Below are 144,179 nucleotides of genomic sequence, written 5' to 3' on the forward strand. Positions count from 1 at the left end.
AGGCACAGTTGCTTGGATGAGGGACATGTTGAAAATGTCTGTGAAGACCCCTGCAAGCTGCTCTGCACATGCCCTAAGCACACGCCCAGGAATGTCATCAGGGCCAGCAGCCTTGCGTGCGTTGATCCGGCTCAGTGCAGTGTGGACATCTGTGGAGGTGAGTTTGAAGGGTTGGTGGTCTGCTGAGGGTGTGATCTTGGTGGCTGTCTCCTTGCTGTCGCTGTTGAAGCGAGCATAAAAGTCATTTAGCTCGTTAAGGAAGGAGGCGTCCGTGACTGTTGGTGTGGAGTTGCTTGACTTGTAGTCACTGATGATCTGGATGCCCTGCCACATGCGTCGGGGGTCAGAGTTGGAAAAGTGTTCCTCTACCTTCAACTTGTAGCAGTACTTCGCCTTTTTGATGCCCCTTTTGAGGTTAGCCCTGGATTTACAGTAGGCCTGAGCGTCGTCTGACCTGAAAGCGGTGTTGCGGGCTTTCAGCAGAAGTCGCACCTCCTTGTTCATCCATGGCTTCTGATTAGGGTATGTTGTTATCTGTTTTTCTGTTGTAACACTGTCAATGGTGGAGTTGATGTGATCCAGTACAGAGGAGGTGTAGATATCAATGTCTGTGTGAGAGCCACAGGCAGCCTGTGAAGCAAACATACTCCAGTCAGTGTGTTGAAACCTGTCCTGAAGTAAAGAGTATGCTCCCGTTGGCCACACTTTGATGGTCCTCACTGATGGTTTCACACGGTTGATGAGGGGTGAATACTTAGGGGTGAGAAACAAAGAAAGGTGATCAGACTGTCCGAGGTGGGGGAGGGGGCTCGCGATGTAAACTCCATTAATGTTTGTAAACATGATCCAAAGTTTTGTCTCCTCTGGTGTGGCAGGAAACATATTAGCCCGGTCCTGTCCACACTGCACTGGCTCCCTATCAAACATCGTATTGATTTTAAAATATTGCTTATTACTTATAAAGCCCTGAATGGTGTAGCACCTCAGTATTTGAATGAGCTCCTTTTACATTATACTCCTCTACGTCCGCTACGTTCTCAAAACTCAGGCAATTTGATAATACCTAGAATATCCAAATCAACTGTGGGCAGCAGATCCTTTTCCTATTAGTTCCTAAACTCTGGATTAACCTACCTAACATTGTTCGGGAGGCAGACACACTCTTGCAGTTTAAATCTAGATTAAAGACCCATCTCTTTAACCTGGCTTACAAATAACATACTAATATGCTTTTAATATCCAAATCCGTTAAAGGATTTTTAGGCTGCATTAATTAAGTAAACCGGAACCGGGACCCTATGTACTAGCTACATCATTAGAAGAATGGCATCTACGTTAATATTTGTTAGCGTATACCACCAGGACAAGACCACCTGAAATGGATGATTCTTCTGCACAATCTGACTTTGCTGCAGCCTGGAATTGAGCTACTGCTTTCGTCTGGTCAGAGGAGAACTGGCCCCCCAACTGGACTCTCCCAAGGATGTTTTATCCATTCTGTCACCGCTGGAGTTTCGGTTCCTTGCCGCTGTCGCCTCTGGCTTGCTTAGTTGGGGTCACTTCATCTACAGCGATATCGTTGACTTGATTGCAAATAAATGCACAGAAACTATTTAACAAGCCAGAGTGGAATCTTGGAGATCATGCTTGGAGCAAGGCAATTAAGATGGCTTCTTGGAAAGCCTATTTGGTGTTTGGTCTGTGGTATGACCGGCGAGAGACGCATTTTTATTCTGGAGCCAAGTCTAACTTCTGGAGCCAAGTATAACTTCCTCTGCACTCACATAGGGTTTCAGCATTCGTGCCGGAGCACGCTTACGTCATTATGGTGCGACGGTTTCGGGATAAACAGGAAGAGTGCCGCTCTCTGAACACAATGGAGTCCATCGCTCTGTTTTCTTTGTGGATAATTTTGTGTCGTTTGGTCCACAGCCCTCTCACAGCCTGTTGTTAAACAGATGTGTCGCCTTAGTGGCGCGAAAATTTTCATGTAATTGTGCTGCTCGTATGAGGAGGTTTGCAAGGTACCAGCTGAAGGGCAGCAAGGACTTTGCAGCTTTGATTACAGACTACAGTTCCCATACATCGACAAGGTAAGAATTAATATACTGAAATGTCATTGAATACAATTGAAAAGTTTATTGTGAAATTTTAAATACAATAATGTTTTTTTTTTTTGTTTTTTTTTTTTATTATTATGACAGTAGCATTCTAAAGCTAATAATCATGTAACTTGATATAATTTGCTGGTTAATATTAGCTACATTCTTGTATTAAGACACCTGTATTCAACGGGACACATAACTGTTATGTATGCACTGGAGTAGTAGTTTGTTGTTTATTTCATTTCACATCAAAGTGCTGTAAGGTAATTGTGTATGCATAAAATATATACAGTTAACAATAGTTCTCCATTCTGCTGCAGGACCATATGGATTCGGCAGAGATCTGCTGTGTGGTGGCAGCATGTTCTTAGCGGCTGGACAGACTGTGAGTTGAAGGCTAATTTCAGAATGAGAAGGACATCATTCTTGCAGTTGTGCAAAAGCCTGCAGCCGCACCTTCAAAGACAGACCACTTCATTCAGAAAACCAGTGCCCATGGACCAACGTGTTGCAATATGCATATGGAGACTGGCCACAAATGTCGAGTTCAGAACCATCTCCCATTTATTTGGGATTGGTCAGTCAACTGCTGTTAGCATTACCAACCATGTAGCCTCTGCAATTGTGAAACATTTGCTTTCCCTTTTCATCAGAACACCATCTGAACAGGAATTTGAAAGCATAATTCAGGGATTCAGAGACAGGTGGGGCTTCCCACAATGTGGAGGAGCTATTGATGGCACTCACATTGGGATTTTGGCTCCACCTGTTAGCTCTGCAGACTACTACCACCGGAAAGGTTTCTACTCTGTTATTCTGCAAGGTGTGGTTGACAACCGACTTATGTTCTGGGACATTAATGTGGGATGGCCGGGCAAGGTTCATGATGCAATAATTTTTGCCAATTCATCCTTGTTTGAGAGGGGTCAGAGTAATACACTGTTCCCTCGGATAACAGAGAGGTTTGAAGGAGTAGATGTGCCAGTGGTGATTTTGGGGGATGCTGCATATCCATTACTGCCATGGTTGATGAAACCATATCCAGAAAATCAACAAGCAACCCCTGCACAGGCCTCCTGAAAGGAAGGTGGAGATGCTTAATGAAGAGGTGTGATTGCCGCATAGACAACATAAACACTATTATCAGCGCATGTTGCGTTCTACACAATTTTTGTCAAGTAAATGGTGAGGAATGTGAGGAGATTGCCACAGAAGAGGAAAATGTGAACAGTGAATGGAATCCTCATAATACATCCACTAGTTCAAATGCCACCAGAGATGCATTGTGTTCATATTTCTCAAATTTGTAGAGAGATAGTGTATATTTCAGGAGGTTGGTTTTCATTACATAATTCTGTGTCATGTATATTTATTGTACTTATTGGTTTACAATGACTTATTTTTGTGCTGTTGTCAATAAAGTCATATTGTTCATTTCAAGAACAGTGCAGGAGTTATTTGCGAATAACACACAAAACATAAGATGATGTCGAAAAAAGATAAACTCAGGAGCACTTCTCACAGGAAAAAAAAAACAGTACTTCACAGAACACGACCATGTGCAGTGGTGAAACAAAATAGGCTACCTAGTGTGTGTGTTGTATAATTTATGGAAGTGTGTGGTATATATTGTAGAGGTTCAAGGTAGAATTATAAAGTGTAGAGGTTTGAGGTAGTGCATAGTGTTAGGTTAAAGTGCATAGTAAATATATGCTACAGGAAATTAAACAACTTTTGATCATATTTACCTATTACAAACATGTTATTAATTAAAAAAACAAGATAAAACTTAAATAACCCTTATAATGAAAGGCAACGTCCAAATACAATAACAACATAAAAACATGGACGTTAACAACTGTGCCTTTACAGGTTGCGATAAACGTGTAGAGTTATCAAGCTCAGAGTAGGATGATGATGTCTCAGCATGGTAGGGATACTGCAGATGAGGAGGAAGAGTAGGAGGAGGAGTAGCAGCAGGAGGAGGTGTAGGAGGAGGAGCATGAGGAGAGGGATGGTGATGAGAGTGTAAGGGAATCATGGCATCAAACAGTCTGTTCATGGTTTGCAGGAACATAATGTTTGTTTCTTGGCGTTCCTCCCTCTGCTGTTGCAGTCGACGCTCCTCCATCTGTACTTGAGCCTTCATCCAGTTATCAAGCATTTCTTTTTCTTGCTGGTAAAGCAAATGCTCCCCTTGCATGAATTCTTCATGCTGTTTTTTCTGCATATCTAGAAAGGCAGTCATCATGTCACTCACTTCTACCTTTCTCTTTCTTTTTTTGCCTTGTTCTGAAGGTGTTGTCTCAGTGTTATCTGATGTGTCCTGTGTCTCATCACCAGTGTTTGAAGCGATTGTTGAGTCTGAATTGACCGATGTAACTACAGGAATAAAAGCAAAATAAACACAAAAGGTAATCATTTTAATAATAACATTAAACAAACATCCCTTATGTAAACGATTTTTTTTTTTTGTAGTAAAACCCAATTTTAACAGCATATCCATGGTCAGTTTGTAGAAACCAAGATTTTACTACAGTAACCATGGTTTCTTGGTTGGATTCGTAGTAAAACCTTGCGTAATTTACTTTAGGGACATGCACATACTGATTTAACAGAATAGCTTTCAAATGGAACTGGTATGTATGTTAACGTTACTCACAGCTCTGTGATCTCTCCAGTCCTGTGTTCTCCGTATCAGATGACGTAGAATCCAGCGATCTTCGTGGATGGGACTCCAGCACATTAGGTTGGCTAGAAGTTTTGCTGCCAATTATACTGTCGACAGCGTCATACCATTGAAATGTTTCATTTTCTTCTGCAGTGCTGCCCAATTTACGGAGTGCATCCCGTACCCTTAAATACTGTGCCCGCAGTTCTTTTACCTTGTCTCTACACTGCTCGGTAGTTCTTTGATATCCATGACGAAGAAGATAGTCACAGATTTTTCTAAATATACAGTATTGTTCAAAATAATAGCAGTACAATGTGACTAACCAGAATAATCAAGGTTTTTAGTATATTTTTTATTGCTACGTGGCAAACAAGTTACCAGTAGGTTCAGTAGATTGTCAGAAAACAAACAAGACCCAGCATTCATGATATGCACGCTCTTAAGGCTGTGCAATTGGGCAATTAGTTGAAAGGGGTGTGTTCAAAAAAATAGCAGTGTCTACCTTTGACTGTACAAACTCAAAACTATTTTGTACAAACATTTTTTTTTCTGGGATTTAGCAATCCTGTGAATCACTAAACTAATATTTAGTTGTATGACCACAGTTTTTTAAAACTGCTTGACATCTGTGTGGCATGGAGTCAACCAACTTGTGGCACCTCTCAGCTGTTATTCCACTCCATGATTCTTTAACAACATTCCACAATTCATTCACATTTCTTGGTTTTGCTTCAGAAACAGCATTTTTGATATCACCCCACAAGTTCTCAATTGGATTAAGGTCTGGAGATTGGGCTGGCCACTCCATAACATTAATTTTGTTGGTTTGGAACCAAGACTTTGCCCGTTTACTAGTGTGTTTTGGGTCATTGTCTTGTTGAAACAACCATTTCAAGGGCATGTCCTCTTCAGCATAGGGCAACATGACCTCTTCAAGTATTTTAACATATGCAAACTGATCCATGATCCCTGGTATGCGATAAATAGGCCCAACACCATAGTAGGAGAAACATGCCCATATCATGATGCTTGCACCTCCATGCTTCACTGTCTTCACTGTGTACTGTGGCTTGAATTCAGAGTTTGGGGGTCGTCTCACAAACTGCCTGTGGCCCTTGGACCCAAAAAGAACAATTTTACTCTCATCAGTCCACAAAATGTTCCTCCATTTCTCTTTAGGCCAGTTGATGTGTTCTTTGGCAAATTGTAACCTCTTCTGCACATGCCTTTTTTTTAACAGAGGGACTTTGCGGGGGATTCTTGAAAATAGATTAGCTTCACACAGACGTCTTCTAACTGTCACAGTACTTACAGGTAACTCCAGACTGTCTTTGATCATCCTGGAGGTGATCATTGGCTGAGCCTTTGCCATTCTGGTTTTTCTTCTATCCATTTTGATGGTTGTCTTCCGTTTTCTTCCACGTCTCTCTGGTTTTGCTCTCCATTTTAAGGCATTGGAGATCATTTTAGATGAACAGCCTATCATTTTTTGCACCTCTTTATAGGTTTTCCCCTCTCTAATCAACTTTTTAATCAAAGTACGCTGTTCTTCTGAACAATGTCTTGAACGACCCATTTTCCTCAGCTTTCAAATGCATGTTCAACAAGTGTTGGCTTCATCCTTAAATAGGGGCCACCTGATTCACACCTGTTTCTTCACAAAATTGATGACCTCCGTGATTGAATGCCACACTGCTATTTTTTTGAACACACCCCTTTCAACTAATTCAACTAATTGCCCAAATCCCCAGCCTTAAGAGCGTGCATATCATGAATGCTGGGTCTCATTTGTTTTCTGAGAATCTACTGAACCTACTGGTAACTTGTTTGCCACGTAGCAATAAAAAAATATACGAAAAACCTTGATTATTCTGGTTAGTCACATTGTACTGCTATTATTTTGAACAATACTGTATCTGAGTTTTTATGTGTTTTGTTCAGCTGTTCTTGGATGCTCTCATCTGCCCAAATTTCCAACAAGCATTGCACCTCTGCCGTAGACCAAAGCGACCCTTTCCCCGCCATGTTGGTTTTGGAGCATCGCAAAACCATGACGTCACGCGTCCTGTTCCATGATCCAGTATGGTTAGCGCTCACACTGCATGCGAACCGCGCCCGAGTCCAACTGAACCGTGCCCTGGCCCACCTCTTCCAAGCGGGCCAGGGCCGGCTAATCAAGCCGCGCCCGGGCACGGTTCGGAGCACTCACACTATTCAAACGAACCGCGCTTTGGTGGTCAAACACACTTGGGCACGGTTCAAACTGGCTAGTGTGAGTACACCTTGAGAGGATGAGCAGATTCGGACTATTAAACCCCCCCAAGGATGGCTTTTATGACTATGGTATATGTTTCATAATGCTGTGGGGACTGCTCTTGACTGTGGATTGTAGGAACTGAATTCTGGAGGCTGTTCAGAATCGACCCGGCAGCCACCATATTGACTGCAGAAGTCTATTTAGGGTGTTGCATCCATATACAGTTGGGTGCAACCGGATGAGAGATGTAGATTTGATAGTTAGAATATCCTCGTTATGGAGGTGCAGATGAAGGTGCGACTATCTGAAGTCTTCGAAGAGGTGAAGAACGTAAGGAAATTGTGTTTGTTAGTAAGAATCCTTTATAGCTTCGGGAGAGAGACCAATGTCAGCTACAACAGCACCGCCAGCAGCGCCTCAGGTGAAATGATCACACAACTACAACAGCACCACCACCAGCGCCTACTCATTCCAACAGCCTATTTAACGCCCTGTCTTTCATCTCCTGTTTGTCAGCGTCACACTAACTAAATAAGGACGGACATACATGAACAACATCTCCAGAACTGTTCTGAGAGTCACTTCATAAGCATTTGACCGTTTGATTTGAGTAAAACTAGTGTCACATCACATACACAGAACTGTAAAGATATTCACGTCAACCAGTAAAAAAAAAAAAAAATCCATGTTTAGTTTAAAGACAAGAGTTTGCCATTAATGTTCAGCAGAATGTACATAGCCTACTACTACTACTACTACTAAAATAATCAAACATAATTTTTTTAAGGTTTAAATCCCAAATTTCTTCCATGTTTTATTTTAGTAGTAAATCCCCTTTGTTTAGTTTGCTTAATTTTCAACAATTAAAAGATAAATTAAATTAATGTTTTATGCCTTCATTTGATAACAAGAAAAATGCAAGTACACAACAGAAAAACATTTCATAAGGCTATTTTAAGGAAAAAATTGAATAAATGTAAGTTGTTTTTATGCATTTAAATAATTAGACATGCTAAAACACAGACTTGGGTAACAATAAAACACATGGTGAATAAAAAATAAAACATTTCATAGGTCCATAAATATGTAATTTTTGTAAAACTTTTTTTGTGAAAATTGATGTGAAAATGTAAAAAATTGTATGATTTTAATTAATTAGACTTGCTTTTTGATTAATACAACTTAATTTAACCATGAAAAATAGTGGAGAAAAAATTTAAACAGAAAAAAAATGGAATCCAGAAAAATGAAAGGTCCCGTTTTTCATGTTTTTTTTTAAAGCTTTGATTGTGTTTACAGTGTGCAGTATAACATGTTCATGTTTTGCGTGTAAAAAAACCCCCTGTATTTTCACACAATTTACTTATCTGTATACCGCTGTTTTCACTGTCATAAAAACTGGCAAATGACTTCCTTGTTCTATGAAGCCCCCCCTTCAGGAATATGTAACGAGTTCTGATTGTGTCAGTGGTTCCTGCGTTGTGATTCGACACCAGCTGAGCACCTAGCCCTCCTGGAAACGCAATTGGGCTAGTTTTGGACTAGTTTTGAGAAGCAAGTGGGCAGGATTTGTTTTGAAAACCTGGCAACCCTGATCTGAACGCACGTTCTGGACATGTACTTCTAATCACAGGAGTGCCTTTACTGAAGAGATGTGCATGAAAATCGCATTAGTTTTTTTGCCCAGCCCTACCATCTAGTTAACAAACCTAAATAGCATTCCCCTTTGTTTAATAAGTTACAGAAACTGTTAAATGTACCAACTTAAATAATAAAATACACCTACCGGTTGTGGTCCGTAAACAATGCCTTCTCCAGACAAAGAAGGAACTGCTCCATCTTTCAAGAATAATCTTTGTGCGAATCCGTCATTAAACTGATTGAGATTGAGGAAGCTGTCCTCAGCAAAATGCAATAGTATGTTCCTGCACAACCGGAGGCTGCAGAATCAGGACCGCAGATCTGGGCCGATATTCTAGGACTCTAGTTTTTCCTGACAGCGCCACCTACCGTACTGGCCGATATAGCGATGGCTGCAGTTTCAAGACCGCGGTTCTAGTACCCTGTTGGTTTAGTTTGCAGTCACGTTACTTTGTATATAGCATCAATATATTAATCTCAGTAGCATGTTTTTAAATGTGATTTTTGATTCAAAATGCAGCAGAGTTAAATTACTAAGTGTGCTTTGAGTCACAATTTTAAATTTAAACATGAATTTACACAAAATATAAATGAAATATCAATTTTGTAAAATTGATGTATATCAATGTTAAAACAATTGTAAAAAATTAAGAACCTTAAAAGTCTTGAATTGTCTCTTGAAAAGTCTCTTGAATTATACAGTATATTGATTCACTTCCTTAAGGTGAATTAGCTCATTATCAGGTAAGTTAAAGTTGGAATCAGCATATGGAGTCACTAAATTACTGCCAATATTTTAAAAGTCCACACAAGAATGATTCAAGAATGTTTATTTATATACATATATACATACATACACACACACACACACACACACACGCACATATATATATATATATATATATATATATATATATATATTATAGTACAGACCAACAGTTTGGACACACTTTCTCATTTAAAGAGTTTTCTTTATTTTCATGACTATGTAAATTGTAGATTCACACTGAAGACATCAAGGGATATTTGAGCAAGAAGGAGAGTGATGGGGTGCTGCAGATGACCTGTCCTCCACAGTCACCGGACCTGAACCTAATCGAGATGGTTTAGGGGTGAGCTGGACCGCAGACAGAAGGCAAAAGGGCCAACAAGTGCTAAGCATCTCTCGGGGAACTCCTTCAAGACTGTTGAAGACCATTTCAGGTGACGACCTCTTGAAGCTCATCAAGAGAATGCCAAGAGTGTGCAAAGCAGTCATCAAAGCAAAAGAAGAACCCACAATATGACATATTTTCAGTTGTTTCACACTTTTTTGTTATGTGTATAATTCCATATATAATACCACATGTGTTAATTCATAGTTTTGATGCCTTCAGTGTGAATCTACAATTTTCATAGTCATGAAAATAAAGAAAACTCTTTGAATGAGAAGGTGTGTCCAAACTTTTGGTCTGTACAGTATATACATGTCATTTTTGTGACAACATCACAACAGCACCAAAGTGAACCCCTTTTCCATCAGTTGCTGCATGGATAGAACGGCTGTAGGCTTCAACTCTAGAGAAAGAGAGAGCGAGAGACAGATAAATAAGAAACAACTGGAATATATTCAACTGGAATATATATATATATATATATATATATATATAAATATATATATATATATATATATATATATATATATATATATATATATATGAAAAGTGAAAGTCCTTGCAGCATGTGGTGCATCTATTCAATTCGGGCAGGGATCTCCCTTTTTGATTGTTATATGTATCTTGGAAAAGTGGGAGTGTACTTGTTAGAATATTTTGAGATCATGAAAATATCCCTAGTGTCTTTTTTAATCATCTGTCCTACAATGAGCCTAATCGAATCCATAAAATCGCTTCCTATTGGCCATGCAGAACATGACAGAAACTAACACATGATAGCAATGTATAACTGTATGTGGAGTAGACCTGCAGATTAGGCCAAATTGTAACAAACTATTAAAATTGACAAATGCCTCATTTATCATTGCAAAATAATGCCAAAACAACAGGCTAACACATACTGCAACTAGGCAGTCAGTGCAGTTTAATTATAAAATATATTTTATACATAAATATGGTAAAACAACAACTATTAAGCCAGTATTCACAATAATACATTAAGCTGCAGGTAAATCTTACAAACCTTACATCAACCATGCTCTTGTCATCTGATAAGTTTAATTAATGTGCAGGCCAGATTCACTTATAATACTTCGTCATTAAAATACAATTAGGATTTATGAAATCATAGCCACGAATTAACGTAGTAGTAACGTCGTAGTAATTAATAAAACTAGCTCACAAATTCTTAATTTGGTGGGAATTAATTATTAATTCATAGGTAGCAGTTCTCACTATGTAAACTTTGCACCGTTTAAACGTTATAAAATAAAACTTAATTAAATATCGATACTCACCTTCTGGTTGCTGACCACGCCGTCCATCTTTAATTAGTGTTGATTCAGTACAGTAGGTGGCGCTGTCACAAAAATACTAGGGTCCTAAAGCTGCGGTCACAGAATTGCGGTTCTGTAACTGCAGCCTCCGGTTGTGCAGGAATACCCTTCTCGCAAAATGTGCTGCATATAGTTTTACATGTGGATTATAATTTATAAGTAATAATAAGTTAAACATAAATTGTAACCATTGATCTCTAAGTACAGCGTCCCTGGGAAGCCCAAAAAAGATGATTGAACTCCGAGATGAAAATAACAGCGTTTCAACGACATGACTCTACAAACGCAACTCTTGCCCTTCTCCTTGGGAGTGCAACAAGACCATGCCCCCTTTTTTTGTGTATTCCTGTGGGTGGAGGTTAGTCAAAAAACTGTTCTAGTGATGTGAATAAAGAAGGATATAGAGGGATGTAGTCCAAACTGGCCATTCAATGTAGGTGACTTCAGTTAAATAAAATATCTTGCTTGGCATTGAACTTTGAGGTTTATAATATTACAGCTGTCATTTATACTCTAACAACAAGAACGTTACACACTACCTTAGTTTGAAACATGGGATAATGAAGAACTGGACCTTTAAAAACAGAATTTGGAAAAAAATAAAACGGAATTTGGGAAAAAATAAAATGGATTTCATAGGGCCCTATTATTGTTTATTTGCTATTCTGCACCAGGATAGCCCATCACTGGGAGCACGGTAACATGTTCAAGTACCTGCAGCATCATACACTCATGTATAAATGTGTTTTCATGAGGTTTTCTAAAATAAAACTCTCTTGAGGAAAGTGTACCCCTGTGAAAATATATTGATAATTTACAGTATTTATATTCAAGTTCATAGACTTGATATCTGTATTGTAGTTGAAAACAGTCCTGTGAGAAATTCTTAGTAAAATTCTTAAAAATTAAAATGTTTATAGAATTAAAATTGATGAAGAAGGTCAGACTGTTTCCTTCACAAAGACAGTTGGTTAGCTTGAACATTTAAAATATCGGAAATCGGAATTGTTCAAATTCAAACGATACACAACCCTAGTCAAGGCATCAAGAGCCACCACACACAGACGTGTCAATGAATTTGCTGAACCACAGACAACGTCAGATACTTCTTACCTGGGCTAAGGAGAAGAAGAACTGGACTGTTGCCCAGTGGTCCAAAGTCCTCTTTTCAGATGAGAGCAAGTTTTGTATTTCATTTGGAAACCAAGGTCCTAGAGTCTGGAGGAAGGGTGAAGAAGCTCATAGCCCAAGTTTCTTGAAGTCCACTGTTAAGGTTCCACAGTCTGTGATGATTTGGGGTGCAATTTCATCTGCAGGTTTTGGTCCATAGTGTTTTTTGAAAACCTCAAATTCACTGCACCCATTTACCAATACATTTTGGAGCACTTCATGCATCCCTCTGCTGACCAGCTTCTTGAAGATGCTGATTTCGTTTTCCAGCAGGATTTGGCACCTGCCCACACTGCCAAAAGCACCAAAAGTTGGTTAAATGACCATGGTTTTGGTGTCCTTGACTGGCCAGCAAAATCACCAGACCTGAACAACAGAGAGAATCTATGGGCTATTGTCAAGAGGAAAATGAGAAAAAAGAGACCAAAAAATGCAGATGATATGAAGGTCACTCTCAAGGAAACCTGGGCTTCCAGACCACCTCAGCAGTGCCACAAACTGATCCCCTGCATGCAATTCTGAATTGAGGCAGTAACTAAAGCAAAAGGAGACCCTATTAAGTATTCACCAAAATCGTACTTATATGACCGCCATCAATTCGTAGCAGTGAATGAAGAGGTATCATATCGGTCACAAGTGCAGTATGGAATACCTCAAGGCTCAGTACAAGGGCTGCTACTCTTCACGCTTTATATGTTAACCTTGGGAGATATCATCAGGAAACATGGTGTTAGCGTTCACTGTTATGCTGATGATACTCAGCTCTATATTTCTTCGCGGCCTGGTGAAACAGTCCAATTTGAAAAAATAATGGAATGCATAGTCGATATAGAAAAATGGATGATGAGAGATTTTTTCCTGCTAAATTCTACTAGAAATCCTGCTAGAAAGGTGCAGACTTTATTAAAGAGTTTGGTGATTTTACATCCAAGTTAGTTCTGGCTGCAGATAAAGTTTTAATAGTTGGTGATTTTAATATCCATGTTGATAATGAAAAAGATGCATTGGGATCAGCATTTATAGACATTCTGAACTCTATTGGTGTTAGACAACACGTTTCAGGACCTACTCATTGTCGAAATCATACTCTAGATTTAATACCGTCACATGGAATTGATGTTGATAGTGTTGAAATTATTCAGCCAAGTGATGATATCTCAGATCATTATTTAGTTCTGTGCAAACTTCATATAGCCAAAATTGTAAATTCTACTTCTTGTTACAAGTATCGAAAAACCATCACTTCTACCACAAAAGACTGCTTTTTAAGTTATCTTCCTGATGAATCCAAATTCCTTAGCATATCCAAAACCTCAGAACAACTTGATGATGTAACAGAAACTATGGACTCTCTCTTTTCTAGCACTTTAAATACAGTTGATCCTTTACGCTTAAGGAAGGTTAAGGAAAACAGTTTGACACCATGGTATAATGAGCATACTCGCACCCTAAAGAGAGCAGCCTGAAAAATGGAGCGCAGCTGGAGGAAAACAAAACTAGAGGTATTTCGTATTGCGTAGCAAGAAAGTAGCATATCCTATATAAAAGCATTAAAAACTGCTAGATCTGATTACTTTTCTTCTCTTTTAGAAGAAAACAAACATAACCCCAGGTATTTATTCAATACAGTGGCTAAATTAACGAAAAAAAAAGCATCAAAAAGTGTTGACATTTCCCAACACCACAACAGTAATGACTTTATGAACTACTTTACTTCTAAAATCGATACAATTAGAGATAAAATTGCAACCATTCAGCCGTCAGCTACAGTATCACATCAGACAGTGCACTATAGACCCCCTGAGGAACAGTTCCACTCATTCTCTACTATAGGAGAGGAAGAATCGTATAAACTTGTTAAATCATCTAAACCAACAACATGTATGTTAGACCCTATACCATCTAAGCTCCTAAAAGAGGTGCTTCCAGAAGTCATAGATCCTCTTCTGACTATTATTAATTCCTCATTGTCATTAGGATATGTCCCCAAAACCTTCAAACTGGCTGTTATTAAGCCTCTCATAAAAAAACCACAACTTGACCCCAAAGAACTTGTTAATTATAGACCAAACTCGAATCTCCCTTTTCTGTCCAAGATACTACAAAAGGTGGTATCCTCACAATTATATTCCTTCTTAGAGAAAAATGGTATATGTGAGGAGTTCCAGTCAGGATTTAGACCGTATCATAGTACTGAGACTGCTCTCCTTAGAGTTACAAATGATCTGCTCTTATCATCTGATCGTGGGTTTATCTCTCTATTAGTTTTATTGGATCTTAGTGCTGCGTTTGACACATTTGACCACAGCATTCTTTTGCATAGACTTGAACACTTTGTTGGCATCAGTGGAAGTGCATTAGCATGGTTTAAATCGTACTTATATGACCGCCATCAGTTCGTAGCAGTGAATGAAGATGTATCATATCGATCACAAGTGCAGTATGGAGTACCTCAAGGCTCAGTACTAGGGCCGCTACTCTTCACGCTTTATATGTTACCCATGGGAGATATCATCAGGAAACATGGTGTTAGCTTTCACTGTTATGCTGATGATACTCAGCTCTATATTTCCTCGCAGCCCGGTACAACACACCAATTTGAAAAACTAATGGAATGCATAGTCGATATAAAAAGAGTAATTTCTTACTGCTAAATTCAGAAAAAACAGAGGTGTTAATTATAGGGCCTAAAAACTCTGCTTGTAATAACCTAGAACACTGTCTAAGACTTGATGGTTGCTCTGTCAATTCTTCGTCATCAGTTAGGAACCTAGGTGTGCTACTTGATCGCAATCTTTCCTTAGAAAGCCACGTTTCTAGCATTTGTAAAACTGCATTTTTCCATCTCAAAAATATATCTAAATTACGGCCTATGCTCTCAATGTCAAATGCAGAAATGTTAATCCATGCATTTATGACTTCAAGGTTAGACTATTGTAATGCTTTATTGGGTGGTTGTTCTGCACGCTTAGTAAACAAACTACAGCTAGTCCAAAATGCAGCAGCAAGAGTTCTTACTAGAACCAGGAAGTATGACCATATTAGCCCGGTCCTGTCCACACTGCACTGGCTCCCTATCAAACATCGTATAGATTTTAAAATATTGCTTATTACTTATAAAGCCCTGAATGGTTTAGCACCTCAGTATTTGAATGAGCTCCTTTTACATTATACTCCTCTACGTCTGCTACGTTCTCAAAACTCAGGCAATTTGATAATACCAAGAATATCAAAATCAACTGCGGGCGGTAGATCCTTTTTCTATTTGGGGCCTAAACTCTAGAATAACCTACCTAACATTGTTCGGGAGGCAGACACACTCTTGCAGTTGAAATCTAAATTAAAGACCCATCTCTTTAACCTGGCTTACACATATCATACTTATATGCTTTTAATATCCAAATCCGTTAAAGGATTTTTAGGCTGCATTAATTAGGTAAACCGTAACCGGAAACACTTCACATAACACCGTACATGCTACATCATTAGAAGAATGGCATCTACGCTAATATTTTTCTGTTTCTCTCTTGTTCCGAGGTCACCGTGGCCACCAGATCCAGTCTGTATCCAGATCAGAGGGTCACTGCAGTCGCCCGGATCCAGTACGTATCCAGACCAGATGGTGGATCAGCACCTAGAAAGGACCTCTACATCCCTGAAAGACAGCGGAGACCAGGACAACTAGAGCCCCAGATACAGATCCCCTGTAAAGACCTTGTCTCAGAGGAGCACCAGGATAAGACCACAGGAAACAGATGATTCTTCTGCACAATCTGACTTTGCTGCAGCCTGGAATTGAACTACTGGTTTCGTCTGGTCAGAGGAGAACTGGCCCCAACTGAGCCTGGTTTCTCCCAAGGTTTTTTTTCTCCATTCTGTCACCGATGGAGTTTCGGTTCCTTGCCGCTGTCGCCTCTGGCTTGCTTAGTTGGGGTCACTTCATCTACAGCGATATCATTGACTTGATTGCAAATAAATGCACAGACACTATTTAAACTGAATAGAGATGACATAACTGAATTCAATGATGAACTGCCTTTAACTATCATTTTGCATTATTGAGACACTGTTTTCCAAATGAATATTGTTCAGTGCTTTGACGCAATGTATTTTGTTTAAAGCACTATATAAATAAAGGTAAAAAAAAAAAAAAAAGGACCTCTACAGCCCCGAAAGACAGCGGAGACCAGGACAACTAGAGCCCAGATACAGATCCCCTTTAAAGACCTTGTCTCAGAGGAGCACCAGGACAAGACCACAGGAAACAGATAATTCTTCTGCACAATCTGACTTTGCTGCAGCCTAGAATTGAACTGCTTGTTTCGTCTGGTCAGAGGAGAACCAGATGACATAACTGAATTCAATGATGAACTGCCTTTAACTGTCATTTTGCATTATTGACACACTGTTTTACTAATAAATGTTGTGCAGCTGCTATGACGCAATGTATTTTGTTTAAAGCGCTATATAAATAAAGGTGACTTGACTTGACTTCGATCAAATGGAGCAAAAGGAGTTATTTATAATGTGTCTTACAAAATTTTAGAGGAAGAATTAAAAAACAGCCTGAAAGAAGGGAAGGTGGTTAAAGCTATCCGCATGGGAAAGAACCAAAGAGGAGAAGGTAGAGAAAGCTCTGCCATAGTATAGACATTTATGTAAAAAGATTTGCCAGAGAAAGTGACGCTAAGCTATCTGTGATTCAGAGTTAATAAGTATGAAAGACCTCTTCTGAGATGTTATAAGTGTCAGAGGTTTGGGCACGTAGCAGAAATATGTAGAGTTAAACACAGATGTGGAAATTGCAGTGAAGTTCATGACATAAAAGAGTGTAAAAGTCAGACTTAATGCTGTAATTGCGGGGGGAATCATGTGGCTGCATTTAAAGGGTGTCCCTATCATGAAAAGGCCAAGGTAATGCAGAATGTAAGAGATGAGAACAAGGTTTCATATGCAGAAGCAGTGAGAAGGATTGAGGGAGCAAGTTGTAGTGGTCAAGCTATAGGACCGATGAAGCCACAACAAGTGTTATCAAAAGTCCCAGATAAAATAAGGTAGAACAGATAATGACAGGTAAGGTAGCTGAGGAATACGTGTAAACTGAGGATGAGATGGATTATTAAGTATATATTGATCTGTATATACTTTTTACATTTTATGTTTTATGTTCTGCAATGGAATGCTAGAAGTCTAGTAGCCAATGAGCAGGAATTCAAAATATTTATTGATGCATTTGTAGAAAAACCTGATGTAATTTGTGTCGAGGAGTCATAGCTTAAACCTTGTTTAGATTTTGTTATACCAGGATATGAAAGTTTTAGAGCAGATCGAGTAAATAGGGTTGGAAGTGAATGTGTCACTTGTATAAAAAATGGTTTACAATATAGTAAAGTAGAGATCAGCATAGAGCTTGAATGTGTGGCAGAGCAGGGAAGGATTTCTATAGTTAATTGTTATAATCCAGGGTTGCAGTTAGAGGAAGAAATACTGGAAGGAATAATGGCTAAAGTTGAGGTGCCAGTGATTTGGACTGGGGATTTTAATGCACATAGTGGAATCTGGGGGAGTAGTACTTGAGACAGAAACGGTTCAGTCCTGGAGGATTTTATTGATAATCATGGGCTGGTAGTCTTAAAGGATGGCAGGGCCAACATGGTTTCAAACAAGTAGTGGTGCAACTTCATGCATTGATATAACCTTTACTTTCCCTGAGCTTGCTTTAGAGGGAGAATGGGATATAATGATAAGGTATTAGTGTTTTCACGATACCAAAATTATTGTTTCGATACCGATACCTTGTCAAGAATTGTGATTTCGATACTTTTTCGATAGTTTTCCTGAAAAGGGAAAATACACATAAATATCATTGCTGTGCTTTATTTTAAAACCGGGACAACATTCTAATCATATAACACACTAATAAATGAACATATGAACAGCAGATATATTAAACATTTGAACAAAATATGAATTTTGAAATCGTGATGTTTTTAATTTCCGAGAATCGCGATACTTTTGAAGTATCGGTGCACCGTGCAACACTATTAGGTATACTATTGGAAGTGATGACCCAAACTTAAGTAGGATTGGGAGAAGGCTAATTAAAGAACAGGGATACAGATCAAAGAAATATAATTATTCAAAAGCAAGTTGGGATGAATTTAAACGAAGGACTCTGGAATGGTACAAAATGAGATAGAGATAATTGAGATAATTGGAATAGTTCAGTTTGTGACATATTAATAAATGCTGCAGATGAGTTTATTCCAAAAAAAAAAAGTCAGATTGTGCCCTGGTGGAATGAGGCGTGTACTATTGCTGTTCGAGATAGAAATGAAGCATATTGAAGATAAAGGAAAAACCAAATAGAAGAACAAGCAATTATGTATAAGAAACTAAGGGCAAAAGCTAGAAAAGTAATAAAAGAGGCAAAGAGGGAGGGTTGGCACAAATTTTAGTAGTTCTTTAGGAATGTAAACAAATGTTAGGAAACTATGGTCACTAATACATAAAATGTCATGAGTGTACAAATCAATAAAAGTACCAGTTTTACAGAGTGAGGGGCAAGAAGCAGTTAATAGTAAGGATAAAGGAGAGATGTTGTTTAAAATATTTAAGTAAATAGTTAAAATAGGAATTGTAGGTGGGGGGAGTGCATGCACAGTGCTCTCTCTGCTCTCAATACCATGACTAAGGTGCACTTGAGCAAGGCACCGAACCCCCAACTGCTCCCCAGGTGCCGCAGCATAAATGGCTGCCCACTGTTCCAGGTGTGTGTTCACAGTTTGTGTGTGTCTGTTCACTGCTGTGTGTGTGCACTTTGGATGGGTTAAAAGCAGAGCACGAATTCCGAGTATGGGTCACCATACTTGGTTGTTTGTCACAACACTTAAAGAGGGCGAAATTAGAGGTATATCAGTCCCTCCAGAAAAACCAGATTATTGCGCGACGTGAAAATCATCTGTGAAGCCCGCGGTGAAACCAGGGTGAAGCATGCAAATCATTCTCATCTGCCAACAAAAATAAGCGCAAAAGACCACGCGAAGCAGTTACATGTGTTACATGACAGTGGGGGCAAATTATTTTGAGAGAGGGATGAGGATGAGGATGGCAAATGATAGGCCAGTGTTAAAGGCTACGCAGTTAGCTTTCATTTTCACAGTTTCATTCAGAAGTTGATGCACCTCTACAGTTGTAAGATTGTACTTTTTTGTTACAGAATAGTACCAAAACCTTACAGTTGTAAGTATATTAGTAGTATGTAAAATAATTTACGTTGCAGTAAGAGATTGCACTTTGCAATTCCTGTAAAACAGCATTTTTATATTTGTGTGTATATTTTATTCGTATTCATTTTTACAGAAGTAGTTGAATATTCCTTTTGTAAAGCTAGAGAACTTGTTTGACTCAATGTTTTGTAAGTTTGAGCCATGTGTTAATTAAGGTCTGAAATAAAACAAAATGAGAACGTAAATATTCTGTGATTTAGTATGCTTGCTTATCATAGGAAGTCATAAGAAATTGACTCATTACAGTAAGGTAGTAGCCTAGTGAGAACAGGGTGTTGGTGGGGTGGGGGGGAGTTCACCTTTTTTTCTCTTTTTCATCAAACCGCAGTTTTTACAACTTCCTGCAATTTATTCGCATAATATTGCAAAAATATCCCGCATATTCCGTCGCATTTTTTAAGAAAACCTGCCGCAAAATCAAGGATTTTTGCCCGCAACAATCACATCAAAAATCCGCTTTTTTCTGGAGGGACTGGTATATCTATAAGCAGACACAGCAGGCAATTAATACAATTGAGACTTGGGCAGAAGAATGGGGCTTTAAAGTATCAGTTTCTAAATCTAAATATGTAGTATTTGGTTTCAAAAGGGAAAAATCAGAACAGGGATTAAAGATTTACAATACACCCATTAAAAGGGTTAAATCATTTAAATTCTTGGGAGTTTGGTTTGAGGAGAGAATGACATATAGATCAAATAGTTAATAGATGTGAGAAAGTTATTAATATTTTAAAATGCCTAGTTGGAAGAGATTGGGGTGGGGATAGAGATACATTAATGATGATTTAAAGGGGAATAATCAGGTCAAACATTGACTATGGTGCTATGGCATATGGGTCAGTGGCACCATCTGTTTTAAAGAAACTGGATGTTATTCAAGCCAAGGCTTTAAGAATATTTAGTGGGGCAATGAGAAAAACACCAATAAATGAACGTTTAGTTGAAATGGAGGAGATTACTTTAAAGTTAAGGAGGATTAAATTGTCTATAAACTATTGGTCTAAGCTCCGAAATTTTAATTGCAAATATCCGGCCAGAAGTTTATTAGAGGAACACGGGGAGTTTCAGAGAATGGATAGGAAGGTGAACATGATTAACTCTGTGGACAAGAGAGTTCAATAAATGGGTATGAAAGACTACATAATAGGATCAGGAGTGTGTTGGTCTCCAGTTCCACCATGGCTCCTGCCAGAGCCTACAATTGATTCTCAATACTAGATCAGGTTAGGAAACAAAGTGGTGATACTGTAGCCATGGTATGTGAACATTTAAAAGGAAACTGGTCAGACTATGTGCAGATATATACTGATGGCTCTGTGAATCCACTCAGTGGAAAAGCAGCAATAGGGATAAGTATCCCTCAGTTATGTATTAAACAAGGTTTTAGATTACCAGATAACATGTCAGCCTTTTCTACAAAATCAATAGCAATTTTGTGGGTCCTTGAGTGGGTGGAGGGACAAAGACCTGGGAGACATGTATTATGTTCAGATTCCTCTGCCACTCTTATGACAATTAAGAGCAGGAATAGCGAGGCCAGTACAGACTTAATCACTGAAGTTCTGATTCTTGAATAGAAGGGAGGGTTGTACCGGTGATAAAAGCAGGAAAAACAGTGGGGTTTATGTGGGTTCCAGCACATGTAGGGTTTCAGGTGAATGAAGAAGCTGATGAGATGGCAAAAAAAGCTACATACAAGAGTGAGGTTGATTTGAAAGTAATGTATCCAAGAGTTGAGTGCAAGAGGATTATACAGCAAAAAATAAAGCAAATATGGCATAAAGAATGGGAAGAAGGAAATAAAGGCAGACATTATTTTTAAATTCAGCTCACATGCACTCATCATAGACAAGATTAGAGAGGAGAGATAAGCCCAATCCCAATTCTACCCCTTAGCCCTTCCCCTTTCCCCTACGAATGGGTATGAATTATCTCGGGAACATGGCTGCTACAGCGAACAAAAAGACATATAAATGTAATCTTTTTTGGCATAAATAAAGATTTTAATGAAAAGTAATCATTTGTTTTATGTTCTATTCAATTGTGAGTTCATATTAACGGTCATGTTACTCAAATAAATATTTGCAAAAAATCGCTAATATTTGCTAACGTCAGATCATTTCAGATTGCATGATAGAGCCACAGCATATGTCTGATCAGGCAATAACTGCCGTAGACATTGATGAGTTCTAATCCCCCCAATAATTAGAAACTGCTAAACCATTTTCTCAAATATTGGCAATTCGAGAGAGAGAGAGAGAGAGAGAGAAATGGAAGTTGCGTGTATTCGCGTCTGTGCATTTATCTTTTTAGAGTGAGTTTACTTAAAACAGCAATTGTATCCTCTTGTCACTGGAAAATATAATGTAGCGATGCATTATTTAAACTGTATTTAATAAAAGTCGTGGGGCAGCGTTTGACAAGTTTGTTTTCTCCTGGATGTGTGGGCTGTGCGATTTCCGATATGTTTGTGTGTGTGTGTCAGTAAGCAGCTCATTAATACAGAACGAGAATTAAAGGTTCTAATGGCCACCAGTATATGTGTGTATTGTAAGTGTCACAGATGAGACAGGAGGCAGACAGGATGGTCAGTTTGAGAGTTTTATTAGCAAAATGCTCCGAACCAGACGGGAATATCAGAGTGAGAGCGAGTATGGACCAATATCGATTCAACTGAACGATCTCTGATCACAGGAAGTGGAAGTGGGATCACCGAAGGAGGACTGAAGGCAGAAGAAGACTGGCCAATCTTTGAGGGTTCTCAGAAGATTCGCGGATTCTCAGGCGAGTGTTGAGATAGAGTCTGTAAGCCATGTAATGACGAGATCAGACGGAGACTGAAGGTTGAGAGTGGGTTTATAAGGGTGAGCAGTGATGAAGGATAGCAGGTGACGGTGATGAGGATGAAGAGCATGCAGGTGATGACAATTAATATTCAGGAGATGACGAGCGAGTGGGTGGAGGGAGTGATGATGATGGTGTTGGTGGTGGAATCCTGACAGTACCCCCCCTCCCGAGGCGGCTCTTGACACTTGAGAAGAGGGGCATTGGCGACGGCGAGGCCTACCATGACCTCTGGGGGCAGGACGATCAGGATGGTCTGCATGAAACTGGGTGAGGAGGGTTGGGTCCAGAATGTCTTCGCGGGGTACCCATTAGCGTTCCTCGGGGCCATAATCCTCCCAGTCGACTAGATATTCCAGCCGGGGGCCTCGTCGCCACGAATCCATGATGTTGCGGACACGGTAGATAGGCTCCTCTTCTACTGGAACGGGAGGAGGAGGTAAGTCCCAAGGTCCTGGATCTGAGGGAGGAGAAGTGACAGGATCAATGAAGGGTTTTAACAAGGAGACGTGAAATGAAGGTGAAAACTTGTAATGAGGTGGAAGGTTGAGCCTGTAAGTGACTTCATTCAGCTGCCTCTGCACAGTAAATGGTCCGATGTATCGGGGACTCAGCTTACGGCAGGGCTGGCGAAGGCGGATGTCACGGGTTGAAAGCCACACCTTCTGACCCGGTTGGTACTGGGGAGGGTCTGTCCGTCGATGATCGGCTTGGGTCTTGTGCCTTCGCACTGCCTGTTGGAGGTGAATGTGAGCTGAGTCCCTTACCCTCTCGCTCTGATGGAACCAATAGTCAACGGCTGGAACCTCCGAGGGCTCCCCAGACCAAGGGAATAGAGGAGGTTGAAAACCCAGGATACATTGAAAAGGAGTGAGCCCGGTGGTGGATTGCCTGAGAGAATTCTGGGCGTATTCAGCCCAGGGGAGGTAGCGGCTCCAGCTGTCCTGGTACTGGTGGCAATATGACCTGAGGTACCGTCCTATCTCCTGGATCTTCTGCTCAGTCTGGCCGTTCGTCTGAGGGTGGTATCCTGAGGAGAGACTAACAGTCACCCCAAGTAATCGGAAAAAGGCTTGCCATACTCGAGATATGAACTGCGGACCTCTATCCGATACTATATCTTCGGGAATTCCAAAATTTCTGAAAACATGGTGGAACAAAGCCTCCGCGGTCTCAAAGGCGGTAGGGAGTCCAGGTAAGGGGATCAGCTTGCAAGCCTTCGAGAACCGATCCACTGCTACTAGAATACAGGTGAAGTTGTTAGATTTAGGAAGGTCAGTCATGAAGTCTACACCAAGATGAGACCACGGACGACGGGGTATAGGAAGAAGTACGAGTTTACCCTCCGGGAGTTTTCTGGGAGTATTAGTGATGCCGCAGACTGAGCACCCTTGGACAAACCGGAAGACATCTTGGGAGATAGATGGCCACCAGTACCGTTGACTGAGGAGGGAGAGGGTACGCCTGCTACCTGGATGTCCAGAGTCCGGAGCTGTATGAGCAGAGTCCCTCCCGGCGGAGCGGGATGGAGACGGTTTTCCTGGGATATCTGATCGTCTATGTCCCAGAGGATTGGACAGGCGAACACGGCTGGAGGGAGAATGGGTTCAGGGCGGTACTCCTCAGACGAGGAATGATGGAGGCGAGAGAGAGCGTCAGCTTTCCCATTCTTACAGCCAGGTCGGTAGGTAACAACGAAATCAAAACGGGTAAAGAAGAGAGCCCAGTGGGCCTGACGAGGATTGAGCCTCTTGGCTTCTTTGAGGTATTCCAGATTACGATAATCGGTGATTACTAGAAATTGGTGATTGGCTCCCTCCAGCCAATGCCTCCACTCTTCCAAGGCAAGCTTGATTGCAAGCAGTTCCCGATTTACGATGTCACAGTTTCGCTCTGCCGGGGACAGCTTCTTGGAGAAGAAGGCACATGGATGGAGTCTGGAAGGTTCACCCTGCCGCTGGGAGAGGACTGCTCCTACTCCAGTAGAAGACGCATCAACCTCGATGACAAATGGCAGATCTGGATCAGGATGGGCGAGGACGGGAGCGGTTGAAAAGGCGTCTTTTAGTTGTTGGAAGGCTTGGATGGCTTCGGAGGAGAAGGATAGAGACTTGGTCTGGCCCTTCAAAGAGGAGGTCAGAGGAGCACTGATAATGCTGTAGTTATGGATGAATCTTCTATAAAAGTTGGCAAATCCGAGGAATCTTTGAAGCTCTTTCACTGTAGTGGGCTGCGGCCAGTTCCGGATGGTATCCACCTTCCTCTGGTCCATTTGCACTCCATGCTGATTTATGATATAGCCCAAAAACTGTACCGACGTGGTGTGAAATTCACATTTCTCCAATTTCAGGAACAACTGATGGGCTCTCAATTTCTGCTGGACCAGAGTGACATGGCGTCTGTGTTCAGGAAGTGATGATGAGTAGATGAGGATATCATCCAAGTAGACTACAACAAATCTATTGAAGTACTCTCGGAACACTTCATTCATATAATTTTGAAAGACTGCAGGGGCGTTGGATAGGCCGAAAGGCATTACCCTGTACTCATAGTGGCCGGAAGGGGTGACAAAGCAGTCTTCCACTCGTCACCCCGACGGATACGGATTAAGTTGTATGCACTGCGCAGATCCAACTTGGAGAATATACGGGCCCCACGTAGTTGTTCCAGGGCTGCTGGGACCAGAGGAAGGGGGTAACGAAATTTGACCGTTTGGGAGTTGAGATGGCGGTAATCAATACACGGTCTCAAGCCTCCATCCTTCTTAGCCACGAAAAATAAGCTGGAAGCGGCAGGTGAAACCGATGAACGGATGAACTGCTGCTCAAGGGCTTCTTTCACATACTCCTCCATGGCCTTCTGTTCCGGGATGGAGAGAGGGTAGATACGGCCTTTAGGTAGAGTGGCTCCAGGTAGCAGGTCGATGGCGCAGTCCCATGGCCGATGAGGTGGTAACTTGGTCGCCAACTGCTTGCTGAACACATCCTGGAACCCCCTGTACTCAGCAGGAATCTCTACTTGATGCTGGACTTCTGGACTTTCAACTGAAGTCGTACAGACTGGAAGTCTGGGTTTGAGCATGGAAGACGAAGAAGAGGGAGAAGATAGGGCTTTCGGGTTCCTCTTGACTGGAGCTAGACATGTATGTGTACAGTTTTCTCCCCAACGAAGAACCTCCCCGGATTTCCAGTCAATGGTGGGCTGATGTTGGATCAACCAGGGGCGTCCCAGGATGAGCTCAGCAGTAGACTCCTCCAGCACCAAGAATGAGATCTCTTCTGCGTGTAAACAGCCAATGCGGAGCGTTAATGTGGGAGAGACATGACTGATTCAACCTCGACCCAGTGGCTTTCCTTGGATGGTTTGAACTGAGCTCTTGAAGGCTGCGGTGCTTGTGGACGTTCAGTTTTTGGAGGAGCTGGGTTGAAATGAAGTTCCCCGCTGAACCGGAGTCGAGGAGGGCTTGCGCTGAGACACAGATATGCGGGGTTAATAGATGAACCATGGTACGGTTTAAAGACTCCACTTTAGGAGGGATCTGAATGGAGCTTACCGCAGAACGTTGAGGTCGAACAGGACAGGAGCAGACGAGATGATTGTCGCTTCCGCAGTACAGACAGAGGTGAAGCTGGATACGACGCTGGCGCTCAGAAGGAGTGAGATGGGTGGAGTCCACTTGCATGGGTTCAGGTGCTGGAGGAGAAGCAATGGGAATCGAGGACGGAGGACTGACAGCGGTAGATGGATTGTCACAGGCAGATAAGCGTTGTGAAACTCGAATGGTCTTTTGAATGAGGTTCTCAATTCCCATGGAGTCATCATAAACAACCAATAGCTGACGGATGTTCGGATTCAGGCCGTGGCGGAAAGCGGTAATCAGGGCCGACTCGTTCCAGCCACAGGATGCCGCCAGGGTGCGAAACTGGAGGGCATACGTGCTGACAGAGGAGTTTCCTTGACGGAGATTGTAAAGCTGATAATGAACTGAGAGATCTGAAACTGCCTGGCCAAAGACTTCCTTAAAATGAGATATGAAACCTGACAGGGACTTTAACACTGGGGAATCTGAATTCCAAAGAGATTGTGCCCACTGGAGAGCTCTGCCAGAGAGTAGAGAAATAATAAAGGCCACCCGGGCGGAATCATCGGTAAACTGATGCGCTTGCATTTGGAAATATAGTGAAACCTGAAGCAAAAAACCACTGCAATCCTCCGCCTCACCACTGAATGGCGCTGGTCGGGCCATGGGACTCGCAGAGGCAGCCGGTGAAGTAGCGGGTGTTTGCGGAAGTTGGTGTTGGCGTGCAGAGTGAAGGACTGCTTCGGGGATGGCGGAAGGGTTGTCCGGTAAAGAAGAGAAGATTGACTGGCGCACTGCTCGCACTAGTTCGGCAAACGGGTCTTGAGATGGATTCCCCCCAGGCTCCGTAGGATTCTGCATCTTTGGTCTGATCTTCTTCATATAACATTATCCAGAGAAACCAATGTTAATGATAAATCCCCTGTTATGTTTGTACTGGCTACTGTATACAGGCCACCAGGGCACCATACAGACTTTATTAAAGACTTTGGTGATTTTACATCCGAGTTAGTTCTGGCTGCAGATAAAGTCTTAATAGTTGGTGATTTTAATATCCATGTCGATAATGAAAAAGATATATTGGGATCAGCATTTATAGACATTCTGAACTCTATTGGTGTTAGACAACACGTTTCAGGACCTACTCATTGTCGAAATCATACTCTAGATTTAATACTGTCACATGGAATTGATGTTGATAGTGTTGAAATTATTCAGCCAAGTGATGATATCTCAGATCATTATTTAGTTCTGTGTAAACTTCATATAGCCAAAATTGTAAATTCTACTTCTTGTTACAAGTATCGAAGAACCATCACTTCTACCACAAAAGACTGCTTTTTAAGTTATCTTCCTGATGTATCCGAATTCCTTAGCATATCCAAAACCTCAGAACAACTTGATGATGTAACAGAAACTATGGACTCTCTCTTTTCTAGCACTTTAAATACAGTTGCTCCTTTACGCTTAAGGAAGGTTAAGGAAACCAGTTTGACACCATGGTATAATGAGCATACTCGCACCCTAAAGAGAGCAGCCCGAAAAATGGAGCGCAGCTGGAGGAAAATAAAACTAGAGGTATTTCGTATTGCTTGGCGGGAAAGTAGCATATCCTACCGAAAAGCATTAAAAACTGCTAGATCTGATTACTTTTCTTCTCTTTTAGAAGAAAACAAACATAACCCCAGGTATTTATTCAATACAGTGGCTAAATTAACGAAAAATAAAGCCTCAACAAGTGTTGACATTTCCCAACACCACAGCAGTAATGACTTTATGAACTACTTTACTTCTAAAATCGATACTATTAGAGATAAAATTGCAACCATTCAGCCGTCAGCTACAGTTTCGCATGAGACAGTGCACTATAGACCCCCTGAGGAACAGTTCCACTCATTCTCTACTATAGGAGAGGAAGAATTGTATAAACTTGTTAAATCATCTAAACTTACAACATGTATGTTAGACCCTATACCATCTAAGCTCTTAAAAGAGGTGCTTCCAGAAGTCATAGGTCCTCTTCTGACTATTATTAATTCCTCATTGTTATTAGGACATGTCCCCAAAACCTTCAAACTGGCTGTTATTAAGCCTCTCATAAAAAAGCCACAACTTGACCCCAGAGAACTAGTTAATTATAGACCAATCTCGAATCTCCCTTTTCTGTCCAAGATACTAGAAAAGGTGGTATCCTCACAATTATATTCCTTCTTAGAGAAAAATGGTATATGTGAGGATTTCCAGTCAGGATTTAGACCGTATCATAGTACTGAAACTGCTCTTATTAGAGTTACAAATGATCTGCTCTTATCATCTGATCGTGGGTGTATCTCTCTATTAGTTTTATTGGATCTTAGTGCTGCGTTTGACACAATTGACCACAACATTCTTTTGCATAGACTTGAACACTTTGTTGGCATCAGTGGAAGTGCATTAGCATGGTTTAAATCGTACTTATATGACCGCCATCAGTTCGTAGCAGTGAATGAAGATGTATCATATCGATCACAAGTGCAGTATGGAGTACCTCAAGGCTCAGTTCTAGGGCCGCTACTCTTCACGCTTTATATGTTACCCTTGGGAGATATCATCAGGAAACATGGTGTTAGCTTTCACTGTTATGCTGATGATACGCAGCTCTATATTTCCTCGCAGCCCGGTGAAACACACCAATTTGAAAAACTAATGGAATGCATAGTCGATATAAAAAATTGGATGACGAGTAATTTCTTACTGCTAAATTCAGAAAAAACAGAGGTGTTAATCATAGGGCCTAAAAACTCTACTTGTAATAACCTAGAACACTGTCTAAGACTTGATGGTTGCTCTGTCAATTCTTCGTCATCAGTTAGGAACCTAGGTGTGCTACTTGATCGCAATCTTTCCTTAGAAAGCCACGTTTCTAGCATTTGTAAAACTGCATTTTTCCATCTCAAAAATATATCTAAATTACGGCCTATGCTCTCAATGTCAAATGCAGAAATGTTAATCCATGCATTTATGACTTCAAGGTTAGACTACTGTAATGCTTTATTGGGTGGTTGTTCTGCACGCTTGGTAAACAAACTACAGCTAGTCCAAAATGCAGCAGCAAGAGTTCTTACTAGAACCAGGAAGTATGACCATATTAGCCCGGTCCTGTCCACACTGCACTGGCTCCCTATCAAACATCGTATAGATTTTAAAATATTGCTTATTACTTATAAAGCCCTGAATGGTTTAGCACCTCAGTATTTGAATGAGCTCCTTTTACATTATACTCCTCTACGTCCGCTACGTTCTCAAAACTCAGGCAATTTGATAATACCTAGAATATCAAAATCAACTGCGGGCGGCAGATCCTTTTCCTATTTGGCGCCTAAACTCTGGAATAACCTACCTAACATTGTTCGGGAGGCAGACACACTCTTGCAGTTTAAATCTAGATTAAAGACCCATCTCTTTAACCTGGCATACACATAACATACTAATATGCTTTTAATATCCAAATCCGTTAAAGGATTTTTAGGCTGCATTAATTAGGTAAACTGGAACCGGAACACTTCACATAACACCGTACTTTCTACATCATTAGAAGAATGGCATCTACGCTAATATTTGTCTGTTTCTCTCTTGTTCCGAGGTCACCGTGGCCACCAGATCCAGTCTGTGTCCAGATCAGAGGGTCACTGCAGTCACCCGGATCCAGTACGTATCCAGACCAGATGGTGGATCAGCACCTAGAAAGGACCTCTACTGCCCTGAAAGACAGCGGAGACCAGGACAACTAGAGCCCCAGATACAGATCCCCTGTAAAGACCTTGTCTCAGAGGAGCACCAGGACAAGACCACAGGAAACAGATGATTCTTCTGCACAATCTGACTTTGCTGCAGCCTGGAATTGAACTACCGGTTTCGTCTGGTCAGAGGAGAACTGGCCCCCCAACTGAGCCTGGTTTCTCCCAAGGTTTTTTTCTCCATTCTGTCACCGATGGAGTTTTGGTTCCTTGCCGCTGTCGACTCTGGCTTGCTTAGTTGGGGTCACTTCATCTACAGCGATATCGTTGACTTGATTGCAAATTAAAACAGACACTATTTCAACTGAACAGAGATGACATCAATGAATTCAATGATGAACTGCCTTTAACTATCATTTTGCATTATTGAGACACTGTTTTCCAAATGAATGTTGTTCAGTGCTTTGGCGCAATGTATTTTGTTTAAAGCACTATATAAGTAAAGGTGATTGATTGATCTTCTGTCACAGATGAGACAGGAGGCAGACAGGATGGTCAGTTTGAGAGTTTTATTAGCAGAATGCTCCGAACCAGACGGGAATATCAGAGTGAGAGCGAGTATGGACCAATATCGATTCAACTGAACGATCTCTGATCACAGGAAGTGGAAGTGGGATCACCGAAGGAGGACTGAAGGCAGAAGAAGACTGGCCGATCTTTGAGGGTTCTCAGAAGATTCGCGAATTCTCAGGCGAGTGTTGAGATAGAGTCTGTAAGCCATGTAATGACGAGATCAGACGGAGACTGAAGGTTGAGAGTGGGTATATAAGGGTGAGCAGTGATGAAGGATAGCAGGTGACGGTGATGATGATGAAGAGATGCAGGTGATGACAATTAATATTCAGGAGATGACGAGCGAGTGGGTGGAGGGAGTGATGATGATGGTGTTGGTGGTGGAATCCTGACAGTAAGAGCTAGACGACGAACGATGGCGTGTGACGTCATGTAGTGGTGTCCCAATCCTTAGGGGAATATTTTCTCCCCTACCCCTTGACACTCTGTTTCAAGGGACATGGGGAAGGGGAAGGGGAAGGGGAAGGGGTATAAAATAGAATTGGGATTGGGTCATAGTGTGGTAGTCACTAGATTAAGACTGGGGCATTGTGCACTGAATTATGGGCTGGCAAGGCTTGGCAAGTGTCCTGACGGCAGATGCTTGTGTGGAGAATTAGAAACTGTGAATAATGTATTAATGGAGTGTGAAAATCTTTGTGCTGCATGTTTTCTGAGCTGCTGTAAACTGGAATCTCATCTTTATCTTTAAAATCAATTATTGAAATAAGGAATATGAAATAACAAAGGTTGTTATAAGTTTTTTACTCAACACTGGTCTTTATTTGAGAATTAAATCTGAGATGGAGTTCTCCAGATGAACTGAGGAGGGCGGCAATACACCTTTGAAGTGTCTAAGCTGCCACAAATCACACAAGAAGAAGAAAAAACTAGTGTGAACAATAGACAGTAAAAGAAATGGACACAGCGACCGCATTGGACTCAACGGAGACTAGTGAAGCGCGCACTTGCTGGGGGTCGAGTGTACTGTGCAGACTCAAACTGAGCTTGGTTGCATAGATGTCACATGAGCAACCTGTCTGACAATTGTAGGTCTTCTAATAGCTGTGCCAAGAGAAATCTGAATCACCCACCGAATCTTGCAGAGAAGGCGAGCGTGAACAGGAGCAAATTTTGGTAAGTATTCTGATTAATTATCTCCCTTGACTTTATTCCTCCACGTACCCCGATTGCCTCATTAGACAGTAAAAGATTGTCTGCGAGCTTCTCCTCCTGTCCATACGGTAATTTCTCTACTGTGCGACAGAGAGTCGCAGGTAATGACACAATAGTTAGCCTATTTTTTACAAAAACAGGGCCACAATGTAAGATACAAAGTAATGGAGCCTATTATACAATTCCGTGTTTCTTTAGAAATAATTAATGGATAAATGGAGTCTTTAAACGCCTCAGTTCACCACGTTGGCTCCAAAACGAAGGATAAATCCAGCCAGGTGATTATTTAGTTCTGCATGCAGAAACACAGAGAAGAGTTCTGGCACTCCACCAAGGTCTCGGATGTCTGCAAACTCAGGGGAATAAAGTTCACCAAAGATTTATCAAATGAAGATCGAGAAGCCTGCGCTGCACTTTGGCCGATGATCAGTGAGACTAGAGCTGCAGGGAAGAAAGCCTACTACCGTGGTCCTTATGGCTACATTGAGGGCACCCAGATTGTCTAGGATGGTTGATTGAAGTGGGATGTTTGGTTGTGTCCCTGCTGTTGAGCGAGATTTTGTTGCAGTGCTCTGTTTGAGAGATCTTGTTTTGTGTTCATTAGAGCACGGTTACATATTTTTAATTTGTCTGTTTATCATATTTCACGTATTTATTTTATTTTTTATTTGTTTCCTGTTAGTTAACTGTTCTCAGTGAAATCAGCTTTTTCCTGTATTTCTTTAAATGCAAGAGGTCTTCGTGACTCTATTAAAAGAAAAGCTTTCTTTTTTGCAAAAGCAAAAACTCACACTGTATAATTTTGCAAGAAACACATTCCATTCTTGATGACGTGAAGTTCTGGACGAGTCAGTGGGGGGACAAAATTATCTTCAGCCACGCATCTACACATTCTGCAGGAGTGGCAATACTGTTCAATAACCTACCAGGCAAAATTATAAAGGTAGAGAAAGATTCAAATGGTCATTGGGCTTCAGTTGTTATAAACGTTAATGACGTTTAGTTTATTTTATTCAGTGTGTATGGCTACAACAGGACTGTGCCTAAATAACAAACTAGTCACTGAAATTTCTGATTCTCTATTTGAGTTGAAACTTGTGTATCCAACTGATAATATTATTATAGGAGGAGATTTGAACATGGTTATGGATGAAGCGTTAGATCGTTTTCCGTCCAAATTTAATACCTCTCTGTCACGGTTCATGAATGCCCTGTCATTCGTCTCTTGTTTGTCAGATCGTTGTTTGAGGTCCTCCGTGGTCCTTTTCTGTGTCCCTTCTGCTCAGCATTACTCCTTGTGTCTTGTTCCTGTTCGGTCGTTGTGGTATCATCATCACTCACCTGCGCACTATATCAACTGCTCACCTGTCTGTGCTGCCATCGAGGTTCCTGTGCCACCCACCACCAACCCAGCCTGACCTTACATCTCAAATACAGACTGTTTACTTGCAACCTGCTTCCTGTCCTTCATACGCCATGACAGAACGATCTGACCACCCATGGAAGCAGTGAGTAACCCATCTTCGGCATTAGAAGAGTTCCTCAGCGCCAGTGCTCAAAGGATGTACTCCCAAGAACGGAATCTTAACGACACTGGTCGCGCTGTCCAGGCTTTGGTGGCGCAGGTGTCTGAGCTCACCCAGCAATTACAACTTCTGCGAGCCCCCACTGCGTCGCTCACACCATCTCTTCCCCCCACACCACCGGAGACCCCCCTCACAGCCGGAACCACCCCTTCCGGTTCCGGAAACCTACTTTGGTGAGCCAAATTTCTGTAGAGCTTTCCCAACATAGGGCCTTCTCCAACAAACAAGCCAAGTTGGCGTTTGTTTTAACGCTGCTCACTGGGAGGGTGGCATTATGAGGAACGGCGGTGTGGGAGAATCAAGATCCATGCTGCACCTCTTTCCAGACACTTGCCGCGGAGATGAGGCGAGTGTTCGATCGGGCCGTCGTCGGGAGAGAGGCGGCTAGGAGGCTAGCCGAATTTAGGCAAGGAAAGGGATCAGTATCGGATTTCTCTATCGAGTTCCATTCCCTGGCGGTGGAGTGTCAATGGAACGAGGAGGCGCAGTGGGACATGTTCCTAGAGATCTAGGCCCTGGACCTTCCAACCTCACTCAATGGACTCATTGAGCTGGCACTAAGGGTAGATGCACGACTGACACGAGTGGAATGACATAACCTACCCAATCTCACACCGAGAACTCCTACGGGTAGCCGGGTCAGCGGCGGGGACACGGCCAGCCCCTCCTACGATCACGAGCCCATGCAGGTAGGGCGCACTCGGCTTTCCCAGGAGGAGAAGGAGAGGCGGATATCCCTGGGCCTTTGCCTCTACTGCGGTGGAACCGGTCATCACTCCTACATCTGTCTGGTAAAAGGCCAAGCCCGGTAATAAGTATGAGGCTACTATCAGGTGGGAACTCTGCCGAGAAGACCTCATCATCATCTACGCTCCTCCCGGTAAGATTGAGATGGTCAGCACGATTTCACGACTGTCAAGCACTTCTTGACTCCGGGGCTGACGGTTATTTCATGGACCATGCACTTGCACACTAACTTCAAATTCCCCTCAGACCCCTCACTCACCAGATCACGGTTCACGCCCTCAATGGACAAAGACTGCCAGTCATCTCACTCACCACTGGAAACATTACCCACATCACATCATGCAATCTCATTCTATATACTAGACTCTCCTCTTGCACCCGTAGTTCTTGGTCACCCCTGGCTCCTCGATCACAACCCCAAAGTGGACTGGCAACTTCATTCCATACTGGAGTAACAAATGTCATGAGTCTTGTTTAGTGTCTGCTTATCCATCTGTTTCTATGTCTGTGTTTCAGGAGGAAGCAGTGGATTTGTCTAACGTGCCTGTGGAGTACCTCCACCTGAAGGAAGTGTTCAGTAAGTCTCGTGCTGCTTCTCTCCCTCCGCATCGTCCCTATGACTGTGCCATAGATTTACTGTCAGGTAAGTCTCCGCCTAAAGGAAAATTATATTCACTTTCTGTTCCAGAAAGGGAGGCTATGGAGAAATATATTTCTGATTCTCTAGCTTCGGGGTTCATCCGCCCTTCCTCTACTCCAGTGGGGACGGGGTTCTTTTTTTGGGGGAAGAAAGACGGGTCTCTGCGACCTTGTATTGATTACCGGGGACTGAACAACAACACAATAAATATACATACCCTTTGCCGTTGATGTCTTCAGCCTTCGAGAGGTTGCAGGGAGCATCAATCTTCACGAAATTGGACTTATGTAATGCTTATCATTTGGTCCTTATTAGGGAGGGGGATGATTGGAAGACCGCTTTTAACACAACGTTCTGCCTCAGACGGCAAGATGCACCCGTACACTTTTTTTCATACCGATTATCCCCAGTCGAACGTAATTATGATATTGGTGTCTAATTATGAAGAATGACGCCACTGGTTAGAACGCTCGGGGTTCCTTTTAAAGTATGGACCGACCAAAAGAATATAGAATACATTAGAACTGCCAAAAGGTTGAACTCCAGGCAGGCTCGGTGGGCACTTTTTTTTCAGAAGTTTTGAGTTTACTCTCTCGTACCGCCCAGGTTCCAAGAACATCAAACCTGATTCATTGTTGCGCATTTTTGACCGTTCCGAACGCCCGTCTACTCCCAAGTGTATTTTACCTGAGACATTAGTGGTCTCCACACTCACATGGGAGGTCGAATCGAAGGTCAAGACGGCCTTAGAAGGGGTAACGCCTCTGCCCGGGTGCCCACCGAATCGATTATTTGTGCCGGAGGGATTACAGTCCAACGTTATTCAGTGGGGGCATTGTTCTAATGTGGCTTGTCATCCAGGAGTTAACATTACTAAATTTTTGGTCAAGAAACGATTCTGGTGGCCACTTATGGCTCGCGACATTCACAGTTTTATTTTAGCTTGCTCGGTTTGTGCCACTGGTAAGACTTCCAATCGACCCCCTGATGGGTTACTTTAACCGCTGCTTATTCCTTCGAGACATTGGTCCCATATCACACTAGATTTTATTACCGCCCTCCCGCCCTCTCAGGGCAACACGGTAGTTTTGACCGTGGTGGACCGGTTCTTGAAGGTGGCCCACTTTATTACCTTGCCCAAATTACCATCAGCCAAGGAGACAGCGTTGACTGTCGTAGAGCACGTCTTTCATTTACATGGCCTCCCCACAGACGTGGTTTCAGACAGGGGACCCCAGTTTGTGTCCAAATTTTGGCATGAGTTTTGTAGATTACTGGGAGCGACTGTAAGTCTATTCTCAGGGTTTCATCCCCAGAGCAATGGTCAAACCAAGATAGCCAACCAAGATTTGGAAAGGGTGTTGCGATGTCTGGTCTCCAAGAATCCTTCCTCCTGGAGCCAACAACTGTCGATGGTGGTACGCCCACAATACATTACCTATATCACATTCCTCTACGTTCAGTCTCTAATAAGCTTGCTCCCAAATTTATTGGTCCGTTCACTGTCACCAAGATCATTAGTCCGGTGGCAGTCCGCCTTAAACTTCCTCCAGCGTACAGGAGAATTCATCCCGCCTTTCATGTATCTAAAATAAAGCCTGTATTTCATTCTTCGATTAATCCGCCTGCCCCGGTCCCCCAAAACCATGCCACGCTCAAAATTGCTTAAATCACCTTTCTTTCCCATTCTGACATTCAGTTTGGAGTTCAGGAGATTAGGCGTTTCTCAATGTCAAGGATACTTCCTTGGTAGGACTGATCCTTCCAAGTTACTTCCTTCAGAGGCTAGGTGAGACTCCTCTTTAGCATACGGAGAACACGTAAACTGTAACAAGGTTCAACACAGTCTTAATAGGAAGGAAGAAGGCAGGGGTCGGCTTGTTGCTGGGACGCTCGTTTATTCAGCATACAAAAACAAATAACGATGCCCTCTTGGCAAAATCAGCACAATACTGCTCAATCACAGTCAATCACTTTAAGTTCACGGCTTAATCAATCAATCAATCAATCACCTTTATTTATATAGTGCTTTAAACAAAATACATTGCGTCAAAGCACTGAACAACATTCATTAGGAAAACAGTGTCTCAATAATGCAAAATTATAGTTAAAGGCAGTTCATCATAGAATTCAGTTATGTCATCTCTGTTCAGTTGAAATAGTGTATGTGCATTTATTTGCAATCAAGTCAATGATATCGCTGTAGATGAAGTGACCCCAACTAAGCAAGCCAGAGGCGACAGCGGCAAGGAACCGAAACTCCATCGGTGACAGAATGGAGAAAAAAACCTTGGGAGAAACCAGGCTCAGTTGGGGGGTCAGTTCTCCTCTGACCAGACGAAAACCAGTAGTTCTTAAGTTCTTAAGTCTTCCCAGTGCAGCACGAGGTCCCAGCGTCTCTCTCTCTCTCTCTCTCTCTATGTGGTGACTCGGCTTATATCCGGTCTCTCCACGCCAATTACTGCAATCTAACACACATGTTCGTTATTTGCACTTGACCTACATACGCCTCGCTCTGCTCCCTCGTCTCTCTCCCGTTGCAGATTCCGCTAAACCACGCCCCCCTCACCACATACCCCCCTCCTCCTGGAGAGGAAGTCAGCCACAGCCATCTGTACACCCAGCCTGTGGATTACCTGAAATTTAAAAGGTTGTAAAGCGAGATACCACCGGGTGATCCGCGCGTTGGTATCTTTCATGCGGTGGAGCCACTGCAGGGGAGCGCGGTCTGAACAGAGGGTGAACTCCCGCCCCAGGAGGTAATACCGAAGGGTAAGAACAGCCCATCTGATCGCCAGACATTCTTTTTCTATGGTGCTGTACATCGTCTCTCTCTTAGAGAGCTTCCGACTGATGTACAGCACCGGCCGTTCTTCCCCCTCCACCTCCTGGGACAGGACTGCACCCAACCCTCTGTTCGACGCATCTGTCTGCAAGATAAAGGGGAGAGAAAAGTTAGGAGCATTCAGGAGCGGTCTGCCACACAAAGCAGCCTTTATCTGGGTGAAAGCCTGCTGGCACTGCTCCGTCCACTGGACTGTATCTGGTGCCTTCTTTTTAGTTAAATCAGTCAGCGGGCTAGCAGTATCCGAAAAATTAGGTACAAACCTTCTATAATAACCTGCCAGCCCCAGGAACTGTCTAACCTCCTTTTTGGTCTTAGGCCTTGGACACGTTGCAACTGCTGCAGTCTTATCAATTTGGGGACGCACCTGTCCATGACCCAAGTGGAAACCCAGATATCTCACTTCCACCGCCCAATTGCACACTTCTTCGGATTAGCCGTAAGCCCAGCCCTCCTCAGCGTCTTCAGGACCGCTCGCAAATGCTGCATATGTTGCTGCCAATCCCCACTGTAGATGATGATGTCATCCAGGTAGGCGGCGGCATATGCAGCATGCGGACGGAGACTTCTGTCCATCAGACCCTGAAAAGTGGCTGGAGCCCCGAATAACCCGAACGGAAGAGTAACGAATTGGTGTAAACCGAACGGCGTGGTGAAAGCTGTTTTTTCTTTGGTCATGGGAGACAAGGGGATCTGCCAATAACCCTTAGTTTAGTCCAGCGTCCAGTAAAAGCGAGCAGGGCCTAGTCGATCAAGCAATTCGTCCACCCTGGGCATTGGATATGGGTCGAATTTCGACACAGCATTCACCTTTCTATAATCCACGCAGAACCGCACGGAGCCATCAGTTTTAGGCACTAAGACTATCGGGCTCGCCCAGTCACTGTTGGACTCTTCTATTACTCCCATTCCTAGCATTGCCTCTAACTCCCCCTGAACCACCTTTTTTTTATGTTCAGGTAATCTATACGGCCGGCTGGGAATTACCACGCCCGGCTCGGTCTCAACATGGTGCTGAATGAGATCCGTTCGACCAGGCAGGGGCGAGAACACATCAGCAAAGTCTGCTTGGATGGATTTTATATCAGTGAGCTGTGAGGGCGAGAGGAGGTCTCCTTCAGGGGCCAGAGCGAGAGATTGGGATTTTGAACTCGCTTCTGGACAGAGATCCTCCTCCCGACTCACTACCGTCGCCAGCATCACTGATTCAGCCTCAGACCATTTCTTTAGCAGGTTGAGGTGATATATTTGATGTGCCTCGCCCCTATCCGTTCGAACTACCTCATAGTTAAGATCCCCAACTCACCGCGTTACCTCAAAGGGTCCTTGCCACTTCGCGAGTAATTTTGAACTAGACGTAGGGAGTAATACAAGCACTTTATCTCCCAGTGCAAATTGACGTAGTCTAGCCCCCCTGTTGTTCAACCGACTCTGTTTGTCTTGAGACTGCAACAAATTCTCCATTGACAGCTGCCCCAACGTGTGGAGTTTTGTTCTCAAGTCCATGACATATTGAATTTCGTTTTTACTATTAGAAGGTCCATCCTCCCAAGTTTCTTTAAGGACGTCGAGGACCCCGCGGGGCTGACGCCCATAAAGAAGCTCAAAGGGGGAAAACCCCATGGACCTCCCGTACAGCGAACAAGAGGGGTTCTAGCCACTTATCCCAATTTTTGGCGTCTTCCTGAACGAACTTACGAATCATGGATTTTAACGTGCAATTAAATCGTTCGACCAGCCCATCTTTTTGTTGGTGATAGACGCTTGTTCGAATTGATCTAATGCCCAATAATTCGTAAAGCTTGCGAATAGTACGTGACATAAACGCCGTGCCCTGATCGGTGAGGATCTCCTTTGGGATCCCCACCCGGGAGATTAATTGAAACAGTGCACTCGCCACACTCTTGGCGGAAATAGAGCGGAGAGGCACTGCTTCAGGATATTGCGTTGCATAGTCCACCAGAACTAATGCAAAGCGATGTCCCCGTGCTGACCGCTCTAATGGCCCAATGAGGTCCATGCCAATTCGTTCGAAGGGGACCTGCATTAATGGTAGTGGGCACAATGGTGCTTTTGGGGTGGCCGGTGGATTCACCAACTGACATTCATGACAAGCCGCGCACCACCTGCGCACATTCTCGTGAATGCCCGGCCAGAAGAAGCGGGCCATGAGACGGTTTAGTGTAGCCGCTAGCCCTAAATGCCCGGCCATTGGATTACAATGAGCCGCCTGGAAAAGCATTTCCCGACGGCTTCTAGGTATCAATAACTGGGTTGTATCTTGCTTTGTCTGGGCGTCGGGGACCCGGATCAACGTCCCCACTTCCATCAACGGACACCTATCAATAAAATGCCCTGGGTCCCCGCAGCACCAACAGGCCGGCCCAGACTTTACTGCCACCCTGGCGGCAGGAAGTAGGTCAAGCGATTGGCGAGGAGAGAGTGGAGAGGGCGTGGCTTGGGGAAAGGATCCCGTGGGCGAACTCCCACCCCTGGGAGGAGCCCTGGGCCCCGCCACTGGTTCGGCCCCGTAACCCGTCCTCCACCTCGGGGCTAGCTTCGGAGGAAGCCCTCCACGGGACATGGGGAGAGGGACAGATTTGGGGAGAGAGAGGGGAGGGGAGGAGAGAGAGGCAGATGGTAAGGGGACCACCATTTGGTCTTCCGCCAGCTGGATGCCCTGGTTCAGTGACGTCGGGCAGTGGCACTGGACCCACTGTGCAGTCTTCCTCGGCAGCTTGGCCACGAACTGCTCCAGTACCACTCGATCGATTACGTCCTCGACGTCGCTACTGTCGGCCATCAACCACTTGCGGCAGGAGTCCCGGAGCTGCTGTGCCATCACGAAGGGACGGCCTGACTCTTCCAGGGTCAGAGTCCTGAACCCCTGGCGATGTAGCTCCAGGGTCTGACCGACCCGCTGGAGGATGGCACGCTTGAGGTCCTGGTAGACCAGGAGGTTTTGGACTTGCAGTTGGTGAGCGGCTACCTGCGCTTCTCCTGACAGCAGGGGAATGAGCCGCAGGGGCCAGTCCGCGGGGGGCCACCCTCGAGCCTCTGCCGACTTCTCGAACAGATCCAGCAAGGCCTCCGGATCATCGTGAGGCCCCATCTTGTTGAGCGGCAGAGGAGATGTACTGTCTTTGGAAGCATTTGTCCTGCTCCTCCTTGATCGCCAGCATGTGTTGGTGTTGTTCCTGATGAAGACCGGCGAGCGACTGGATGATGTCTGCAAATGGCGTACCTGACATAGATTGCATGGCGGCGGTGACCTTCTTCCTTCCTGGGTTTCAGCACCAGTGTAACAAGGTTCAACACAGTCTTAATAGGAAGGAAGAAGGCAGGGGTCGGCTTGTTGCTGGGATGCTCGTTTATTCAGCATACAAAAACAAATAATGATGCCCTCTTGGCAAAATCAGCACAATACTCCTCAATCACAGTCAATCACTTTAAAGTTCACAGCTTAGTCTTCCCAGTGCAGCACGAGGTCCCAGTGTGTCTCTCTCTCTCTCTCTCTCTGTGGTGACTCGGCTTATATCTGGTCTCTCCACGCCAATTACTGCAATCAAACACACGTGTTCGTTATTTGCACTTGACCTACTTACGCCTCGCTCTGCTCCCTCGTCTCTCTCCCATTGCAGATTCCGCTAAACCACGCCCCCCTCGCCACATGCACGTAATTGCGTCATTACGTCAGTGAAAAGGTCCGTTTGAATAACGCTGTGAATGGTATCATTAAATTACTTTGGACAACTTAACTAGTTATTTATAAAAGAAATGCAGTTGACACAACCAATTGTTAAATGACAGGTCCGGTTCAGTTAACCATTTGTATTTGTATAATTTACAATATCAATATGGTAGTAATTTGTACTGGTATTTAAAAGTCAATCTTTACTTATATTTACTAAAGTTATAACAAATGTTTGGTAACGTAAATGAAAACCGTTAATGCTCCGACTACGTTACCGTTCAACATTTTTTAATTTTTGAACTAACGTTAGATAGCAAAGCTGCGCGCATAGGATTGTGGGTGATTTGAGAGCGCGAAGAGCGCGAAGGATACACATATGCATCCTTTCCTGTGTATGGGATATTCTTCGAACGAAGGACTCAGTCCTTGGTTGAAATTCCAAGGATCCTCGACATTGGAACAGTCCTTTGACGGATGTCGATGACTTAGCATCCTCGAAATACTGCCTTCCGAGGATCGGATCAGGTGTACCTAATAATCCTTTAGGTGAGTGTAGATTGTTTACAAGTGTCAAAGGCTTCTATATTTGGTGAATATTTGGTGAATCATTATTAATCTGAAGGAGCTGCAAGAAGGTGTTCCTTCTTGTTTCCCAATCAGTGAATTTTCTGTGACAAAGCAAACTCCAAGTTCAAGGGCAAGACTGAAGAGCTTACAAAGTTTCAGAGTTGGAAACACAAGAAACCAGGCTGGAAAGTTATTGAATCTAGGGCACAGGAATTAAAGAAAGAGGCTCTTTATCGCAAGATGCAGGGCAAGGACCTATTTGTAATGGAAGCTAAGTATCATCCATCATGCAGAAACAACTTCAACACAGAGTACCAAACCCATGAGCGTGGAAGGGAGAGAGGTTCGATATAGAAGCCTTTGACACTTGAAAATGATTTATTGTCCCTGTAAAGCTTTTATAGCAATATTGGTGAATTGCCAATTGTATCCAAAGACAAGTCCTCTAATTTCAATGGAATCTGTTCACAAATATCCCTCATGTGGTATGGTGAACTGACGTCTTCACAGAGTCTCATATCTCATATCCCCCACCCAACTAAGCTACCAACACTGCTAGTCAAGAATACAGATTCGATTTCCGAAAGCCTGTGATTATAGTAAAAACTGTTGAAAAAACATGGGTTATTGGAAATTCAATGCTGATTCATTAAAACACAATGGGTCTCATTCATGAAACATTCGTAAATATACGAGTAAATATCTGAGTGATTTGCGCGTAAAGAGAACTTCCCGAAAACTCTTCTCCTGATTCACAAAAACTTCGTAAACGTCAGATGTGATAGTGAAATGTTTGTGTGTGTTAATGAATTCTAATCAGTTGTAAATGGGACGCGCGTGCACGCTCACTCTCAATTACCATAAATCCCTCCCATTAAATCCGACTGACAACTATATATGAGCATCATATTATGACACCAAATGAAGGATTTCAACATGTCTTCTCAAAAGCGACTGAAAAACAAACATTTCTCAGCTGCAGAAATGGAAATTTTATTATCAGAAGTTCATTCAAAACGCCATTTAATTTTCAAGCGTACATAGTGGCGTATGAGGTCCTGAAAAAGGAAGTTTGGCAGCATATTACAGATCCTATTACTGGCTCTCATAATAAAAGTTAAAAGAAAAACCTTATGTAATTAATATATATAATATTTTTTTCAAAATGCTGTGTAAATATGTACCCGATTAAGGTGAATTAAAATGCAGCCGTATTAATGAGCAAAACGTTCAGACGTTAAACGCACTATTTACGCGTGGCTGGGAGCAGGTGTAGATTTCTTTCGTACCAACTAACATTTGGAAAATATGAACGTTTTAATGAATCCGAAAATTTACGCCAAAACCACTTTACATGCGATTTACACAAAAATTTGTTCTGCTCGTGTTTCATGAATGAGACCCATTAACTTTTGCTCACAAAATAAATCCATAATTAATGATATAGCATTGCATAAGGACCTAATCTCATTCATTAGTAAATGGGAATATTTAAAACACAAGATTCTGGAATTTTCTATACAATTTAGTAAAAATTTAAGTAAGGCCAGAACACAAATGGAGTTAGAATTAACAAGATAATTAAACTATTTATGTAATAAAAGTGAAATGGACAATGAAGCTAAATTACAAATTTTATCCTTGCAATCCAAAATGTATGATTTATATACTCAAAAAGCTAAAGGAGCATATGTAAGATCTAGAGCAAGATGGATAGAGAAAGGGGAAAAAAGTAATAATTATTTTTGCAGCCTTGAAAAAAGGCGAAAGGAGAAAAATGGCATAAATTCTCTTTATGTGAACGGTATTATAAGTACCAGCAGTAAAATGATTTCCTCAGAGATTTTTCAATTCTATAGTTCTTTATATAGCTCATTCTTATCTGTTTCAGACTGTAATATTCTCTTTGATAATATACACACTAGCATACCTCAGTTAGACCAGGAATTTAAAGACTTGTGTGAGGCTGACATCAAGATAGAGGAATTAGATAAAGCAATAAATAAATTATCTTCAGGAAAATCTCCAGGTCCTGATGGCCTTACTTCCGATAAATTCTTTAGGGAAGATTTGAGGGAATTATTATGTCAAGCCTTTCTCAAAAGTATCCAAAATAATCTTCAACTACGAAACAAGGTCTAATTACTCTTATCCCAAAACCGGGTAAGAATACACGACATATACAGTAGATAATCTTCGCCCCATCACTTTACTCAACTGTGATTATAAAATTCCAGCTCGTATATTTTCCAGTAGGCTCAAGAAATATATAAATCAAATAATTAGTGAATCACAGTCTGGTTTTATAAAAGTTAGATCAATACATAATAACATCATATTGGTTTTAGATATTTTAGATTATTGTGAATACATTGAGGATGATGGCTATATTCTCTTTTTAGATTTTAAAAAGGCATTTGACACGATTGAACATAATTACATATTTTACTCCCTCTAAAAATTTGATTTTGGCATGAACTGTATTTCTTTTATAAAAATGTTCTATAAAGACATCAATAGTTCTATATCCCATTCATTTTGAACATCCCAGAGATTCAACATTTCACGAGGAATAAGACAAGGATGTCCCATTTCCCCTTTTCTATTTATCTTGGCAGTAGAAATGCTTGCTATCTTGATAGATAAAAATAGCAACTTTGATAGACTCAGTGTATTTGGAAGACAAATTGGTATAAGTCAATTAGCTGATGATACAGCGATCTTTTTAAAGGACCAATTTAAGATTAATAAAGCCATTCAACTAGTTAATCTATTTTCCAAAGCATCAGGCCTACACTTAAATTTTAACAAGTGTGAGTTACTTGCAATTCATGGCAGCGAATTAGACTCTTTATGTAACATAACCATAAAAACATGTAAAATATTTGGGGATAACTATTACTAGAGATAGTAATCAAAGTGTTCAAGAAAATGTTGTTAAAAATCTTTCAAAAGCAAAAGCAATTCTCAATAACTGGCTACAAAGAGACATCTCAATATTTGGAAGAGTCTTGTTGACTAAAATGGAATTACTCTCCAGGTTCGTTTATCCAGCCTCCTCCTTAGCTATCCCGCCTCATTTACTGAAAGAATGTAACATTGCATTGTTTAACTTTATCTGGAAAAATAAGCATCACTATATTTAAAAAAAAAAAGGATTTAGTTCACAGTTATGAAGAAGGGGGTTTTAATGTTATTGACTTAGAAATAATGAATAGTGTTTTGAAAACTCAGTGGTTAAGATCATTTCTTTGTAATACAAACTGCTTATGGTTCATCGTATCTTCTTCAATATTTGGGAAAGTAGGTGGCTTGGAATTTTTGATTAGATGTGACTTTGATATATCCAAATTACCTCTTAAATTGTCTGCATTCCACCAACGAGTTCTCCTATGTTGGAAATTAGCATTTTCCCACAATTTTAGTCCACACAAAACTTGTATTTGGAACAATCGTTTTATTTTGCACCATAACAAATCTATATTTTATGAAAACTGGTTTCAATATAATATTCTTTCCCTGTTGGACATGGCAGACAGTTATGGAAATGTTCTCAATTACAAGGATTTCTGTTTAAAAAATGGATTTGCATGTCATCCTAAAGAGTTTTACAGTGTTGTAAATGCCATACCAAAAAACATGGTATTATTAGTAAAAGGGATTCTTTCACATTACTCTGTAACATTCTCTCTCCCATCTCCCGTCTGGGTGAATTGTTTATTAGAGATCATAAATGTAATAACAAATATATTAGAAGTGTCTTCATTAATAAACTTCATCCAAATAGGATTAAACGATATTATGTTTTCAAAGAATTTAACCTAAAAGAGGTGAAGGAAATGATGAAATGAATTATCTTACCTTTCCAAGTCTCCCTAAAGTGAAAGAACTTAATTTTAAAATAATAAATGATATATACATGTCTAAAGAACTTCTCAAATCAAAATTTGATATTAGAGAAAACTCTTGTCATTTCTGTGATAGTGATATTGAAACCACTGAACATATATATATATATATATATATTATTGTAATTACTCAAAGTTGTTTTGGACTCAATTGTGCAGTAAAATGTATAATTACATGGGTAAATGCCCTTGAATACAAACAAATTAAGTTTGGTGTGCTTAAGAAAGATTACTTACAACATTACTTGTTTAACAACCTTTTTGATGTTGCTTTAATTTGTATTTTATTGTAACTTTTTTTCCTTATTTTTTTAATCATTATTATTATTTATTATTTGTTTTTATTCCTTATTGCTATTCGTGATTGTGCATTTAATGTATTACATCACTATTACATATTGTATTTGCAATTGTCAAATGTCTGCCTCGGAGAATTGTTCATATTGTTTATTCAGTACCTATTTTGTATGTACATTTGTTTGTTTGCTAATAAAAAAAATAAAAAAATATTCAACCCTGCCCCCGGTGTGAACGGGACTTTTATTTTAGCATCCGAGCGCGGTGACGTCATAAACCCGCGACGCACTTCTACTGCTCTCTTGTGATCCAGCTGAAGAAAGGTTTGTTTGTGTTCATTTAAAGTCGATGGAAACGGTTCAAGCCTTATTTATACACGATTAACGCTTTATCAAACAGTGAAGGTTATTTCTGTGAGTAAGGCGCATCCGTACAGAAAGGTGCGTCTGTCTCATGTCCCTCCCTATGGAGAATACTGAGTGTCTGAACGCGCGAGCAGAAGCGGAGCAGCGTTTGTAGCAAATACAGACGAGTAGCGTTGACTCGGTCACGTTTGAGTTTAGCTACTTTCCATTGAAAGAAGTTGGCAACACTACGTTTGACAGCCGTAGCTCGTGTGCTTTGGTTCATGATAAGGGCTGATTCATACTCCGCTGTGACGCGCGTGTTCTCCTCTGTCCCACACACAAACACGTGCACATAACATGATGTATACAGGCAGTTTACGTGACAAAAAGTAATCTTAAAGTTAATAAATGCCTTAGTTTTAATCGTTTAAATGGCCCTTTGAAGTTTGAACTTTGGCTAATAACTCATGTAGTTGATTCTGTGTTAAAGGGATAGATCACCCAAAAATGAAAATGATGTCATTAATAACTCACCCTCTTGTCGTTTCAAACCCGTAACACCTCCGTTTATCTTCTGAACACAGTTTAAGATATTTTAGATTTAGTCCGAGAGCTCTCAGTCCCTCCACTGAAGCTGTGTGTACGGTCTACTGTCCATGTCCAGAAAGGTAAGAAAAACATCATCAAAGTAGTCCATGTGACATCAGAGGGGCAATTTTTCCTGGGTCAGAATTGGTCTTCGGTGGTGGCTGACCGACATGGTCATCCACACACATCACAGAGTACCCTAGTACCCACATGATCCGCAAGCCCAATATAGACAATAAATGTTACATTTAAAACAAATACAAAGAAACTGTTTTTTTTTATCCTATTCATGAAAAACGATCACTTTAGATAGACCTGATAATTATTTTAGTATAATCATATCAATTAAAAACATAATGTTAAAAGGTGTAATAGTGTATTTTTTTACCTTATAAAATTTTATAAAATTAGCAGCTAGCTAGCAACAGATCTAGTTTCATCTCACTCTAGTCTAACTTTAAATTATTTTATAGGTAATTTACTACACATTGTCATAGGCCTATACATACTGTGGATTATTAAGGCTAAATTTACTTAACACTCTTGCTAAATGGGGTAAGCACACTTACTTTCTTATTCCAGATGTGTGTGTTCTTCTAAGAAGTAATGATTTGTTATACATCGATTCAGACACTGACGGGCAGACAGACCAAGTGCTTTCACCATTCATTATAATGAATCGGCTCGAGAGTCATTAGGTCACAAATCAGACTTTAGCGAACGTGTTGTGTGTTAATCCTGGCTTTTAGGACACCGCAAAAGATTTGTCAACACACACACACACACAACACCTCATAACTGTTTAGATTATTATTTAATTTTTTATATGGTGCTAAATAATTTTTGGTCCCAATTTTATTATTATTATCATTATAATTATTATTATTATTAATCAATTTCACTAGTGGTCCACTGTATGAAGAATTTTTGGGTATAATATGTCGTAGTTCACTTTATTTTGCTATACTCACCTGCATAAATGCATTATAGTGTCCTGAACCTAGTAGTAAAAAAAATTTATAAAATATATATATCTGGTGTCAGAATAATTGCTGGTTTGACTGTGCATTAATTCTTGTTAAAACTACAAACTAATTCAGTCAAGAGCAGTGTGCACCCTTCCTGGAAATAATGAGTCTCCATTCGCTTCAGGTGTGCCTCATCACACCCCACCAGACCTGCATGATGCTGCACCCCTGCTCTCTCACGTACCCACTCCTTTTGGGAGCCTGGCAAATGGCGGCGATTAAGGGACAGGGTGATGGTGATAATAATGGGGAAGGCAGCCGACTCGTCACTTCCCCCCTTTTTATGGCAGCCACCCAGACGGGAGTGCTACCATCCTCCACCAGGCTCCATACAGTCGGAGTGGGCGGGGCAGGCATGCCTCTCTGTGCAGCTTTCCCTCTCACACAGCGCCCCAACAGGGACAGAGAAACCAGGTTTTAGTCAACAGTCTTAAACAACCACAGGGTAAATGACAATAGAAGAAACATCACTTACCCATTTTGTTTCTGGTAGGCCGTCTTCGTTGATTCTTCTGTCGGCTTTTATTAACAGAAAATATAAAACACCAGGAATAAAACTGTCCAGAGGGAAAGGGTGTTCAAAATAAACAGGGTATCTGGTGTCTTCATCGTGCTGCGGGGTTTATGAAGGTCGGGCAGTATTCTTGCAGTGCAACCTCTACATTGCTAGTAAATCACTCACATACGCGACAAAATTTTACTCCGCACGACTAAATGATGTCTATCATTAGCCATTGGCTAATAAATTATTTGGTTTTACTCCCAAGAATGCTATTATAAGATTAGCACATTTTCACTCGCTGAACAGTGACTGAGCACTCCAGAGTTTCGCTCTCCATAAAGCAATCTGTACTATTTCAATTCATCTCAATGGACACGCGGCACACCTGTATTTGCCGAACTGTAAAATCTGCATGAAGGTGCACGACTTGCCGTTGCTTTGTTGATAGTTCTGTTTCTCACACATGCAAAGAGTAAAATAATGGAGTTTATTTAGAATTATTCACCTTTTTAGAAGAAGCAGAAGATATGCCGGTTTCTCTGGTACTGGGCGGAGATAATGCGCTAATGGCAATTTCATTGGCTGGCGCTGAACTATTACTGTCTCTGTTTTGATTTCAGCAAATCAGTTTGACCGATCGCAGACAACGTGATTAATATTCATTAGGGCTGTAGCGATCAAATATTTTACTAATCGAGTATTCTACCAAAAAATCAATTAATCGCGTAATCGGATAAAATGTGTTTTTGCTTAAAGTGCAATATTAATTATGCAAGATAAAATAAGACTTGTGGGTCTCTTAAAATGAACAACAAAGCTTCCTTTTTTAAAAAAAAAAAAATTTATTATCATTTAAATGCATAGAATGCAATGCATACATCAAAAATAAACATTTAATTATTGCCCATTGTTTCTCTGTCTGTACTCGTACTGTGAACAATGACAATAAAGTTGCTAGATGACTTAAGTGCATTTAAGTGCCATTCAGTTGGGGTTTTAAATAAAGCATTTTCTGAGATGCACATTAAACACATAAAATATTAATGTATCTTTTAATTATTGAACATTAACTTTTTGGTAAACAAAGGGGAGTTACTATTAAAAATAAAACAGGGAAGAAATGTTGTGTGATTAAACCTTAAAAAAAATGATGTTAGATTTTTTTAGTAGTAGGCTATGAACATTGTGCTGAACAATAGTCTTTAGCTGGACTTTTTTGACGGATTGACGCACCTTTACAGTTCTGTGTATGTGATGTGATGCTAGTTTTACTCAAATCAAACGGTCAAATGCTCATGAAGTGACTGTCAGAGCAGTTCTGGAGATGTTGTTCATGTGTTCACGTCCTTATTTAGTGAGACAGCAGACGCTGAAATCACAGCGAGCGTCACGCGCGCTTCAGTGTGTGTAATAAAGGAAGACGCGCTTCTGCTCCATTCATTAACAGAGACACTCAGAACATGCAGGATTCATATTTAAATAGACTGTTCTGGCTTAATATTTACAGATATTAGTCCATATCGTGATTTGATGTAAGTGCAATGACCTATTTTTGATTAATTCATTTGGCAAATTCCCTGCCTTTATTAAACTGTAAATTCAGTTTTTATGACTGGATTCTGCGATTGCCTCCGCGTTTTCTGCATCGAGGAAATCCTAGGGTCCTAGTTGTGGTATACCAGCTCTATCTTGCAATGGACACACACCACGACGTTCTCTTTACGTTTGCCCGCGCTCTCAAATCAAAACACTGCTGACTCCTTGCAGTACGCGATTTCGGCCGCAGCGCTTCCTTCCGCTTTGTGGGTGACGTAAACGCGTTGTGTCACATTAAGAAAATCATTGCGAAAGAACCTGACGTGAGATTTAAAATAAATTAAAAGAGGCTTCGAGGCAGAGGAATTTGCCTTGATCATTTTTTGTAATCGAGTTACTCGAGGAATCATTTCAGCCCTAATATTCATGAACCCAGCAGCTCATCAATCCATAGTGCATTGTATATTGTTCGTATGGTAGTAGAATTACTAGTAGTAGTATTATATTTTAATAATAATTAATATGATCTATTGCCATTTAATTTTTTTTTATACAAAAACCCTGAATGACCAACAATATTTTAAGCATCACCAGCAGTCTTTAGTTCAGTTAAAATTACAAATATGCGTTCATACATGGTTACCAAGTTTTAACATTAAATAGTGCTTAATACCATAATATAATGCTTGAATGACTGATTAAGAAGCTAAGATTTAAGAAGCTTTGCCATTTTCCAAAGATAAGCTAATTGTAATCATATGTGTGTGTGTGTGTGTGTGTGTGTGTGTGTTTATGTGTGTAAAAAAGTATATCAGTCTGCCGAGTAAACTGAAAAATGTACTAGCCAATGGTGATTATATTTCCAAGGTATATTTCCTTTTGTGTTGGTGAACACTTGGGGAATAAAACTAAAAAGCTAATTCTGTAAGCAGTGATGTACAGCTGAGTGAATGAGACGGAGGGATGTTAATGAGGGAATGGTGCAAAAAAATTGGACTGGAACATTGCCTCAGTTTGTCATAAACATGAATCAAGTAATGATGAGAGAAACTGAGTTTATTTTTATTTTTAATCACTAATCACTTGAGTTGATTGATTCGCCAAAGCATTTAGTTGAAGCACTCGAATCAATGTGGTCATTTAGATACGCATTGTTTGGGGCATACATTGGTTTAGGTTTAATGGTGAAATATATCCTGCACTTTTGTTTCCAAGTATGTTTTTTTTTTTTTTTTTTTTTGGTATTTGTAAAATTCACGTTTTTGCACTAGTTATGAGTGTTTTCTGGCCATTTACTCTCACTTTGACTGACATGAAAGATATAGTTTGGATTTATTTTTTCCAAACAGAGAAATCCTTCTGGTGAAGCAAGATGGCGTCTATTAAACAGGAGAGTGAAGACTTGAGGATTGCAGAAGTATTCAGCTTGAAACGTGAAGAGACTGAAGAACAAACAGGTTGGTTTCATTCTCAAAGCTGAACTCAGATATTTGTTTTTTTATTATTTAAATGTCCAGCTTTACAGGACTGAACAATATTTTTTGAAGAATGTCAAGTCACCTTTATTTATATAGCGCTTTAAACGAAATACATTTTGTCACAGCAACTGAACAACACTCATTAGGAAAACATTGTCAATAATGCAAAATAATAGTTAAAGGGGGGTGAAATGCTATTTCATGCATACTGAGTTTTTTACGCTGTTAAAGAGTTGGATTCTCATGCTAAACATGGACAAAGTTTCAAAAATTAAGTTGTACGTTTGAAGGAGTATTTCTGTTCCCAAAATACTCCTTCCGGTTTGTCACAAGTTTGGGAAAGTTTTTTTCAAGTATGGCTGTGTGTGACGTTAGATGGAGCAGAATTTCCTTATATGTGTCCTGAGGCACTTCTGCCGGAAGAGCGCGCTCCCGTATAGCAGAGCACTGAGAGCACAACAGACTTCACTGATCAGAGCGAGAGCGTCACGAAATGTCACAAAAGAAGTGTGTTTTTGGTTGCCAGGGCAAGATAACCCTGCACAGATTACCAAAAGAGAAACAGCATTAAGGGACCAGTGGATGGAGTTTATTTTTACAGAGCATCAACGGAGTTGTGCAAGTGTTTTTGTTTGTTCCCCTGCATTTCGAAGATGCTTGTTCACAAGGCCCAGTTTGACGACGGATTTGCGTATCGTTTATTTCTTAAGGATAATGCAGTCCCAATGAAAAAGGGTCACGATCGTGTGTTGGAACCGCAGGCGGTGAGTAAAACTGCTTCAAATATCTCTGTGTTGTTAACTTAGCTATCGGCGCGTAAGCACATCAAGTAAACAACATGCGATGTTGTCATCAAACTGCACTTTCCACATGTACAGCTTAAAAAAAAAAAAAAGACGACAAAGTGGAACTTAGTCATTTTCCAAAACCGCTAAGCAAATATATACAGTTTCAATACATACCACAGAGACGTAATGCTGTAGTCGTTGCTGCTGCTGCTCTTGTTAAATTTCATCCTCTGGATCTGATTCTGGATCATAAATAAACGCTGAATCTGACTGTAAGCCATGGTTTGTTTTGGATGTTTTTTTCCTCACAGTAATGTCAACTTCCAAACGCTCTCAACCCAAAAGCCTACTGGCGCTCGTGATTCTTTAGCTCCGCCCACACGTCACGCCTCCAGCCGCTCGTGTTTTTCCGGGAAAAATCGGTACAGACTATCTTTCTCCTATGAATATAATAAAACTAAAGACTTTTTGGATTTATGAAGGATGCAGTAGTACTCTATAGGTACTCAAGATTAACAGGATATTGAGTGAAAACGAGCATTTCACCCCCCCTTTAAAGGCAGTTCATCATTGAATTCAGTGATGTCATCTCTGTTCAGTTTAAATTGTATCTATGCAATCAAGTCAAAGATGTAAATGTGAATGTGATACGAGTGTCCTAATTAAAGAGCTTTTATTTGGAGCAGGTCAATTCATGTGGACAGACATGTTGAGACCACATGACCAATACAAAAGTAAGCCTAAAAAAAAACTGTTAGTTTAGTAACATCAAACTCAGAATCCATTTCCTAATCGAAAACCATGAAAATTGTTTTTAAAAAAGAATAGATGTTGTTTATGATAATTTGAGCGTAATCATATTTAATATGTAAGGAATAGAGAGTTTATAGGTTATTCTGCTGTTACAAGTGTTATATTCTTGTGCATAGTGTTATAAATGTGAATAGGAAATTCTGCATATTACTGAAAATTTGAAGAATACATATTAATACTTGATTGTTCATACTGCCTGAATAATTAGATTATGAAAACGTTGGTATTTTATCTGCAGTCAAAATGTGAAAAACAAAGAATGTTCATTAAATATACTGCATATTCTTGTTTCACGCACAGTGTATTGTATAGTTTCTTAAGGAACATTACTGTTTTATGTTTTTTTTTTTTTTTAAACAACCTACTAATTACTAAACAGCCTAGTAAAAATAATTATATTTTCAACACCTTTTTAAAATAAATGTTTCAAAATCGATGGCTAGTCTAAGTCTATTCAAAAGCAATGGCTTACCGGTTCACTTGATACACTGAAGCTAAAAAGATGCTAGGAATTCAATTTAGCATTTTTACATCAATTTAGCGAATTTTTTACATCATGCTATACGTCACTCACACTCACAATAATTAGATTTATAAACACTGAACACCAGTGGATGTTAACCCTTTAAGCCAGTTATAAACCTGTCACTACACTACAAAGACAGCTCATTGACCAGAAAAAAAGCATGATCTCCTTTAAAAAACGGATTCTTAATTCTCTTTTATTTCTTTTTTAGACGGAAAAAAAAGATGATCAGAAGCTATATTGACTGTATTTCCTTATTCTTCCACTTTAATACTACTTTATGAGTAACCAAACTTCTTTATTTGATTTCTGGTATGAAAAAGAAATGAACAGAAATGTACAGGTGCATCTCAATTGATTAGAATGTCGTGGAAAAGTTAATTTATTTCCGTAATTCAACTCAAATTGTGAAACTCATGTATTAAATTCAATACACAGACTGAAGTATTTTAAGTCTTTGGTTCTTTTAATTAAGAATTTGGCTCACATTTAACAAAAACCCACTAATCATCTCAACAAATTAGAATATGGTGACATGCCAATCAGCTAATCAACTCAAAACACCTGCAAAGGTTTCCTGAGCCTTCAAAATGGTCTGTCATTTTGGTTCACTAGGCTACACGATCATGGGGAAGGCTGCTGATCTTACAGTTATCCAGAAGACTATCACGTCCTGTTCAATTTCCTGTTCCAACGTGCTGAAGTGGCACTTGGTTTTGCGTTTGTCTATCGTGGGACTGCCCAGTTTCAATAGTGAGGCATGGCCAAAGCCAGTGAAAGCACTTAATTAGCTGTTTTGGAAGCCTTTGTCAGAAGAAACAGTCAAGCAACAGATAAGGACAGCAGTTTGTAAATGTTTTGTCTCGTTTTCTCATTAGACTACTGTGTGATCATCGTTGCTAGGAAAGTTTGGTTTATTTACTGTGTGTCGTACCCTGGTAAATACATGCTGAAGTGGCGCTTGCCCAGTTTTGGTCTCTCAAATAGTGAGGTGTGGCCAGCTGACTTCAATCACAGGTAATCAGGCAAATATAAAAGCAGTAGTTCTCACCGCGGCAGCCATCGTGTGAAGACTGATGAGTGTAGGGCAATTGACTCTACCTGTGCCACTCCACCAAGCAAGGACACCGACAGGGCATTGAATACTGCTTTTCTCCCCTTTCTTTACTTTTTGTATAGCTCGTTCTCAAATACTTATTTAGGTCACTTGTATTTACTATGTGCTATCAGATCTCTACTATCACAACTAACACTCGGAGAGCACGCTATGTACATCAAAGGAAGGCCTATCCGACAAATCTACAGCCTGTCCCTCTGACCTCTACTACTAAGCTCTCTATTCCAGTTGGTCTCTGGAACAGCCAGTCTGCTGTCAACAAAGCAGACTTCATTTTTTCTATTGCTACTCATTCCGGTCTCAACCTCATGACACTGACTGAGACTTGGATCAAACCTGAAGATACTGCCACCCCTGCAGCCCTCTCTACTAATTTCACTTGTTCCCACACTCCTCGTACCACTGGGAGGGGTGGAGGTACGGGTCTCCTTATATCCAAAGAATGGAAATTTGATCTTCAGCCATCACCTACAGGTACTGGTTCATTTGAATCACATGCCATTACTGTAACCCACCCTGTTAAAATCCACTTTGTGGTCATTTATGGTCCCCCAGGTCAATTGGGAAACTTCTTGGAGGAGTTGAATGTGCTGCTATCAAACTTTCCTGAAGATGGTACTCCTCTGGTACTGCTTGGTGACTTCCACATCTACCTAGATATATCCCACGCTGCTGACTTCAACACTCTCCTCGCCTCATTTGATCTCAAGCAAGTGTATACTACAGCGACTCACAAATCAGGCAACCAACTGGACCTCATCTACACGCGCTGTTGCTCTGTGGACACCTCAGACTTCCTCATTACTGCTAACCTAGCACTTACTCCTGAAGTAGCACACACTCCAACGCAGGTCACCTTTCGACGGAACCTGCGCTCACTCTTTCCATCTCGCCTATCTGTTGTGGTTTCATCCTCTCTTCCTCCACTCTCTCAGTTCTCAGCTCTGGACATGAACAGCGCTACAGACACTCTTTGCTCCACTCTAACCTCTTGCTTGGACAACTTTTGCCCACTGTTGTCTAGACCAGCACGCACCGCCCCATCTGCCCCCTGGCTGTCTGAGGTTCTCAGTGAACATCGCTCTAAACTCAGGGCTGCAGAGAGGAAATGGCATAAATCAAGAAACTCTACCGACCTCAGTGTGTATCAGTCTCTACTCTCTTCTTTCTCTGCAAATGTCTTCACTGCTAAAAAATCCTACTACAACAACAAAATTAACAACTGTTATGACGCTCGGACACTCTTCAAAATGTTCTCTGCTTAATCTGCCTCCACCACCTCCTCCTTCGAATCTTACAGCTGACGACTTTGCAGTTTTCTTCACAAATAAGACAAGATCCATCAGTGACCAATTCTCCACACCGCAGACTGAGGATAACTTCACAGTGACCACTGCACACTCTCTCTCCTCCTCTCCACTCTCAGATATGGACATTTCCAAACTTATCCTGTCCAATCATCCTACTACTTGTTCACTTGATTTAATCCCCACTCACCTCCTTCAAGCGATCTCTTCTTCAGTCATACCTTCTCTTACTCACATTATCAACTCCTCTCTTCACTCTGGAACATTTCCCTCAGCATTTAAGCAAGCTCGGGTAATCCCACTCCTCAAGAAACCATCTCTAAATCCAGCTCTTCTAGAAAACTACAAAGACACTCAACTGAAACTGCCCTGCGACTGGCAAGAGCAGCTGCCTAATCCTCAGTACTTATCTTACTGGACCTGTCTGCTGCTTTTGACACTGTTAATCACCAGATTCTCCTGTCCACCCTCAGAAAGATGGGCATCTCTGGAACTGCTCTCCCGTGGGTTAAGTCCTACCTCTCTGACAGATCCTTCAGTGTCTTGGAGGGGTAAAGTTTCAAAGTCATAACACCTTGCTACTGGGGTTCCTCAAGGCTCAGTACTTGGACCACTTCTCTTCTCCATATACATGAGGTCATTAGGATCTGTCATTCAGAAGCATGATGACACTCAATTCTACTTCTCATTCCAACCAGATGACCCAACATTAGCTGCTCGCATTTCATCCTGTCTGAGTGACATTTCTAGCTGGATGAATGACCATCACCTTCAACTCAACCTTAACTAAGACCCAACTCCTGGTGGTTCCAGCTAACTCATTGTTTCATCACCAACTTCTCTATACAGCTGGGTTCGTCAACCATAACTCCTTCCCGGACAACCAGAAACCTAGGAGTTGTGATGGATCATCAGTTAAGCTTCACAGACCATATTGCTACAATGACCCGGTCCCGTAGATTTGCCTTATACAACTTTAGGAAGATTTAGACCCTTCCTGTCAGAGCAAGCTACCCAACTTCTTGTCCAAGCTCTTGTTCTCTCCAGACTGGACTATTTTAATGCTCTCCTGGCTCTTCCTGCATGTACTGTCAAGCCTCTGCAACTGATCCAGAATACAGCAGCGAGGGTTGTCTTCAATGAGCCAAAAAAAGCTCACGTTACTCCTCTCATCATCAGGTTACACTGGCTACTAGTAGCCGCTCCCATCAAAATCAAGGTACTGATGCTTGCTTACCAGATGACCACTGGCACGGCACCAACATACCTAAACTCACTGGTTCAATCTTATGTGCCCTCCAGAAGTTTGTTCTCTACAAGTGAATGACGGCTTGTGGTGCCCTCTTAAAGTTCAAAATCACTCTCACGGACCTTTTCATGGACTGTGCCCAGCTGGTGGAATGACCTCCAAATCTCAATTTGTACAGCTGAGTCTTGAATCATTTTCAAGAAACATCTAAAAACCATCTTTTTCGCCAGCACTTTTTTCTTTTCTTGTCTTTTATATTACATTTTTTTTTTCGATTCCTAAATGACGGCTGGCACAACTGGCGTCACATGTGCAAAACTCTAACTACAGTCTGCACAGCAGCAGTTCATGTGAACCAAACTCTAGTTCGTTTTTCATTGCTTGAACACAGTTTTCAAAACTCTACACACTTATCCCATGACTTTAACCACAACCTGCACAACACTGTAGATTTACAGCAGTTTATTCAAATGCTAACATACTGCTGTCAAAACTGTGAACCACACATTCAAAACAGAATAGATTTCAGCCTTGTGCCTTTCAAACACTGCTGATTGCAATTTCAGGATTAGCCCAATTTCGAATTACAGTATGTACTTTTAGTTTCTACCTTTTTTCCCCATTACTGTAATTCTGTAAATTACTGCAGACTATTGAAGCAAGCAGATAATTTTCATTTACCTTAAAGAATTATGTTCTAAAACTTTAAATAAATCACGTGAAAGAATGTCACTCTTTTCTTTGAAGAAAATATGACTTTGTATTAAGTCACTGAAATTGTTCAAACTCTAAAGATGATAAGTTAGTATTTTCTGTATTGGTGTTTGACAGTGTGTGTTATCTCAGTGAGGGTTGTGTGTAGTGTTTTTCCTCTCTGTGTGTTCCGAGTCATTGTGTGTGTTATCTCGGTGAGGGTCGTGTGTAGTGTTTCTCCTCTCGGTGTGTTCCGGGTGACGGTGTGTGTTATCTCGCTGAGGGTCATGTGTGGTGTTTCTCCTCTCAGTGTGTTTCGAGTGACAGTGTGTGTTATCTCAGTGAGGGTCGTGTGTAGTGTTTTTCCTCTCTGTGTGTTCCGAGTCATGGTGTGTGTTATCTCGCTGAGGGTCATGTGTGGTGTTTGTCCTCTCAGTGTGTTCCGAGTGACGGTGTGTGTTATCTCAGTGAGGGTCGTGTGTAGTGTTTTTCCTCTCTGTGTGTTCCGAGTCATGGTGTGTGTTATCTCGCTGAGGGTCATGTGTGGTGTTTCTCCTCTCAGTGTGTTTCGAGTGACAGTGTGTGTTATCTCAGTGAGGGTCGTGTGTAGTGTTTTTCCTCTCTGTGTGTTCCGAGTCATGGTGTGTGTTATCTCGGCGAGGGTTGTGTGTAGTGTTTCTCCTCTCGGTGTGTTCTGAGTGACGGTATGTGTTATCTCAGTGAGGGTCGTGTGTAGTGTTTTTCCTCTCAGTGTGTTCCGAGTGACGGTGTGTGTTATCTCGGTGAGGGTCGTGTGTAGTGTTTCTCCTCTCGGTGTGTTCTGAGTGACGGTATGTGTTATCTCAGTGAGGGTTGTGTGTAGTGTTTTTCCTCTCTGTGTGTTCCGAGTCATTGTGTGTGTTATCTCGGTGAGGGTCGTGTGTAGTGTTTCTCCTCTCGGTGTGTTCCGGGTGACGGTGTGTGTTATCTCGCTGAGGGTCATGTGTGGTGTTTCTCCTCTCAGTGTGTTCCGAGTGACAGTGTGTGTTATCTCAGTGAGGGTTGTGTGTAGTGTTTTTCCTCTCTGTGTGTTCCGAGTCATGGTGTGTGTTATCTCAGTGAGGGTTGTGTGTAGTGTTTTTCCTCTCTGTGTGTTCCGAGTCATGGTGTGTGTTATCTCGGTGAGGGTTGTGTGTAGTGTTTCTCCTCTCGGTGTGTTCCGGGTGACGGTGTGTGTTATCTCGCTGAGGGTCATGTGTGGTGTTTCTCCTCTCAGTGTGTTTCGAGTGACAGTGTGTGTTATCTCAGTGAGGGTCGTGTGTAGTGTTTTTCCTCTCTGTGTGTTCCGAGTCATGGTGTGTGTTATCTCGCTGAGGGTCATGTGTGGTGTTTGTCCTCTCAGTGTGTTCCGAGTGACGGTGTGTGTTATCTCGGTGAGGGTCGTGTGTAGTGTTTCTCCTCTCAGTGTGTTCCGAGTGACAGTGTGTGTTATCTCAGTGAGGGTCGTGTGTAGTGTTTTTCCTCTCTGTGTGTTCCGAGTGACAGTGTGTGTTATCTCGGTGAGGGTCGTGTGTAGTGTTTCTCCTCTCAGTGTGTTCCGAGTGACAGTGTGTGTTATCTCAGTGAGGGTCGTGTGTGGTGTTTCTCCCCGCGGTGTGTTCCGAGTAACGGTGTGTGTTATCTCGGTGAGGGTCGCGTGTGGTGTTTCTCCTCTCGGTGTGTTCCGAGTGACGGTGTGTGTTATTTCAGTGAGGGTTGTGTGTAGTGTTTTTCCTCTCGGTGTGTTCCGAGTCATGGTGTGTGTTATCTCGCTGAGGGTCATGTTTGGTGTTTCTCCTCTCAGTGTGTTCCGAGTGACAGTGTGTGTTATCTCAGTGAGGGTCGTGTGTGGTGTTTCTCCCCGCGGTGTGTTCCGAGTAACGGTGTGTGTTATCTCGGTGAGGGTCGCGTGTGGTGTTTCTCCTCTCGGTGTGTTCCGAGTGACAGTGTGTGTTATCTCAGTGAGGGTTGTGTGTAGTGTTTTTCCTCTCTGTGTGTTCCGAGTAACGGTGTGTGTTATCTCGGTGAGGGTCGTGTGTGGTGTTTCTCCTCTCGGTGTGTTCCGAGTGACGGTGTGTGTTATCTCAGTGAGGGTCGTGTGTGGTGTTTCTCCCCGCGGTGTGTTCCGAGTGACGGTGTGTGTTATCTCGGTGAGGGTCGTGTGTGGTGTTTCTCCTCTCGGTGTGTTCCGAGTGACTGTGTGTGTTATCTCAGTGAGGGTCGTGTGTGGTGTTTCTCCTCTCTGTGTGTTCCGAGTGACGGTGTGCGTGATCTCGGTGAGGGTCGTGTGTGGTGTTTCTCCTCTCTGTGTGTGTTCTGAGTGACGGTGTGTGTTATCTCGGCGAGGGTTGTGTGTGGTGTTTCTCCTCTCGGTGTGTTCCGAGTGACGGTGTGTGTTATCTCAGTGAGGGTCGTGTGTGGTGTTTCTCCTCTCTGTGTGTTCCGAGTGACGGTGTGCGTGATCTCGGTGAGGGTCGTGTGTGGTGTTTCTCCTCTCGGTGTGTTCCGAGTGACGGTGTGTGTTATCTCAGTGAGGGTTGTGTGTAGTGTTTCTCCTCTCGGTGTGTTCCGAGTGACGGTGTGTGTTATCTCGGTGAGGGTCGTGTGTGGTGTTTCTCCTCTCAGTGTGTTCCGAGTGACGGTGTGTGTTATCTCAGTGAGGGTCGTGTGTGGTGTTTCTCCTCTCGGTGTGTTCCGAGTGACGGTGTGTGTTATCTCTGTGAGGGTCGTGTGTGGTGTTTCTCCTCTCGGTGTGTTTTCCGAGTGACGGTGTGTGCTATCTCTGTGAGGGTCGTGTGTGGTGTTTCTCCTCTCAGTGTGTTTCTCCTCATGGTGCGTGTTATTTTCGGCGAGGGTTGTGTGTGGTGTTTCTCCTCTCGGTGTGTTCCGAGCAGAGATGTATAGTAACGAAGTAGAACTACTTCACTACTGTACTTAAGTACTAAAAGGCGGTATCTGTACTTTACTAGAGTATTATTTTTTTCTCCTACTCCCACTTTTACTTCGGTACATATTTTCGCGGAGTTTAATACTTTTACTCCGATATTTTTTTTTATGTGCTGCATCGTTACTCGTTACAATTATGATGTTACGAATCATTCCATTACAAACCACTGCCAGAACTGTAGATGGCAGGTTTGATGAAGCTGGCACATCATTGAGCGAATCAAGCGATTAAGAAGACTGCGCGTGCTGACTGAACTGCTGTCTGTGAAGAGAAAAATGAACAACCGAACCGAGCCAGATAATGACTCGTTCACGAGTCAAGAACCGGTTGCATCGGTTTTCGGATGACCAGTAACGTTAGTTCTTTCTGACAGTCCGATTCAGTAAACCAGTTGAAGAAAACAGTGCACCGATTCTTTTGCGCTCGATGCAATGGCGTCATTGGCGTTGACTGCACATTGGCTCATAACATTAAGAATCAGTTCAGAATCAATCACCAAAAGAATCAGTTCGGTTCAGACGCTCTGTGTGTCGGTTTGCTTCACGCTAAATCACACATGCGCAGTATCATCAGCTCCTTGGTTCACGAATCGGACGCGTCTGACAGAAACGGTTCTTGACTCGTGAACGAGTCATTATCTGGGTCGGTGTTCATCTTCAGTTCTCTCTTCACATCAGTTCAGTCAGTGCACTGTTTGAGTCAATGAATTACTCCGGGATATTGGTTTGTTTTAACTCAGAGGGAGTGTCAGACACATTAAACAAGTTAAGCTTAATTCATCTGTGGATTAATGCGTATTGGAGACGCGAACTGTTTAAAACGATTCAGTTCGATTTTGTGAACTGTTTCAAAAAGATCCGGTTACATCGAATGATTCGTTCGCGAACCAGATATCACAAACTGCTTTGTTTTTAACTGTCTTACAACAGACGCGGAAGAGAAGACAATGCTGAATAAAGTCGTAGTTTTTGCTATTTTTTGACCAAAATGTATTTTCGATGCTTCAAAAAATTCTAAATGACCCTCTGATGTCTTACGGGTTTGAAACAACATGAGGGTAAGTTATCAATGACATCATTTTGCAAATTGGGCTAACCCTAGTAACCGTTTTTTGTTTACAAGAAGTTACAGTCAAAGGAATTGTGATTGTCCTTTAGGTTAATCATTTGAAATAGTAAAAACAATATGTTCAAACTTTTGACTACTTTCTTTAATAGCTACATAACACAATACTTCTACCTTTACTTTCAGTACTTGAGTAGTAATTTTTAAAATAGACTACTTGCAATACTTAAGTACAAAAAATGTTGAATACTTTAGTACTTCTACTTAAGTGTGGTGCTTAAAGAGCACTTCTACTTCTACTCAAGTCACTTTTTTGATAGAGCACTTGTACTTTTACTCAAGTATGGTTCTCTAGTACTTTATACATCTCTGGTTCCGAGTGATGGTGTGTGTTATCTAATGTTGATCTAATTGCTTCTATTGTTCTGCTTTGTAAGTCACTTTGAATAAAAGTGTCTGCTAAATGATTGTAAATGTTTCAATCATTTCCTGTTTTAAGTGTTAGTTGATGGCCTTTAATTTTTAACCAGAAATGCACACACTGCTTCTCTGATGTTCTTTAAGTTTTCCATGTCTTTTTCCTGTCATTTGAAATGTGTCCATTTTGAATCATAATGGTGAGTCACATGGGGAAAATATAAACTCTGTTGTGGGAATAAATTGGATAAAATTCAAATTTTACCATCCGTTACTGGAAATTAAATTACTGGTTGATCTCGATCTAATTAAAGTGTATGGATGCTTTTAGTCAGTGAACTGGATCTTGCTCAAAACGCATGCTGTCTGTGAATTCAAGGGCTGCTTCCAGAATAAATCATTGATGCATTTTTGTTTCGTCCATTGCTTATCACTGACATTTCGAGAGAGAATCCAGCATCATTCCTGAAACTTTGCATCATGTATGTGTCCATAAAATTAATGATAAATCCCTTTATCATCTCTTCTGGAAGCTGATTCCAGCTGCGGGCGGCATAGTAACTAAAAGAGGACTCCCCTTGTTTTGTGTGAACCCTTGGTATTTCTAACCGACTCCTAATGATCTGAGTGCTCTGTTAGCTTTATATTCAGTATTAACATATGTGACCAATCATGGAAAGTAGGGGCACAAGTCGGTTCTGGGGCATTTTTAGTTATTCACAGATTCTGAAAGTGTAGTCTCCAAGCTTTCCAACGATGTGTAACACATGGAACACATCTGATAATATTTGGAGAAGTTATGGCCATTTGAAGGTAGGCACTCAAAAAACCTCAAAAGAGAGAAAATGGCCTCTAAAGACTGTACAGTTCTCACTGCTGGGAGTGACAATAGGGCTCATTTACATCTAATTTAGATAAGCCATACCCCCTGTAAAGCTTCCCCCTGTAAAGTTGCATAGCAACGACAGATGGAACGGGAAAATCGGACTGCATACTATTAATAATAAAAGATAATGTTCTTTGTAAATATCAGTAATTTATCTTTTTTGCCTTTTATAAAAATGATTTAGAGGCTGAAATATGTGAATTTTATCATTTTATAAAACCTTTTTTGTCAAAACTCTATTTGAACTTGTGCAGTGTAGATGACGTTGCAAGACACTCCTTTAAAATCTGGCCATCATTTTTAATGTTATTATTTTAATGTTTATGTAAACAAAACGTACATATTGATGCTAATTTTATTTGTTATTTGCTGGTTTTCTACATAAAACTTGGTGAATGAACACAAAACACCAAACTTTGATGTTTATGGAAATTCACCCCATAAGAAACAAAAGTATTCTTGCAGATCTCGTTGCCTCCAATGAAATAAGTCATTCGAGCACACTTTCTCTTTGTCGGGGTCTTCTTTGTGGATGTAACCATCTCCGAAGTTTGCACTGTGCGTCTGTTTTCCTCTAAGTGTCCAATAATTTGCATGTCCTGCCATTCTTTCCGCAACTAAAGAATCCAGCAGTATGTTGTACATAATGTCTGGAAAAAGCTTCTGGCTACAGGACTGTCTCCCTGGCTTGCTGGCCCGAGCTCTGCATAAGTAGCCACACTTCCCTTTGAGGGTGGTGGCAATAACAAAAGAAACAAAAGCCAGCTTATCCAGTATGGAAAATAAACACAGACAATGACACGCCCCTACTTCCAGCTAGAAACTCCGAAAAACAAGTCGATTTCAACCTCAAAATGTATGCTTTTAAATATACCAATACTACTCTCTCATACAGGGAGGCTTCTTCGTGATCTCAACTTACAGATTCTGAAAAAAATCAAATCAACAATTTTGAAAAAACAAACAAACTCTCTTTTCTCATTTTGCTCGAAAGTTGTGCTGCCTACTTGTGTCACTGGTGTCCGTGACAGGTCACATATCTGCTATGTATTTAGCACCATCTAGTACCCCTGTACGACCGGGCCTGGGCTGACATCAGGGATTCCATGACTGATGAGATGGAGGACAACTGCCTCACCTAATGTCGCCCATGGATGGAGATATTCTTTTGTCTATCAGTCCATGTGTGGAAAATTACTAATTTTGTCTTTTCTTTTCTGAACCAGTTAGAATCATTTAACCTGAAGAAATGACATAGTAGATAGACCCTGTTAGAATATGAATGTGAAAATGTGAAGGGCCTCCTCGTTAGTGACTTATGCTGATGAAACTGCAAACTATCGTATTTTCTGCACTATAAGGCGCACTGGATTATAAGGTGCATAAAATAGAAGATACTGCAGTCAAGCGTTTGACTGGGTTTGTGTTATGCATCCACTAGATGGAGCTGTGCTAAAGGGAATGTCAACATTTTGACACAGCGCTTTGATCCATATATAGGCGCTCCAAATTATAAGGCGCACTGTCGTTTTCTGAGAAAATTAAAGGCTTTTAAGGGCGCCTTATAGTGTGGAAAATACAGCATTTTACAGCATCTAATGGTTAGAGGGTTGGACTCCCAATCGAAGGGTTGTGAGTTCTAGTCTCGGGCCGGACGGAATTGTGGGTGGAGGTAGTGCATGAACAGCTCTCTCTCCACCTTCAATACCACGACTTAGGTGCCCTTGAGCAAGGCATCGAACCCCCAACTGCTTCCCGGGCGCCGCAGCATAAATGATGAACACTGCTCCGGGTGTGTGCTCACAGTGTGTGTGTGTGTTCACTGCTCTGTGTGTGTGCATTTCGGATGGGTTAAATGCAGAGCACAAATTCTGAGTATGGGTCTCCATACTTGGCTGAATGTCACTTCACTTCACTTCACTTCATCTCTGACTCCTGGTCTAAGTTCAACATATCTGGTCCTTGGGTCTTAACTGTACAGCCCCCTACACTTCATTTATAATGGTGTTTAAATCCTGACTGAAACTATCATTGTATTATTGCAAAGTGAAAGGGACTGAAAGGGTTTTTTTGTTTTGTTTTTTACCTAAGCCCCTTTCACACTGCCATTCCGGCAAATACAGGGGTAAAGTGTTCCTGTAATTGTTCCCGGGTCGCTATATTTGGCACTTTCACACTGCCAGTGATGACCCGGTATATGTGCGTGCTTTCACACACAACCCTTGAAGATTCCGTAACAACACGTGACATCAACGAGTCGAAAACGCTAGGCACGTTATACTTTAACTGAAGCAAGCAAACGATCTCGGCGTCAGCGCGGAAAGTGAGGAACTAACTAAACTAAAGGGGCTCTAAATGGCAGATTTGTATTGGTCTAGAATAACCCAGTTTTGTGGCACAATGTTAGTTTTGATGTTTTAATACATTTATTTTGGGTTTTCCCTCTTGCTCTGAGCCATTAATCTCCCATTAACTTCTATTTGTCGTTTTTTCACTTCAGAATCGATGGCAATAAAAGAAGAGAAGCAAGAACTGAAAGAAACAGAAGAGAAAGATCAAATTGAGAAACATGATTTCTTAGCTGAAGAAAAATCCATACTGACTGAAACTAACTCTTTTCAGAAGACCACATGTCCCAGTTACTTAACTTGCCATGAATGTGGAAAGTGTTTCACACAAAAAAAAAACCTTAATGCGCACATGAAAATTCACACTAGAGAGAAGATCTTCACATGTGATCAGTGTGGAAAGTGTTTTACTAAAAAAGGAAATCTTAATAATCATGTAACCACTCACACTGGAGGGAAGCCGTTCAATTGTGATCAGTGTGGAAAGAGTTTCAGATATAAAGAAACACTTAAAACCCACATGAGAGTTCACACTGGAGAAAATCTGTTCACATGCCAACACTGTGGAAAGAGTTTCACGCTAAAAGGAAACCTTAATGAACACATCAAAATTCACACGGGAGAAAAGCCGTTCACATGCCAACACTGTGGAGTGAGTTTCACTACAAAGGGAAACCTTAACGAACACATCAAAACTCACACCAGAGAGAAGCCGTTCACATGCCAACACTGTGGAAAGAGTTTCAAACTAAAAGGAAGCCTTGATGAACATGTAATCATTCACACTGGAGAGAAGCCGTTCATATGTGATCACTGTGGAAAGTGTTTTGCTAAAAAAAGAAATCTTAATAAACACGTAACCCTTCACACTGGAGGGAAGCCGTTCACTTGTGTTCAGTGTGGAAAGAGTTTCAGATATAAAAAAACACTTGAATCCCACATGAGAGATCACACTGGAGGGAAGCCGTTCACTTGTGATCACTGTGGAAAGAGTTTCACTAAAAAAGGAAATCTTAATGAACATGTAACCGTTCACACTGGAGGGAAGCCGTTCAGTTGTGTTCAGTGTGGAAAGAGTTTTAGATATAAAAAAACGCTTAAATCCCACATGAGAGTTCACACTGGAGAGAAGCTGTTCACATGCCAACATTGTGGAAAGAGTTTCACGTTAAAAGGAAACCTTAATGAACACATCAAAATTCACACCGGAGAGAAGCTATTCACATGCCAACACTGTGGAAAGAGTTTTGTTAAAAAAGGAGGCCTTGATCAACACATAATCATTCATTCAGAGAAGCCATTCCCATGTGATCAATGCGGAAATAGCTACAAATATGAAGAAAGCCTCAAGTTCCACATGAGAGTTCACACTGGAGAAAAGAGAGAACATTCAAGAGAGAATGGTTTTATTTGTGATCAGTGTGGAGAGAGTTTCAGCTGTAAAGTGAGCCTCTACACTCATGTGAGACTTCATACTACAGAGAAGGCTTTCACCTGCAAACTATGCGGGGATAGCTTCTCACAAAATGGTAATCTTAAGTCACACATGAGAATTCACAGTGGAGAGAAGAATTTTAGTGTGTAAAGAGTTTCAGACATAACCCTTGATTCACACATGAAAAGTCCTAATAATTGTAAACTGTAGGATCATAGAAACATGTTATTCACTACTATATGGTGATACGATTGGTGTGAAATGAAGGTGACATTCAACTGAAGTTGACTGATTGTTGAAACTGATTGTCCACGTTTATAACCATTTGCATTCTTTGTATCTTTATAACTTTTTTGGGGCTTTTTTTTTAATCTTTATATCTTGTGTGAATGAATTTCTGTGGCTGCACCTGACCATCTGCTTTGCTATAGCTCAGTTCTAAATTTGTTTGTGTATTTATTTATTTATTTATTTTTTATTACACATTTAAGTACTGAGTTATACCAATAAACCACATGTAGTTAATATATGGTTAGGGTTTGGTTTAGGATTGCTTGCATGTAATCATGCATAATGTACTGTTATTATATTAGTGAGAATATGTAACAAGGCCACCTTGAAGTGTTACTTTTTTTGTCCCAAGGTCCACCTTTGTGATTATGAAATTTATTTTTGAAACTTTGCAGGTTTTTATATTCACACACAGCATTATTGCACTCTGAAATCTTAGATCTAAAAAAATACATTATTGACTTCTGTCTGTCTGAGACATGCTGCAATGTAAATGAAAGATTTTAAATAAACAGGATGTGAGTAAAATAATAAATGCTAAACTGTATTATTTGATTCATCTTTACACTTACCAAAAATTGTATACTTGAACTTTACTGCTCATGTGTTATGAGAGCCCAGGTTGTTCTGATAGTGGCCTTCAGCTCTTCTGCACTGTGTGCAGGAGCCAAGTCCTGTTGGAAAATGAAATCTGCATCTCCATAAATTTTGTCAGCAGCAGGAAGCATGAAGTGCTCTAAAACTTCCTGGTATACAGCTGTGTTGACCTTGGACCTCAGAAAACACAGTGGACCAACACCAGCAGATGACATGGCACCCCAAACCATCACTGACTGTGGAAAATTTACACTGGACCATACGTCTGTGTGTAGTGGTTCTTGAAGCACTGACTCCAGCTGCAGTCCACTCTTTGTGAATCTCCCCCACATTTTTGAATGGGTTTTTTTTTCACAATCCTCTCCAGGGTGTGGTTATCCCTATTACTTGTACACTTTGTCCTACCACATCTTTTCCTTCCCTTTGCCTATCTAATCCCATGAAAATGAAGTGTAAATCTGATGGACACTTCGCACCCTACCATATCTCAGAATCACTTGCGCGCATATGACGACGGTGTTTATAATCAGAGGCAGGTGAGAGCTCTGTGGGGGACAATGAAAATGTAAGTATTGTTTTCATTTACTCAAATACCCAGCGAAAGTGTTTAAATCCAGGCTTTTTATACTTAAAGCCCACAAACATGAGACAGCCACTATATAAGGCAATGGTCTTTCTCTTTGTCGTGTGTTTGAAGTGCTGTCATGCAGGAGATATCACAGGCATGGTTTATTTGCTAAGTGTCCTGGGCGTGTCGAACACAGCACTAAGATCCAATAGCACTAATAGAGAGATACAACCACAATCATTTGTAATTACATATATGTAATAACAAAGGTCATTTATAGCTCTAAGGAGAGCAGTCTCAGTATTGTTATACGGTCTAAATCCTGACTGGAAATCCTAACAGATACCATTTTTCCCTAAGAAGGAATATAATTGTGAGGATACTTCCTTTTACCTAGAAATGCAGTTTTCCCTAATTGAGAGCCATACTGAGCAGATATAAGACTGTCCCACCTGTTTTACACTGAACATAGTCCTGGACAATGCTTTATCAATCAGCATCAGCAAAAAGTATTTGAGTCTGTTAAATGCACACAGAAAGTAAATATAATGAATGGTACAAATCATTACCTGTGTAAAACTGTTTCTCTTAAAGAACTTGTTTGAGATTGTTAGCAAAAAATAGCTATGAAACAACTTGGCCCCAAAAAGCCATATAAAAAACAAAGGACAATTGTTTTCCAAGTCATGGCTGGATTGCTTGCTTTATGTAATCCAGGGCCACATTATAATTGTGTAGATTTATTTGTTTAAAATATATCAGCAGAGCTGCTCAGCCTAAGTGAAAGAGTGCACCTAAATTACAGAGGATTGCATATGATGTTTGCGACACTGTAATAGCCAATGCCAAATACAGTTCTGTTTTATCATACTGTATGAGATCCACCAGTTGGAAGAGCCTCCATTCCTGATCTCTGCAGAATTATCCAACTGCACCAAGTCTGGCATGATACCAGCAATTTGGATTTTACTGCCCATTTCAACATGGTGCTCTCCAAATCTGCATCATCTTCTGGCGATAGGCTGTTGCATACTTGCCACATGTGGCAGGGTCATCGTCGCTAATAATTCACATGCTTTTTGATCATAGGAAATTAAGGTACTGTTTGCTTGAGCACACACACATAGATGGCACCAAAACTTACAGGAAAGACTGCAAAGGACAGGGGCGACGGCAAGCCAACAACCACAATGGCGCCATCTTTGGATCAGTCATTCATGATACTGTACATAGGTACCAATACAAACCCCTACTTGAAGTGGTACCCATGCATATCGACACAAATGCATATCTCAAGTCATGCCATTTGGAAGTTTTTCTCTCTGTCATGCAGGTGACATGTCCCAGTTTTCTTTTCTACTCAATTTCCATGCAGTTCACCACACCTTCAATTAATTAGCCTCAATCAGCCATAGACTTCATTAGGCAGCACCTGAACACACAGCCTCTTCCTTTTGTTCATGCCACATGGAGGAATCCTAGTGTGTTGCTGCTGGAAATGCTGTCTCTCCAGCCTTGTGTGCATTATTGAACTATGTAAGATCCATATGTTTCTATTGTTAGATTGAACAGTTTAACTTTGCTTATAATGTTTATGTGGCTTACTGTGGTAATTGTAAGAATATGTGCATTTGAGTATTTCTAGGCATGACCAGTTCATTAATTATGGATAGAGAAAATGTATGTATTGACTTTGTTTTTAGTAGAGCTGAAACAACGAATCGATTTAATCGATTAAAATCGATTATTAAAATAGTTGTCAACTAATTTAGTAATCGATTCGTCGCTAAATAAATTTTATTTTCTATAAGCGGCTCATTTCGTGCATATTTCAAATCTGCGGTGACCAAAGTGTGGCAGTAATGAGCCACCGGAGGTTTTACTCAGCCAGTACAGCAGGTGAAGTAGCGAATAGCCAATAGCTGGCCTCGTTTTATGTCACGTGCTTCCCGAACAGCGTCTCTGCAGCATTCAGCGGGAAGTGGGAGTACTTTACTTTGAGCCTTCAAAATGAAGAGTAACCTGTAAACTCTGCACTACTGAACTGTTTAAGGGGCCGTTCACATATCGTGTCTTTTGCGTGCTCAAGTTCGTTATTTCCTATGTAGGCGCGCAGTATGCACTCTCATAATGGAAGCGACGCGGTCGCGACACGCATGCGGTGCGATGCGCCCGTTTTTCCAGGCGCGTCCACACCGCATCCATTTATCCTTTGCTGAAATTTCTGGGTCTTCGTGGAGAGGGCACGTCATGGAGAGAGCACGTCATGGTTGCTTAGCAAAGGCAGACGCCTCAGGGGCGCTTCTGCCCGAGCGCTTTGGAAAGGAGGAGAAAGCGGCGCGACTAGCGTTTTCCACGCGTTTTTAGGTGCGATATGTGAACGGCCCCTAAGAATTTTATTTGTGCAGATTCTCCATTACAAGGTTGTTTGCAAATGTTTAGTCGTAAAAGCTGATAACATTGCTTTTTAACAGTTAACATTTAAAGCTTTACAAACATGTTATGTGATCAGTTTGTCGTTTACCAGTTCATAATTCAGACTTGCAGCCTAATTATGACTGAATGAGAGAGGTAAATGTTTGAGTATATTTAAAATGCACTTCGTTTCTAAGTATTCACTGCTCTTTTTCACACAGCAGGTTTTTTGTGTGTGTCCCAATTTTTTTTTCTGGACAACCTTCTAATGGATTTTACTTTAAATTGTGAGTTCCATTCAGGTTTCATGCCATTGGCACTTTTTTTTCCGAAGGATTGTTTACAATTTCACAGCATAAGCTATAAAGCTTTTTCCCAGTAAATAATAAAATGCAATGCACTGCAATTTTATTCTGTTTTATCCTTATACTTCGTGAAAATATGTTCTCAAAGATTCCTTAAGCTTTGTTTGGGATGTTAAACTACTTTAGGAGCTCTAAGGACTGCCATGGTGAAAACAATATTTGAAATCTCCTTGTGAATTTTGCTAGAGTATGGGTCAGTGTTTTGATTGCAGAAGAGTTCGACAAAGGATTACTAACATAATAAAACCACTCCAGGTATATTTTTGATGAGGATATGACAATGCAAAATGGTTAAAATCTCTTAAAAATCTATGCTGAATGATAAAGACACTTTATTAATAATTTACTTGGGGAAAAAATGGAAAAAAACTAAAATATAAGTACATAAACCGATTAATCGATTAATCGTAAAAATAATCGACAGATTAATCGATTATCAAAATAATCGTTAGTTGCAGCCCTAGTTTTTAGGCTATCTAGCTAATTCCTTGCAATCTTAGTTCTTGTACAAATGTTTATCCTTCAAATGAATTGTGGCTTTGTATTGTGGCATTATGTAGCTTATTGTATCCTATATCCTTTTCCTCCTAGAAACCACACACACACACACACACACAATCACATACCTAATAAAGAAAGTAGCTGGTTAATTGAAGTGACTGGACTGTTCTTACGGACACCTCCACTGGTCTCAAGACAGCCCCGTGCATATCACTTTCAAAACTCCTTTATATGGTCCTTCGAGCCGGAGCCATTGACAACCAGTGGAGATATCCAGTCACTTCTTGCCTTCATTACTTCAACGTCCTCACCACCAAGCCCAATGTCCTGTTCGCTATGATGACTACGTCATGAATCATTGTCAATGGCCACAACCTCCTGCTGCAGCACCAGAGCCACCTCAGTATGAGTATTGAGGAGGAGGAAGAGGCACCTCAACTACTCAGCGAGGAGGATGAAGAGGAAGAGCCAGAACCACCAGAAGAGCTAGAGCCTGCAACATACCCTCCCTCACCTGTCTCTTCTGGAAGAACCCTAGCCCCTGAATACCCACATGACCCTCATGTAGCCTCAATTCCTGACCCTCAAACTGAGCTCTTACATCAGTTACTAGAAGAAATAAGAAATCAAGGTAGACTAATTCAGAGCTGTATGCTTGGTAAAGGCCACTCCTCACAGTCTCATTTAGTATTAAGCTCTGAAAACCTTGGCCCTCAGTTAGTAGCAGCACATGCCGAGCATACAACAATGCTACCCCAGGCTATCACAAGTGGCACTAAGCACTTTTCTTCACTACCGCGAGAGCAGCCTTATCCACCTCCTGTAAGGTGTTCTCCTGCCATTCAGCCCTTAGCTCAGTCCTGGCAGCACACGAATCCTTCTGATCATAGTCAGTTCCCTTCTACCTGTCAAGTTCCAGTCTCACGTAACCCTTTGCTCCCAGCCCATATTTCGTGACCTCAAATTTCGCCTAGAGCCAGGGCCCAGTGTGATCTAAAGAGACGCTGCAACCAATGCAATGGGAAACATCTGCAGGTCCTATGCAACATCAACCAGAGGCAAGTGCAGAATTTCTACCTAGATCATCCTAGCGATTGCAATAAAGTACTGCTGAAGGAAGTTGAAGTGATCCTGCGTAATAGAAACAAGTCCTTAGATATGTATGTCATATTGGATGAAGGGTCAGAACGTACAATCCTTCTGTATCCTGCCGCACAGAAATTCCAGTTGATAGGAAAGTCTGAAGCTAAGGACGGTGAGACAGGATGTCCAGACTCTAAACCAGTGATCCTCAAATCTGGCTCGCGAGATCCACTTTCCTGCGAAGTTTAGCTCTAACCCTAATCAAACACGCATAAGTTTGCTAATCAGTGTCTTCAGGATCATTAGGAAATCACAGGCAGGTGTGTTTAATTGGAGTCGGAGCTAAACTCTGCAGGAAACTGGATCTCGCGAGCCAGATTTGAGGATCACTGCTCTAAACGGTGCCGCAGTGTCCTTTACCCTTACTCCAAAGGCCCATCCAGAGAAATCCTTGGCAATCAGGCATGCCTTCACTGCTGATGAGCTTTCTTTGTCTGAACATTCTCATCCTGTGAAATTCTCCAGCAGCGCCACACTCATCTCCGGCAGATTACCTTGAAGCAACATGATAACATAAGCCCCCTTCTACTCATAGGAGCTCATCATACCCACCTGATCACTCCAACACTGCCTGTAAAGTTAGGGACCCCCGGAGCCCCTGTAGCAATTAAAACCCGTCTCGGTTGAATGTTACAGGGCCCTGCTAGAGATATTGTTAGCTCTCCCTCTACCAATTGTCATTATATTTCCTTTAAATGCCCACCTGATGACATCCACCATAATGTGCAAAAACTGTGGCAGCTGGATTCAGAACCTCTGAGGAACACAAAGATGGTCGCCAGGACCAAGATGCAATTCACCAGCTGGAGACTCAAACCATCCAAATTCCTGTTGATGACGTCCTGCGGTATGCCACACCTCTCCTCGGAGCAGATCCCTGGCTCCCCCTAAAGGCTCCTAAGGAAGCAGTTATGTCACGTCTTCGCAGCTGTGAGAGGCGATTGCTTCAAAACCCCCTACAGGTGGAGACCTATATTAGAGAAATCCAGAAGTTAGTTGATGCTGCCAAACTTTTTTTATGTCAAAAGTTTAACCTCATCTGAAGTAGCAGATGCTCCTGAATCTTGGTACATACCACATTGTGCATCATGATGGAAAGGACTGCATTGTATTTGATTGTTCTTTCATCTATCAGAATCAAGGCCTGAATTCACAATTTCTCCCTGGTCCAATCCTTGGGCCTTCCCTCCTTGGAGTTCTCCTCCGTTTCAGGCAACACAACATTGCCATCAGCTGAGACGTTAAGTCCATGTTCAATCAGGTGCGCCTGCTACCACAAGATAAACCCCTCCTGCACTTCCTCTGGCATGCCATAGACAGTAGATCCCCTCCAACAGTATATGAATGGCAAGTTATTCCATTTGGCACTACTGCCAGCCCATTCTGTGCCATTTATGCCCTCCAGAGGATCGCCATGGACACACAGGCCATACAGCATTGTTTCTATGTGGATAACTGCCTTCAAATACTTCCCACACCAGAGCTAAGGACCTTCTTCACTGCATGCGTGCAACCCTCTCCTCTGGTGGCTTTGAGATTAGACAATGGGCTAGTAATGACCCCAAGGTCATCTTCGATCTTCCTCCCGATGCAAGGTCAAACCAGGCAGACTTCTGGCTGTCACATCATCCTTCTCTTGATCCCATGGAATCTACTCTAGGCCTCCACTGGAATTGCAATACGGACACCCTGAAATACAGGCACAGAGCTATTGAAGCCACAACTCCAACCATGCGTCACATCTACCGAGTTCTCGCGAGCCAGTACGATCCTCTTGGCTATATCCTCCCCTACACAACAAGAGCCAAGATAATTGTCCAGCACCTATGGGCAAAGGCAAGAGAATGGGATGATCCAAACCTTCCCCACAACAACTTAGAAGCCTGGTTTTCCTGCAAAGGAGAACTCCCTAATCTCTCCTCAATAGTACTGCCCCGTTGTCTTATCCATTGGACAGTTGATACCCCTTCAGCCATCCACGACCTGCACATCTTCTGTGATGCATCAGAGCACTTTTATGGCGCAGTTGCCTAAATGCGCACTGAATATAGTCAACAGGTGAATGTGTCCTTCCTAATGGCGAGGTCCCGTATTGCACCCAAAAAACAAGTCAGGTCAAGTGACCTTTATTTATATAGCGCTTTATACAAAATACATTGCGTCAAAGCAACTGAACAACATTCATTAGCAAAACAGTGTGTAAATAATGCAAAATGACAGTTAAAGGCAGTTCATCATTAAATTCAGTGATGTCATCTCTGTTCAGTTTAAGTAGTGTCTGTGCATATATTTGCAATCAAGTCAACAATACCGCTGTAGTGATGACCCCAACTAAGCAAGCCAGAGGTGACAGCAGCAAGGAACTGAAACTCCATCAGTGACAGAATGGAGAAAAAAACCTTGGGAGAAACCAGGCTCAGTTGGGGGGCCAGTTCTCTTCTGACCAGACGAAACCAGTAGTTCAATTCCAGGCTGCAGCAAAGTCAGATTGTGCAGAAGAATCATCTGTTTCCTGTGGTCTTGTCCTGGTGGTCCTCTGAGACAAGGTCTTAACAGGGGATCTGTAACTGGGGCTCTAGTTGTCCTGGTCTCCGCTGTCTTTCAGGGATGTAGAGGTCCTTTCTAGGTGCTGATCCACCATCTGGTCTGGATACGTACTGGATCCGGGTGACTGCAGTGACCCTCTGATCTGGATACAGACTGGATCTGGTGGCTACGGTAACCTCGGAATAAGACAGAAACAGACTAATATTAGTGTAGAGGCCATTCTAGATGCCATTCAGCAAGTACATAGGGTGTTATGTGAAGTGTTCCCGGTTCCGGTTTACCTAATTAATGCAGCCTAAAGTGTTGTGAATATTGACCCTTATCTTTAATTTTTTTTTTCCCATATATATATATTTGTACTACATATCCCACAATTCCAAGTAGACTACAATACCCATGCAAGTGCACTAAATTACCCACACACTTCCTGGTCAAGGTCTATAAGTAGACCTCACTTCCTTTCATTGTTTCTCTTCCTTTGGTAAGGTGTGGGTGTTTGAATGGACACCCAACCATGTCCTTTGAGTCCTTTCCTTAAGATGCGTTAAGTAAGTTTGTTTGCCAATTTATTGTTTGGATCGAGTATATATATGTATTTGTTGATGAATTGAGTTGATTTCTTTTATTCTACTGTTTGTAGTGACTTAAGACCATCTTGTACATCCAGTTCATCCTGTCCATCCCCATGTTATGGGAATTGTCTATGAATAATCATCTTGAACTTAAAATAAAAGAGAGCAAAGGACTCGTACCTCTCTGGTGTTTTAATCAGACACACCATCAAGTTTCTACACCTCCGATGAACTTTGGATATATTAACATCTGATATCCTACAAATGGTCCTTCGAGCCGGAGCGTAGAAATTTGGTGGAATGGATTACCACTCAAGACCTGCAATCCAGCGCAGCCTAAGAAGGAGAAGACCTCCTGCCCGTTTTGCTGACTGTATGGTGAGAGAATGTGCTCCCTTTCCTCCTTCCTCACCAACACTAGTTGTAAGTGATCATCACCAAACCCAGTATGGAAATCCATCTTCAAGACCTTGCCCATGTTTATGTGCTCACCAACCGTCTCAACATGATTTAATCGATATGGATGTTAAACAAGAAATACTTGGACTTAAGGGTATGCTCGGTGAGATGATGTCTAAAATGTCACAGTTAGTAGTTTCCTCTAAACGTTCTGAATTTTCTGAGTCCTTTGATGATGCTTCTGATGATGATAATGCATTTGCTACTACATCTATTGTTCAGGAATTGTCTGCATGTATTAAGAATGCTGAACAGAAACATACATGTGAGAAATGTAATTCCTCAACTGTTCTTTCACCACCTCCATTGAGTAGGCCTAGTTCTCTACCTCTTCCTCCTTCCTCATTGTTACGTAGTCCACCCCAACATATGCACACAGACGATAGAACTTTACAATTACAATCAAGTAATATGTTACAACCTTCTATTGTTCCATTGATTCCTAAGCCTCTTAACTGTCATTCCCGTCAAGTGCAAACATCGCCAGTGTTGGTACAACCAATTGGTTCACCACAGCCAGGTATATCATGTAGTCCCTTTTTCCCTTCGACGGCTCATACTCAGTTATCCTCACAAGTAACATCAGCACAGTTACCTCCTCAGCCACTGTATGCTGTTTCGCAGTATTCACAGCCGTTAGGACCATCTTCTAGTTTGGCAATTCCTCATGTATCCTCAGCTAATGTAAGTCCTCATGTTCAACCACAGTCTGTAGGTCAGGAAGGGAATTTGGTTGTACACAATCCTTCTTCCTATAGTCAACCAATTGCTCCCACTACCCAGATGAACACAATTCCATTCCTTCATCCGTATCCATATTCTCAGCCATATGTTTCATATCCTGTTTCTTCCTATCCTTCTTCTCGTGTTCAGGGACCTTATTTTCCTTTCTTAGTGAATGACGACCCCCAAGAATTTGCAATGTTGCAGTTAGCCTTGACAAATTTGTTGTCATCCCATGAACCAGAACATTACAAATTCCATATCTTGCTGGATCATTTAAAATTTTCGCAAGCTCTTGATCTAGCTTTAGCTTATGCTAATGATCCTAGGCCTTACAGCATGGCTCTTTTTGCACTACAGCAGAAATATGGGCAACCTCACCAACTAGTTTTGAGAGAAATCAAAGCCATCCTAGCTCTCCCCAGGGTGAGACCAGGTGACAGCAGAGCATTTAGTAGTTTCGCACTGAAGGTTCGAGCCTTGGTTGGCATGCTCCAATCTTTGGGCCAAGGCCAAGTTAAATCTGAATTATCCTGCGCTTCTCATGTACAGCAACTACTCGGTAAACTGCCCACAGAGCATGTGACCAACTTTGCCCGTTATGCCCGTACAATCCTAAAAGGTCAAAGCTACAATCTTATTACCTTTTCCGCCTGGCTCCAAGAAGAGGCTGAGTGTCAAGCAATGGCAGATCAGGTTAGTGACTTTCCGAAACCACTCTTGAGTAAACCTCAACCAAAGACCTATGTTAACACACGAACAGTCTTGTACGGAGTCAACGGTAATTCTGTTGATCCGAGATCCACAGCTAAGCAACCCCAGAATATGAGAAAGGGAGAATGGAGTTCCAAGTATTCATGCGCATATTGTTCCAGTAGGGACCATTTCATTGGCCTGTGCACTTCTTTTAAATCCTTAGATGACAGCAGGAAGAATGCATGGCTTAGAGAGAACAAAAGATGTTGGAGATGTGGGCTTAAACACCTAGCCATCAACTGTGACTTAAAAAAGCCTTGTCCACAGTGCAAAGGCAGACATCTTGGTATTCTTCATGGAGTTACAAGCCTCACCAAATGCAGTCATGTCTTCTCTTCGATGTATCGAGCGTCGCGTTCAGAGAGATCCCACAACTGCTGCTGTGTATGACCAAGAAATTGCGAAGTTGGAGAAATTTGGGTATGTTTCCAAAGTGGAACCATCTCATGACTCAAAGGATTCATGGTATATTCCTCATCATATTGTGGAACATAATGGGAAAAAAAGAATATTTTTCAATTGCTCCTATCAATATAAAGGTGTTTCACTTAACAGTCAACTTCTTCCTGGTCCACAATTGGGCCCTTCTTTACTTGGTGTCTTACTCCGGTTTCGTCAATTCCCAGTGGCAATTAGTGGGGACATCAAATCTATGTTCCACCAAGTTAGGCTATTAACAGAAGACCGTTCTCTTCTACGCTTCCTGTGGCGCAACATGCAGAGGTCAAACCCACCTGACACCTACGAATGGCAAGTTTTGCCCTTTGGCACAGTATGTAGTCCATGTTGTGCAATATATGCTTTACAAAGGCATGTCCATGATCATCAAGAAGGAAATGAAGATATAGTGAATTCTGTACTTCAGTCATTCTACGTGGACAACTGTTTAGAGAGTTTTACAAACGTGCAAACTGCAAAAAACTTCCTAAACCGAATGTGTTCTCTACTGAGGAGTGGAGGATTTGAAATCAGACAGTGGGCAGGTAACCAGCTGATGTTGTCAGACACCTTCCTCCTGAAGCCAGGTCTGAAAGTGCTGAACTGTGGATCACTCAAGATCGTTTGGATCCTAAAGAAGGAGCTCTGAGTTGGCACTGTCCCTCTGATTCATTGGGGTATCGATCCCGAGCAGTGGACTATAAAGCAACAACCCTACGCAATATATATAAAGTCCTCGCTAGTCAGTATGATCCCTTGGGTTACATCTCCCCCTTTACAACACGAGCTAAAGTCATCATACAACAATGCTGGATGAAGTCCAGGGGCTGGGATGATCCCCTTCTGCCAGATCCTATTCAACAGGCCTGGAAGGCTTGGGAAAATGAGCTCCATGATCTGTCATTGATACAGCTTCCTAGATGTTATTCAACCTTGCCTTCCAATCAAATTGCATCCAGAGAGTTGCATATATTTTGTGACGCCTCAGAGAGTGCATATGGGTCTGTAGCCTATTTGCGAATGGAAAGTGACAAGGGTGTGGTACATACTTCCTTCATCATGGCAAGATCTCGAGTGGCCCCTAAAAGGCAAATATCCATCCCTCGTCTGGAACTTTGCGCCGCTCTAACAGGTGCACAGCTTTGTAAACTCCTGCAGAATGAATTGACTCATCCTTTGACAAATATTGTCCTATGGTCAGATTCAACAACCATCTTGTCTTGGCTGCATTCCCTCTCCTGCCGTTACAAAGCTTTTGTAGCTAATAGAGTCACTGAAATTCTGGAACTTACTGATCCCTCTTCTTGGAGGTATATTCCTTCTGTACAGAATCCAGCAGATGACATTACTAGAGGTAAAACTCTAGTTGATTTAGCCAAACCTGCTCATAGATGGCGACAAGGCCCAACGTTTCTGAAATTTCCTCCACATGAATGGCCCAAAAATCTAATGCCCAGACCTGCTAGTCCTGATCCTGAGCTCCGCAAGCCACTCTTTTGTGGCTTAACACAAGTGGATGATTGCATACTCCCAGATCCTTCCAGTTTCAAATCATGGTCAGAGTTACAGTCCGCAACAAAAGAGTTACTGCAAAAACATAGGGAGGACCCCTGTGATGCCTCTTCAGTCCAAATCCTTCTTTTGAGACAAGCCCAGCAACAAAGTTTTCCCTCTGAGTATCAGTGTTTGAAAGAAGAAAAGCCCATTGAACCTCAAAGCTGTCTCATTACACTTTCTCCTGAATTCAATGAAGAAACGGGACTTATTGTAGTGGGAGGTAAGCTCAGACGTGTAGAGGATATCGAACCTGGAATGGTTCATCCAATTGTACTCGACCCCAAACATCCATTATCCCATTTAATTATCAAGGACTGTGATGAGAAACTTTTCCATCCTGGTCCAGAGAGAGTTTTCTCATAACTCCGCCGCAATTACTGGATAATCAGAGGGAGACAAGCTGTAAAAAAACATCAGTGGTCTTGTTTGCAATGTAGGAAGTGGAGAGCTAAGCCATCTATTCCTCAAATGTCAGATCTGCCCAGCTCCAAGCTCCGGTTGTTTAAACCTCCCTTTTGGTCCACCGGAATGGACTGTTTTGGTCCTTTTCATGTCAATATTGGCCGTAGAATGGAGAAGAGATGGGGCATTCTTTTTAAATGCCAGACCACTCGATGTCTGCATCTTGATTTGTTGAGCAGTTTAAATGTGGACAGCTTTCTAATGGCCCTACGCCGCTTCATATCTAGGAGAGGAAGGCCTTATGAGATTCTTTGTGATCAAGGAAGTAATTTTCGTGGAGCTGCAAGAGAATTAAAGGAAGCTTTTCAAAACCTTACAACTGAGCTGCAAGTCAAGTTGGAAAGTCAGCAGATTAAATTCAAGTTTAATCCACCACAAGCTCCTCATTTTGGGGGGTCATGGGAAAGAGAGGTCCGTTCAGTTAAAACAGCTCTGCGGGTGGTACTTGGCAGTCAAACAGTATCAGAGGAAGTCCTACGAACAGTTTTGACCGAAGTTGAAGGAGTGTTAAATTCGAAGCCACTTGGTTACGCCTCTTCAAATATTTCAGATCTTGACCCCATCACTCCAAATCTTCTCCTCATGGGGCGGCGAGACTCTTCTCTACCTCAGGTGATTTATGCCAACACGAAGCTCTTTGGCCGAAGATCTTGGCGCCATAGCCAGGTCCTCGTGGACCAGTTCTGGACATCCTTTATTCGATATTATCTACCAGGTCTGCAGCTTCGTCAAAAATGGAACCGAGAACAACCTAATCTAAATGACTCTGCTGTCGTGTTAGTTATTGATTCTCAACTCCCAAGAGCATCATGGCCCATTGGTAGGGTAGTACGTCTCCTACCTAGTCAGGATGGGCGGGTTAGAGTAGCGGAGATCGTTATTAATGGAAAGACACATGTACGTCCAGTTGCTAAGTTGATTCCATTACCTAAAATAGATGAGTGATAGCAAATACATGACTGTATTTGAGGGCGGCTGTTGTGAATATTGACCCTTATCTTTAATTTTTTTTTTTCATATATATATATATATTTGTACTACATATCCCACAATTCCAAGTAGACTTCAATACCCATGCAAGTGCACTACATTACCCATACACTTCCTGGTCAAGGTCTATAAGTAGACCTCACTTCCTTTCATTGTTTCTCTTCCTTTGGTAAGGTGTGGGTGTTTGAATGGACACCCAACCATGTCCTTTGAGTCCTTTCCTTAAGATGCGTTAAGTAAGTTTGTTTGCCAATTTATTGTTTGGATCGAGTATATATATATATATATGTATTTGTTGATGAATTGAGTTGATTTCTTTTATTCTACTGTTTGTAGTGACTTAAGACCATCTTGTACATCCTGTACATCTTGTACATGTTGCCCATCCAGTTCATCCTGTCCATCCCCATGTTATTGGAATTGTCTATGAATAATCATCTTGAACTTAAAATAAAAGAGAGCAAAGGACTGGTATCTCTCCGGTGTTTTAATCAGACACACCATCAAGTTTCTACACCTCTGATGAACTTTGGATATATTAACATCTGATATCCTACATAAAGACCTTTAATGGATTTGGATATTAAAAGCATATTAGTATGTTATGTGTAAGCCAGGTTAAAGTGATGGGTCTTTAATCTCAATTTAAACTGCAAGTGTGTGTCTGCCTCCCGGACAATGTTAGGTAGGTTATTCCAGAGTTTAGGCACCAAATAGGAAAAGGATCTGCCCCCGCAGTTGATTTTGATATTCTAGATATTATCAAATTGCTTGAGTTTTGTGAACGTAGCGGACGTAGAGTATTATAATGTAAAAAGAGCTCATTCAAATACTGAGGTGCTAAACCATTCAGGGCTTTATAAGTAATAAGCAATATTTTAAAATCGATATGATGTTTGATAGGGAGCCAGTGCAGTGTTGACAGGGCCGGGCTAATATGGTCATACTTCCTGGTTCTAGTAAGAACTCTTGCTGCTGCATTTTGGACTAGCTGTAGTTTGTTTACTAAGCATGCAGAACAACCCCCCAATAAAGCATTACAATAATCTAACCTTGAGGTCATAAATGCATGATTTACACATAATTTAGATATATTTTTGAGATGGAAAAATGCAGTTTTACAAATGCTAGAAACGTGGCTTTCTAAGGAGAGATTGCGATCAAATAACACACCTAGGTTCCTAACTGATGACGAAGAATTGACAGAGCAACCATCAAGTCTTAGACAGTTTTCTAGGTTATTACAAGCAGAGTTTTTAGGTCCTATAATTAACACCTCTTTTTTTCTGAATTTAGCATTAAGAAATTACTCGTCATCCAGTTTTTTATATCGACTATGCATTCCATTAGTCTTTCAAATTGGTGTGTTTCACCGGGCCGTGAAGAAATATAGAGCTGAGTATCATTAGCATATCAGTGAAAGCTAACACCATGTTTCCTGATGATATCTCCCAAGGGTAACATATAAAGCGTGAAGAGTAGCGGCCCTAGTATTGAGCCTTGAGGTACTCTACAAGATGTCCCAAAGAATCAGCTAAATTGTTGATTCGTTGTATAGACCACAGTTTATTTACAATTTGTTTTGTCTTGTCATATCATGTTATGTACTTGGATTTCTTTTAAGCAATATTGTTCAGAACAAAGTTCAACCACTGTTGTTTTATTGTGCTTTATGAACTGAACTTAAGCATGATTCTGTGCACAAGCACATAGATGATACTGGTTGATAGGGATGGTGAGCAAGGATGTTGAATCATTTTTAACTTAAGACTCCTCATAAGTTTATCTATTCAACCTACAGATCAGGTTGTACTGATCATACAGAGAACATGCCCCAAACATAACACCTTTTCAAAAGCATATAGAAAGTGTGATGGGTAATGTTCTTGGTGAACTCTTTTGCCGCGTTTCCACAGCAGGAACTTTACCCAGGAACTATGAACTTTGGCCTCGTACTTGGTGTGTTTCCACCGCAGGAACCGGGAACTAAATAAAGTTCCGGGTAAAAAAATGCTCCTCAGAAAGTCCCTGCTGGCGAGGTGGTACTTTTTCAAAGTTCTGGAACTTTTGGGGGCTAAACATTTTGATTGGTTGAGTTCAACCAGCATTGGTTGAGTTCAACCACCATTTATTCGGATCAACATTTTCAAAATATTACTGTTATTGTGTCATGAAATGTAATTTTAAAAGTATTTCAGGCGAAAATGTAGTTGTTTAAAACTCAAATCTGTGGTTTATTTATAAAGACAGCGCCTATTTAAAAATGTTTCGCCGATCTCGTAGACTGTGAGCTCCACATGATCAGTGGGAGCTCATTGATCATCTATCCGACGAGAGCAGCCTCACCTGGGCTAGACCTTCTGATGTGTGCCGCTGGCTCGGATGTCTCTTTAGTGGTTAAACATAATATCTCATTCAGCTGCGGGGTAAATGGAACCGGTTTTCTTTGGTCTGTATTCAATTTATCTATATGTTAAAATTAAAATAAAAAAGTCAAGTCTATATAATATTTAGTTTCATTGTAATGGCTGTATATACACATATCCCTGAACTAAGTACATTTCTGCAGCTGTTATTATGTTTAAATGAAAACGAAAGGAGGCAGTGGTATTTTATATCCTATTTCGTTTTATTGTTAATATACAGAGAGGAAAATTACAGGATTCGTATCGTCGTGGACATCACACTCCCGAGTCGAATGCACAAAGTCTGAAATACCGAGGATGCACGTCCAAAATCAGCTTACTTTTTTATTTTTTATTTTTATAAATCAACGGTACTTTGTATTGAGAAACGCGCGCAGACCTACGTCACCAGTCTATTTGCCTAATCTTCCCGGTACTTTACACCGTGGTGGAAACACAGAAAGCAACAGGTCTGGGGGGCGGGGATGTTCCTGGGAAAAAAGTTCCTGGTACAAATGTTCCGGGTAATTTCGGTGGAAACGCGGCATTTAATTCTATGTTTCAGTTTTACATTTTTAGGTGCTTTATTGACATGGAAAATATTTTGTACAAACGTATTTCCAATGGATTCCAGTATTGTTGCAAACAATCAAAACAGTGATGACCTAGGTTTGAGATGGTCACATGTCTGGATATCCTCCCACCCCCAAACAAATCACATTACCGTTAACAAACATACTAAAACATTATACTGGACACAGACTACATCACAGGAGGAAAACAGACAGGGGGAGAAGCTTTGGGCTCTGGGATCTAGACACCAATCCACCAAAGGTGTTGACCTAAAACACAAACATGAAAGCCAGAGGACCAGGGGCCTGTACCATGATGGTAGCTGAACAAATTCAGAGTTACAGGATTAGTTTTGAGTTGACAAAACCAAACCTCTCCAATCCGGATCTGTTGGTACCATGATGCTGTTCATCAGCTTTCTTTGTCAACTCAGGCTTTGATCCTGAGTTTGTGGAGCGCGTGCACATGAATGTGTGACATCACTGGCGAACAGCCAATCATGAGCCTTGCAACAAAAAGCAAGTTTGATTTACTTCTCGCGAGAGACCCAGCGAGATTCAAAAACTAAAGTTTAAAGGTTTTTTTTAAAGGTAAAGAGACTGAAGAATATGACAAATTTAAACAGGAAAAATAAAATAAATAATCTTGCTCTATAAGTGAATAATTATAATCAGTGAGTAATTATCATTAAAGCAAGACTTCTTTTTTTTTTTTTAGCATTAGTGACATTTAATTTGGAGCAAGATAAACTGGAATGACTTTGTGTCAGACATGTGTCACTTCTCTCACATCTGATTGGTCCAACTTCAGTTTGCCCCGGAGTCTAAGTGACTATAGCAATGAATGCAGCTAAAAGCCAAGCCACTTACATGGTACCTAAAACCCAGGATTGGTGCAAACTAAGCTGAAACTTACCTGGCCAGCCAGCTAATCCAGCTTCATGGTACAGGCCCCAGACAACCTCCTTTTCAGAGGTGGATGTAGACCAGTCATAGCAACACTGTTGGTGTATAGGTATCAACATATACCATATAGATCAAACAAACATTGATCCTGTCAAGGTGTCAATAAACTCACTTTTGCTCAGCCATTTTTTTCCAGGAAGAAGCCAAACAATTCCTGACTGGAAGTGAGTAACAGTTTAGGAAGGAACTCCACAGAAACCCCCACAGCTCTGGTTAGAGATACAACCATCATATATCCAGTAATAAATACATCAAAATTCAATAAATCAGGGTCATAAATCATCAATCTGAGACAGAGGGTATGATAACACTACTACCGGCCCAAATATCAGCCAGTTAATCAGCCTTAACTGGGCCAAAACAGGTTTTATTAATGGTGTCAATTCTCAGCTTTAAGTAAAACAGAATCCCCAAATCTGAGCCACACCTGAGCCTTGTATAGCCCAGACCCAGCCCAGACCCAACCCAGACAGCAAGCAGTTTTGAACTATGCCAACAAAGTACATTAAACTGAAAAGAAAATCAGACTTAAAGGCCACAAATCATGTAACTGTGCAATAAAAAAACTTATTGCATTGATGTTTCTATTTTTTTTTATTTTTATAAAGAACAAATCAACCAATAAAGAGTTGGTGTGTATAAAGTCTACAGTTTATAAGAGAAACGTAACAGATAAACACATATAACTTAATCATAAGAATTTATTACAGACGTGTCAAAGAGCAGTACCACAGTAATCCAAATGATGATGCATTGCAGTTGTAGTCCACTCTGGCAGAATACAGGCAAGGCAAGGCAAGTTTATTCATATAGCACATTTCGTACACAATGGTAATTCAAAGTGCTTTGTATAAAAGAAAAGAAAATAATAATGAAGAAAAATAATAAGAATAAAACAAGCAATTTTAAAACTTTTAAAATGTATTTAAAACAGTTAAAAAAAATTATTTTACATTAAAAAAAAAAGTGTAAATATAGTGCAGTATTTAATAAAGTGTAAATATTAGTTTGGACATTGCACAGTGCTCATTCAATAAATGCACAGCTAAACAGATGGGTTTTGAGTCTAGATTTAAATGTTACTAGTGTTTTAGCACATCTGATCTCTTCTGGAAGCTGATTCCAGCTACAGGCAGCATAGTAACTAAAGGAGGACTCCCCTTGTTTTGTGTGAACCCTTGGTATTTACATTTAATCATTTAGCAGACACTTTTATCCAAAGCAACTTCATCCAAAACACATGAAGACAGTGGAAGCAATCAAAAAAAACAAAAAGAGCAATGATATATAAGTGCTATAACAAGTCTCAGTTAGCTTAACACAGTACACATAACATGGGATTTTAAATAATAGAATATAAAGAAAACAGATAGAATAAAAAAAGAATAGATCAAGCTAGTGTTAGAGGTCTTTACACATATACACACACACATACAATTGCATAATTAGTGAAAAGAAAATAGAATACAAAAAGATTAGAAAAGCAGTTCGATTTTTGAAAGAATATAATTAAAATAGTGAGTGTTAAAGTTATTTAAAAGTATTTAAAAAGTTTATTTATTAAAGGTATTTCTAACTGACTTGATCCTAGTGATCTGAGTGCTCTGTTAGGTTTATATTCAGTGAACATATCTGCAATATATTTCGGTCCTAGGTCATTTAGTGACTTATATACGAGTAAAAGTACTTTAAAATCAATCCTAAATGTAACTGGAAGCCAGTGTAAGGACCTGAGGACTGGTGTGATATGCTCAGATTTTCTGGTTCTAGTCAGAATCCTGGCAGCAGCGTTCTGGATGAGCTGCAGCTGTCTAATGGTCTTTTTGGGAAGGCCGGTGAGGAGCCCATTACAATAGTCCACACTGCTGGTGATAAAGGCATGAACAAGTTTCTCCAAGTCTTGACTGGAAACAAAACATCTAATTCTTGCAATGTTTTTAAATGATAGTATGCTGATTTAGTTACTGCTTTGACATGACTACTGAAACTAAGGTCTGTCTCCAGAATCACAGAATCCATTCCTGACTTGATTTTTAGTTGTTTGACCCCTAGAGTCAAGGTATGCGTTCACCCTGAACACTTCATCTTTGTTTCCAAATGCAATGACTTCAGTTTTTTCCTTGTTTAACTGAAGAAAGTTCTGGCACATCCAACTATTAATTTCATCAATGCATTGGCAGAGGGAGTCAATAGCCGCATTTCCACTGTCGGGCCAGTGCGAGCCAGGGCTTACAGCGGGCCGGGCGGGGCTCATAGCCCTGGGCCAGTAGCACCGAGGCCAGAATAGCGCAGGGTTTCCACAGTGGAGCTTGAAGCACCGCTGCACGTCACTAAAACATGCCCTTTACACGCCTCTCAGAACAACATCATGCAACCTCATCATTTCACCATCAAAGAGAAGTTATCAGAAAACTAAGAAATAAGTCACTGGAACATGCGCGATCACAAAAAGAAGATGATAAAAGCGTCCGTTTGTTTGCATGCTTTGTTATATATTCACAGGGGGAAGTCGTGGCCTAATGGTTAGAGGGTTGGACTCCCAATCGAAGGGTTGTGGGTTCTAGTCTTGGGCCGGACGGAATTGTGGGTGGGGGGAGTGCATGTACAGTTCTCTCTCCACCTTCAATACCACGACTTAGGTGCCCTTGAGCAAGGCATCGAACCCCCAACTGCTCCCCGGGCGCCGCAGCATAAATGGCTGCCCACTGCTCCGGGTTTGTGCTCACAGTGTGTGTGTGTGTGTGTGTGTTCACTGCTCTGTGTGTGTGCATTTCGGATGGGTTAAATGCAGAGCACAAATTCTGAGTATGGGTCACCATACTTGGCTGAATGTCACTTCACTTCACTTCACATTCAAAAGCATTGATGTAGAATAAGTGATACATTGATCATATTGATTTAATTTATCAGGACTCAAAATTAAATCACACATAAATACACTTATTTCTATTTTATTAATTTATTTTTTAATGCTTATGAAAATAGCCTGCTTATTCAGTCGAGTCTGTTTCTGTTTATAGAGCTCGGGCGTAGACGTTATGGAATGGTGCATTGTGGGTAACGGCGGCCATTTTAGAGGCATCGCAAAGCAGGTTTGTAATAAGATAATAGCCGGTCTCCAGAAAAAGTTATAGAACGTGACAAAAAAAGTTGCCTATACCTATACGGACAAACTTAATAATGAAGCCAAACAACGCTACTTAAAAAAAAAAAAAAAAAGAGGTTGTAGGCGGAATCGATCCCTATGAACACATGAAAGTTTACCAAGCCTCAGTTTCCCTGATAATTTCTCCTACTGGGTCTGTTGAGTGAGCTCTTACACCTCCGATCAATTAAAAAATTTAAAGTCACTGGAGGCTCACCTGCAGATCACAAATGGATCTGCAAATTAAACGTGGAGAAAACAATCGTTCTCACTAAGGAAATAGTGGTGACACACATACACACACTCTTATCAGATTCTGCAAACTATGAAGCTTGTCTATGCGGGTTTGTTACACTTCAGGAGTAATTACTCACCTATCATACTTGCAAAAATCCACTGTTTTCATCCGTTGGTTCTGTAATCCGGTATAATATTGACGAACTTTCACCTCAGACACAACCCACCATTCACCAAAACAAGACGCTTATCTTCCTATTTTGAAGTTCGTTCCAGTTTTTTTATTTATTTTTTTTAAAGAAGTTGTTCAAATTTGTTAAATACAGTCAGCACAAAAATATCAAAAAGCAAATTAAGTTCAGGATTGGGTCAAAAGAAAATGTTTAAACAAAAAATACAGACCCTAAACTGACTGAGAGAGACCATACACAACATGTCTCACCATAACTATGTATTATAATATTATCGAATGTGATGGTTTCCCTCCGTACAGCGGGGACCCAAGCCATCTGACGCCTCTTGGTGATTTCAGACACCTTGTGTTTTTTTTCCAAGTAGGAAAATGTTGAAAACTAATATGATTCATGAGGTGTTTGCCCTGTCGATCATGAAACCGATTACAGCAGTTCACAATACAGCAATACTGAACCATTTTCCAAAAAATAATCAAAATTAATGACCAAATGACCAACGTTACCTAATGCCTACTATACAGTACATCTACTTCTGTACCGCGATTCCCACAATGCATTGCAATGTGACGCAACGATCCCGACCTCTATTAGCCACAGTAGCCATCACATTTAGAATGAATGATAATCTCTCTGTTTTTATAAAACCTCCCAAACAAAAAACGTTATTATATTTTTTACGATAGGCAACGTGAGCTTAACTGTCGAAACGAGGCTTGTGACAGATAATATGTTACTAAATAAATACACGATTGTGATTGAGAATAAGAAGCTGACGTCTGATTTCTTCAAGTGTTCATATTTACCATGTTTACTATGGTAATGTTAATGCCTAGCATGCAGACTTTTGCATCTGTAGCGGCAGCCAGTAACCGCTAAGAGACTGAGTAGAGGGAGTAAATGATGACGCGTTTCCACCGCAAATCCTGGTGATTTATTGTTGCATTGAATAATAGTAAAGTAAACAAAACATGAAATAAAATGAAATTAAATGAAATTAAATTAAATGAAAACGGTCAACAGAAAGTGAGCGTCCCAGCTACTCACTCCCTTCCTAACCTGCTAACCACACGCAAACTAACAGATAATATGCACCTGTGTCAAGTGACATCACAGATTGAAAGTGAATTTCAAAATAAAAGACATCAATCAAACCTGGCACCTACACTCCAGCACCTGATTATTACACCCTAAAAAACTGTAATAATCATAACAATACAACACAATCATGCAAGTTATACATCACTGATTATTTTCTTGTATACATAGAAATCACTAAATCCATTTCACAAATGTATACATATGTATGTGTGTAAATGTCCAATTATTCAATGTGTGAATATTGTCCGTAATCAACTAGGGTAAACATGTCAATCAAACAGTCTTAAGTCAAAGTCTTCAGTAAGTCATTTGAGAGCTCTCACATTCAATCAGTCAGTCATTAGTCAATCAATTAGTCAGTTGGTTATGGAATAATTAAAGTCCTCCGTTTCCAGAAGAAGGCAGACTTTAGTAATGGCTCTGGTCAAGCAGGAACTCTTGGTCTTTATTCTTATTTGACGTGCCAATCCCCCTTTATCCTGTGTGATCTGAATAATCTTGCCCATTATCCATGAGCTCCTTGGAGCAGTATCATCAATGACAAGCACAATATCTCCCACTTGAAAATTGCGTTTCTTCACCAGCCACTTCTGGCGTTCTTTTAGTTGAAGTAGGTACTCCAAGCTCCATCGCTTCCAAAATAGATCCGCCATATATTGGACCTGTCGCCAACGTCGTCGTGAATATAGATCATCCTTTTTAAACAATCCAGGTGGCAAAGACGGCTGTGTTTTCAAGAGGAGAAGATGGTTCGGAGTAAGAGCTTCCAAATCATTAAGATCCAGAGATGCTCTGGATATTGGACGATTATTAAGGATGGATTCAACTTCACAAAAGAGTGTGTAAAGACCTTCCTCATCTAAACTTTGTCCTCTAAGGATAGAATTTAAAATCTTCCTTACTGATCTTATAAGCCATTCCCAAATTCCCCCAAAGTGCGAACCAGCTGGGGGATTAAAGTTCCACTTAATTCCTTTTTGAAGCAGAAATGAATTGATCTGATTATGATTCCAGTTTTTCATAGCCTCTTGCAATTCACATTGGGCACCAACAAAGTTTGTACCATTGTCTGAACGGATGTCGACCACTTGTCCTTGATGTGCAATAAATCTCCTTAATGCATGGATGAAAGAGTCAGTATCAAGTGTATTTGCAATTTCAAGGTGAACAGCTCTTATTGTCAGACATGTGAATATCACTCCATAACGTTTTAGAACACTCCTTCCACGTTTAACTTCAAAGGGACCAAAACAGTCCACTCCAACATGCGTGAACGGCGGTTTGTCAGGTGTGATTCTATCTTGTGGTAGATCTGCCATCTGCTGATGACCCGGGATTCCATGAAGATGTCTGCAGACCACACACTTGGACAAAATTCTTCTTATAGCCGTGCTAGCACCAGGTATCCAATATCTCTGCCGCAAATTAGCCAGCATATAATTCCATCCACAATGTCCAATGTCACGATGAATTTGCAGCAAAATAAAATCTGAAATGTGTAGATCCTTGGCCAGTATTATCGGATGCTTAACTTCTTCAGGCATCATAGCCTTATCCAGACGCCCACCAACTCTGATGACATCTGAGTGAAGCACAGGATTAAGTCTATAGAGTTCACTATTCCATTTTACCAATCCATCTTTCCGTAAACTAGCCAGTTCCTCAGAATATCTCTTCTTATGGCAAAGACGGATAATCTCCAATTCAGCTCTTTCCAGCTCATCTGAAGATAACAATTTTGCAGACACATTGGATTTGAAATTTTGAATCTCTTTCCTAACAACAGTTTCTCTTTGCAACTTGTCCATATCAGAGAAAACGTTCATCAGCCTTTTCCTTTCCTTGCTGAGATCAATTAGAATGTTCCTGAATCTAAGGATCCAAGCTACGCCTTTTTTCAACTGCATCCATGAAGAGTAATACTCAAAGTATGGCATAAAATCATACTCTTGATGAATTTGCACAGTATTCACCAGAACACTCCTTTTTACTTCTGGATCACAAGAAGACATCACACCTACATCCGTAGGAACCACGGGCAACAACTCTTGTGGTTGAACAAGAAATGGAGGACCAGAAATCCACATCTGGTTCTTTAAGAATGAATCAACTCTTAGACCTCTAGATGATAGGTCAGCTGGATTGTTGGAAGAATTCACATACCGCCATTGTCTGATTTCAGAAACACTTCGAATTTCAGTAACTCTGTTAGCTACAAAGCATTTGAATCTAGAAGTCTCATTTTGGATGTACTTGAGGACAGAGGTGCTGTCGGTCCAAAATACAGAATCCTGAAGTTTCATCTTCAGCTCTCCCTTACAGAACTTGTCCATGCGACCTGCAAGTGTGGCTGCTGTGAGCTCCAGAGGAGGGATAGTGATAGCTCTTAACGGTGTCACTCTTGCTTTACTCATTAAAAGAAAGGAATGGGCACATTGTTGATCATTATGAAATAGTAAATACGACACCATGCCATAACCCTTCTCACTAGCGTCCGAGACGTGATGCAATTGGGCAGATATAACTTCTCCAAAGTTTTCTGGCTTCAAACACCTGCAGACCTCAAATTTCTCCAATTCGTGAAGTTTCTCCAACCAACTCGTCCATCGCTGAATGTACACTGTTGGAATAGTGCTGTCCCATCCAATTTTCTCTCGACACAGATCTTGAAGTATCATTTTGGCACGTAGAATCACAGGAGACAGAAAGCCAAGAGGGTCAAAGATGGAACTAATGATAGAGAGAATTCCTCTTTGAGTAAAAGGCCTATCTTTGATGATCACCTTGAACTTAAAGATATCAGACTCGGCACACCACTGCACACCCAATGCTCTTTCCAAAGGTAGCGTGTCATGTTCCAAATCCAAGTTCTTAACTTTCTTTTCTCTATCCTCCTCGGGGATGGCATTTAACACAGTGCGGCTGTTACTTATCCATTTGGTTAATCGGAATCCACCTTTAGCGCACATTTCTGTGAGCTTCTGGTACACAACAACAGCTTCTGAATCTGTAGACACAGATACAAGACAATCGTCTACATAGAAATTATTAAAGACAATGTCCACAGTCTTAGCATCATACAGATCCTTATGATCCTCTGCACACTTTCTCAACGCATAGTTAGAGCAACTTGGAGATGACGTTGCTCCAAATAAATGCACAACCATTCTGTATTCTTCCAGGTTGTTATCAATGTTTCCTCCCGTCCACCAAAGAAACCTCAAGAGATCACAATCATAAGGTTTACCTTAACCTGATGGAACATCGATTCTATGTCAGCAATTATGACAACATACTCCATTCTGAATGCACAAGAACACTAACCAGCGGACTTGTTAAATTTGGACCTTGCAAAAGATGTTCATTCAATGATGTTCCTTGATATGATGCTCCGCAATCAAATACCACTCTGATATTTTGCTTTTTAGGATGATACACACCATGGTGAGGTATGTACCATAAGCGTCCATCAAGTCGGTCCAGTTCAGCTGTAGGAACCTTTTCAGCATGCCCTTTAGCGATGACACTCTCCATAAAGGTAGTATAGTCAGCATGAAAAGAAGGGTTTCTTTTAAGCCTTCTTTGAAGATTCAGAGCACGTTGTTCCACAATTGCTCTATTCCTTGGCATGACTACCTTTTCATTTTTAAGTGGAAGACCAATGCAATAATGCCCATTGGTCAGTCTTGCTGAATGCGAAACAAAATCCATGAATCGATGATCTTCCTTTGACAATCCTTGCTGTTCCTCTTGAATCGATTCTGGAAAGTCACACTTGAACTGTTGCTCCCATAACTCATCCAACTTCATAACTGTGATCCTATTGACAGTCATGTGAGAATGTTCCTTAAAAGCATACTCTTCCTGTCGCTTGATTGGTCCATTAACTGCCCATTCAAACATAGTCTTAATGGCGTATGGGCCACTGTCTTGACAGTGAATAATCTGCCATGGCTCCAAAGCCTCTGGCACTTAGCACTAATCAACAACTCCACATCAGCATCAATCGAAGGCAAACACAGATGACTTAAATGAGGCCAACAAGCAAGATCATTTTGTGTGGCGATGTTGTTTGTACTTACAGGCATGGTCTTCTGTGTGTATACCTCTGGCAAAGCACAGTAATGCTCCTGATTCAGTCCTGACACTTCCAGATCCTTCAGAACATAACAACAAACAGATTTGTCCTGACTCATGGTTCTCATTAGGATGTTAACCTTCTTTGTTGAGAGATTAAGCTTGGACATCAAACTCTCTGCGCAGAAAGATGCAGAGCTCCCAGAGTCCAGAAAAGCATAGGTGTTCACAACCTTACTTCCTTTCTTTGATTTCACACATACAGGAATGATAGACAATGCACAATTTTCTTTACCAGCCCCAGTAAGAGCACTGGACTGGAGCGAGACCAAAGCACTACCCACTGTTGACTTTGACTCCTCTTTATACTGAATGCCTTTTTTCTCTGAGGGAAAAATATGAAGACGACTTGGGTGTTTTAGATGACATATTTTGCATATGCTTCTCCTTTTACGATCACGGCTATAATGTCCTGTACATAAGCAACCGAAACAAATCCCCTTTTTCTTCAGAAAATTCATCTTTTCTGTATGAGATCTTTCAACAAGCGTGTCACAGAAATCCAATGCATGCGCTTCTTCACAGAAGAGACAGGTTTTATTCACATTTTTTCCCACCACAATCTGTGCACCAGTTGCAGTGACTGTGGTAGCAAAACTACTTCTAGATTTCGAATGAAGGAATTTGGTATTCAGGTTTCTACCTCCACTAGGCAGAACATCTTGAATGTTTCCGAACACCGGATCAGTGACTATCTTCACCTGTCTTTCTATGAAGTCCACAATATCAGAAAAGCAAGCTGGATGGTTACATCTTTCTTGTAAATCATAAGCCACCATTCTCCATCTTTCTCTGAGCTTATAAGGAAGTTTTGCAAGAACAATTTGCATATTAGAGGCAAGATTTAACTCTTTCATATAACAAATATTCTGCATAGCATTGCAGCAACTCCTGAGAAATAAGCTGTAGTCCTGCAGAGCCTTAGCATCCTCAGCTCGTATTGATTGCCATGAGAGCACCCTTTTCATGTAAGCTGAGGCTATCCTTACCTCATTGCCAAAATGTTCCTTGAGTAAAGCATTAGCCTTTATATACCCTTGCGAAGGAATCATCAATTGACAGCTTCGAACAAGCTCCTTTGGTTGCCCTCTAGTATACCACTCTAAGAAATGCAAGCAATCTGCATGGCCACTTGCTTTCTTTTCTACCACTTCTTCAACTGTTCGCATAAAGTCATGATAACGTAATGGATCCCCATCAAAGAATGGGACCTCCCTTGGTGGGAGTGAAGATAAGTTGTGTTGCTGAACTAATAGGGCAGTAATTTCATTTTGCTTATCGATGAGGTTAAGGATACTTCTCCCTTCCAAACCATCCTGTAAGTTTGATCCATAAGCACCCTGCATTCCATGTCCATGTCCACCATCCTGACTGATGCTGGGTACTTTAGAATGTGTCAACCTTGTATTAGTATTCACAATCTGTTGCTGTTGTCGAGCTGACTGAGTAGGAAAACGCACTGAATTGTCTGGTGCTGCTTTAGCCTGTGTAGAGGAAACAGATTGCTGTAGTGGCATTGAATGTAAACTTGAAGGTAAAAATGGATTCACATTTGGGTTAAGAGAACAGGTTCCAGTATTTCTTGCAATTAACGCACTGGCATCAGAAGAATCTGTAGAACTTCGGTCTGATCTCACATCACTATACACTTTCATCTTGGCCATTGATACAGCAATTTTAGTGTCCAGTTCCATTTGTTCTTTTCGCCTCCTCAAATCCTCCTCTTCCTTCTCCAATCCATGTTTTCATGATAACATTTTCTGATGTGCCAACAAGGCTGCCATTTCGGACTTAATCTTAAGATGAGTAGATACAATAGAAGATCGACTGGTTCGAGATCCATGAGTTGTCGTTTTCATGCTCACGTTAGAGACACTATCAGTTGGTTGTATTTGATTCTGCACATCACCATTGTCCATATCACAGTTTGGATTTTTGGAGCATGCATATTATGAGATGATGAAACTAGTTCAACAGAAGATGGAATAATAGTATCACAACTCTGTTGAGGTTCAACAAAACTATCCATTGCTCTTGAATCAGGCATGACAGAAGATGATGGGCAAAGATTTGCATAACGTTGGGTAGAACTTGATTCTGCTATTTGAGAATTTTGCCTCAGATTCTTAGCTTCAACCAACCATCGTTCAACATCTTCCACAAATCCATCATTGTGCATAGAGATTGCCTCAAACCACTCATTTTGCTTGTTTTGTTCATCAGAAGGAAGAAAATTAAGTACTTCTTTGTGTAACACAGAAGCATCATCTTTCAAACATTTCAAAGATTCCACCATAGGAGACAATTGTGAAGCATTTTCATCACATTCCATGAGATCTTTCATTGATAAAATCAAGCTCTTCATTTGATTCACCTTAGCCTTACGATCCTTTTGCAATTCCTCAATTTTAAGTGCCAAGGCCTTTGCCGTAAGCTTAGGCTCTCTTTTGCTGCCCACAGCAGCTTGCACAGACTCATCTGCATCCATTTCTCATAGCACACAATCCCAGTCCTCCAAACAGCACCGTATTCAACGCGTAGATCAAACCAACAATTTCATGAATGGGCGCAGCTCCACAGCGCCATTACGAAAGCATAGTAAACTTGCACCTCATTCCACAACCGCAATCCATCCAATAGACGGCACACAAACACTGCCCGGCCTTCCACAAAACCGTCTTCTCATTCAATAAACATAGCAAAACCGCTCACATACCTCTTCTGCCGTCAGGATACAGGATGCCGTCAGGATCTTACTTCAGTGTGTGCGTAGGCGTTTCACATGCGGTTTGAAGAAAATCCTTTCCAATCCATGATAATCAAAATCCAACAGTAGCCGATTTTCTGTTGACTAAATTGTAGCGGTAGCCAGTAACCGCTAAGAGACTGAGTAGAGGGAGTAAATGATGACGCGTTTCCACCGCAAATCCTGGTGATTTATTGTTGCATTGAAAAATAGTAAAGTAAACAAAACATGAAATAAAATGAAATTAAATGTAGGGATGGCTGACGCGAAACTAACGTTTCGACACAGTGTCGAGATCCCGAAGCGTAGATGTTTCGAAACACTGCTCCGAACTGTGATTCAAAACACCCATGTCACGTGACTATGGCTAAACGAAGCTTCTGCGCGTTTCATAAGTGTCTCGACCGACAGGTGGCACGCTTGCCGAGTCTGCGTTTGATTGACAGGGGCGGGAACAAACCACACAATCGCACATCTGTCTCAACTGCCACAAAGTTTAAAAGAGGAGTTAATGCACCTTCACCTCGTGGGTTTTTGTGAGAGGAGAAAGATTTTGAGATAGCGTTTACGATTTATTGACATTTATAGTGCGATTTAGTTAGTTATATTTAGGTTACATTTAATTTAAATATATTTACTGATAAACTAAAGACAGTGACAGATAGTTAGGATAGATATAGTGACACATTTATATAGGCTAAGTTAGATATTGACAGATAGCACAGTAGTTAGAGATATAGAATTTAGATAGATTCATATATATATATAGATAGATAGATTCATAGATATATAAATTTATATATAGATTCATATATTAATATATATATAGAGAGAGAGAGAGAGATTCATATATATATATATATATATATATATATATATATACTTTCATAAATATATAGATTCTTAGATAGATAGATAGATAGATAGATATAGACATTAATAGAATAGATAGAAATGGAGGCTCCACAGAAGAGATGCTGTAAATCTGTGGTGTGGGAGCATTTCCATTTGGAAACCCCAAATAAAGTGAGATGTATGTATTGTGATAGGCAGCTAGCCTACTTCAACAATACATCATCCATGATGCGCCATTTGAGGAGCACTCATCCTGCCATTTTGCAGTGTGCAGAGGATGGTAACATTCCCCCTGTACCTAGGCCTGCTACTGACACTGCTGGGCCATCTAAACAAGGTATACATTGTTTGATATAATATGTACTTCATGTAACACTGTTTAGAAAGTCCATAGTTTTAAATAGACTTAGGCTTGTGTCCACCAGCCTTACAACGTAACGTCAATCTTTTCCAAAACTCCCAATCATGTTGAAAACAGCTTCACTCTGAATATGTAAATGTAACATCTCACAAACTTAGTCACTGTATTACATAGATATTTTTATAGGCTTGAAGACAACATTTTGGTTTTCCTAATTGTTGTAATTTTATATTGTATTTGATCTGTCTTTGCACACTGAGCATAAACTTTTCCAAACTTGAAAAAGCTTTTATTTTTTTTTAAATTTAGTTTTGTGAAAGTACTTTTAATCTTTTATCTTTATTTTCTTTTAAAAGGCAGACAGAGGGAATTGGATGAGGCTCTTGTAGACATGGTGGTAAAGGATTTGCAGCCCTTCACTATCGTGGAGGATGAGGGTTTCATGACTTTTGTGAACAAACTTGATCCAAGCTATGTCCTCCCATCCCGGAAGGCACTTAAAACGATGGTAACCGAAAGGTACAACATTTCTAAGGAGAAGACAATGGAGGACCTAAAAAAGGCAGATTTTGTTAGCCTTACAGCTGACATGTGGTCCTCCATTAATATGGACGGATACCTTGGTGTTACTTGCCACTACATAACACCAGAGGCAAAGCTGGCAACTGTTGTACTGGGTGTAAGGAGGTTTTACCAAACACACACAGCCCTGCATCTCATGGAGGCTAAAGCTTTGCTAATGGCCGAGTGGGGAATAACCACCAAAGTTCAGTGTATGGTGACTGATGATGCATCCAACATGATCTTAAGTGCCCAGCTACTGAACCTTCGGCATGTCCCATGTTTTGCCCACAATTTAAATTTAATTGTAAAAAAGGCCCTAGATCAAACCCCACTCATCAATGAAATACGACAGAAAGCCAGAAAGATAGTGGGGTTATTTAGATCCAGCTGCAAAGCAAAGGACAAGCTTGTGGAGATGCAGGGCTTGATGGGCAGACCAGCTCTGAAACTGATGCAGGAGGTGGACACAAGATGGAACAGCACTTACGACATGTTGCAGCGCTTGTATGAGCAACGAGAGCCAGTGGGTGCAGTGCTATCAAATTTAAACAGTGATACTGCTCCGCTGAAGTTTTGAGTATAACATTATACAAGAATCATTGTCACTACTGCAGCCTTTCAAACTCGCAACGACAGAGTTGTCAGAGGAACAGAGAGTGTCTGCTTCAAAGCTCATACCACTTTACAGGATGTTGCAGCACAAGCTATCGCAGAAAAAAGGCCAATCAGCACAGGAGTCAACTGCACAATTAGGTAGGCCACAATGACCATACTACTGTATGTAATGTATTGGCCACAACTGTCATATTATTTTTTATCAATATAACCAATATGGTTTGCTTGTGTTTTGAACAGGCACACACCTGCAAGAAGGTCTGCACTTCAAGATGTGGTGGGTACGAGTCATTCAGAGCCTTGGCTCTGGCTACACTGCTGGACCCAAGGTTCAAAAATGTGGGTTTTGGAAATCCTGCCAAAGCCCAGGAGGCTGAAAAGCAGATCACACTGGAGTGTGCTTCGCTGATGCGTTCAAACACAGCAACTCCTGGTAAGCAGTTTCACTCTTCATCTGACATTATGGAGTTATGTCATCTGAATAATTATGTGACTTATACTTCATATATGCTGTCAGTTTAGACTTAGTAACTAATTGTTGTTTTTACTTTCATTCAGAGCCACAGTCAACATCAGGCCCATCATCATCATCATCAACAACAACATCAACAACAGAAACCCAGGACAGTTTATGGGAACTTTTTGATAGTCGTATCCATGAAACCCAGGCGATACACAGTGCCACAGTAGAAGTTAAAAAGTACCTAAAAGATGCATTTTTGCCAAGAACCCATGATCCACTAAGTTACTGGAAAGAGAGAGCTGTGATTTTTCCTCATTTGTATGTCCTTGCTAAAACATATCTATGCATGCCAGCAACAAGTGTCCCTTGTGAGAGGATTTTTTCTAAGGCTGGAGAAACTATCAGTAAAAAAAGAAGTAGGCTAAGCCCTTCCACAGCAGAGCAATTAATATTTTTGAATAAAAATCTTTAAAAAAAAAAAAAAATTAGACCATTGTGGATTTATTTGTTTTATTCATTTTTCATGACCAAAATAACCTAGTTATTATTATGATATAGGATTATATAGGATATTATTATAGGATTTTAAAATATCACCACATTAACGAAAACAAAATATTTGTATTTATTTTTAAATGGCTTGTTGTCAAAGTTGTTTCAGATAACATGGGCAATTGGCCACTAGGTGTCACCGTGGAGACGGGTGTCGGTAAAGTTTCGAAGCCTCGAAACAAATACGGCACTTTGCTTCAACTGTTTCAGTGTTTCATGAAGCCTCGCTCTGCCCACCACTAATTAAATGAAATTAAATTAAATGAAAACGGTCAACAGAAAGTGAGCGTCCCAGCTACTCACTCCCTTCCTAACCTGCTAACCACACGCAAACTAACAGATAATATGCACCTGTGTCAAGTGACATCACAGATTGAAAGTGAATTTCAAAATAAAAGACATCAATCAAACCTGGCACCTACAGCATTGCTTATAAATATTTCTGCCTTGTATGGTAATTAACCACATTGGATCAAGTTATAGATTAAGTGAATTTTGAGCTCGACTTATTAAAAAAAAAAAGTGTTTAATGCTGGTGTTAAAGCTGTTATCTTTCTGAAATGATCCGTAGCGCAGACTCTCTATTTTTATAAAAGCTCCCGAACAAAAATCATTATTATATTTTGATCATATGCAACGTGGAGCTAAACTCACGAAACGAGATGACAGATAAAATGTTACTTAATAAATACACAATTGTGACAGAGAATAAGAAGCTGACGTCTGATTTATCCAAGCGGTCATATTTACCATGTTTACTATGGTAACGTTAGCGTGCATAGTCTTTTACATCGCTTATAAATATTTCTACCTTGTTTAGTGATTATAATCCACATTGGATCAAGTTATTTCAAACACTTGCTGCTAACTAAGAGTGAGTTTTGAGCTCAACTTATTTTAAAAAGTCTTTAATACCGGTGTTAAAGCTGTTTTCTCTCTGAAATGATCTGCGCTGACGCTCTTCAAACACGGAGAAAGTCCACCTTTGTTCATAACCCCTCCTCTAGCCCCAGCTGGCCTGCTTTGGACCAAGGTTTTCGTCGGACCAAAAAACCCTGGCCGTGGTCCCGGAAGTGACAGTGGAAACGCGACTGGCCCTGGCACGCACTAGCACACCCGATTTAAGGTCGCCAGTGGAAACGCGGCTATTGGGGCTGTAGTCATTTGGAGATAAGGCTAGGTAAATCTGGGTATCATCAGCATAGCTGTGGTAGGCAATTTGTTTTTTTCTCATTATTTGACTTAGTTGGAGCATATACAAACTAAACAAGAGCGGTGCAAGAATTGAGCCTTGTGGGACTCCACATGTCATGGACGTCCACTTAGACTTATGCTCTCCTAGACTCACATAATAGCCTCTCCCTTCTAAGTATGATCTGAACCATTTGAGTACCATTCCAGAAAGCCCGACCCAGTTTTCCAATCCTTCTAGTAGTATATTATGATCGACAGTGTCAAACGCAGCACTGAGATCTAGCAATACCAGCACCGATATTTTGCCAGAGTCACAATTTAAAGGGGGGGTGAAATGCTATTTCATGCATATTGAGTGTTTTTACACTGTTAAAGAGTTGGATTCCCATGCTAAACATGGACAAAGTTTCAAAAATTAAGTTGTACGTTTGAAGGAGTATTTCTGTTCCAAAAATACTCCTTCCGGTTTGTCACAAGTTTCGGAAAGTTTTTTTCGAATATGGCTCTGTGTGACGTTAGCGAGAGCGTCGCGAAATGTCACAAAAGGAGTGTGTTTTTGGTTGCCAGGGCAAGACAACCCTGCACAGATTACCAAAGAAAAAACAGCATTAAGGGACCAGTGGATGGAGTTTATTTTTACAGAGCATCAACGGAGTTGTGCAAGTGTTTGTGTTTGTTCCCTGCATTTCTAAAATGCTTGTTTTACAAACAAAGCCCAGTTTGACGACGGATTTGCACATCGTTTATTTCTTAAGGATGATGCAATCCCAACGAAAAAGGGTCACAATTGTGTGTTGGAACCACAGGCGGTGAGTAAAACTGCTTAAAATATCTCTGTCTCCTTGTTAGTGCGTCCGCCTCCCATCGGAGACCCGGGTTCAAGCCCCGCTCGGAGCGAGTCGTTGCTGCTGCTGCTCTCGTTCAGTTTCAGCCTCTGGATCTGATTCTGGATCATAAATAAATGGCTGAATCTGACTGTTAGCAATGGTTTGTTTTGGATGGTGGTTTTCCCCTCACGGTGTCACAGCTTCCAAACACTCTCAACGCAAAAGCCTACTGGCGCTTGTGATTCTTTAGCTCCGCCCACACGTCACGCCTCCAGGCGCTCGTGTTTTTCCGGGAAAAATCGGTAAAGACTATCTTTCTCTTATGAATATAATAAAACTAAATACTTTTTGGAGTTATGAAGGATGCAGTACTACTCTATATGTACTCAAGATTAACAGGAGATTGAGTGAAAACGAGCATTTCACCCCCCCCTTTAAAAAAAAAAAAAAAGGCGACATAAAGTGGAACTTAGTCATTTTACAAAACCACTAAAAAAATACATACAGTTTCAGTACATACCACATAGAGACGTCGTTGCTGATGCTGCTCTTGTTAAATTTCAGCCTCTGGATCTGATTCTGGATCATAAATATACGCTGAATCTGACTGTTAGCCATGGTTTGTTTTGGATGTTTTTTTCCTCACGGTAATGTCACAGCTTCCACATGCTCTCAACGCAAAAGCCTACTGGCGCTCGTGATTCTTTAGCTCCGCCCACACGTCACACCTCCAGCCGGTCGTGTTTTTCCGGGAAAAATCGGTACAGACTTATCTTTCTCTTATGAATATAATAAAATGAAAGACTTTTTGGAGTTATGAAGGATGCAGTACTACTCTATAGGTACTCAAGATTAACAGGATATTGAGTGAAAACGAGCATTCCCCCCCCCCCACCCCCTTTCAGCGAATATCATTTATTATCTTAATGAGTGCTGTCTCTGTGCTGTGAGGTCGGAAACCAGATTGAAAATTGTCCAGGTATCCATTTCAGTTTAAGTATTTGTTCAGCTGATTAAAAACTACCTTTTCTATAATTTTGCCTATAAAAGGAAGATTGGATATTGGTCTAAAATTTCTCAAAATGGTGTTATCAAGATTGCTCTTTTTCAGGAGGGGATTAACAACTGCAGTTTTTAAGGGGTTTGGAAATAATGTCCCAGAAAGAAGTGAGGCATTCACCACTTCTAAGAGATCTGCTTTTAAGCAGTCAAGCACACTTTTGAAAAAAGATGTGGGAAGGGTGTCAAGAAAGCAGGTTGACAATTTTAGGTGCTGCACTTTGTCTTCCAGATTTTTGCTATCAGTTGTTTCAAAAATAGACATAGTATCTTTTTGATATTTTGGCCGAATCTGTCAGACCTCTGCATTACTTGAGGATGTGCTAATCGCCTTCCTGATATTCATGATCTTCTCAGAAAAGAAGGAAGCAAACTCATTGCATTTGCTGTCTGAGAGCATATCACTGGGAATCTGACTTGGGGGGTTTGTCAGTCTCTCAACAATGGCAAAAAGAGTATGAGTGTTATTTAAGTTACTGTTTATAAGGTTTGAGAAGAAGTTCTGTCTATCTGTGGCTAGTTTCACATTAAAAACATGAAGGATGTCTTTATAGATGCTATAGTGAATTTCAAGTTTCGTCTTCCTCCACATCCGCTCGGCTTTTCTGCGTTGTCTTTTCATAGTCTGAACTGCTGTTGATCTTCTCCAAACTGATTTCTGTTTGTTTTCTTACTGACTATTATTGGAGCAATATCATCAATAACTTTCTTAACTTTTGAGTTGAAGGAATCAAGGAGAATATCAACAGAGTCTGCAGAAATGCTTGGTGTTAAAGATATCGCCTCCATAAATAGTACACTTGTGTTCTCATTTATGCATCTCCTTCTGACAGAGACAGATCTAGATTCAGTGGTAGCAGAGATCAATATATCAAAGAAAATACAGAAGTGATCAGATAGTGCTATGTTCTTAGTAACAATGGATGAAATGTTTAGACCCCTACTCAGGGCCGGATTGGGACTCCTTTTCAGCCCTGGAGTTTGATGCTTTAGACCGGCTCACTTTAGTTCACAACTGACTATATTAAAATAATGTAATTAAAACCTCAGAATATAATTCCCTACTGCTTAGTAATTCATTGTATTTTTTAAAACATCATCATTTCCAATTCAAAAACAATAGCCTAAGTTTTTACTTCACAGTGAAGATTTATTAGAACAGTAAATAACAGGATAGTGTAAGAATCTCTTTTCTTTAAGATAATAGTATTCATAAATATCCAAACATTGAAATAAAAAAATAATAAATATAAAAATTTAAAATATAAAAAAATAACGTTATATAAAACAAAATAAAAAACAAAGATTAAAATAAAATGTATTGCACTTTCTAATGACAGTATCATCTTAGTTTCATTTATGTATTGCTGAATCATCAGGTATCATTAATTATCTCAGGGCATTTTTCATTGAGCATGGCTCTTCATTACTAGTTCTTCTGAATGACAATCCTACCTGCCCATTCTGGTGTGTTGAGCTCATGACTGGAGCTTGGTAACGTTACTGGGCCTTGCTCTTCACTGTTAGCAGCAAACGGGACTAGAGGCGGCTGCTGCTGAACAGCTACAAGAAAAAGTTTGATACATGAGCGGTGGTTTGCAAACAACGTTGTTTTGCAATGTCGCTAGCATCTTGAACTGCTACCTGAACGTTAGATTACTTACCGGCCTTGTCGACTCCGTTTGTTTTTTTGAGGAAGACTGTGCTCAGCTTCGAACATTTGGCCGCGTCAGTTTCCAATTTATTAATTTATTCTGGAATTTTCAGCGCCGCATTTGCGCTTTCTGTTATGCATTTTTATCTCACTTTTATTTTATTTTGAGCAACATGCAAGGGGACGTGTTGGGGGCGGGGCCAGGGAGTCAACAGATAATCATGTCATCATTATCTTGCAATTGCAAAACAGTCAGTTCTGTGACCTCTTCAACAAAGGCTGGAGAGTATTTTGGAGGCCTGTAAATAATAATAAACAGAATGCGTGGAGCACCTTTCAGCACAATCCCTAGATATTCGAAAGACAAGTACTGACCAAATGACACTTGCTTGCATTGATAGACATCTTTAAATAGAGCAGCTACACCCCCACCTCTCCTAACAGTCCTGCAGACACTCATGTAAGTGAAGTTAGGAGGGGCTGCTTCATTGAGGACTGTTGCACTGCAGTTTGTCTTCTAGCCATGTCTCGTTTAGAAATAGTATAATAGTAGTGCGAGGAGCAGGGCATAATTTAAGTTCTTAAATGCTGAAAGGGCGTGCGATCTCATTCAAAACACACATCACCAGAAACACGTCATGTTGTAATCTCTGACGAAACCGACGAGAGCCAATAAGCGTTTGATATCGCTGCCGTAAAACTTGTTGTAAAACTTCTTAACAGCACATTTTTTAATTGTTACTATATGTCATGTGATGTAATAGTGTATTGTTTAAACACTGTTGCTTTAAATCACAGTGAAGAGAACCACCGGGAGTGTGTCTTAGGAGGACGTTTTGGGGTAAAGAGATTGACTATGTAGTGCGTTGCTGATTGTTAATAAAAGTATTGTTCATCTCCAGAAATTGCCTATTTATGGTCATTTTACATGGTGTCAGAAGTGATGGAAAATGGCGAAGTTTAATCCACCATCAAGTTTTTCCTTCGATAAGCCGACGGAGTGGATGTATTAGAGACAAAGATTTCAGCGCTTCAGAACGGCTACAAAGTTAGACAAAGAGGACAAGTGAGTTGTCTCATTTACGCCATGGGGAGTGAAGCAGAGAACATTTATAAATAGTATCATGTAATGATAACAAGAAAATGTCCGAGCACTGTGAGTTTGGCGCCATGAGAGACAATTTGCAGCCGCATCGTGGTCGGCATCTTTGATAAAGATCTCTCTCGGAGGTTGCAATTGATTACTGATTACTGAACCCCGTTGGGTTCGGGTAAAGATCTTAAGCTCTAGTGTCGGGTTCGGGCTTAATATATATCATCTTATGTGGGCTTGGGCCAGGCTCGGGCTTGCGCTCCGGTTTGCGAGGTAAACGAGCGGTCATGTGATGTGTTTCGATTAGCGCGAAAAATATGTGAAAATGGATGCTGAGTAGGTGTAAAGGAGGCTTGCCTCTGCCGATTATGTTTTGGCTGCAGCAGCAACTAAAGCAAAGTCTGAGGGGTGGATATGTTTTGACCATGTTTATAATGAGAATAATGAGTGAATAATGACGCACCTTAAGTGAGCACAGGAACGCGCTGAAGACATCTACAGTGGATTCAATAATTTTCCTAAAACAGGTAGTCTTAGCCTAATTGCTGTGAGTAAAGGTTTTTTAAATGAAAACTAAATATTAATTGAGTCTTAAATGCATAATGTGGACAGAGTCAATCACCTTTATTTATATAGTGCTTTAAACAAAATACATTGCGCCAAAGCACTGAACAACATTCATTTGGAAAACAGTGTCTCAATAATGCAAAATGATAGTTAAAGGCAGTTCATCATTGAATTCAGTTATGTCATCTCTGTTCAGTTGAAATAGTGTCTGTTTTAATTTGCAATCAGGTCAACGATATCGCTGTAGATGAAGTGACCCCAACTAAGCAAGCCAGAGGCGACAGCGGCAAGGAACCGAAACTCCATCGGTGACAGAATGGAGAAAAAAACCTTGGGAGAAACCAGGCTCAGTTGGGGGGCCAGTTCTCCTCTGACCAGACGAAACCAGTAGTTCAATTCCAGGCTGCAGCAAAGTCAGATTGTGCAGAGGAATCATCTGTTTCCTGTGGTCTTGTCCTGGTGCTCCTCTGAGACAAGGTCTTTACAGGGGATCTGTATCTGGGGCTCTAGTTGTCCTGGTCTCCGCTGTCTTTCAGGGCAGTAGAGGTCCTTTCTAGGTGCTGATCCACCATCTGGTCTGGATACGTACTGGATCCGGGCGACTGCAGTGACCCTCTGATCTGGACACAGACTGGATCTGGTGGCCACGGTGACCTCGGAACAAGAGAGAAACAGACAAATATTAGCGTAGATGCCATTCTTCTAATGATGTAGAAAGTACGGTGTTATGTGAAGTGTTCCGGTTCCAGTTTACCTAATTAATGCAGCCTAAAAATCCTTTAACGGATTTGGATATTAAAAGCATATTAGTATGTTATGTGTATGCCAGGTTAAAGAGATGGGTCTTTAATCTAGATTTAAACTGCAAGAGTGTGTCTGCCTCCCGAACAATGTTAGGTAGGTTATTCCAGAGTTTAGGCGCCAAATAGGAAAAGGATCTGCCGCCCGCAGTTGATTTTGATATTCTAGGTATTATCAAATTGCCTGAGTTTTGAGAACGTAGCGGACGTAGAGGAGTATAATGTAAAAGGAGCTCATTCAAATACTGAGGTGCTAAACCATTCAGGGCTTTATAAGTAATAAGCAATATTTTAAAATCTATACGATGTTTGATAGGGAGCCAGTGCAGTGTGGACAGGACCGGGCTAATATGGTCATACTTCCTGGTTCTAGTAAGAACTCTTGCTGCTGCATTTTGGACTAGCTGTAGTTTGTTTACCAAGCGTGCAGAACAACCACCCAATAAAGCATTACAATAGTCTAACCTTGAAGTCATAAATGCATGGATTAACATTTCTGCATTTGACATTGAGAGCATAGGCCGTAATTTAGATATATTTTTGAGATGGAAAAATGCAATTTTACAAATGCTAGAAACGTGGCTTTCTAAGGAAAGATTGCGATCAAATAGCACACCTAGGTTCCTAACTGATGACGAAGAATTGACAGAGCAACCATCAAGTCTTAGACGGTGTTCTAGGTTATTATATGCAGAGTTTTTAGGTCCTATAATCAACACCTCTGTTTTTTCTGAATTTAGCAGTAAGAAATTACTCGTCATCCAATTTTTTATATCGACTATGCATTCCATTAGTTTTTCAAATTGGTGTGTTTCACCGGGCCGCGAAGAAATATAGAGCTGCGTATCATCAGCATAACAGTGAAAGCTAACACCATGTTTCCTGATGATATCTCCCAAGGGTAACATATAAAGCGTGAAGAGTAGCGGCCCTAGAACTGAGCCTTGAGGTACTCCATACTGCACTTGTGATCGATATGATACATCTTTATTCACTGCTACGAACTGATGGCGGTCATATAAGTACGATTTAAACCATGCTAATGCACTTCCACTGATGCCAACAAAGTGTTCAAGTCTATGCAAAAGAATGTTGTGGTCAATTGTGTCAAAAGCAGCACTAAGATCCAATAAAACTAATAGAGAGATACACCCACGATCAGATGATAAGAGCAGATCATTTGTAACTCTAAGGAGAGCAGTTTCAGTACTATGATACGGTCTAAATCCTGACTGGAAATCCTCACATATACCATTTTTCTCTAAGAAGGAATATAATTGTGAGGATACCACCTTTTCTAGTATCTTGGACAGAAAAGGGAGATTCGAGATTGGTCTATAATTAACTAGTTCTCTGGGGTCAAGTTGTGGCTTTTTTATGAGAGGCTTAATAACAGCCAGTTTGAAGGTTTTGGGGACATATCCTAATGACAATGAGGAATTAATAATAGTCAGAAGAGGACCTATGACTTCTGGAAGCATCTCTTTTAAGAGCTTAGATGGTATAGGGTCTAACATACATGTTGTAAGTTTAGATGATTTAACAAGTTTATACAATTCTTCCTCTCCTATAGTAGAGAATGAGTGGAACTGTTCCTCAGGGGGTCTATAGTGCACTGTCTGATGCGAAACTGTAGCTGACGGCTGAATGGTTGCAATTTTATCTCTAATAGTATCGATTTTAGAAGTAAAGTAGTTCATAAAGTCATTACTGCTGTGGTGTTGGGAAATGTCAACACTTGTTGAGGCTTTATTTTTCGTTAATTTAGCCACTGTATTGAATAAATACCTGGGGTTATGTTTGTTTTCTTCTAAAAGAGAAGAAAAGTAATCAGATCTAGCAGTTTTTAATGCTTTTCTGTAGGATATGCTACTTTCCCACCAAGCAATACGAAATACCTCTAGTTTTGTTTTCCTCCAGCTGCGCTCCATTTTTCGGGCTGCTCTCTTTAGGGTGCGAGTATGCTCATTATACCACGGTGTCAAACTGTTTTCCTTAACCTTCTTAAGCGTAAAGGAGCAACTGTATTTAAAGTGCTAGAAAAGAGAGAGTCCATAGTTTCTGTTACATCATCAAGTTGTTCTGAGGTTTTGGATATGCTAAGGAATTCGGATACATCAGGAAGATAACTTAAAAAGCAGTCTTTTGTGGTAGAAGTGATGGTTCTTCGATACTTGTAACAAGAAGTAGAATTTACAATTTTGGCTATATGAAGTTTACACAGAACTAAATAATGATCTGAGATATCATCACTTGGCTGAATAATTTCAACACTATCAACATCAATTCCATGTGACAGTATTAAATCTAGAGTATGATTTCGACAATGAGTAGGTCCTGAAACGTGTTGTCTAACACCAATAGAGTTCAGAATGTCTATAAATGCTGATCCCAATACATCTTTTTCATTATCGACATGGATATTAAAATCACCAACTATTAAGACTTTATCTGCAGCCAGAACTAACTTGGATGTAAAATCACCAAACTCTTTAATAAAGTCTGTATGGTGGCCTGGTGGCCTGTATACAGTAGCCAGTACAAACATAACAGGGGATTTATCATTAACATTGGTTTCTCTGGATAATGTTATATGAAGCACCATTACTTCAAACGAGTTATACTTGAAGCCTGCCCTCTGAGAAATCCTGAAAACGTTATTATAAATTGAAGCAACTCCTCCCCCTTTGCCTTTTAGACGCGGCTCGTGTTTATAACAATAATCTTGGGGGGTGGACTCATTTAAAATAATGTAATCATCAGGTTTTAGCCAAGTTTCTGTCAAGCAGAGCACATCTATATTATGATCAGTTATCATATTATTTACAAAAAGTGTTTTCGTAGAAATGGATCTGATATTCAATAAGCCAATCTTTATCATTTGTTTATCCATATTGCATTTGTTTTTTATTTGTTGAACCTCAATTAAATTGTTAACCTTAACTTGGTTTGGACGTTTTTTGTATTTTCTAGTTCGGGGAACAGACACAGTCTCTATAGTGTGATATCTAGGTGAAAGAGTCTCTATGTGCTGAGAATTAACTGACCTCTGTGACGGGAGGCAGCTAGCAGACGGTCGGTTTAGCCAGTCTGTCTGCTTCCTGACCTGGGCCCCAGTTAGTCAAGTATAAACACTAAGACTATTTGCCATATTTCTAGACAGAAGAGTGGCGCCACCCCAGGAGGGATGAAGACCATCTCTTTTAAACAGGTCAGGTCTGCCCCAAAAGCTCGTCCAATTGTCTATGAAACCTATGTTATTCTGTGGGCACCACTTAGACATCCAACCATTGAGTGATGACAATCTGCTATGCATCTCGTCACCACGGTAAGCAGGCAGGGGACCAGAGCATATTACAGTGTCTGACATCGTGCTTGCAAGTTCACACACCTCTTTAAAGTTATTTTTAGTGATCTCCGACTGGCGAAGTCGAACATCATTAGCGCCGGCATGAATAACAATCTTACTGTATTTACGTTTAGCATTAGCCAGCACTTTTAAATTTGCCAAGATGTCAGGCGCTCTGGCTCCCGGTAAACATTTGACTATGGTGGCTGGTGTCTCTATATTCACGTTCCGTACAATAGAATCACCAATAACTAGAGCACTTTCATCAGGTTTCTCAGTGGGTGCATCACTGAGTGGGGAGAACCTGTTTAATGTTTTGATCGGAACAGAAGAGCGGTGTTTTGACCCACGACTACGCTGCCTCACCGTCACCCAGTTGCCCTGCTGCAGGGGCTCTGCTGGAACCGGACAATGTACAGGAATCCCTGAGCTAGACGCATCCAAAGCCATATCTAGAGCCCTAACATTCTTACTGTCCTCAATTAAAGTTTGGATGCGTGTCTCTAATTCTGAAATCTTCTCTGTCAGCCTAACTGTTTCCCTGCATTTATCACATGTGAATCCCTCATCTGCGACAGAGATAGATAAACTGTACATGTGGCAAGAAGTGCAAATAACAATAGCAGGAGAAGCCATTACTCACCGTGCTTGATGAAATATTCTTACTGCGGTTGTTTGATGAACTTGTGGAAAACTGCAGCGTGAGAGAGGAGAGGAGAGGAGAAAAGAAAACGCTAATGACAAGCTAACGAGTGCTAACGCTTTGCAGGTGTGCTGCAGTCACGGAAGAGTGAACGATCAAAGTTAATCTGATAAGATTGATCGGTAATATCAGAAATATGGTGTGAATTAAGTTATATTTTACAATAAAAAAAAAAAAAAAAACAAACAGACAGTGATAGTAAGAAAGATTATAGAGAAAAAATATAAAATAAAAACAGCTACATGGAGCTATGATTAACTACAGAAGGCCAACAGGAAGTAGAGAAAACACTGTCCAACAGCGACACCAACAGGCACCTCAACACCAACAAATGGTGTCATGAGTATATACGCTAATGTTGGCATTATTATTTTATTAAATATCATCTGCTAGTGGCGAAGCAAATCCGGTGGAGCCTATATGTTAATTTCATTATTGCCACATACCCATTTTAATTTAAAATTTATCTTAATTTAATTTGTTAAAAAAGACTTGTTTTTATTGATGCGTTGGTCTGTTCATAGGCTAAATGAGCCTATATCTATTTAGTGCTTAGATGTTAAGATGTCACAGACAAATTATTTTATTTCTTTATTCCAACTTCCAAGTGGTGTAGGCTACGTTAGGTATTAATACATTTTGTTAAAACATGTATGTGGCGAGTGGGGCGGGGCCGAGAGGCGTGGGAACGAGGAGTGAGGCCAGGTGTAGTGATTGGAGCTACACCTGCGCCCCACCGCCAGTATCGAGTCCCACGTAGGAGATGGAAGGATATAAAACTGGAGCGACTATAGTGAAGGACGAGAGAGGTCCAGGCCTGGGACATTATTTTATGTTTTGGCTTTTATTTGTGCGCGTCAGTCGCCGTGAGGGGCTGACGCGCTGTTTTGTGTTTATTTTGAATATTAAAATTATGTTTTGATTGTGCGCCGGTTCCCGCCTCCTTCTTCCCGATGTATATGGAGTTTCAATATCATTACAATGTATAAATTGAATAAATTAATTAATTTGGGCTGTAAACGGGTTTGGGCTTTTATAAATCTGTCAATCAAAATGTACTTGTCGGGTTCGGGCCAAAACGTGTCGGGCTCGGGTCCTGTCGGGCCTAACTTTTAAGGCCTGATTACAGCTCTATCTCACTCTAGCACAAACAATTTAGACTGTTCGTCAATCGGAGGAGGTGGCCACAAAAGTCAGCATGCAAGGTAAAATGGTGAGCATGTTCACAGAGCAGTTGTCAGCACAAGTAAACAACCTGTGAGGGGACAGCACCAAACCTAAAGACAAAATCCGAGATGACAGTCATGGAAAATGTGGACAGTTTGGAAATGCAGTACATTTTTATTTTATTTTATTATTTTATTTGACAGGGACCGTGCACAGTTCAAGCCCTGTACCAGAGTTAGCTGTAAAGCTAATTTACATCTGTGGTCCCTGGGCAAGGAAGATAAAAAAAAAAAAAAACAATAATAATAAAAGAAAAAAAGAGGAGCAATACAGACAATAGACAATACTATCAAAACACATAAAAACAAACAAAATGTAACAAACAGTACTCGCATATAAACCAAAACACAGATATAGTTACACATTCCATGGATTAATGCTCACATAATTGATTTGCCTTCAGCCAAGTTTTTAAAGATATTTTAAAACTAGAAAAAGCTGATTGTCCAAATTTTGTCTTTCTAAACTGGGTGTAACAGTCACCTCTTACAGAAGCCCTGGTGACACACATTGCTTGAGTGAGGTAGCTGCAAGATCATGGATCAATTTATACATCAGGCACATGTCTGCAAACAGAGAAAACTATCAAAGGTTAATACATTGTATTTTTTTATGATGGTGCAATGGTGATAGTTTCTTGGCTTTTTGTCGAGAACTTTTACAGCTTGTTTGTAAAGGGTACATAAAGGTTTTAATGTGGTCCGACCCACCTGGGACCAGCTTGCAGAACAATAAGATAATTGTGATAAAATCATTGAATGCAAAAACAGTTTAGCTGCGGCTATTGGTAACTGGTGTCTTATATGTCTAAAATTAGCCAAATTAGCTCTGACACAATTGCAGATCTTTTTTATGTGTTTTTTAAAACTTAAATTAGAATCAATAATTATGCCCAGATACTTGAAATGTATCAATGGATCAACAATATGTATCATCTCTCCCATAATACAGATATCGGGTTGATGTTGTGTAACATTCCTCTTAATAGAGAAATATATACCCACTGTTTTGCTTACATTAAGAGTAAAACAATTGAGAGTTAACCAGTCTGATACTTTGGTCAACACTGCAGTAAGTTTTGCTGCAGCTTGTTCTCTAGTTTTCGCATGGGTGTAGATAACTGTATCTTCAGCGTACAATTGGATGTGAACTGGGTAAATCAATGGCAGGTCATTAATATATAAACTAAATAAAATTGGTCCTAAAATGGATCCCTGAGGGACTCCAGTAGTGCAGTTAGCAAAGGAGGAGCATCTATCATTAATCCTGGTGCACTGCTTTCTAGAATCTAAATAAGACTCCATCCATGTCAGAGCGCTGGGAGAGAAATTAATCTTTGAGAGTTTAGATAACAGAACATTATAATTTACTGTATCAAACGCCTTCTTAAGATCGAGGAAAACAGCCCCAACAACCCCTCCATTGTCAAGGCTGGATTTTTTACATGCAGGCGATGAGCGCTACAAATGCCACAAAATTGGACACTGGGCCAGAGTAGTATGCTACAGTAACCGGTCAGTGAGAGAAGTCGCTGAATGTTTTGACCAATCTTCATACTTTCTGGGTTCAGTTTACAATGTAAATGAACTGGAAGAGCAGTGGATAGTGCAACTCCTGATTGGGACGACCCCTGTAAAATGTAAAATCGATACGGGTGCTGTATGGCGTTATTTCCCTGTCAAATGTCAAGAGTGCATTATTGTAGCACGTAAGCACATTAATATTATGTGCGGAGCACGAATCACTCTGCTCACGCTCGGGAACTGGGCATGCACTCTCAGATACACGTTGCTCTTGTAAGAATTTTATCTGGGCTAAAAACAAGTTCAGTGCAATCACGAATCTCTCCTCTTCGCTTAAAGTAAGCGCATATGTGCTTAGACTGTGTGCTTAGACGCATGGCCAAGTACTCATCTCATCGATTTATTTCTCTTTGCTCTAGGCATAAACGCAGAAATAGGCTTCAACGACTGACCAATGAAAACACATCATCGTACATGGAATCTTATTGGTTGATATTGAACCGCAAATGAAACACATGGAATAAGTTCACTGAAGTTCAATCAAGACGATACATTTGACATATTTAAAATCAAAACAAACAAAACTGGTTACCTGACATCGTCTATTCGGCGGATCCATCTCGGCTCATCTTGACTGAACTTCAGTGAACTTATTCCTTGTGTTCCATGTGCGGTTCAAATGGAGTGTATCCATCTAGAGAATTTTTAAGATGACGATTCGGTTTTGATGTTAACTGTTGCTCATTTTGTGACAGATTGAAACAACAGAACATCTGTTTCATGAATGTAAATTTGCTTATACCTTTTGGGAGGATTTGCATTACAGGCTATTTCCTAAATTTAAAGATTTGCCTATATTAACAAATGAAAAAATTATATTTAGTATGTTTATGAAAGATGAAACGCACGACTTGGCAGTTAACAGGTTCATTATTCTTGGGAAATTCTTTTTACACAAGAATAGATTCCTGAAAACACTTCCAAACTTTAATGCTTTTCATAATGAACTGTGTAATTATTTTTCATCACTTAAGTTAATGAAGAAAAAGAATGCTTTAATCTTATCTACTTTGATTGAGGATGTGAAACTTTCTGAAAACCCCTAGGTGCAGTTCAGTATCAACCAATAAGATTCCATGTACAGTACAATGTCTTGTTTCATTGGTCAGTCGTTGAAGCCTATTTCGGATTGGTTGTTGCCGTTTTGACAGCATTTATGCCAAGAGCAAAGAGAAAGAAATTGAAGAGAAGAGTACTTGGCCATGCGCAGACACACAAGACACAGTCTAAGCACATACATGCTTACATTAAGTGAAGAGGAGAGATTTGTGATTGCACTGAACATGTTTTAAGTGCAGACATACTCTTTGAGCGAGTCCAGAGAAAATTCTTATAAGAGCAACGTGTATCTGAGAGCTCACAGCCCAGTTCCCGAGCGTCAGCAGAGAGATTCGCACTCCGCACATTATATTCCGCGCACGAGGAGTGAGATTCACGCTCTGCAAATTATATTCCGCGCAGGAGGAGAGGGATACGCGATCGGGCACATTATATTCTGCGCATTATATTAACGTTCTTTCGTGTGAGGACACTTCAAAAGATAGCAAAAAGAATCCTGAAGCTGACAGATCCTCTGGTAGCACATGACACTGTTCTTACCAAATTGGACCGTGAGAAGGTCTGGGCTTCAGCGGCAGTTAACAGGCAAGAAAATGTACCACCACCAACACAGATAACAAAACAGAGTCTACACACAGGGGCGGAGTGGGAGCAAAAAATCTACCGGGAAATTTCGTAAACCACCGGCCCTTGGTGGTCAAAAAAAAAATGCTAAAAAATATATACTACTAACGTCATAACCCTTGCAAAATTATTTTAAATAGAAAGCCACCGCTACTGGTCACGTGGTCTATGGTTAGACTGATAATAATTAGTCATTATTATTAGGCTACCAAAATTTACTAGCTTGTGCTAGTTCACGGGCGGCTAGCAATAACATAAGTTAATGCTTGAGCGGTGCCACTGTTTTTTCTGTAAATTTACCTGTTGACGCCTGATTTCGGAATAAATCCTTAATTTTTGAGCACTTTGATGCATTCTCCTCCAGCATCCGCTTCTTCTTCATTCTGGCCTTTTCGGCCCCTCCTTTGTCCTTTCTCTTCTTGCCTTCCATGGGGTTATCGTTAAATGTTATGCAACCACACTTTTTTTTTATTTGCGCGCTTTCTCTCTCTCTCTCTCTTTCTCTCTCTCTCTCTCTATCAATCAATCAGTCAATCACCTTTATTTATATAGCGCTTTAAACAAAATAAATTGCGTCAAAGCACTGAACAACATTCATTAAGAAAACAGTGTGTCAATAATGCAAAATGATAGTTAAAGGCAGTTCATCATTGAATTCAGTGATGTCATATCTGTTCAGTTAAATAGTGTCTGTGCATTTATTTGCAATCAAGTCAATGATATCGCTGTAGATAAAGTGACCCCAATTAAGCAAGCCAGAGGCGACAGCGGCAAGGAACCGAAACTCCATCGGTGACAGAATGGAGAAAAAACCTTGGGAGAAACCAGGCTCAGTTGGGGGTCAGTTCTCCTCTGACCAGACGAAACCAGTAGTTCAATTCCAGGCTGCAGCAAAGTCAGATTGTGCAGAAGAATCATCTGTTTCCTGTGGTCTTGTCCTGGTGCTCCTCTGAGACAAGGTCTTTACAGGGGATCTGTATCTGGGGCTCTAGTTGTCCTGGTCTCCGCTGTCTTTCAGGGCAGTAGAGGTCCTTTCTAGGTGCTGATCCACCATCTGGTCTGGATACGTACTGGATCCGGGTGACTGCAGTGACCCTCTGATCTGGATACAGACTGGATCTGGTGGCTACGGTGACCTCGGAATAAGAGAGAAACAGACAAATATTAGCGTAGATGGCATTCTTCTAATGATGTAGCAAGTACATAGGGTGTTATGTGAAGCGTTTCCGGTTCCGGTTTACCTAATTAATGCAGCCTAAAAATCCTTTAACGGATTTGGATATTAAAAGCATATTAGTATGTTATGTGTAAGCCAGGTTAAAGAGATGGGTCTTTAATCAAGATTTAAACTGCAAGAGTGTGTCTGCCTCCCGAACAATGTTAGGTAGGTTATTCCAGAGTTTAGGCACCAAACAGGAAAATGATCTGCCGCCCGCAGTTGATTTTGATATTCTAGGAAGATTGCCTGAGTTTTGAGAACGTAGCGGACGAAGAGGAGTATAATGTAAAAGGAGCTCATTCAAATACTGAGGTGCTAAACCATTCAGGGCTTTATAAGTAATAAGCAATATTTTAAAATCTATAAGATGTTTGATAGGGAGCCAGTGCAGTGTGGACAGGACCGGGCTAATATGGTCATACTTCCTGGTTCCTGTAAGAACTCTTGCTGCTGCATTTTGGACTAGCTGTAGTTTGTTTACCAAGCGTGCAGAACAACCACCCAATAAAGCATTACAATAATCTAACCTTGACGTCATAAATGCATGGATTAACATTTCTGCATTTGACATTGAGAGCATAGGCCGTAATTTAAATATATTTTAGAGATGGAAAATTGCAGTTTTACAAATGCTAGAAACGTGGCTTTCTAAGGAAAGATTGCGATCAAGTAGCACACCTAGGTTCCTAACTGATGACGAAAAATTGACAGAGCAACCACCAAGTCTTAGACAGTGTTCTAGGTTATTACAAGCAGAGTTTTTAGGCCCTATGATTAACACCTCTGTTTTTTCTGAATTTAGCAGTAAGAAATTACTCGTCATCCAGTTTTTTATATGGACTATGCATTCCATTAGTTTTTCAAATTGGTGTGTTTCACCGGGCTGCGAGGAAATATAGAGCTGAGTATCATCAGCATAACAGTGAAAGCTAACACCATGTTTCCTGATGATATCTCCCAAGGGTAACATATAAAGCGTGAATAGTAGCGGCCCTAGTACTGAGCCTTGAGGTACTCCATACTGCACTTGTGATCGATATGATACATCTTCATTCACTGCTACGAACTGATGGCGGTCATATAAGTACGATTTAAACCATGCTAATGCACTTCCACTGATGCCAACAAAGTGTTCAAGTCTATGCAAAAGAATGCTGTGGTCAATTGTGTCAAACACAGCACTAAGATCCAATAAAACTAATAGAGAGATACACGCACGATCAGATCATAAGAGCAGATCATTTGTAACTCTAAGGAGAGCAGTCTCAGTACTATGATATGGTCTAAATCCTGACTGGAAATCCTCACATATACCATTTTTCTCTAAGAAGGAATATAATTGTGAGGATACCACCTTTTCTAGTGTCTTAGACAGAAAAGGGAGATTCGAGATTGGTCTATAATTAACAAGTTCTTTGGGGTCAAGTTGTGTTTTTTGTTATGAGAGGCTTAATAACAGCCAGTTTGAAGGTTTTGGGGACATATCCTAATGACAATGAAGAATTAATAATAGTCAGAAGAGGTGTGTGCCATTTTTGGGTCATGCCATTAGACGAGGGGGCAGGGGGCGCTCATTATCTCCCTACAATTCTGTAAACAGACTTGACTTGCGATGGTTCATTGGATAAACGATTTCCCCATTCCCAGGAGGTTTTACTCCATTCTATGTTAATTTAAGAACAAACAAATGAATTAAATACTTTTATTTTTTTATTTTTTTGTGACCATGAAAGTTCTGTATGAAGAATATGACAGATGAGTGTGCGGGGGGGTAACTATGACTGAGAAATACAGTACCGGCCGCCGCGCTCCCGCTCCGGCCACTCTCACGGCCATTATGAATAATTTATAATGGGCGATCATGAAAATTCATCAACCGGCCGGCCGGCCGACTGGGAAAAGTCCTGATCGTACCGATTGCCACTCCGCCCCTGTCTACACACATTCACCACAAACAAAAGGACTGTTATCAATCAATCACCTTTATTTATATAGTGCTTTAAACAAAATACATTGCACCAAAGCACTGAACAACATTCATTTGGAAAACAGTGTCTCAATAATGCAAAATGATAGTTAAAGGCAGTTCATCATTGAATTCAGTTATGTAATCTCTGTTCAGTTGAAATAGTGTCTGTTTTAATTTGCAATCAAGTCAATGATATCGCTGTAGATGAAGTGACCCCAACTAAGCAAGCCAGAGGCGACAGCGGCAAGGAACCGAAACTCCATCGGTGACAGAATGGAGAAAAAAACCTTGGGAGAAACCAGGCTCAGTTGGGGGGTCAGTTCTCCTCTGACCAGACGAAACCAGTAGTTCAATTCCAGGCTGCAGCAAAGTCAGATTGTGCAGAAGAATCATCTGTTTCCTGTGGTCTTGTCCTGGTGGTCCTCCGAGACGAGGTCTTTACAGGGGATCTGTATCTGGGGCTCTAGTTGTCCTGGTCTCCGCTGTCTTTCAGGGCAGTAGAGGTCCTTTCTAGGTGCTGATCCACCATCTGGTCTGGATACGTACTGGATCCGGGTGACTGCAGTGACCCTCTGATCTGGATACAGACTGGATCTGGTGGCTACGGTGACCTCGGAATAAGAGAGAAACAGACAAATATTAGCGTAGATGCAATTCTTCTAATGATGTAGAAAGTACGGTGTTATGTGAAGTGTTCCGGTTCCAGTTTACCTAATTAATGCAGCCTAAAAATCCTTTAACGGATTTGGATATTAAAAGCATATTAGTATGTTATGTGTATGCCAGGTTAAAGAGATGGGTCTTTAATCTAGATTTAAACTGCAAGAGTGTGTCTGCCTCCCGAACAATGTTAGGTAGGTTATTCCAGAGTTTAGGCGCCAAATAGGAAAAGGATCTGCCGCCCGCAGTTGATTTTGATATTCTAGGTATTATCAAATTGCCTGAGTTTTGAGAACGTAGCGGACGTAGAGGAGTATAATGTAAAAGGAGCTCATTCAAATACTGAGGTGCTAAACCATTCAGGGCTTTATAAGTAATAAGCAATATTTTAAAATCTATACGATGTTTGATAGGGAGCCAGTGCAGTGTGGACAGGACCGGGCTAATATGGTCATACTTCCTGGTTCTAGTAAGAACTCTTGCTGCTGCATTTTGGACTAGCTGTAGTTTGTTTACCAAGCGTGCAGAACAACCACCCAATAAAGCATTACAATAGTCTAACCTTGAAGTCATAAATGCATGGATTAACATTTCTGCATTTGACATTGAGAGCATAGGCCGTAATTTAGATATATTTTTGAGATGGAAAAATGCAGTTTTACAAATGCTAGAAACGTGGCTTTCTAAGGAAAGATTGCGATCAAGTAGCACACCTAGGTTCCTAACTGATGACGAAGAATTGACAGAGCAACCACCAAGTCTTAGACAGTGTTCTAGGTTATTACAAGTAGAGTTTTTAGGCCCTATGATTAACACCTCTGTTTTTTCTGAATTTAGCAGTAAGAAATTACTCGTCATCCAATTTTTTATATCGACTATGCATTCCATTAGTTTTTCAAATTGGTGTGTTTCACCGGGCTGCGAGGAAATATAGAGCTGCGTATCATCAGCATAACAGTGAAAGCTAACACCATGTTTCCTGATGATATCTCCCAAGGGTAACATATAAAGCGTGAAGAGTAGCGGCCCTAGAACTGAGCCTTGAGGTACTCCATACTGCACTTGTGATCGATATGATAGATCTTCATTCACTGCTATGAACTGATGGCGGCCATATAAGTACGATTTAAACCATGCTAATGCACTTCCACTGATGCCAACAAAGTGTTCAAGTCTATGCAAAAGAATGTTGTGGTCAATTGTGTCAAACGCAGCACTAAGATCCAATAAAACTAATAGAGAGATACAACCACGATCAGATGATGAGAGCAGATCATTTGTAACTCTAAGGAGAGCAGTTTCAGTACTATGATACGGTCTAAATCCTCACATATACCATTTTTCTCTAAGAAGGAATATAATTGTGAGGATACCACCTTTTCTAGTATCTTGGACAGAAAAGGGAGATTCAAGATTGGTCTATAATTAACTAGTTCTCTGGGGTCAAGTTGTGGCTTTTTTATGAGAGGCTTAATAACAGCCAGTTTGAAGGTTTTGGGGACATATCCTAATGACAATGAGGAATTAATAATAGTCAGAAGAGGACCTATGACTTCTGGAAGCACCTCTTTTAGGAGCTTAGATGGTATAGGGTCTAACATACATGTTGTAAGTTTAGATGATTTAACAAGTTTATACAATTCTTCCTCTCCTATAGTAGAGAATGAGTGGAACTGTTCCTCAGGGGGTCTATAGTGCACTGTCTGATGCGAAACTGTAGCTGACGGCTGAATGGTTGCAATTTTTTCTCTAATAGTATCGATTTTAGAAGTAAAGTAGTTCATAAAGTCATTACTGCTGTGGTGTTGGGAAATGTCAACACTTGTTGAGGCTTTATTTTTCGTTAATTTAGCCACTGTATTGAATAAATACCTGGGGTTATGTTTGTTTTCTTCTAAAAGAGAAGAAAAGTAATCAGATCTAGCAGTTTTTAATGCTTTTCTGTAGGATATGCTACTTTCCCGCCAAGCAATACGAAATACCTCTAGTTTTGTTTTCCTCCAGCTGCGCTCCATTTTTCGGGCTGCTCTCTTTAGGGTGCGAGTATGCTCATTATACCATGGTGTCAAACTGTTTTCCTTAACCTTCCTTAAGCGTAAAGGAGCAACTGTATTTAAAGTGCTAGAAAAGAGAGAGTCCATAGTTTCTGTTACATCATCAAGTTGTTCTGAGGTTTTGGATATGCTAAGGAATTCGGATACATCAGGAAGATAACTTAAAAAGCAGTCTTTTGTGGTAGAAGTGATGGTTCTTCGATACTTGTAACAAGAAGTAGAATTTACAATTTTGGCTATATGAAGTTTACACAGAACTAAATAATGATCTGAGATATCATCACTTGGCTGAATAATTTCAACACTATCAACATCAATTCCATGTGACAGTATTAAATCTAGAGTATGATTTCGACAATGAGTAGGTCCTGAAACGTGTTGTCTAACACCAGTAGAGTTCAGAATGTCTATAAATGCTGATCCCAATACATCTTTTTCATTATCGACATGGATATTAAAATCACCAACTATTAAGACTTTATCTGCAGCCAGAACTAACTCGGAAGTAAAATCACCAAACTCTTTAATAAAGTCTGTATGGTGCCCTGGTGGCCTGTATACAGTAGCCAGTACAAACATAACAGGGGATTTATCATTAACATTGGTTTCTCTGGATAATGTTATATGAAGCACCATTACTTCAAAAGAGTTATACTTGAAGCCTGCCCTCTGAGAAATCCTGAAAACGTTATTATAAATTGAAGCAACACCTCCCCCTTTGCCTTTTAGACGCGGCTCGTGTTTATAACAATAATCTTGGGGGGTGGACTCATTTAAAATAATGTAATCATCAGGTTTTAGCCAGGTTTCTGTCAAGCAGAGCACATCTATATTATGATCAGTTATCATATTATTTACAAAAAGTGTTTTCGTAGAAATGGATCTGATATTCAATAAGCCAATCTTTATCATTTGTTTATCCATATTGCATTTGTTTTTTTAATTGTTGAACCTCAATTAAATTGTTAATCTTAATTTGGTTTGGACGTGTTTTGTATTTTGAAGTTTGGGGAACAGACACAGTCTCTATAGTGTGATATCTAGGTGAAAGAGTCTCTATGTGCTGAGAATTAACTGACCTCTGTGACGGGAGGCAGCTAGCAGACGGTCGGTTTAGCCAGTCTGTCTGCTTCCTGACCTGGGCCCCAGTTAGTCAAGTATAAACACTAAGACTATTTGCCATATTTCTAGACAGAAGAGTGGCGCCACCCCAGGAGGGATGAAGACCATCTCTTTTAAACAGGTCAGGTCTGCCCCAAAAGCTCGTCCAATTGTCTATGAAACCTATGTTATTCTGTGGGCACCACTTAGACATCCAACCATTGAGTGATGACAATCTGCTATGCATCTCATCACCACGGTAAGCAGGGAGGGGACCAGAGCATATTACAGTGTCTGACATCGTGCTTGCAAGTTCACACACCTCTTTAAAGTTATTTTTTAAAGTTGACATTAAGCCTACACATACTGATACAACAGAGGCAATACCAACCCAAACATGCAAGGAAACATTTCCTACTCCTAAGTCTGGACTGATACTTACTAGGTCTGGAAGAGTCAGTAAGCTTGATATCAGGCTTGACCTGTAAAGAATTAGTAAGCTTTATGCTCAGTAACTAGTTGTGCTGGGAGGTAAATGGGTGCAGTTTTCTGAAAATTTAACTGTTTCTTCTCTTCATTAGAACAGTAAGAGTTACATTGCTCAATTTCTTGATTTTGAGAGATGTTTATAAGCTGATTACATGCTGTTTTGTTTTGCAGGACAAAGTTTGCTTGTCAGTGGTTTTCTGAAAAGGGGGGAAAGGAGAATGGTGGACTATATATATATATATATATATATATATGTAACCCCTCTCTCCCAGGTCACCGCCACACCTCGCACATGTGACGAGTGGGCCTCGAAACCGGGTCTACGGCATGGGAGGCAGACACACTATCGAGTTGGCTATATGACTGCAGACAATAGCGTCTGCCGTCAGTGCGTCTCTTGAGATCGGGGAGACAATACAAGGGCAAAAAGTGGGTATAACCCATAGGCGTAATGGTTTTTATACTGTACAAACTGTATATTCTATGGCCCTTCACCAACCCTACACCTAACCCTCACAGGAAACTTTGTGCATTTTTACTTTCTCCAAATAAACTCATTCTATATGATTTATAAGTGTTTTGAAAAATGGGGACATGGGTTATGTCCTCATAAGTCACCCTCTCCTTGTAATACCTGTGTCATACCCGTGTCCTGATATGACACAAAAACAAGAGCATTCACACACACACACACACACACACAGTGTTAGTAGCCGTGTTTCCACTATCGAGCTAAGACCGGGCGTGCTAGTGCGTGCCAGGGCCAGTCGCGTTTCCACTATCACTTCCGGGGCTTGATCGTGCCTCGCCGGGGCTTCCTCGGGGCCAACGGCCAGGGTTTTTCGGCCCGACGAAAACCTTGGGCCAAAGCAGGCCAGCTGGGGCTAGAGGAGGGGTTATGAACAAAGGCGGAGTTTCTCTGTTTCTAGAGAGCGTCAGCGCAGATCATTTCAGAAAGATAACAGCTTTAACACCAGCATTAAAGACGTTTTAAAATAAGTTGAGCTCAAAACTCACTCTTAGTCAGCAGCAAGTGTTTGATATAACTTAATCCAATGTGGATTATAATCACTAAACAAAGCAGAAATATGTATAAGCGATGTAAAAGACTATGCACGCTAACGTTACCATAGTAAACATGTTAAATATGACCACTTGGAGAAATCAGACTTCAGCTTCTTATTCTCTATCAAAATTGTGTATTTATTAAGTAACATTTTATCTGTCGTCTCATTTCGTAAGTTTAGCACCACGTTGCATATCATCAAAATATAATCATGTTTTTTGTTCGGGAGCTTTTATAAAAATAGAGAGTCTGCGCTGCGGGTCATTTCAGAAAGATAACCGCTTTAACACCAGCATTAAACACTTTTTTAAATAAATCAAGCTCAAAACTCTCTTTCAGTCAGCAGCGAGTGTTTGAAATAACTTGATCTGATGTGGATTATAATCACTAAACAAGGCAGAAATATTTATAAGCGATGTAAAAGACTATGCACGCTAAACATTAACTTTACCATAGTAAACATGGTAAAATATGACCGCTTGAAGAAATCAGACGTCAGCTCCTTATTCTCTATCACAATCAGGCACGTGCACAGGTAGGGCTCAACCTGTGCAGAGCACATGCCCTTTTTGCCCTTACACTCCGAAGTGCCCTTTATTTTTTTTTATTTTTTTTTTATCAATGCTATTGGTCACCCTTTACGTCTGTCTGTCTGTTTTACAAATATTTAGCAAATGAAAGTTCTTAAAACGAGTTTGTGTAAATCTTATTCGATCCTCAAGCTGTCAGTAAGCTGATAACTCCGCCCCATCTATATTCATTGAATCAACTGAAGTTCCACAGCAGCCGCACGGTAGACACCAGCTGAGCTGAACAAAGTTTTGCGAAGGGTAAATAAATATCTTGTTGTTTGAATAAGTACTACTAAACACTATGTCTATGTCTGACTGACTCACTGACTGAGACATGTGGGACGTCGCCTGAGAGAGAGGGCTAGCATTTGCCATCTAGTCATAGCCAACACTTAAATAGCCTGTGCATACAGTTGCATTTCATCTTTTATAAAATGCTATTTTGGCCAAATGCATTTTACCACAGGAAAAACTGAGCGCTCCGTCTATATAGCTACAAAAACTAGTTTGGAACCTGTAACGTTAGATGAAAATGTAATGTGATGCCGGCAGCGGCAGGCGCCGTCGCCGTTTTAATGACGGACAAAAAATAAATAAATCACATTTGCTGGCCAAAAACAATATATTGATAATTTGTTTTTACCATCGGGAAATCATAACAGGTGCGCAGCCGCGCTGTTTCGTACTGGAACTTACACAAAGCGACGAGTGATCCTCGTCACCTCCATAACTATATTTCTAAGAAATTTCTTCTATGATTTATGATTGCTGATACACTTAATTTATTAACATTTAGGCTAATCATGTGATGGTATACTCTCCGCTCGTCCTCACATGTATAAAATGTAGTAAAACATGGTTTGCAACAGTAATGTAGTAAGTTAGTAACTAAAAAAAAAATTACAGAAGATCACTGTGAAATCTTTATATTTTATCATGCAGAATGTAATTCATGATTCATTCCAAGGGTTCATTTAGTTGATCCAAAATACAGCAAAATCAGTAATATTGTGTAATATTTTTACAATTTTAAATAACTGTTTTCTATTTGAATATATTTTAAAATGTGATTTTATTTTTTGTGATCAAAGCTGAATTTTCAGCATCGTTACTCCAGTTCAGTACTCTTCAGTGTCACGTGATCCTTCAGAAATGCTTTTCACTGCAACTGTACTTTTCACACTATTTTTATTTATTTTTTTCATTGCTGGCTTATTTTAGGGAAAGTGTAGTGAATAAGAGACCTTCAAGAGAACAACATCCCTGGTCCACCACAGTGTCAAATTTTTGCCAGGTACATGGCTCACAGAAGGTTGCTGTTGTAATTAGGGTTAAAGAAGCCCTTAAAACCCTGTTTATCTATATTATCTAATTATCTAATATTATTATTATGGTTGTTATTAATCGGGAATAAATCTAAAGCTTTTGAGACTATTATTTTGTGTTATTGAATTTGTCATGAAGATGTGACCATTTCTTCCTTTTATGCAGGCTTACTAAATAATCTTGATATAAAAAAGGGAGGGGGGTGCCCTTTTTCAGTTTCAGCACATGCCCCTCAAAAGGTCTGTGCACGGCCCTGATCACAATCATCTATTTATTAAGTAACTTATATTATCTGTCACAAGCCTCATCTCGAGAGTTTTTCTCATGTTGCCTATCATGAAAGAATATAGCCTAATAATGTTTTTTGTTCGGGAGCTTTTATAAAAATAGAGATATTATCATTCATTATAAATATGACAGCTATACTGTGGCTAATAAACAGAAACAGACTCGACTGAATAAGCAGGTGTAACCCCTCTCACCCGGGTCCTCTCTGACGCTCCTCGCACTCGCTCCGAGCGGGGCTCGAACCCGGGTCTTCCGGCATGGGAGGCGGACGCACTAACAAGGAGGCTAAATGGCTACAGCCACTAGCATCTGTTGCTAGTGCGTCTCTTGAGATCGGGGAGTGAGGTTTACCTGCACAGCACTACTCGCTGGCCTCCGTTACACTCACCCCCCTAAACCTCACTCCCATCCGGGTCACGGCACCAATGTAACCCCTCTCACCCGGGTCCTCTCTGACGCTCCTCACACTCGCTCCGAGCGGGGCTCGAACCCGGGTCTTCCGGCATGGGAGGCAGACGCACTAACAAGGAGGCTAAATGGCTACAGCCACTAGCATCTGTTGCTAGTGCGTCTCTTGAGATCGGGGAGTGAGGTTTACCTGCACAGCACTACTCGCTGGCCTCCGTTACACAGGCTATTTTCATAAGCGTTAAAAATAAATAAATAAATAAAATAGAAATAAGTGTGTTTATGTGTGATTAATTTTGCATGACGTTGTTCTGAGAGGCGTGTAAAGGGCGTGTTTTAGTGACGTGTTGCGGTGCTTCAAGCTCCACTGTGGAAACCCTGCGCTATTCTGGCCTCGTGCTACTGGCCCCGACCCGCTTTAAGCCCTGGCTCGCACTGGCCTGACAGTGGAAATGCGGCTAGGGTGTACCTGCTATTCCATGATACTGGGTCCAAATGTGTGTGTGTGTGTGTGTTTCCCACTGGACTGATTCTGATCGTAGTGGCGAGCCGTTTGGACCAGTAAATGTCAGGGCTGATTTTTTGTCCCAGTCCAGCCCTGGCTTTACAAAGTCAGAATGTTGTATTCGAGATAAAGGCATGGCTGAACAGTGGACAGGTCACTTTCTGTTCAAGCTGTTGTTTTATATCATGTACTGTATTGGGAGCTGAGCGTAGCTGGGTTTTTTGGCATGGCAGCTGAACAAGCAGCAGCCATAAATACAGCTTGGGTGAACCCGAAATAAAATTAATTATAATAAAATAAATAAATAAAATCTGAATAGTGGCAGGACTTTCATCCATGTAAGAATAAGAACAGTTGGTGGCGGTATGTGCCTATGAATCGGAATATTCCAAACCTTCCAAAGAAGAAGAAGAAGAGCTGAGCGCGGAGCTGCTGTGATGATGATGATGAGCGCTAGAGGGCAGCACGCTGCTCCCGCGGCTTCAGCTCCACACGAGAGAGAGAGAGAGAGAGAGAGAGAGAGAGAGGCGTGATTTTTTTTCCCAAACCGGTTGAGCGCAAACCACGCCCCCTACGCGAAAACCCCACCCCGCAGCCGTGACTCACGTCTCTAGCTCGATTTCATTGGTCAACTCTGTTACCTCACCTGAGAAGAAGTTTGGACGTCAATCAAAGTCGTTGATGGATCCGTCGCTGACTAACGGTAAACAGTTCTTTTCAATAACATTTTATTATTAGAAGTATTTGTAGGTCTCAATGTGAGTTTTTACATGTATTATTAAAGTTTTCATTTGAACTTTATCTTATTCATTAGGTTCGCTCTCAGGAGAGTGCGCATGTTTGGGCTGTGGTGAAGACCAAGCCGTACATCTGAAGGTAAAAATATGATTTCAGAAAAAAATAAAAATAAATAAACATTGTACATATTTATATATTTTACCAAAGTAAATTGTCTCTGATTTTACTCAATGACAAGGATATTCGACTCACGCTCAATACTGGCACCTACTGGCATCATAATTTCTTGTTTTTTTTTATATTATAAAAATATTTAAAATAATCTCATGATATTATTTAATACAGTTGTATTTTTCAGTGTAAATTATTACATTTTATAGGTATAGATAATCACATTATTATAAATTGTATTCATGGATCAAATGTAAGAATTTGAAATAAAAGTATTAATGAGATTAATGGGAAAATGCCCTCTATAAAGGAAAAAAAATTAAATAAATACCCCTGGATAAAATTTAAAGGTCTCAGCTGATAGAAAACTGATAAAAATATTGCTTAAGAATAAATCATATTTGCAAACACATACACGCATGTTTGTTTTTGTGAAAAGTGTGTTCATCCCATAGGTGTAATGGTTTTTATACTGTACAAACTGTATATTCTATGGCCCTACACCAACCCTACACCTAACCCTAACCCTCACAGGAAACTGTGCATTTTTAGTTTCTCAAAAAAACTCATTCTGTATGATTTATAAGCGTTTTGAAAAATGGGGACATGGGTTATGTCCTCATAAGTCACCCTCTCCTTGTAATACCTGTGTCATACCCATGTCATTATACAGAGTTGTGTCCTGATATGTCACAAAAACAAGAGCACACACACACACACACACACACTACCAGTCAAAAATTTGGGATAATAATGAATTATTATTTTTCATTTTATTTATTTACTTATTTATTTTTACTGTTGTTTCTTATGCTCCTCAAGGCTGCATTCATTTGATCAAAAAATACAGGGAATTTTTTTTTTATTGTTAAATATTATTATGGTGTAAAATAATTTTTTCTATGTTTTCTAAATCTAATTTATTCTTGTGATCAAAGCTGAATTTTCAGCATCATTACTCCAGTCTTCAGTGTAATTTCCTCAAAAAGATTATTCTAATGTGCTGATTTATTATCAATGTTGGAAATTGTTGTGCTACTTAATATTTTTTTGGAACCTGTGATAATTTTTCAGGATTCTTTGATGAATAAAAGGTTAAAAAGAAGAACATTTATTCAAAATATTAATCTTTTCTAACAATATACTCTGCAGTTCTAAAGTTTGGGCTCAGTATTTTTTTTTTTTTTTTTTGAAAGAAATAAAAAAATGTATTCAGCAAGTTGTTTATTCAGTGTTAAATTAATACCAAGTGATAGCAAATATTAAAAATGTATAAAAGATTTATATTTTAAATAAATGCACTTATATACAGAAATAAATGACAGTTTAAAATGTATATTTAAGAAGGAAACTTTGTTTTATATTGTCATAACATTTTGCAAGATTATTGTTTTTTCCTGTATTTTTTATCATCAAATGCAGCCTTGATGAGCATAAGAGACTTATTTAAAAACATAAGTCTTACTGATACTAAAGTTTTGAATGGCCGTGTATACACACACACTACTGTGCAAAAGATTTTGGACACTAGTATTTTATTTTATTTTATTTGTTAAATAAACTTGGTTTACTGTTATGTGTCTAAACGTTGGGCCATCTCAGTTATAATACTAATTGGTGAATTTTCTGTTTGGTGACTTCTTTTTACTTTTACAGAACTGTTTGCCTCCTGGGTATAAATATCACTTCTGCACATATCGTTTGTGCACTACAGAAGGCAACTCACACCTGGACCACACAAGTTTTGAGGCATCACTAAGAATTGCATTGACAGAAATTTGTGAAGTAAAGGAATGGGTGGGAAAGCTTAGTGAATCATCAGGAGTGAGTTGGAGAGTGGCAGTGACAAAACCAAATAAGGGACAACGTGTACTTTATAAGGTAATATCAAATAATTTAATTCCTCTTTACACTATATAAGTGTAAGACCATTAGTTACACTGAAAATGACTTTACAGTAAATTTGTTAACATACAGAATTGTACTGTGCAAAAGGCACATTAGATTCTTCCCCCAAATTTCAAGACCATTATTTATATATGTATTATATATATTTCACTTTATTCTGCCAGTAAGTAATATCAGTTAACACTGACTTTTACCATTAATTGAAATAGTCCAGTGAGATTAGTATCCCTGTGATGGACTTGCTATCTCTAGACTCCAGTATTTGTATAACCTTAGGACAAGTGAGATGGATTGATGGATTTTTGTATGCACAGGTGATCTGAAATCATATAGTTCACACATAGATCAAATCTCACCATCATCTAGTCCATCTGGGATTGCATAAAGAGGTGAAAAAATGGAGAGACACTAAAACCTGTGGCAAAATCTCCAATACACTTGGAGAAATATACCTGAAAATTTAAATGATAAAATCTAAAACATTAATAAAAAATGTATTCATGACATTATTTAATAAAAATACATAATTTAGAACACTATTTCTGAAAGCATCATCAATTTACAGCATATACATTACATATGCGAATACATTTTTCAATTTTTTTAGCTTTGCAGGTTGATTTATCCAAAGGTCTTGGAGATATTTGCACAGTATGTAGCCTGTCTTTTTTTGTTTCTTTATGGAATCCCTGTTGGACTGTTGAAACTGAGATCATATATCTGTGTAATCCATACTTTTTGCTGTTGGACTTGTTGCAATTTTCTCCCTGGAAGAAGAGATCTTATATGTCAATGAAATGTTTTCCTGGACAACTAAAGGAGTAATAATAAAAATAATTACAATTAATGGCAAAATGTAAGTTTGGACATAATTTTCTATTGCCAGAGTAATGTAAAATATATAAATAACTAAATAAAAAAATTAGCATGTCTAAGATTTGTGCATACTTCTATACATATTTAAACATTCATAGTATGTCTATCTTTAGGCTCATTACAGGTGCCAGCACAATGTTTATGTCCGATCAGACACGGCTAATCAAAGGCGGCTTTCAAAAAATACATGCTGTGAGGCAAAAATGGTTTGCACTCTGGTGAAGACTACAGACAAAAGGGGAGGAACTAGTAGGTGGGTTAGAAATGTCAATATTGGATAAAATCAGTGCTTTTGCTTGCTTCTTTGTGTGATTTGTTTTTATTTTTCAGGAGCATTGATCCCCATATACCTACTTACCCAACTTCGGTGCGTTTGTACAATGTACACAATCATAACATCTTTGTTGCGGAGGCACTGAGGCACAAGGATGTAGGGGTCAAGGCAATTGAAACCCTGACACAGTTGTTTGAGGTTGGGCACAGTCCAACCTCAGCTCTGGCTGTACTTAAAAGTGACCTGTTGGCTGAGCATTTTAACAAATATGTAAATGTCTCAGCCAACCGTGCCATTTGCCCAGACCTTCAGTTTTGCTACAGGTATGTGAAATTTCACTTGGTGCAAATCAGTTGCTTTGACGAACTTATTTAGTCAAGACAATTTTAATGTGCAGACTGTATCAGAAGTTGAAAAAGCAGGAGTTTGGAGAGCAAAGTGGGGAGGCAATGCTAGCGGCTTTGGAAAGACAGGTAGAATCGTACAATGCAGCCTGTAATGACACCTGCGCCAAGCTTAAAATATCTTCAGCAGGAACACCACTTGTAGCCATTTGTTCCCCATTGATGAAACAAACACACACTCTCTCAAATAGTGGAGAAATGTGTTTTATGGATTCATCTGGAAACATGGACCGGGAGAACTGCAGGGTGTTTCTCCTCCTCACACACACCTGTGCAGGTGGATAGTGATAACACAGTCAGAAGATGAGAAGACAATTAGTGAGGGATTAGAGCTGCTGAAGTCCTTACTGAAAAATGATGCCTTTGGAGGGCGAGGTGAGGCCGGCCCTCGTGTGTTTTTGACAGATGACTCAAAGGCTGAGAAGGGAGCTATAGCACAGGTCTTTCCTGAAGCCGCACAACTGCTCTGCATATTTCATCTTCTCCAAGCTGTGTGGAGGTGGTTGTGGAACAAAGAACATGAAGTTGAGATGAAGGACAGGCAGACAATGTTCAGCATAGTAAAAGACATGCTTTATGCCAGGGAGATGAGTACAGTTGAATTACTCTACCAGCAAGCCCTTGACAACCCTTTGACCACCAGGTAGAGAAAATAGTAGACAGTTAGAGGTAGCTTAAATATTTTAGTAGTACTTCTGATGCATTTACCCTCCCGAGACCTATCCTGAGGGTTTTATTGTATTGTTTTTATTCTTTACAATTTCTCTTTACCCATTACAGATACAGGAAATTCCTGACCTATCTACAGAATCTTTACAGTCGACGTGAGAGTTGGGCTCTCAGCTATAGGAGGGACTTGCCAACCCGTGGAAACCAAACCAATAACTATGTGGAGGCTGCAATGCGTGTCTTGAAAGACAAAATACTTCATAGGACAAAAGCATTCAACCTGCCTCAATTATTCAATCTTTTCATTACCCGACTAGAGATGTACTATGAAGCACGTGTGACAGACGTTGCTCTTGGCCATTGGGAGGCATTCCACCGGTCAAGATTTCTTGCTACACAAAGTAATATCAAAGCATCGGATATTTCTCAGGTAAAATGTAATTTTTAATTATGGATCATTAAAAAAACGTGTGTTTTTAAGCCTTTTAAGTCTTGTTTTCATTCTGTCATCATCAACTGGCAAAGTTAAACTTCAATACGAAATATGCGAGAATGCAGGTCCGTTCTGTGCATTTTTATAATTGAGAAACATCCAATATGTCTGTATTTTTGTCTTTATGTCACTGTTAGGTTGGAGAAAAGAAATTTCAGGTGAGATCATCCACATTAGGGCACACATATACCGTGGACATGGAGCTGGAGCTCTGCACTTGTCCAGTTGGCCATAGTGGGGCACCATGCAAACACCAGGCAGCAGTAGTGCAAAATTACAACATCACCTCCATCAACTTTCTCCCCACAACAGCTGAAATGAGGGCTGAGCTGCTGAAAATAACAAAAGGTAAGTATTTCTTTGTACCATAGGTTGTCACACACACACACACACTGACTAATGCTGTTTTTAAAAACTTTCTTCTTTAGATATTTTAACTATTAAATTATTATATTAATTATATGTCTTGTTCATCATCTTCACAGCCTCAGTTTCTCTTGACTTTCTAAACCCTTTACGGCAAAATATGCCAACGCCAAGCACATTAGCTCCAGGTAAGGAAGTTCAAGTGGGACAAAGAAACTTCATCAAACATGCTTAATTCTTCACAAAACAACTATTACAGCAGTGCAACATTGGTATACATTTTTTTAGACGTGCCTCGGAAACAAGAAACCTGCACTTCTGATCATCAGTATCATCTCAGTGCTGAAGATGATGGTCAGTATAAAGGGAGGGATGGTGCTGTTTTTTTTAAATGTATTTTCTTTTCTTTTCTTTCTTATGGTGGCATATTGAACAGAAACACTCTTGTAACATTTCAAGTTTGTCTATCTGTATCTTTTGAATTGTAGAGTCACATCAGCTGGACCTGTCTTCGACCAGCTCTACACAACTGCAACAAATATCACCTATGCAAGAGGACCCATACTCCAACCATCCCTGTGTTCAGGGTAACTCAGAGGGAGGTGAGTCAATTAAGCTTAAAGTTACATTAAAAATTCTGTATAGATGCTTATTTGGGTTTGATTTTTTTTTTTTTTTATACTTTGCACACGTTGGCATAGTCTGCCGTTTGGTATTCTTGCTTTAACCTTTTTGGTCTTAAGTGCAAGCTTTTTAGTATTTTGAGGGGATCTACTACTAAACAATATTCTGTATTCAATTATACACCATTTATTTCTGTAAAAAAAGAAAATGATTAAAAAAACATTTTATACTTTTTTTTTTTTTATTAATTCAGTAAGTTAAAAGTAGGTAAATTAAAACAAAGGTATTTAAAATCCAATGAATGGAGGCAGATTAATACAGAGATAAATGTAATCAAGTGCAATACTGTAGTATAACCAGATGACTGTATAGGCATATATTTAAACAGGACTGTGTGATTCCTGTTGTTGAGAACAGTGTTTTTCAGCTTTTAATAGGCATTTGTGGGTGTTTGTTGTTATATAATAGTTTTTTATTGTTGTCTCTTTAAACAGCATCTTTACCTCAGTCTCCTGTGAAACGGATGCTGAGACTGCTCAGTGAAATGGCTGAAAACCCAGACTACAGTAATGCCATGTCTAAAATGGCCAAGCAGCTTGAAAAGATGCAGCACAACCAGACCCAACTGATCTCGGCATTTTACTGCTTTGGTAAAGGGATGTCAGTATCAAAACGTGCAGCAGCGTTAAGACGAGCTGCTAGACGACCAGGTCCTATTATTGGCTGTCAGCCAACAGCAGTGGCCAGAAGAACAGCTAAGACTGGTTCTAGGCAGCGTTTGACAGCTGGACGCCCCAGAAAATGCAGTTCTGGTTCAGAGCATGACTACAGCAGATATAAAGGGAAAAAGGCTGTCAGGGTTCGCCACAAATTGTCAGAATCTGTGGCAATGAATTACTCACATCAAGCATAAAATTATTTGTATGACGTGGGTGGGTTTGGGTGTGTGTGAGGTGTGTGTGTGTGTGTGTGTGAGTGTGTTTAAAAATGGTTATTTCGTAGATTAGTTAATGCAAACATAGTATTATTTATGAAATTTAGATCCAGACTGCAGGTTATGTAGCCATTTTAAAATCATTTTTGGAAACTTGTTAAAAATATTAACTGCACAGAAAAAAAATTCAAAAGTTTTTATAGCAATTGTGAATTGCATGTAATGTTTTTGTGTACCAGGACATTTTTGTATTTTATCTATGTAATTGATAAATAAAGCATTCTATGGCCAGTCAGCAAGTTGATTATTACTAATCATCACGCAAAATGCAAACAAAGACATGCTTTTAAATCGTTGTTGGGTTACTTTGATGCCACTTTAAGTCAAGATGCACCTAAAGTCTTGAATTCTGGGCTAGGAATGCAGGTAAAAGGTCATATTGTTCGCTATATTAAATTAAAATTATATATATATATCAGTATTAAAGCTTCTCTGTGTTCCTGTTTTATAGCAGCCTACATTATGTAACTTAATATTTTTTTTTTATTTTGTACACCCTTTTATTTGTGTTTTGGATATTATATCCATATATCTATGATTGTATAAAAATTTGTTCGTTTGTTTCAACGCAATGTAGCAATAAGCACTGTGATAGAGTTGACCAATGAAATCGAGCTAAAGACGTGAGTCACGGCTGCGGGGTGGGGTTTTCGAGTAGGGGGCGTGGTTTGCGCTCAACTGGTTTGGGAAAAAAAATCACGCGAGAGAGAGCGCCACCGTCCCATGATGCACAGCGGCGCCTGAGAAGAATCGCCAGTCATCTTCAGCGCTAGCCTCCACCGACGTCTTGTTTACATGCGTGATTTTCGCGCTACGACATCGAGCTCTAGCATCTGAGCGGCAGCATGAAAGAAGTGACAGCAAAGAGACCCGAGAAAGCCCGCGCGGAGAAAGGGAAGAGCGGCGCGGAGAAAGAGAAGAGCGCGAGCGGCGCGGAGCCCCGGGACGGAGACCAGGACCAACTGACGCTCGACGGTCAGAGCAAGAATCATACAACACATAACACATCATATATCACACATATCACATCATATATCAGGACCAGCTGACGCTCGACGGTCAGACAAACACCTCACTCTCAGCAAACACCACAGCAGATATTATATCAGATATAATCATACGTTATAACAGATCAGATCACACACAGGTGTCCGTGAGGAGTGTGTGAAGATGGGCTCTAGACAGAAACTCGTCGAGCTCGGCTGACAGTGGATTCGGCAGATATAAGTTACTGATGACTATTTGGATAATCTTACTGAATATCATTATAGTATTAAAGGGATAGTTCACCCAAAAGTCAAAAATATGTCATTAATGACTCCCTCATTCCGTTCCAAACCCGTGTGACCTCCGTTTATCTTCTGAACACAGTTTAAGATATTTTAGATTTAGTCCGAGAGCTCTCAGTCCCTCCAATGATGCTGTGTGTTCGGTCTACTGTCCATGTCCAGAAAGAGAAGAAAAACATCATCAAAGTAGTCCATGTGACATCAGAGGGTCAGTTAGAATATTTTGAAGCATCGAAAATACATTTTGGTCCAAAAATAGCAAAAAATTCGAATTTATTCAGCATCTCAAAACAAGTCTCTTCACGTGAGCACGTGTAAACTACAGGATACTACAGACGGCCATCAGTTTAATATATCCTGCACACTTCAAACAGTCAGGGAAATACACATCTACAGTTTCTTTAGTTTATATAGAGGTCTATGTTATTGTACATCTCTGTATTGAGAGTAATGATAAAGAGAAGCAGAAACGGAGGGTTAACTGGTCAGAAGTGGAACGCACCCCTTCTCTGTTTCCTCTGAATGTAAGATGTGTATGGCTTGTGATGAAGCAGTGGTCACTTCCTGCTGAAGCTGGTGACCCGAGGCCTGTGGATGATGAGTGTGTGTCTGCTGCAGAGATCAAGGAGCACGTGAAGCAGATCGAGAAGGCCGTGCAGGGGAAGGAGCCACGCTTCGTCCTCCGTGCCCTGCGAGCTCTGCCCTCCACCAGCCGTCGTCTCAATCACAGTGTGCTGCACAAAGCTGTGTCCGGGTTCTTCACCTCCAACGCTGCCAGCAAAGAGTTCCTGCTGGGCTTCCTGGACCAGGTATAAACACACCCCTCTCTGTTCCTGTACAGCGGTCAGATCTCTGTCAGATATTACTGTGATGTGCGGCTCTGACTGGGACGACCATCTCGTTCTGCAGACCCTCGTCCCGCCGCTGCTCACACTGATAAACTGAGATTTCTGTTGCTTTGTGTGCAGTTCCAGGAGAGGGAGCTTGTGTTTCTGTTGATTAATCTCAGTAAGAGTGATGAGTGATGTTAGTGCTAGAGCTGTCTGAGTCTGCTCTCAAGAGCTGATGGCTGTGACGGGTGTGTTTGTGCTTCAGCCGCTGGAGAAGGAAGGAGATGTTCAGTTCAGGCCACGCACGGGGAAAGCTGCGGTGACACCACTCATCCCAGAGGTGGAGGCTTATCTACAGCTGCTGCTGGTGATCTACCTCACCAACAACAAACACTACGCCCAGGTCAGAAACACTACCTCACCAACAACAAACACTACGCCCAGGTCAGAAACACTACCTCACCACTACAAACACTACGCCCAGGTCAGAAACACTGCCTCACCAACGACAAACACTACGCCCAGGTCAGAAACACTACCTCACCACTACAAACACTACGCCCAGGTCAGAAACACTGCCTCACCAACGACAAACACTACGCCCAGGTCAGAAACACTACCTCACCACTACAAACACTACGCCCAGGTCAGAAACACTGCCTCGCCAACGACAAACACTACGCCCAGGTCAGAAACACTGCCTCGCCAACGACAAACACTACGCCCAGGTCAGAAACACTGCCTCGCCAACGACAAACACTACGCCCAGGTCAGAAACACTACCTAACCACTACAAACACTACGCCCAGGTCAGAAACACTACCTAACCACTACAAACACTACGCCCAGGTCAGAAACACTGCCTCGCCAACGACAAACACTACGCCCAGGTCAGAAACACTGCCTCGCCAACGACAAACACTACGCCCAGGTCAGAAACACTGCCTCGCCAACGACAAACACTACGCCCCGGTCAGAAACACTGCCTCGCCAGCGACAAACACTACGCCCAGGTCAGAAACACTGCCTCGCCAGCGACAAACACTACGCCCAGGTCAGAAACACTGCCTCGCCAACGACAAACACTACGCCCCGGTCAGAAACACTGCCTCGCCAACGACAAACACTACGCCCCTGTCAGAAACACTGCCTCGCCAGCGACAAACACTACGCCGAGGTCAGAAACACTGCCTCGCCAGCGACAAACACTACGCCCAGGTCAGAAACACTGCCTCGCCAACGACAAACACTACGCCCCTGTCAGAAACACTGCCTCGCCAGCGACAAACACTACGCCGAGGTCAGAAACACTGCCTCGCCAACGACAAACACTACGCCCAGGTCAGAAACACTACCTCACCACTACAAACACTACGCCCAGGTCAGAAACACTGCCTCGCCAACGACAAACACTACGCCGAGGTCAGAAACACTGCCTCGCCAGCGACAAACACTACGCCCAGGTCAGAAACACTGCCTCGCCAACGACAAACACTACGCCCAGGTCAGAAACACTACCTCACCACTACAAACACTACGCCCAGGTCAGAAACACTGCCTCGCCAACGACAAACACTACGCCGAGGTCAGAAACACTGCCTCGCCAGCGACAAACACTACGCCCAGGTCAGAAACACTGCCTCGCCAACGACAAACACTACGCCCAGGTCAGAAACACTGCCTCGCCAACGACAAACACTACGCCCAGGTCAGAAACACTGCCTCGCCAACGACAAACACTACGCCCCGGTCAGAAACACTGCCTCGCCAACGACAAACACTACGCCCAGGTCAGAAACACTGCCTCGCCAACGACAAACGCTACGCCCCGGTCAGAAACACTGCCTCGCCAACGACAAACGCTACGCCCAGGTCAGAAACACTGCCTCGCCAGCGACAAACGCTACGCCCAGGTCAGAAACACTGCCTCGCCAGCGACAAACACTACGCCGAGGTCAGAAACACTGCCTCGCCAGCGACAAACACTACGCCCAGGTCAGAAACACTGCCTCGCCAACGACAAACACTACGCCCCGGTCAGAAACACTGCCTCGCCAACGACAAACACTACGCCCCGGTCAGAAACACTGCCTCGCCAACGACAAACACTTCGCCCCGGTCAGAAACACTGCCTCGCCAGCGACAAACACTACGCCCCGGTCAGAAACACTGCCTCGCCAGCGACAAACACTACGCCCCGGTCAGAAACACTGCCTCGCCAGCGACAAACACTACGCCCCGGTCAGAAACACTGCCTCGCCAGCGACAAACACTACGCCCCGGTCAGAAACACTGCCTCGCCAACGACAAACACTTCGCCCCGGTCAGAAACACTGCCTCGCCAACGACAAACACTACGCCCCGGTCAGAAACACTGCCTCGCCAACGACAAACACTACGCCCCGGTCAGAAACACTGCCTCGCTAACGACAAACACTACGCCCAGGTCAGAAACACTGCCTCGCCAACGACAAACACTACGCCCAGGTCAGAAACACTGCCTCGCCAACGACAAACACTACGCCCCGGTCAGAAACACTGCCTCGCCAACGACAAACACTACGCCCAGGTCAGAAACACTGCCTCGCCAGCGACAAACACTACGCCCCGGTCAGAAACACTGCCTCGCCAGCGACAAACACTACGCCCCGGTCAGAAACACTGCCTCGCCAACGACAAACACTACGCCCAGGTCAGAAACACTGCCTCGCCAACGACAAACACTACGCCCAGGTCAGAAACACTGCCTCGCCAACGACAAACACTACGCCCAGGTCAGAAACACTGCCTCGCCAACGACAAACACTACGCCCAGGTCAGAAACACTGCCTCGCCAACGACAAACACTACGCCCCGGTCAGAAACACTGCCTCGCCAACGACAAACACTACGCCCCGGTCAGAAACACTGCCTCGCCAACGACAAACACTACGCCCAGGTCAGAAACACTGCCTCGCCAACGACAAACACTACGCCCAGGTCAGAAACACTGCCTCGCCAACGACAAACACTACGCCCAGGTCAGAAACACTGCCTCGCCAACGACAAACACTATGCCCAGGTCAGAAACACTGCCTCGCCAACGACAAACACTACGCCCAGGTCAGAAACACTGCCTCGCCAACGACAAACACTACGCCCAGGTCAGAAACACTGCCTCGCCAACGACAAACACTACGCCCAGGTCAGAGACACTACCTCACCACTACGCCCAGGTCAGAAACACTGCTGATCCACCACAGCTCAACTCTGTGTGCACATAAGATATGACTCAGGCTAATCCTGCTAGCAGAGCTGGATTCCACTGCAGTCCGGCACATGAACAGCATGTTCTTCAGCTCTCTACAGATGATGAGGTTTGGTCTGATCTCTGTCCTCTCAGGCTCAGAAAGTGTCTGATGATCTGCTGCAGAAGATGGGCTCTCAGAACCGCAGGGCTCTGGACTTAGTGGCTGCCAAGTGTTATTACTATCACTCGCGCGTGTACGAGTTCCTGAACCAGCTGGATGTGGTGCGCAGGTGAGTGTCCTCCTCATGACCTTTGACCTCCGCTTCAGCTGGGCTGTTGTGCTCACTCTGCTCTCTGGTGAACACAGTTTCCTGCACACACGCTTGAGGACGGCTACGCTCCGTCACGACGCTGACGGCCAGGCCACGCTGCTCAACCTGCTGCTGCGTAACTACCTGCAGTACCATCTGTACGACCAGGCCGAGAAACTGGTGTCCAAGTCTGTGTTCCCTGAGCTGGCCAACAACAACGAGTGGGCGCGCTACCTCTACTACACCGGTGAGTGTGTGTTCAGATGAGTGTGTCCACCAGACACTGATCTGTGGTGTGTGTTCAGATGAGTGTGTCCACCAGACACTGATCTGTGGTGTGTGTTCAGATGAGCGTGTCCACCAGACACTGATCTGTGGTGTGTGTTCAGATGAGTGTGTCCACCAGACACTGATCTGTGGTGTGTGTTCAGATGAGCGTGTCCACCAGACACTGATCTGTGGTGTGTGTTCAGGGCGGATCAAGGCCATCCAGCTGGAGTACTCAGAGGCCAGGAGGACCCTGACCAACGCCCTGCGCAAAGCCCCTCAGCACACGGCCGTGGGCTTCAAGCAGACGGTGAGGTGCTGTGTGTGTGTGTGTGTGTGTGTGTGTGTGTGTGTGTCTGTGAGTGTGTGTCTCTGTGTGTGTTCTGTGTCTGACTGCAGGCTGTGTGTCCGTCAGGTGCACAAGCTGCTGATCATGGTGTGTGTGTGTGTGTGTGTGTCCGTCAGGTGCACAAGCTGCTGATCATGGTGTGTGTGTGTGTGTGTCCGTCAGGTGCACAAGCTGCTGATCGTGGTGGAGCTGCTGCTCGGGGAGATCCCTGACCGTCTTCAGTTCAGACAGCCGTCTCTCAAGAGGTCACTCTTGCCCTACTTCCTGCTGACACAGGGTACCTCCTCTCACTCACTAATCTCATCGTCTGTGTTGAAGATTGCTTTCAGAGTACACAGGACATCAGTTTGACCGCTTGGGCTTTAGCAGAACATCCTTAAACACGCCCCTCCAGCTGTCAGTGTCGTTCTGTCCAATCAGTCCACAGCATGAGAGACAAGCCACGCCCTCTGTTCTCATCTCTGAAGAATGTGATGATGGGGAAGTGTGAGGGTGTCACAGTACAGTGATTCGTGTCGTACACGTGAAGAACATGTGGTTTCAGTGTTGACTCTGTGAACCGTGTGTCACTGATGAAGATAATCTGATTGAATACAACTGAAGTGTATCACGATGTTTTATAGATCCGTACCAATGTTGAAATACTCGACTGATCAGTGACGTTGTGAGGGATGTTTCACATCCTGGTGTCATGACAGCCGTGTCCAGACCTGTGTGTTCCATTTGTCTTAATTCTGAACTTCCTGTTGAATAGTGTGTGTGTGTGTGTGTGTGTGGCTCATGAGAGCAGCGTTACAGTATTAGTTAGTAAGAGTGTGCTGTTTCTGCCCTGTGCAGCGGTGAGAGCTGGACATCTTGCCACGTTTAACCAGGCGCTGGATCAGTTTGGAGAGAAGTTTCAGGCTGACGGCACCTACACACTGATCATCCGTCTGAGACACAACGTCATCAAGACCGGTGAGTGTCGTCGTCCTCCTGTGACCGTGTGAGGGACAGTACCTGAACACCTGACCGCTGGAGGACCACGAGAAGATCACGCCTGACCGCCGCTGATCAGAGGAACACACTCTTTACACCACTGCAAAGGGCTGCACAGTTTACCTTTTGGATTAAACGGTTTAGTCATGTTGATGTTTTTTAAAAAAGACACATGACGTCTTATGACCAAAGAAAATCTGCGTAAATATTTGAGTAAGAGTGTAGTGCAGATAACTTGATAAATTTGACTTATTCCTGCATGTGTTTATGCTTGTTACACCATTAAAACAATGATTTAATTAATTGTGTGTGTTTGAGAAGCTTTGGGACTCGTGCTCATGTGTGCCCCAGCAGTGTTTCTACAGACTCTGACCAGTTGTTCTGATTCAGATCAGATCTGAGATGATGACATGAGGATGTACTGCTGGTTTCTGTCGCTCTGAGGGGTACGGCTGTGTCTCCTGCTGACCCTGAGGTGTGTTTGTGGTGTGTTTCAGGGGTGAGGATGATCAGTCTGTCGTACTCACGCATCTCTCTGGCTGACATCGCTCAGAAGCTGCAGCTGGACAGTCCTGAAGACGCAGAGTTCATCGTGGCCAAGGTGAGGCTGGCGCACACATTCACCTGACAGTGTTCATCAGGGACTGAGCTGAAGCATGTGTCCGTCTCTGTGTGTCCAGGCCATCCGTGACGGTGTGATCGAGGCCAGTATAAACCACGAGAGGGGTTACGTCCAGTCCAAAGAGACCATGGACATCTACAGCACACGAGAGCCTCAGCTGGCCTTCCACCAGCGCATCTCCTTCTGTCTGGACATACACAACATGTCCGTCAAGGTACGACTGATGCCAACACAAGGGGCTCTGGGATAGAGACAGGCGTTTCCCATGACTAAATTAACATCTTAATACAGATTAAACATTTCCAGGGTTTCCGCGGGGTTTTAAAAAGTATTAAAAAGTGATAAATCAAAATGGTCAAATTTAAGGCCATTAAAAGTGTTAAATGTGGTCTCAGAGGTATTATTTTTTTCCAAATTAGGTATTATTTTTTCAGATTATCAGGTGTCCTATTCTGATTGAAATTCTATCTGCGTTCGTGTTAGTTCGTTTAAATATGGGGTTTAGCATATCTGGGCACATAATCAAAGATCTTCCGTCTCAGCGTATGTTTGATGCTGACGTCATATTCAGTGGTCGTTCGGCATCATCTCAGAACACTGCGCGCTCAACAGAAGTGGCTGGCTTACGTTTTATTTTAGACTTGCTTCAAGGCGTATCTTCAACGAACCATCGTCGTCTTCATGGGCAAATGCAAGTTTTCTAATAGCTGGGTTAACCCAGCATTTAAGGATTGGCTCAGGCCTGTACAGGGAATAACAGGCAGTAGTGTTGTCAAAAGACCCGGTACTTCGGTACCAAGTCGGTACTAAAAAAAATTAAATGTGAGGGTACCATGTTTCTTTAAATACCGGTAGTACCGAGGTCCCGTTCAAACCCGGTTCTTGACGCATACAGCACTATGATTTCCGCGAAGCAGAAAACGAGGACGGAATCTCAAAATCCAGTCATGAAAATGAAACTTACATTTTAATATGGACAGTCATGAAATTTGTCAAAGTTAGCATAAATTAATCAAATCAAATCTCCATATGGACCAATATCGGTAAATGTTAAGCCGCAAAAGTTGTTTGAAATAGGAATCGGTGTTCTGCGCGTCTCTGTGTGAATTAATGAATGGCAGAGACGTGCAGGTTTGTTTACTACATAGACTGAAGCGCATGACCCTTGCA

General features: G+C 41.2%; 5 protein-coding genes across 9 annotated transcripts in view; all 5 read left to right on the forward strand.

The window, feature by feature from the left end:
* The first annotated feature begins 46,097 nt into the window (after window positions 1-46,097).
* On the forward strand, window positions 46,098-67,779 carry LOC113068423 (gastrula zinc finger protein XlCGF57.1-like). 3 transcript variants are annotated; one of them, XM_026241206.1, is made up of 4 exons: window positions 46,110-46,162; window positions 47,927-48,291; window positions 51,190-51,297; window positions 65,645-67,779. In XM_026241206.1, exons 3-4 carry the CDS (start codon window positions 51,213-51,215, stop codon window positions 67,075-67,077), a joined length of 1,518 nt encoding a protein of 505 aa, XP_026096991.1. In that variant the 5' UTR covers window positions 46,110-46,162; window positions 47,927-48,291; window positions 51,190-51,212; the 3' UTR covers window positions 67,078-67,779. The 3 variants fall into 3 exon arrangements, with proteins under 3 accessions (XP_026096990.1, XP_026096991.1, XP_026096992.1); XM_026241207.1 differs by having other exon boundaries at window positions 47,927-48,247; XM_026241205.1 differs by lacking the exon at window positions 47,927-48,291 and having other exon boundaries at window positions 46,098-46,162; window positions 65,645-67,778.
* Window positions 67,780-75,602: 7,823 nt separating this feature from the next.
* Window positions 75,603-81,895, forward strand: LOC113068424 (uncharacterized). 3 transcript variants are annotated; one of them, XM_026241208.1, is made up of 2 exons: window positions 75,603-81,547; window positions 81,648-81,895. In XM_026241208.1, exon 1 carries the CDS (start codon window positions 76,227-76,229, stop codon window positions 78,252-78,254), a length of 2,028 nt encoding a protein of 675 aa, XP_026096993.1. In that variant the 5' UTR covers window positions 75,603-76,226; the 3' UTR covers window positions 78,255-81,547; window positions 81,648-81,895. All 3 variants share the same exon structure in this region, with proteins under 3 accessions (XP_026096993.1, XP_026096994.1, XP_026096995.1).
* Window positions 81,896-97,784: 15,889 nt separating this feature from the next.
* On the forward strand, window positions 97,785-99,830 carry LOC113068426 (zinc finger BED domain-containing protein 4-like). The gene is made up of 4 exons (XM_026241211.1): window positions 97,785-98,003; window positions 98,384-99,344; window positions 99,447-99,639; window positions 99,765-99,830. The coding sequence occupies exons 1-2, from the start codon at window positions 97,847-97,849 to the stop codon at window positions 99,166-99,168; spliced, it is 942 nt and encodes a 313-aa protein (XP_026096996.1). The 5' UTR covers window positions 97,785-97,846; the 3' UTR covers window positions 99,169-99,344; window positions 99,447-99,639; window positions 99,765-99,830.
* A 30,366-nt stretch (window positions 99,831-130,196) lies between these two features.
* On the forward strand, window positions 130,197-135,087 carry LOC113068428 (uncharacterized). Its single transcript, XM_026241214.1, has 9 exons — window positions 130,197-130,407; window positions 131,424-131,563; window positions 131,641-131,907; window positions 132,769-133,087; window positions 133,288-133,498; window positions 133,636-133,704; window positions 133,805-133,870; window positions 134,005-134,118; window positions 134,635-135,087. The coding sequence occupies exons 2-9, from the start codon at window positions 131,514-131,516 to the stop codon at window positions 135,051-135,053; spliced, it is 1,515 nt and encodes a 504-aa protein (XP_026096999.1). The 5' UTR covers window positions 130,197-130,407; window positions 131,424-131,513; the 3' UTR covers window positions 135,054-135,087.
* A 752-nt stretch (window positions 135,088-135,839) lies between these two features.
* The window catches only part of LOC113068427 (26S proteasome non-ATPase regulatory subunit 3-like), an 11,688-nt gene continuing 3,348 nt past the window's right edge, over window positions 135,840-144,179 (forward strand). Inside the window, exons 1-10 of the mRNA XM_026241212.1 lie at window positions 135,840-136,109; window positions 137,042-137,232; window positions 137,519-137,656; window positions 140,636-140,772; window positions 140,850-141,040; window positions 141,267-141,370; window positions 141,572-141,686; window positions 142,247-142,366; window positions 142,885-142,988; window positions 143,068-143,223. Coding sequence (XP_026096997.1) covers window positions 135,980-136,109; window positions 137,042-137,232; window positions 137,519-137,656; window positions 140,636-140,772; window positions 140,850-141,040; window positions 141,267-141,370; window positions 141,572-141,686; window positions 142,247-142,366; window positions 142,885-142,988; window positions 143,068-143,223 — 1,386 coding nt within the window. The 5' untranslated portion in view covers window positions 135,840-135,979. The remainder of the gene's footprint in view (window positions 136,110-137,041; window positions 137,233-137,518; window positions 137,657-140,635; window positions 140,773-140,849; window positions 141,041-141,266; window positions 141,371-141,571; window positions 141,687-142,246; window positions 142,367-142,884; window positions 142,989-143,067; window positions 143,224-144,179) is intronic.

This window comes from Carassius auratus, linkage group LG44F (genome assembly GCF_003368295.1).
Source record: "Carassius auratus strain Wakin linkage group LG44F, ASM336829v1, whole genome shotgun sequence".
In the NCBI taxonomy this organism is placed as follows: Eukaryota; Metazoa; Chordata; class Actinopteri; order Cypriniformes; family Cyprinidae; genus Carassius; species Carassius auratus.

Bases quoted from the DNA above. Each gene is read 5' to 3' on its own strand.
- LOC113068426 (XM_026241211.1), top strand. From the start codon at position 97,847: ATGTATTGTGATAGGCAGCTAGCCTACTTCAACAATACATCATCCATG. The intron at 98,004-98,383 runs GTATACATTGTT...TTCTTTTAAAAG, and splicing joins TGCTGGGCCATCTAAACAAG to GCAGACAGAGGGAATTGGAT.
- LOC113068424 (XM_026241208.1), top strand. From the start codon at position 76,227: ATGGATTACCACTCAAGACCTGCAATCCAGCGCAGCCTAAGAAGGAGA.
- LOC113068428 (XM_026241214.1), top strand. From the start codon at position 131,514: ATGGTTTGCACTCTGGTGAAGACTACAGACAAAAGGGGAGGAACTAGT. The intron at 131,564-131,640 runs GTGGGTTAGAAA...TTTATTTTTCAG, and splicing joins AAAAGGGGAGGAACTAGTAG to GAGCATTGATCCCCATATAC. The intron at 133,705-133,804 runs GTAAGGAAGTTC...ACATTTTTTTAG, and splicing joins GCCAAGCACATTAGCTCCAG to ACGTGCCTCGGAAACAAGAA.
- LOC113068423 (XM_026241205.1), top strand. From the start codon at position 51,213: ATGGCGTCTATTAAACAGGAGAGTGAAGACTTGAGGATTGCAGAAGTA. The intron at 51,298-65,644 runs GTTGGTTTCATT...TTTTCACTTCAG, and splicing joins AGAGACTGAAGAACAAACAG to AATCGATGGCAATAAAAGAA.